At 37.3% G+C, this 141,505-nt stretch overlaps 13 protein-coding genes and 2 long non-coding RNA genes across 19 annotated transcripts in view; 7 read left to right on the top strand and 8 right to left on the bottom strand.

Moving 5' to 3' along the window:
* Positions 1–936, top strand: part of LOC116212995 (auxin-responsive protein SAUR50-like) — a 1,101-nt gene extending 165 nt beyond the window's left edge. The window contains exon 1 of the mRNA XM_031547779.1: positions 1–936. This exon is cut by the window's left edge and continues 165 nt beyond it. Coding sequence (XP_031403639.1) covers positions 59–529 — 471 coding nt within the window. The 5' untranslated portion in view covers positions 1–58 and the 3' untranslated portion in view covers positions 530–936.
* A 1,554-nt stretch (positions 937–2,490) lies between these two features.
* Positions 2,491–4,074, bottom strand: LOC116213245. The gene is made up of 3 exons (XR_004158029.1): positions 3,590–4,074; positions 2,978–3,026; positions 2,491–2,742 (listed from the first exon to the last, which is right to left on the bottom strand). It is a non-coding gene; the product is annotated as an uncharacterized LOC116213245 (long non-coding RNA).
* A 12,493-nt stretch (positions 4,075–16,567) lies between these two features.
* Positions 16,568–17,662, bottom strand: LOC116215530. Its single transcript, XR_004158492.1, has 2 exons — positions 17,561–17,662; positions 16,568–16,871 (listed from the first exon to the last, which is right to left on the bottom strand). It is a non-coding gene; the product is annotated as an uncharacterized LOC116215530 (long non-coding RNA).
* Positions 17,663–32,018: 14,356 nt separating this feature from the next.
* Positions 32,019–38,187, top strand: LOC116213745 (filament-like plant protein 4). 2 transcript variants are annotated; one of them, XM_031548792.1, is made up of 6 exons: positions 32,019–32,272; positions 33,722–33,855; positions 34,153–34,372; positions 34,483–36,841; positions 37,081–37,135; positions 37,490–38,187. In XM_031548792.1, the coding sequence occupies exons 2-6, from the start codon at positions 33,742–33,744 to the stop codon at positions 37,919–37,921; spliced, it is 3,180 nt and encodes a 1,059-aa protein (XP_031404652.1). In that variant the 5' UTR covers positions 32,019–32,272; positions 33,722–33,741; the 3' UTR covers positions 37,922–38,187. The 2 variants fall into 2 exon arrangements, with proteins under 2 accessions (XP_031404652.1, XP_031404653.1); XM_031548793.1 differs by lacking the exon at positions 32,019–32,272 and adding an exon at positions 32,680–32,821.
* A 13,133-nt stretch (positions 38,188–51,320) lies between these two features.
* Positions 51,321–52,347, bottom strand: LOC116212924 (auxin-responsive protein SAUR50-like). Its single transcript, XM_031547679.1, has one exon. It carries the CDS (start codon positions 52,206–52,208, stop codon positions 51,891–51,893), a length of 318 nt encoding a protein of 105 aa, XP_031403539.1. The 5' UTR covers positions 52,209–52,347; the 3' UTR covers positions 51,321–51,890.
* Positions 52,348–65,969: 13,622 nt separating this feature from the next.
* LOC116215340 (ATP sulfurylase 2) lies at positions 65,970–69,179 on the bottom strand. The gene is made up of 5 exons (XM_031551017.1): positions 68,313–69,179; positions 67,653–68,058; positions 66,776–67,036; positions 66,576–66,662; positions 65,970–66,331 (listed from the first exon to the last, which is right to left on the bottom strand). The coding sequence occupies exons 1-5, from the start codon at positions 68,867–68,869 to the stop codon at positions 66,197–66,199; spliced, it is 1,446 nt and encodes a 481-aa protein (XP_031406877.1). The 5' UTR covers positions 68,870–69,179; the 3' UTR covers positions 65,970–66,196.
* An 8,569-nt stretch (positions 69,180–77,748) lies between these two features.
* Positions 77,749–79,880, bottom strand: LOC116214492 (zinc finger MYM-type protein 1-like). Its single transcript, XM_031549893.1, has 2 exons — positions 79,804–79,880; positions 77,749–78,613 (listed from the first exon to the last, which is right to left on the bottom strand). Exons 1-2 carry the CDS (start codon positions 79,878–79,880, stop codon positions 77,749–77,751), a joined length of 942 nt encoding a protein of 313 aa, XP_031405753.1.
* LOC116213233 (zinc finger BED domain-containing protein RICESLEEPER 2-like) lies at positions 79,515–83,107 on the top strand. Its single transcript, XM_031548100.1, has 4 exons — positions 79,515–80,106; positions 80,649–82,318; positions 82,460–82,772; positions 82,839–83,107. Exons 2-4 carry the CDS (start codon positions 80,651–80,653, stop codon positions 82,937–82,939), a joined length of 2,082 nt encoding a protein of 693 aa, XP_031403960.1. The 5' UTR covers positions 79,515–80,106; positions 80,649–80,650; the 3' UTR covers positions 82,940–83,107.
* A 3,902-nt stretch (positions 83,108–87,009) lies between these two features.
* On the top strand, positions 87,010–94,944 carry LOC116213891 (5'-3' exoribonuclease 3). Of its 3 annotated transcripts, none has more exons than XM_031549017.1 (23): positions 87,010–87,417; positions 88,032–88,134; positions 88,235–88,311; positions 88,599–88,790; positions 88,997–89,116; positions 89,220–89,282; positions 89,381–89,530; positions 89,612–89,776; positions 90,119–90,196; positions 90,309–90,395; positions 90,538–90,825; positions 91,074–91,175; positions 91,349–91,444; positions 91,545–91,615; positions 91,994–92,122; positions 92,254–92,330; positions 92,427–92,467; positions 92,564–92,638; positions 92,732–92,889; positions 93,315–93,431; positions 93,532–93,607; positions 93,734–93,852; positions 94,071–94,944. In XM_031549017.1, the coding sequence occupies exons 1-23, from the start codon at positions 87,214–87,216 to the stop codon at positions 94,636–94,638; spliced, it is 3,156 nt and encodes a 1,051-aa protein (XP_031404877.1). In that variant the 5' UTR covers positions 87,010–87,213; the 3' UTR covers positions 94,639–94,944. The 3 variants fall into 3 exon arrangements, with proteins under 3 accessions (XP_031404877.1, XP_031404878.1, XP_031404879.1); XM_031549018.1 differs by having other exon boundaries at positions 87,214–87,417; positions 93,327–93,431; XM_031549019.1 differs by lacking the exon at positions 87,010–87,417 and having other exon boundaries at positions 88,603–88,790.
* A 9,485-nt stretch (positions 94,945–104,429) lies between these two features.
* On the top strand, positions 104,430–107,202 carry LOC116213166 (cytokinin riboside 5'-monophosphate phosphoribohydrolase LOG1-like). 2 transcript variants are annotated; one of them, XM_031548012.1, is made up of 7 exons: positions 104,432–104,728; positions 105,609–105,706; positions 105,860–105,890; positions 105,997–106,096; positions 106,196–106,266; positions 106,408–106,551; positions 106,754–107,202. In XM_031548012.1, the coding sequence occupies exons 1-7, from the start codon at positions 104,621–104,623 to the stop codon at positions 106,805–106,807; spliced, it is 606 nt and encodes a 201-aa protein (XP_031403872.1). In that variant the 5' UTR covers positions 104,432–104,620; the 3' UTR covers positions 106,808–107,202. The 2 variants fall into 2 exon arrangements, with proteins under 2 accessions (XP_031403871.1, XP_031403872.1); XM_031548011.1 differs by having other exon boundaries at positions 104,430–104,728; positions 105,997–106,266.
* A 4,046-nt stretch (positions 107,203–111,248) lies between these two features.
* On the bottom strand, positions 111,249–115,441 carry LOC116212846 (endoglucanase 10). Its single transcript, XM_031547564.1, has 6 exons — positions 115,071–115,441; positions 114,560–114,843; positions 113,634–114,068; positions 112,890–113,037; positions 112,394–112,560; positions 111,249–111,937 (listed from the first exon to the last, which is right to left on the bottom strand). Exons 1-6 carry the CDS (start codon positions 115,282–115,284, stop codon positions 111,605–111,607), a joined length of 1,581 nt encoding a protein of 526 aa, XP_031403424.1. The 5' UTR covers positions 115,285–115,441; the 3' UTR covers positions 111,249–111,604.
* Positions 115,442–116,685: 1,244 nt separating this feature from the next.
* On the bottom strand, positions 116,686–119,346 carry LOC116212849 (probable diphthine methyl ester synthase). Its single transcript, XM_031547567.1, has 6 exons — positions 119,071–119,346; positions 118,852–118,976; positions 118,260–118,489; positions 117,795–117,834; positions 117,586–117,677; positions 116,686–117,327 (listed from the first exon to the last, which is right to left on the bottom strand). Exons 1-6 carry the CDS (start codon positions 119,218–119,220, stop codon positions 117,110–117,112), a joined length of 855 nt encoding a protein of 284 aa, XP_031403427.1. The 5' UTR covers positions 119,221–119,346; the 3' UTR covers positions 116,686–117,109.
* Positions 119,347–119,841: 495 nt separating this feature from the next.
* On the top strand, positions 119,842–122,524 carry LOC116212848 (putative HVA22-like protein g). Its single transcript, XM_031547566.1, has 7 exons — positions 119,842–120,020; positions 120,570–120,616; positions 120,720–120,818; positions 120,907–120,963; positions 121,062–121,125; positions 121,244–121,453; positions 121,843–122,524. The coding sequence occupies exons 2-7, from the start codon at positions 120,585–120,587 to the stop codon at positions 122,236–122,238; spliced, it is 858 nt and encodes a 285-aa protein (XP_031403426.1). The 5' UTR covers positions 119,842–120,020; positions 120,570–120,584; the 3' UTR covers positions 122,239–122,524.
* Positions 122,525–122,647: 123 nt separating this feature from the next.
* On the bottom strand, positions 122,648–126,198 carry LOC116212847 (tRNA (adenine(58)-N(1))-methyltransferase non-catalytic subunit trm6). Its single transcript, XM_031547565.1, has 12 exons — positions 125,932–126,198; positions 125,701–125,831; positions 125,053–125,158; positions 124,810–124,891; positions 124,640–124,710; positions 124,370–124,411; positions 124,061–124,279; positions 123,841–123,943; positions 123,570–123,766; positions 123,385–123,490; positions 123,134–123,220; positions 122,648–122,897 (listed from the first exon to the last, which is right to left on the bottom strand). The coding sequence occupies exons 1-12, from the start codon at positions 126,054–126,056 to the stop codon at positions 122,790–122,792; spliced, it is 1,377 nt and encodes a 458-aa protein (XP_031403425.1). The 5' UTR covers positions 126,057–126,198; the 3' UTR covers positions 122,648–122,789.
* Positions 126,199–133,046: 6,848 nt separating this feature from the next.
* On the top strand, positions 133,047–137,108 carry LOC116212611. The gene is made up of 4 exons (XM_031547229.1): positions 133,047–133,792; positions 134,230–134,333; positions 135,629–135,969; positions 136,539–137,108. The coding sequence occupies exons 1-4, from the start codon at positions 133,185–133,187 to the stop codon at positions 136,845–136,847; spliced, it is 1,362 nt and encodes a 453-aa protein (XP_031403089.1). The 5' UTR covers positions 133,047–133,184; the 3' UTR covers positions 136,848–137,108.
* Positions 137,109–141,505: the final 4,397 nt, after the last annotated feature.

The following is a 141,505-nucleotide window of genomic DNA, read 5'->3' as shown; positions in this document are numbered from 1 at the left end:
TAACTTCCCCGGAAAACACAGAGAGAGAGAGAGAGAGAGAGAGAGAGAGAGAGAGAGAATGTCTTCGGCCACCGAAGTGGTTAGCAAATGCAGCAAGATCCGCCACATCGTGCGGCTCCGTCAGATGATGATGAGGTGGCGCCGGAAGGCACGGCTCTCAGCCGCTGGCAGGGTCCCTGCTGACGTGCCGGCAGGGCACGTGGCGGTCTGCGTGGGGGACGGTCGGAGGAGGTTCGTGGTTCGTGCAGCGCACCTGAACCACCCAGTGTTCCGGGGCCTACTCATGCAGGCCGAGGAGGAGTATGGCTTCACCAACAGCGGCGGCCCACTGGTGATCCCCTGTGATGAGACACTATTCGAGGATGTTCTCCGGCTCGTCTCCAGATCAGGGTCGAGTCAGCCGGCCCGGACCGTCGATGTCAAGGACCTGCAGAGGTACTGCCATGTTGGCGGCAAGAGTAATGGGCTCGATCTTTGGGTTGAATCTCGGCCGTTGCTTCACGGACCGATTGGAACAACCGGTTGGTGAAGAGTTGGCACAATAGAAGGGCTCATGAACTTATTAGTCGATGATCTTTCTCTGCTTTAAAGGCTATGCTAGGAATATGAATTTCATTTTTGAGCCGAATATGAGCCCGTCCATAAGGCAGTCGGCCAAGGTAATCACGTGTAGGCATGGCTTCTCGACGAGAACTTGTGGTGATGGCAGAAGGGCCGTCAAGGGTCGTCCCGAGTTCGAGCCAGAGTTAAGCCATTGTAAATTGAGAATCATATACATGATCGGGGACAGAAGTAAAAAAAATTCGAATTCGAGTAGAGCGAGGCATAGAAAGGAAAGAGGAACTGATGAGTGATTATTGAGACATATTATTAAATTTGTTGCAAAGAATAAATTCTTATATTGACAGTTAGTAAAATTTGTCGAGAAATTTTATATTCCGCGTTCATGTTTGTAGTGCTATATAATTTTTTGTCAATTTGGTTTAGCTACATATTGCTCCCATGACCAAGTTGAAACTTTTTATATAGTCTATAATTAATTAGTTGGACCTTTATTCAATCAAAATATCCAGCCAAACTTACTTAAGAATTTAAATAATTCGGAATAATGAAGTATATCGACGTGGTTTGCTAAGCAATTCTCGTATAAATTTGTAAATTCTACGACTTCCTATTATAAGGAGATTACTCATACAAATTTTCTTGAAAAACTTCCATGCTTATAAACTTTAGAAGCTTTTTCTATGACTGGTAGCCAACGCTACTTGATCACCTTTAAAAGTAATTAAATGCGTTTGTGAACGGTATAAAAAAGACAACTATAACATAAGTGTTTCTAGATTGAAATTTGAAGAATTTAACACACAATGCGGCTGAAGGTTTATCAATCGAGATTCGAGAGGTCGATCCATGTTGAAAAGAAATAATAAATCGCATATATTTTATGTACGTATATTTGAAATTAAAAATTTAGAGAAGTATCGACAAAAGAGATGTGCTAAAAGGTAGCGTCACTTGTAGCTATGAGGCTACCACGAACATGTCAATCACCCGTACGCTAATGCAATGGTGAAACTTTGTATTGTCTATTTAATTCGTTTGTTTTTTTAATGGTGGGGAATTGTGCGGTTGGAAAATATGGGATTCATGCTTGCAAAATTACATGGAAGCTCTACGTAATTTCACAAAATGTACTGCTTGTTTGAATCGACTGAGGTTGCTTAGCGGTACTTGGTTTGACTATCGGATTGATAGCCTTCCCCTGCCCTGCCGGATTGCTCAACAGCCTGATGTCTTTCCCGGCTTGCCAGATTGGTCGACAGCCCTTCCCGGCCTAGGCTCTATATGTCGGCACAATTCTCCAAAGGATTCTTGGCGCTCGAGTACTGCTCAAGACCTCCTCTATTTTTCTCTGTTGTCGACGTCTCTTCTAAATGTCAGTATCAGATGGTTGAGTTCTACATATGGCTTGAGGACCCTTTCCTTATTTAGTTGTAGTCTATGTATGAAGGTAGAGGGCTCTTATTGGAACTTCGAAAGGCTGCTACATTGTATCTGTGATTACAGTTAGATGTTTTCTTTCACCTTAAAATTATTCTCACTTTAAAAGAGTGTTGCATCCGTGCCGTCACAATCAGCAAACACAAATTGTGGCTTCTATCGATTCTATGTGGGATTGACACAATAAGCTTCTAGGATGACAAATAAATGGTCGGGACTTTCTCGGGATGCCTCAAATAAATGACGGATGGCAAGTCCTTGTGTGGTTCCTATTTCAGTCGGAACTTGGACGAGTCAATCTGTCTCTATCTTGCTTCTTACTGCTATAACCGCAATTAATCCAATTATTGTATCCTTGGTCGAATCTTTTTGATGGCTCAATAGATAATTTAATAGGCCAATGATTATTTGCCAGTGCTCCATGGTACGATTAACAACATATTAACCAGCCAATTATGATAAACTATTTGCAAATGCTCCATGGTACGGTTAACAACATATTAACTAACCAATTATGATAAACTGTTTGCAGTTTTTTCCTTCACAGCACCTCCGTACATTTCCAAGCCATACATACAACCTTCATAGTATTCGGCTTTACATACAATTCAACATGTATCATGAGATTGAGTATATCAAGTATAGAAGACTGTTTTTGTTTGAGGCATTCGGGATGAAATTTTCATCACACCATTCACGAAACCTCTGCATGACGTATAATAAATTCTACAGCTCCAGCACCTACACCATTAAAAATAAATATTATGCCTTGTAATACAATTACAATATTGAGATGAGTGAACTATACCGTGCAAAACACGGTTAAAACAAAGGACCAGCATTTTAACAAGATAAATGTAAAGTACATGTCTACAAATATCATGGAAAAACCTTTGGTATTATCAGGTATGAAATTATAACTGCATGTTTTATCACTAACATGGCTCCTTATCCAGCTTGAGACAGTAATGCATACCTAAAGTGTCATACAAGGGCACACAGTAGATCCCATGAGCATTACAAGCCTGCATTAGTATTAAAGGACAAAAGAAAATATATGAGCATGCAGAAACACTTTGAATAAATAATAATAATACTAACGAGTACAAAATTACAAATAGTTGTTCTCTAAGAAAAAATGAAATTATAACGACACTAAAACAAGGATGCTTGTATGACCTAAAAATCCATAAAAGTCAAAATCAACTGTACATTTGATGGAGAGGGAGGAGAAGCAAGGATGCACAAGCAACAACCAGATAGCAGCAGACCTAGCTTGTTGTTCCTTAAGTTTAATGAGGATTGTCGAATAAGATTAACACCTCCACCAAATTACTATCAACACAATTAACAGTATCAAGTATTCAGCAATTCAAGGCAGCTATAGTATAAAGATTCTTTTCATGAATGGAACCCTGACCAATTTTTAAGTCATCAAGACTGAATTCGCACAAACTGTCCCATCCAAATCTCTTGAGAAAGTACATGGACTTGAGCTTTAACTCGTAAGTGATGCTAAAAAGTACAACACAGGTCCGCAAGTCTAACCTGGCCTCTATATAACTATGTTTAAGGTGATTGATTGTACCTATTGTCAGAAATCTTTCCCTACTCCGAAAGTTCTTCATGAGGAACAATGATCGTATACTGAAAGGCAATCTGTAGAACTGGAGGAAAGGGACAAGCTGAGGGGATTCACGGTTTAGGAGAGGGGACGAGCTGCTCGATTTCGGGACGGAGGAAAGGGACGAGCTGCTCGGAGAACGAATCGATTTCAGGATGCTCGATTTCAAGAGGGAGGTAGGAAAGGGAACAAGTCGATTTCAGGAGGGAGGAAGGAAGAGCTCGATTTCAGCTCGATTAGGGTTGCGATTTTGAAAATTTGGGGATTTTACTCAGGTAGCAATTGAAGCTGAAGCCGGGTTGAAATTGAAGCCGGGTCTTTTAGAATTCGGGCCGCCCGCACGGGTGGAGTCGGGCTATTGTGCCACGTCAGCACTTAACGGTCAGCTAGAGGGTCCGTTAGCCTTGCTGGCAACTCCGTTAACGGTGGTAACAGATAGGACCAAAAGTGACACTTTTTCAAAACTTTTAGGACTTGTTTTTCCAAACTGAAATATTTAGGACTCAAAGTCAAAAATTGACAAACAAATAGGACCAATAGTGTCATTTTCCCGTTTTTTATTTGATTTATTCACCCTTTAATAGACCAACCTTCCTTAAAAATAACAATACTTTTTAATTATTAAATCGAGTTTCAAACAATAATTTTCAATAAAATTAGATAATATTTGATTTAGAGTTATAATGATTTAATAATAAGTTTGTAATTAATCGTCCTATTTAATATATATTATATAATTAACTTAATTGTAAATGAAATTTATCACATCATCTGGCTTATAGACTTCAATGCAAGCTTGTTTTCGCCCCCTTCTTTTAAAATCGTCTTTATGAAAATTCTTTGTATAATTGGCATTTTCATTTTATATATAATTTCAATAGTAATTCTTTAATAAAACCAAACTAATTTTGAACAGTTAATTAATAAGTAATTAATTTGTAAAGAATAGCGCCAATTACCTTGTATTACATATTTTATTCATTTAACAAAATTAGACTAATCGGACGTTGTTAAATAATAATTATTTTGTAAGTGCAAGTCTGAATTAGTATACATTGGATATTTTTTTAGTCGTCTATCTATTAAACGTACATATAAAATCAGTTCATAGGACTTATTTGTGGAGCCTATATAACAGATTTATTATCAGTTTTACTTGATATAATTGGTTAGAAAATATTTAGTGAGTGATAACCACATAATATTTATTAAACTATTATGGACTAATGAATTTGCATCGAATAGAAATTTCCTCTATATTGGATGCCAGAACAAGTAACACAAGTGACGTATGCATGCTGAGGTAGTGACATATGCATGCAATGGCATCAACCTGTGTATAAGATGTTTATAATGATGAAATGATTTAGGAAAGGAGGCTTAATTATGGTCTAGAAATTGAGAGGGACATAAAATTGGACTATTATATACGCACATACACACGAGAACTTCCACAATTACAAATAAAATTTAGAATATCTTGATTTTAAATAAGAATCGGTGCAATTGTACTACACCCGTTTATTTGAATCACAATTTTCTTTTTCTTCATAAATTTTGTGGAAAATTGGCAGTCGAAAGGCATATTTATAAGGACAGAAGTTCAGAATTGATCTGATGGAAGGAAGCAATTCTTTGCCACCAAAACTTGGCGATCATAATGAAAGAGAAGGGGAAAGGACCGGGAATTGGATCGTTTATTGCAAGAAGAGAAAGGGATAGCACCCACCAAAAGTGGAGAATCCTCTCCAATTACGTGGTACTAATTATGGAACAAGATGTGGATTGAACGTATCTCTTGGAGCTTGAAAAGATAGGATGATAGATTTCGGACACCAATGTCTAATCGGAACGGGGATAAGATTTAAGCGATCGAGCCAGATTCCCCGTTGCCTTTTATCTCGGAATGCATCATCTGATGTAACTAGGACAGATACATAGAATATATATGTATCGCCAATTGTGCATATGATGGGAATCACAATGAAAAGAAGTAGAGAAACTGTCAAATATACCGTAAAAGATGGACTTTATATCAAATTGAATCTCGAAAAATTTCTTACATCACAGTATCTCTTAGCAGTTGAAAAGTATGTTTGAGGAGCTCCTCCGTCAGCCTCCCATTAAATTAAAAAAGAGGGAACCCTCTTAGTGGCATTTTTTTTTTATTGTTTCATGCCTTTTTTTTATTCATTCTTCTTTTTTCTCTTCCATTACTTATAGTGTTATTTTTATAGAAAAAATGAAAACCCAAAGAAAAAGTCTTCTGGAAATTACACAGAGAGATAGAAAGAGAGACCAGGTGGCGAAGGGGAAGATCGGTGGTGGGGCAGCCCAATGCGACCCCGGCATATTGGTAATCCCTTTTGGTCGTCTTCAACCGTGAGTCCAGGTTGTAGAGGAAGAACTAACCTTCGTGAGCTCGAAATCGACGACAACGGGCAGTTGGGAGATGCGGAATACATTGAGCTCAAGATGACAGTGTGCTCAATTATAGAAAAGAGAGAAAGAGATAGGGGTTCTGTTTTTTGTGGGGAACATAGAGTCAACGGTGAAGAAAGAGATAGGAGTCCTTTCTCCTTTCAATTTCTTTTTCGGTGGCTTATCTCTTCAATTTTTTGCATTGTAGAGTGCTCCGTTTCGAGATCCTCTCAACCTGAATTCTAGGCTAAGCTAGGTATCCCCCCTTTTTGCGTCCCTACTGCTTCATTCTCGGCTCAAATCTTGCTTCTTTCTTATTCGTTTCTGAAAATTTGTTTCAGTATAACTTTATCGTACTTGTGCAATTAGGTGGTGTTGTTATGGGATTGGGGAAGAGTGTTGCGGCTGTTACAAGGAAGTAGCAAGGGCAGAAGTTGCTTGAGGTAGTTGCTTGAAGAGTGAGTTGTTAGGGCAGTATTATGAAGATACTTGTATGAATTAGAAAGAGCATTCCATTTGGACGAAAATTTCTTTACAATATGATAGAATGGTCATTACTTCAAAAAACTTATGGAATGTCTATTCCATCATTTCTAGTCAGTTTTACATGTATGATATAGACATATGACATATAGAATGATATTATAAAAAATAAGTTTATCTAATTAAATTTAATCATTCATATTCTCTAATTCAAGCTAAAAATCATTATGTTTATCTCAATATAATTACAGTCATTATACAGAAATCCATTATATTCCTCTACGTTCCTCATCTTCAGATTATTCAGTGCAATGATTGCAAACCTAAGCATCTCATCATCTTCAGCAGAGCCGTTGTAGGGCACGCCTTCCCTATGATTTCACCATGGATATGTTTTTACAAGATGTGATCCAATCATAACATTTCCTTATTTATGTTCGTTCTTCTCAATAGATAATTTAATGTGGAATTGGGAAAATCTAGCCTAGGGGAGAAATTAATTCCATTTCCTGAACCAAACAAGTCCATAAGTTTTCCGGTTAACAATTCTTCAGGAACTGGGCTTATTCACCATATGGGCCTCCACCACAACGAGTCCAGGATAACTGAAGTCCATATGGCCCACTAATGAAGGATGGGCCAGAATCCATATCCATCAGCTACATTCGAGTATACTTCCTCGTAGTGAAGCTTCAACAATCGTCGTACGATGCGATCAGGAGATCGAGCTAAAGAAATAACATCCAAGAAACAGATGAAATCGATCTGTGCTGCCAGGTCAGACTGCTCATGCTCCTATCTCCGAGCCTGCGCCAAGTATCAATCCGATAGATCGACCCATAGACCATACATGACCTCATGGGTTAACTTAATAATATCAGCTGTCATGGACTAGGCCCAGAAGATCAGCCTTAATTATATTGAAGGGCTCGGTATTTACTTGCTTACGCGTTATACATCGCGAAAGAGCCGAGTAAGTTTCTTATGCGGGTCCGGACCTGATCCGCAGGATGCAAATAAGTTTGTGGTCATCATTGAAAAGATTTACTGACTGGATTATTCGATACAAGTCGTATAATTTCGGACTGAAGATCGACGCGCTGCAATAAGTGCGATGGGATGCCAAGAAAGCCCACTGCCAGCTAGTCCAAAACCATAGGGAGTACAACATTAAATCGACCTGCCGGTTGGGCTGTAGACAACAGATTTTGCAAACAGTGAGACAAAAACCACATCCCTCTTCTCTTCTTCCGTTTCCATCTCAAAGAGGACCCAGATTCAAGATCTACCCTTTTCGCATAGATTATTTAGTACCCTTTTCAGTGACATCACGATATATCCTGACCGTTTTGGTTAAGGGTAATCTTCGTTTGTGTGTTTGAATCGACTCTGATTACGAGAGTACGAGCTTCTTGTAATAGGTATGAACCCCCAAATTGCACGTAAAGCTTGTCTACATGATACGGAGTTTACTGACTACGCTATATCTCGTGGTTAGATTATTTAGCGTTTTTGGGAATAGATGAAAAAAAAAAAAATTAAAAAGAAGACTAAAAATAGATATTTGTGAAATAATTGTTGTTTGTTTTGTCTCAGGTCTCACGAGGTGAATGAAAGTTAAATTTTTTGGAGCAGACGCACGTGAAAATGGAACCACATGTGAACGTCTCTAACCACGAAGAACTCAGACGGACAGAGCGAGAGGAGACCTTTTGCAGACACTGCCCTGTGCATGCAAATTGCAATGCAAATTAAGACAAACATCGGATCCATTCGCATGCCAACCGAACCATTTGATTTGACAAGATCATCGGCTCTAGTAATTTGTCCACAGTTGAAATTGCTTATTGCGGGACCCTCGCAGCACGGGGGGGAGTCGTGTCACTTCATCGTCGAGATCTGATCGATTCTGTCGCGCCGCTGACCACCACTTGTTTTCCAGGACATGATCATCGGTTTGATCCGCTGTTTCTGGTCACAGCTGAGATGTAGAAAACATGGCATGGACAGACAGACCGTCGGGAGTTAACATTTCCTATAGAATACCGCCCTCGATCTCTTAAACCGCAATTTTACGTTGCGCATTAGATTACGGTTAAATTATAACTGGAGCTCTCCAGGTTGATTAGTGGCCCGCTCTGTAAATGTCAAGTGAACATTGATCGTATTAATTATTAAGAAATTATTATTATGTGGAGTTGCCCGACCGAATTAATTTTCCTGGGCGTAAGATATTGCCAAAAACGTGATATCGATCGAGAACCTGATCATAGACCATCATTGACACAGTGAGAAAAATTGGGAAAATAAAGAGAGAGAGAGAGAAAAAAAAAGAAAAAAAAAAGAAACAAGGACAGATGGCTTAATAAGGACATTGTATTCCATAAAGCAAATAGGATCCAAGGAAAAACTCCCTTTTGGCATTTGAAAGAAAAAAAAAAATGGGGCTTATTCAGTGGTTTGCAGCCTGAATTATAAACTAAGATATTTCAGATACGATTTATTTTTTTTTGTCACTAAAACTATATATATCATTTGTTTCCGATTTCTATTTTATTATTGTAATCTTGCAAATTTTCTTTGTAATCGAAAAGGAGGGAAAAACAAATAGGAGTGTCGGGAGCTGAGCTGGGCCTTGCAACGTGGGCCCAGAAAGGTATGATTTAGGCTCTATTGATCTTTACTGATTGCATCAAAATTCTTTCGTACTATCAAAGCAAAGGTTGAAAATTCATTCCCTCCAAAAGTAATAATAAACTATGAAATAATAAAAACAAAAATAAAAATGGGGATCAAGTAAAAGGGGAGGCTCCTCCCATGTACAAGCAATCATTCTTCCTCCACAACTACACATGGATGTTGAAAAAAGGAGATGAGGATTTTCCACCCATCTCCATGTCCAAAAAGATTATAAAATAGAAAAAATTTCATTTTTCTTACTTAGTTATTTAAGGAAAGCAGCTTAAAAAGGATCAAAATTACGAATTTAAAAGTTATATATATAATATAAATAAATAAGAATTGAATAAAAAACCTTATGAATATCTATATGATATGAGTTCAACCTGTAAAAAAATTTCAATATAGAATGATCCTTTGACGTGCACTCGAAATATATAAAAGTGAAAGGACATGCCCATCATGGAAGGATCGCCATTATCTTCAATGTACCTCCATCATCTTGTTGAATTCAATGATATATTTGGCTAGATATGGGTCCTTTGAAATTCCGATCACTTGCATAAAATAACTTCAAGAATGAGAAGTTTGGTCATTTTAATCGCTCATTCTAATGACTTGCATACATGAGGTCGTGAGAGGCTCGATTGCGTGTATCCTGTGTAAATTTTTTTAAACGATGATTTGATACACGAGAGAGGAGAACCGATCTAATAGATGTACCAATATATACCAGAAAAAAAAAAAAAAAAAAAAAAAGAGGTCACGAACTTACCGCACCTTCCCACATTGTTAAAGGACACCCTGGTTTTATCCTATAATGGGCATCCATGTCATTCGCACAGGTAGCTGGCAAAAGATGGAATTTTGCTTTTGCATTTTGTTGCCACTGATTAGTTTATTCTTTCTACTTTCTCTTACTCTCCCCACCTTTCTCATTACAATCAAGATAATTAAGCTCTATTAGATTAATATAGATACAGACAAATGACAGCCAACTCGTAGTTTATAAGTTAATTAATAATTAATTAGGATTTGTTCTCTGCTCATAGTTTCATATCTCTGACAAACTACTCGATTTGATTTTCATAATCACCGATCTGCTTATATTCATTATTCAGATAAAGGTAGGTGCATAGCAATTAAGATTATCTTTGTTTATCATGACATATTTAATCACTCCCCTGCCATTTAATATTATCGACTGATATCTACGTGCAACCATCCTGAGCCCCAGCCTAAATAGATTAATTTTCGTTGCCCTATCAATATGGAGTTGATTTTTCATTTTTCTTTTTTTCCATAAAGACTTATCTTAATGAATATCGCCCTTTCGTGTTGGGACGAACTGGAAATCACAAAAAGGAGTTGATCAATGGTCATAGGAGCTGATCGAGACTCGTCAATGAGCCATGGAGCTTATTAGGTCTCATCACTCCAGTACAATTTCTCATTACTTACCTAGAATAAAAAGTTACATCATATTTTTTTCTGCTGGAAATGAGTTTTGGGGTCAAAGTATTTGAGAAATAATTGGGTCATTGTGCATGCAGCACATTTGCTCTTTAAAAAAGAACATGTTAAAAAGAATATTATATTGATCCACCAAATGAGTACAATAAACATTCGATTGCGCAAACCCTCGACACCTTTTGTTTATTGGAAAATTAAAATTAAATCATCGATCGATAAGTTTGACAATGTGTCGACCGATAATGAAATCTCCAGTGGCCAATTTATTTATTCAGATAAAGCCATTAATCATTGAAATCTTCAATTAGACAATAATTTAAGATTATATATTATCCTTAACTACGTAAATACCCCACCTAACATCCTAATGATCTTCAATCAGATTCGTAATCAAAGCTTTTGTTTGTCTTTCCTAGATGATGAAATGCATTAGGCCGAGAAACTATTATTTACTAATCAATTAATTTATTTACAAATCGATTCAATCCTCTATGCTCGAAGTCTTTGGGTTCAAATGGTATCAAAGCTCATGAAAAATGGAGCAATCGTAAAATTTATAGTCGTGTACAGGCTTACGAGAGATTTAAATACGTTTGAGCCTGATTAATATCAAAGCTTAAAACAACTTAATATTTATAGAGAAAAGGACACGGTGCCTAATCGAGGCACAAAATTATGGGAAATTTTAGAAGGGTTGTGCGGGAGATATATGCCATGTTGCAACTTTTATATATGTAAACTGAAAAAACACACGTATTTCAATACTAATTATCCCGCAAATTTTTTTTATATATTTTATGGATAAAAAGATTAACTTAATCACCAAAGAGCTTTTTAATTCATGTTTGTTATAATTAATTAATAAAGTCTTGTTATCAGTACGACATCTGATTGAAGTGCTATCAAATCTGGTCGTTCATTTGTTCCTTTTACCCAAGTTGTCTTCTTATGTAGTTCATTTGAAAATATATACACACACATATATAATATTATATATGTTGCCTTCTCTTTGGAATATTGGTTCATATAATGCACAATAATATTGGATAATTAGGTCAAAAATAGTATTCATCGGTTGTCAACGTACAAATTTTTGTTAAAAATTGTGAAAAGAAAGAATTCATATTCGTCTTACAGGTAAATTACAAGTCCGAAGCCTGACTTAATGAGTTTTAAATTAATTAATACAATAATGAGGCAGTGTAGCCTTATAATCAATAAAAGCATTGTCTAATTAAAGGCTCTACACAACATCGTTTTCCATCGTCTCCACATCAAAGAAAAGTACGGGCATGCTAAAATTGGAAGAGCTAAACCTCCGTTTAGTTTTATAACCATATTTTTAAAATTTTTAATTTTAACTTTAACTTTACTCACTACACAACAAAAATCAACAATACAATTATTTTTTTTCTTTTTTTCTTCAATTTTTTAATAATTTAATTTAATTTTTAATATTAAATTCTCTCAACTATCCATTACTTTTTTCACAATTCAACGGCACAATCATTACTTTTTCTTAACTATTCATTATATTTTCATTTTTTTTCTCATAATTCAACAACTCAATCATTACAACTCAATTAAAATTAAAACTCAACTCTATTTAACTCTAAAATTAAATACACCATATGTCCCCAACTCGGGCCAAGTACTTGAAGAGTCAGCTCTCATGCATGGTGTCATAACTCATCACGCCCCAACTTGGTTGCTACACTATCATCCCTAGTCGAATTCGTGGATCAAGTTACCGTGTTGAGTGGTTGCTTCATAATGTCATCTAGATGTCATTCGTGAAGTTTCTCTTACCGAAAGGATCAGTTTATCTCTTACATAATTAGTAAAATAAGATTCACTAAGAATTGTACATAAATAAATGTGATTGTAACATCTTATTCCTTTCAGAGCACATGACAGTTGATAGAGATCATCTCTCTGCTAATTTAAACAAATTGGTTTGAGAGGCTTAATTAGGGACAACTTAACGACCGAAAATTATAGATCTTGAATGTCAAGTAATATCCAGTTTAGGGAATTGATGGCATTAGTTGTTGAACTGTTCCTGAACTGAAAGAAATCGATTTGCCCCCTTTTTAGTTAACATCCAAATTTTCATTAATTTCCCTGAAAATCTGGTTTTTGCTAGTTTAGGTTCCTTATTAATTACTGAGTTAATAATGTATATGCTCGTTTGCGGAAATTCTATGATGCTATTAAGGTGCGGTACTGTTTCTATTTGACACTCCTTCGCTTCCCTGTGGAGAGAAAAGAGTGGGGTGATCCAACCGCTGAAGCATAGTTTTCTCGATGGTATTATGGAAATTCTCGAGAATAATCTGTTATTTATTCAACTTCTGAATAGTGTGACAAGAGGAAGGATCGTATGTATAGATAAGAATTAGTACCGAGCAATCAATCAATTTATACTAACCCAATCGGAAAGGGGATGATTACCTACTAGTTTATAAACTAATCCGGATATTTGTATATACACGCATTAGGTGATTAGTGGAAAAGTCAAAAACATTATTCAACACGAACTATACAATTTATCGATAAAAAAGTACACAATTATATTGAAGGGATTAATTTTATCATCTTTCTGATGATAAGAAGAAAAAAAAAAGAGGAAAAACAATATGAACTGCACGGGCTGGTGGGACCGGAGTCCGAGATAACGGAGAGAGGAGCCTTGGCGTTGGGGGCAATCTGGTAATTTTACAAGTATAATAATGACAATATTTTTTCTGGACCATATTTCTTTTGGTTCCGGATTTCTATTTACTATTTAGTACGATGCTTTCTCTTCTCCGTAGGTTTGATTATTCCCAATTATATAACGGCCATGTCCGGATTGCGTTCGGCTAATTCATTGGGTCTCGGTAAGTCCAAGACACAAATAAATCCGATCCCACAGACCCCACAGATTGTCTAATAAAAAGTAAACACTGCACAACTGAATAATTTTATTTTTTGCGGTGCTTTTCGCTAAAGTAAATAATTGAATTTTTTTGGGTGATAGTAAATAATGGATACTAGGGTTTTTTTTTTGTGGTTATTTGCTCATGGTAAGGACAGTAAACAAACAATATGTACTGTGACAGACAGCCACAGCTCTCTGATTATGCAAATCTCGATTAACGAATAGTAATTATTTTTTATTATTAAGATATTGAATATAATAATTTATCAAAGAAAAGAAAGGGTAAAAAGTTTTCTTTTTTATATAAAGGATTTTTTTAAAACCATAATATCTGAAAATTCAATAGGTCCTAACTAATTTAGTAGAGTCGGATCGGCCAACTAAATGATAAAATTCTTACAGCGTGAACTTTTTTTATTTACAAGACTTGAAATTGAAATCTTATTTAAAAAAAATAAGCGCAAAACACTTTAATCAATCCACATTAATTAAAGGAATATTTTAATTAATCTTTCTCCACTGCCGACGCTGTCTGTGTCTGATAATGAGACCGGACCCCCTGGCGACATCAGTGTCTACAAAAACGTGGTCGCTTTATAACGACATGTGTCGACGAAGCCTCGTGGGCCCCGCCTTCGATGAGTTAACTGGAAAACTGTTCTCAACCAGAGAAACTTTGTGGTCAGGTGGGGACCATCTCCATTTCCACGTTTTGCTGCTACTGTTTCCGGGGGGGGCCCATGTGGGCCATCCCCATTGATGTATCAGAACCCTAGATCATGCGATTGCTTGTATTTAGGGCAATGAAAATTGGAAACATTTTATTTATTGCTATCTCGCATTCTATTCTTTCGTATCAAATATGTTCTAAGGATTGCGATTGTTACGATAAAAAATTCCAATCGTGGATTGATATTTTACTTTTTTGGATAAAGAACCCGAGAAAATATCTCATTGATTGATGGAGTTGTCATCGATTGCTCATAACCTGCCGGAGGGTGTTTACGCAGGAGAAATTATCTTAAACCGATGGCGCATTTGTAGGTGACAAAGACTCTTGATTTTAAACTAATTTCTCTTTTTCTGGACTCGTTCAGTTCCATTGCTCGTATAATTCATACTAAACGATACCATATGCATTGAATTGTTATCTCAAACATGCATTATAAGGCAAAGAAATATTATCACGTACTTTTAAGGCTTCCAGTACACTATAGATAATATATAATGCATCCCTATTCATAAATTCCTCTTCTGTTTTTTTTTCTTTGTGAAGCATTGATTTCATAATTGAAATTTTGAATAATACTATATTTTCATTTTTTTTCTTTTTTAAATATGAAAAAGTAGTAATAAGAGCAAGATGTGTTTGGTGAAGCTGCCGCATTTTAACTGTACTAGTAGATAGGCGCACGCATAGCCCTTTATATCTAATGACATACAAATTCAAACTCTTTCTCTATATGTCGTATGTTTATAAATTTAAAAGTCGTAAGAATAAGTTTTACCTTTCTAGGGGCTAGTTACAATCATCTCCACTTCTTCATGGACTTTCATCTAATACATGTTCTCTAAAAATGCGATTATGGCTACCTTCCCTATCTTATGTAGTAAGAGAAGTAATACAGCTATCTTTTAAAATTTACTTAAGTATTCATAATATGAGATGATGGACACATTCTATGTGTAAATGAAATATTTGATAGGCATTGACTGATTGATCTAGATGAGATTATTTATGTCTTTGTCTTGAACTTAATTACTTTAATGCTTCTTTACTGAAATGATAAGCTCATTTATTAAGTAGGTATATATGCACTTTTTTTTTTTTACGAAAACGCTTTTAGTAAATATACTAAATTGGCGCCGCTCATGAACTGCATGAATATCAGCTGCCAATAACTAAAGGGTGGACGTCCAATGACATAATAACATATTATAAAATGTATAAATATTGAATCAATGACAATGGAGCTCTTTCATTTGCTTAATCGTTTAGTGTGCTCCATCCAAGAGCAATCAGAGAATGGTCCAACGAAAAATAGTTTTACTGAAAAGTATTGAACCGGAAAAGATGTATCACATTTGAACTCATGAATATTCAACAAAAAAAAAAATTGAATTAATCAGAAATTCAATGAAATTCAATCGAACTTGGAGTATCTTGTTTATCAGATAAGGGCTTGCATTGCTACGCTACAATCTCACTTGGTAAAATAATTAAAAAAAAAAAATTACCTTGAAGATTAGTTTTTTTTTTTTTTGTGACAAGGTAGGAAGTTCATATATATTCTCCAACAGGTATGTTACTTTTCATAAAAGGGCAAGTGCTGCTCCGATTTAGGGGGTGCATAGAAATTAAAAAGTGAATAAAGACAAATACAAGGTGTGAAATGGAAAATAACAAATGAAAAAAAGAAATCCAATGAAAATTTTAAAAAGGGCTAATTCTAAAAAACACCAACTTTACTTCTTCTTTTTTTGGGTGAATAACACCAACTTTACTTTATGTATCATTTCTAGAAAGGTTTTTGAAAATTACACACAAAAGAAAAAATTAATCATTGACTTTGTATCACTGATCGAGTGAGCCCTGGATGAAACAATCCTTATAACAAAATTATTATAAAACATTTTTAAAAAATTTAAAACACTAAAATTGTGGGAAGAGCAGGACACGGGTCGCGGGTGGAGGCCTCACCAACAGCGACCACTTCCCACTGCCGACTGCCTTCTCATCCTACACTTTCTAGGAAAAAATATATAAAATCGTACATTTCAAATTTTATTATTTTTTCCAATGACATGCATGTGTTTACGAAAACGAAAAAGAATTTGGTCTACATAAGAAACTTTAAAATAAAATTAATCAACGTACTTTAAACAAAAAAAAAAAACGGAATTCAGTGTAAGTAGAATAAACATGAAATTATTGGAAAAAGAAATTGTAAGGTGAGAAATTGTTTTTTTTTTTAAAGCAAAGTAGAATCATATTAATTCAGAGTATCCAAATTCGCCACATAAGCATGGCTCATACAAGCTAAGCGGGCGCTCAAAACACCGACAACATCAGCGAATAAATGTTCAAGAGCCCATAAACAATGTCATAGACAGTAACATAATTATTCCTAGCTATCCGAGTGAGGTAGTCGGCCACAGAGTTGGCTTCACGATATACATGCTTCATCCGGATCTTCTCGAAGTCCCGCATCAGGTTCCTCCAATCCAAGATTAAAGGCATTAGAAGCATGTTATCATTACTCCGTTCTGTAAGGTGAGAATTGAAATCGTTAGTTGTTGCCATAGAACGTATAAATAATTTAGTAAATACTAATAAAAAAGAGATAATAAAAGGACGAAGATAGAAACCGGTTAGAAGAGCTGTTTAGAAAGAAAAAAAAAAGAGAGAAGTGCTAGGGGAGACTTATTACAAGACCAGAGGCTGGTGCAATGAGTTCGAACTTTGAATTTTGACGTTTGAAAATGTACAAGGCCAATGATGCAAGCGTTTTAACCCGTGGGAGGGGGAGGTTTTGTCTTGTTCAATTGATTAATTACGGGTTGATTCACACCCGAGCCTGGGGGATTGGTTGGGAGTGGGAGTTGCATAGGGGTATTGGTCAATCAACGACCCGCATCATTGGATCGAGCAAAAGGAGGATGAGAACGGTAGCCCAGTTGTCAATCCACATATTGAAAAAAAGAGAGAGTTCAAAAGCCATACCGGAAGAGAATTTAAGATGCAAATACGGGAAGAAGGAAGATATCTAAAATAGGGGAGAGAATTTGACAGTGGGCTGGACATATTTAGGCAGATGCAAGAGAAACCGATATTGGAGCGACATTTAGGAGAGTGAGAGACCAGAAGACGACCATCAAATTCAAAGGACTCAAAATTACTGCGATTTACATGGTAACAGATTAAAAAAAAACAAAGAGCGTAGAAAACACCTTACAATTGTTAGGAAGTTGAAAGTAGATTACACGGCGAGTGACGATTGCCAAAGGAGGGAATAGGACAGTTTTAAAAGCGAGATTGCCTGTTAGCTCAAAAGTCGTGCCTTCTTGTTCAAACGGGATCGAGCTTTATATAAAACATTTGTGAAGAATTTTGGAGAGACACGTTTGACATGAAAGGTGAGAAAGGGTATTTGTAGCCTTTTTATTATTTCAACGGCTTTGTTTTTTGGCCGATGTCAAAAGGCACGATTAAAATCTTGGGTATGCATACAATGAACAGGTGCAACAAAGTGTGTAACTAATCAACTAACTCTCGTGAAAGACTGTGTTTATTAGATTTGGATGGACATGCACGCTATTTAGATACGCCAAGGTAGGTAAGTGGAGAGTTTGTTTTTTGGCTTATGGAAAAGGGACCATCAGACCATGAATCATGTCGGTTACAATGCATGGTAAAAATAGATAAAATATTGCTAAAAAATAATGAAGGGTAGAATTGAAATTATAAAATGTAGAGAAATACATAATGAGCTTTAGGGCTTGTTTGATTTGTGGAAATGATTTTAGAATCATGATTTTGATTTTAACTCTACCCACTACACAACAAAAACACACGTTTCCCAAATCAAATTTATAATACAATCTCATTTGTCCTTTTCCACAATCAAAATCAAAATCAAAATCAAAGTTACTTTAACTCTGAAATCAAACGCCCCCTTAAACTTTTATAGTGATAATAGATTTTATATCGATCCCAAGAGTAATTCTATGGCCTATGAACTCGAACCGACATTAATTGTTTCTTATATTCTGTATTCTATATTATGAAACAATGAATACATATGCAATCATACTTCTCGATATTGAACCTCTATTGGCTGCTTCACACAATATATCTGCACCATATTTATTGCACATTTTTCACTCAATAAATACATATAAGTATTAAATATATATATATGTGCGTGTGCGTGCGCGCGATATATATTGCTGGGTCCAGTCCAGATGGCTGGTAATGGAGACCCGATCGATCTATGAGTACTGACTAACCAAATCTCGCCAGCTTCTCTGTCTACCTTTACATGTCTCTCAAGATGTGTCGGTGGTTTACTATGTACTCCCAAATTCAGCAGTTATTTTTTCTATTTTTTGAGATTATCTATTCTTTTGCCCCCGAGCTAATTTCCATAAAAAACATGACAGAAACGACACAAATTCTCTAAGAAAAATTAGTATTCCTTTTAGTTTCGCAATCGAATTTTAAAATTTTAACTCTAACTTTAACTCTACTTACTACAAAACAAAAATTAACTCTTCAAAGTAAAAAAGTGGGGCCTATACATAAATCCACATACATCTCCATTATACTAAATTCAAATTTTAATACTAAATTTTCTCAACTATTAATTATTTTTTAACACTTTTTCTCATAATTTAACAAAACAATCATTACAACCTAATTAAAATCAAAACTCAACTCAACTCAACTTTAAAACCAAACACACCTCCCTCTGTTTTTTTTTCACCAAATTAGTGAAGGGGACAATAACCCGTCCGGTCTATTAAAATTTTGTGCTTGATAGTGCACCGTTCGATCCGATATATTTTCTCCGATGTAAGGAGGAGAAAAGAATATTTCACCCCAAAAAAAGGGGGGAAAAGAAGTACGTGGTTGACTTTGTGGCAAATGAAAAGAGACTCAACCGGGGGATCAAATGTGCCATCATGTTAATGTAAGTAGGGGCTTCAAATGTTGATCACTTATTAATCATCGCGTTGAAGAAAAAAAGTGGGAAAGAGCAAAAGAAGAAAGGAAATAATAATGGCTTTATATTCATTTTACGTTACTTGCAAGATTATTGAAAATGTGTCGCTACGCCCGGACATACTAAGTACGATTCATATATTGTATCCTAAATGTATGTTTAATTCCACAATTTAGATTTATGATAACCAGATTTAGATAGAATTCCTAGCTCATCAAGACAACTAGTCTATTGTAATTATTTACATTTTGATATGCAAATTTTCTTATAAAATAAATATAATTCAACTATTAATTTTAAATTTTAAATTATAATCTTCAAAAATTTTATATTAAAAGTAAAAGGGATTTTTACCCTAAATTGCCCATAGTTTACACGTTTTGTCAAATATATCCATGTTTTTTTTGTCAGCTATATCCCATAGTTTTCATTTTGTTTCAAATATATCCCGCCGTTATATCTCCATCAACGTCTAACGGTTTTGCTACAGTAATCCCTTTTATCCGAGATAAATTTGAGAAAAAAAATTAAAATTATGGGATAGGTTTGAGGAAATAATTAAAATCATATGATAGATTTGGAGTCTACTAACGTTTCATTAACGGACAACAAAAATGGCGGGATAGATTTCGAGTAGAATATAAATAATGGGATATATCTGACCAAATAAAGCATATGATAAATTTGACAAAACGCGTAAATCATGGGCCATTTGGTGTAATTTTTCCAAAGTTAAACCTTGTTAAATAATTCAATAGAATTCACAAATAACAGTCTTCATTAATATGCATTATATATCTAAGGTAATTGCTGATACAATTTAATCACATAAATAATATTTAAAAATTATAATCAAAATTTGTTTTGCTCTTTTTTTTTTAAATTGGTGTTTAATGACATTGTTATTTTTAAATGTTATATTATGCTTTATTTTATTTATGATCATAACTTCGTAGTGCCATGTTTACAATTTTTTTCTTTTCTAGGACCATAAATTGATATAATTAGTTGATTATGATAATTTTTTGGAAAACTCTATATAGTGTCAATTAATGTGTCATGGTATTTCTATCATTTGATTGGTATACAACTCATTTATAAATCATCTCTTATAATAATTATTTGATTTTTGGAGACATGTATGCTTCTTAATACAATAAAATATTTACAATGATTAATTTCGAATTTCATAAAATAATTAATTAACAAAGTTAGATTAATTTTCAAGAGTTCAATAATTATTTTGCAACTAATGATCTCAATAGATGTGCCTATTAATTATATGGAACTTTTATGGATATTAAAACAAAATTTGATTGCACTCTTTTTAAATAAATACAATTTTATGACATCTCCAATTCAATGATTTAGTAGCATTTGACTCTTTCATGCATGCTCCATTTGGCTTGGGGGAAGTTTCTACAAAGGATCGGGCTAACAACTTATGCAATACTTAAATTCTCGGTGTAGATGCTACGTAATTAGTTCACATCCTTCTTTCAGAGACTACGAGAGTAATAGGAGCATTCGTCGACAAAAGGATCGCCCTAAGATTATTATCTCAATATTTACATTTTATATTACCATAAGTTCGTAAAATGTAATAATTTTAATCTTATAATAGTATTATATTAGTATTCCATTAAATAAATATAGATATATAAATTATCTTTAAAATAATAACGAACAAGGGGCATTAATATGGATCGACAATATATACATGGGATTGACAATATTAATCTCATCTATAAGACTACAAAAGGGAAAAGTCAAATTTTTATCTGACTTTTACTTTTGACGTATGTCCTTCCTAAAATTCCATCAAAAAATTATAATAATTGAATTAAAGGATGATATAGTAAATTAATTATCCATAACAATTAACTACCCCACTATTTTCTCTCATTTTCCCTCATCTCTCTTATCTATCCCCTCCCTCTTTTCTCTCCGTGAAGGCAGTTGCATTTCTGCTCCACGCAAAAAAAAAAAAAAAATATATATATATATATATATATATATATTATTCAGTTCTTGGCACATGATTTTTTTACTATACTATATTGTATTATTTAATGAATTTGCACTTAAAAAAGACTATTGTAATACTAAAAATTGTATAAAAATTACGCATAGCGCGGACATCGATCTAGTTTAATATTATTGTCAAATATATTTAATTTTTACTATATATAATATAGACTTGGATGCCGTTGGTACTTAAACCTCAAAGTTAATTTTTATGTCGTTAATTCTTTAAAACTACAACTTGAGCGACAAAGAAAACCACTCTCTCTCTTTTCTTTTTCTTTTTTTTTCCCTAATTTTACAATGCGGATTCTATTTATGTATTCGGTAACGTGGATTTTTATTTTTAAAATTAATTAATAAAATCTGGTGTTGTAACTCATGTGAAAATTAAATTTAGGACAAAAAAATAAATTAGAATATTAATTTAATTGAACTATACGTCACACATTTCCCACTGACCTAGATGACAATGTCAATCAAATCCTGTCTGGGCAAACATCAAAGTACAAATGTGAAACGTAATAAGAACCTTGCTAGGAATAGAATAGAAAAAAAAAATTGAATTCAACACTTGCAGTTGCAGATCTCATCAGGGAAAAAAAAAAGTTTTCATTTATTATTTATTTTTTTCGACTTTCTTTTTTGGGGTGCATGCAAAAGGATTTGACTTTTTTGTCGGCTCTTTTTTTTTGTTTGGGGTTGCGGTGTGGGGGCGTTGGGGGTTGGTTTTGGTTTTGGTTTTGGGAATCTAACAGGGATAGGGGAGAAGCATAGTACGAAGCTAAGCTATGTTTCGACAAATACGTGCACTTTTTGTCTCGTCAGAGTCAGACCGCGTCGTTAATAAGACTTTTCCGTGGCGGTGCACTTCTTCTTCTTCTGATCTCTGACACCGTTCGATGTACTGAGAAGAGTTTGAATCTGAGCAACTTTTTCTTAATAGTAATGTAAACAGTAATCTGTCAAATATAATTTGAAAAATGTATTTTATATTAAGTATGTCTTCGAAATATTTTTGACACCACATAAAATTTTGGCAGTTAAATACACTTTTTAAGAGACTTTCTGTCCGTCTTTTGTTAAGAATTGGACGAAATCATACAGCGTGACTTTATTTATTATTTTTTCTCTCCTTTTATTTAAAATTTTTAATTATAAAATGAGCTCGAAATTTTTCGCTCATCATTCCTCTCTCCCCTTTTCATTCTTCTTTCTGCAAAATTATCACCGGCTCTCTCCTCTATCTCATGGTCTCCCCCAGCCTCGCATGCCTCCTCCACCCAATTGCAGCCCCTTATGCCACATTAACCTCTCAAATCCCAAGTCATATGTGGCCATAACACCCAATTTCATGTATATTGAGATGGATTTTTCAGCAATGAAGAAGAAAAAAGCAAGTTGTGAGTCGAGAGTGGGGCAGCAATAACACAAAGTGGGATGACCAACTTAGCCCAGAATGAGGGTTGAGACGATCTTGAAGCACAGGATCCTAATATGTAGAAAATCGAAATCGATGGCAACCCGCTCATATATTTTGTCGCTGTCTCGAGCTCAATGTCTCCTAGATCCCTAGTGGTCCCCATTCTGAGCTCATAAAGGGCGAGTTCTTCCTTTGCACCCACGAATCATGGTTGTTCGTGCTGCAGCATAGCAGCTCGAGGACGCCATGATCTCAGGCGTCTTTCAACTCGATGATGCTAGAACTCGCAGCCTCTTAAGGTCTCCATGGACGTTCGATCCGCGAAGGGAAGAGCAGTTGCAGGGATTATCTCTCTGCTGAGGTTGACTAGGGGAGGTAGCCGGTGGGGTTGCCCCACGGCTGATCTTCCTGCCCTACACCCCCTCCCACCTCTCTCTAATTCATTTTAAAATTTTTAGATTTATTTTTTATTTTTCGTTGACTAGAATAGCATTAAATTGAACAAAATAATATAATATATCATAAAAAAATCGAAAATTCATAAATGGGTGTGTTTCGATCAAAGCCTTTTGTGCCTCAAATCATAGCAGTGTCATTCGGTTGAAACCCTTGTGCTTTGATTCGCGACATAGTTTCTCAGAAAATTGAAAATCAAAATTAAAGAAGTGAAACTAGGGTTGGTGGCGGTGGGGTGAAGCTATCGGGAGTGGATCCGAGCTGAGGAAGAATGCATGACTGATGAGAGAGATGATACAGAAAGAAGAGGGAAAAAAGAGAGAAATTGAGGTCAATTTTTAAAAATAAAAAGTTTCGAGTTCACTTTATAATTAAGAAATTCAAAAAAAAAAGAGAAAGAAAAACAAACAATAAATAGTGATGATTTCGTCCAATTCTTGACGAAAGCAGACGGAAGGCCTCCTCAGATGTACTCTCTAACTACCGAGGTTTTATGTAATGTAAAAAATGATTCGATGGCACGCTTGATATAAAATGCATCTTTTATTGTGTATTTGACAATTTTCTCTAATGTAAACGTAAGATTATCTAAACAGGTCTTATAATTACTAGGGAAAAATTATTTGAAAAAAGAATGTTATTCATCATAAAAAAAAAGTATTTGAGTATTTCTACCTTAATCATTTCGGGGGAAAAAAAGATATTTGCTTGTTAAAAAAATGTTTGTGAAAAGATTGTCTTCGAACATTTGTGATAGTTTGTTAGAGAGTCATGAAGACACATTTAATACTTAATTATGACAAATAGTAAAAGTACTAAGCATTTGAACTGAAATATTAAACATTTAAACTGAAAATATCAAAAGTGTTATCATAACTTCTTGTCATGTTAAAATTTCTATTATTATGAATACATAACAAAGAATAGATCATATTTTGTTTTCCAAAAATGGAGAATATTGGCTTTTTTACTTGCCAGGTGCATCTTATACCTGGACTCATTAACAACAAAAAACACTTCATACAATTTCAAAATTATTTGGTGATCCGACATTTTATGTATCATGAGCAAGCTTCATTAAAATTGCAGCTAAATGAATGACTGCACAATAATTTGTATGATAAAGGAATTTTTTTGTCCGCTTATCGCCTACGACATTGTGGGAAAGTATCTTTTAAGATTCTTTTTAAGTATTTAATATGATTTAAATTTTTTAGAAGTTAATATAATATCAAGTTGAAGCAGAAGTGCCGACCGTAGATACACTGTCTAGATCTTAATAGAATAGCATATACAAGTTTACCATTATGACGTATACGTGTTGTATATTATCAATATATGAGAATAGAACACATAATTGAAAGCGTTTGGCATCAACCGGACATTTGGGGCTTAATAATTATAGTTATATACTCGTGCAGTGGAATGAAAGAGAGGACAGATCACAGCTCCAAACCAATCATCAAGTGAAAACAACAATGGAAAACGTAAAAGAAATGCGAGAGGGATGGGAAAAGTGAAAAATAGAAAACTGTTTTCTAGTCTTTTTTTTTTAAAAAAATTTGAATGTTTTCTGCTGATGCCTGCGTGTTGTCAATCAATTGGGTTCAGAGAAAGAAACCACAGCTGAAACATTTCCAATTGCAGAAAATGACTGTAAACCTTTTGCAGAAAAGGACAAGCCCTCCAAAATGTCGACATTGTCAGTGAAAAATTTAGTTTTGCTTTCAATTTCTAGATTTCCTCAATCTACTGACTAACAGCACAGTCCGGAAAAGAGAATTTAGGGGTCGTTTGGTTTGCAAGGTAATAATGCTGCATTTGATTTCAAAGTAAGATTTTAAAATAAAATTTTAATTTTGAAAAAGAGTGGTATAAATGAGACCCACTATTTGACTTTGTATGAATTATTTTGTTTTGTTGTGTAAAAGAGTTGTATAAATGGAGCCCACGCTTCGACTTTGTATAAGTTATTTTATTTTGTTGTGAGTAAAATTAAGTTAAAGTAGGATTTTAAAATGTTACTTTGAAACCAAACAAGTCATAAATTTCTTTTGGCCGAATTGCATAATAGAAATTGAAGTTTGATTTCTTTTGGCCGAATTGCATAATAGAAATTGAAGTTTGGGAGGATCAAAATTGATAGTGATTGAAAATTGAGGAAATTAACTTTAAGATTTATGTTGGATTTCTTGATTTTGTTGTACCTCCAAATAGATAGAGAATGAAATTGAGCCAAATTTTAAAAGACCAAAAAGCCCCCTAAATTAAGTATAAAATATTAAAATGAAAGTAAAACATTCAATATTTTGAAAAGGGAGTCTCGGTCTTTCCGTCGCGCTCACTGTCGTTGTAACCTTGATCTCTATCTTTGAGCCTTTGACTAACTTCGCTTGGTCGATCTCGACACTCCAATCTTCCCATGGTTAGATCTTTACATTGCTAGTGAAATCTAAAGCGTTGCAGCCTAAGCTGAAAGCAACTCTTGAGGAGCCTATGCCCATGGCAATTCGAGATTGGCTGGGAGAAGCCCGCTAAATCTTCAGATATGGAGGTTGGGTGGCATCTACAATAAGAGTGTAGTAGTTGCGAGGTGATTTGGGTATTTCATTATTTATCCTATTGTCTTAAGTCGAGTAAATGATCAATTTTGTCAACGACTTATGTAAGTTGCATCAATCGAGTCCTAGAGAAAAATGTTACATCAATTTGGTCCCTAGTCACATAAACTTTGTAATTAGTCACTTAAATTTCATCCTTAGTCACATCAATTCAGTTCTTGGACATCAATTTTGTTCTTGGTCATATCAATTTGATCTCTAATCACATCAATTTACTCCCTCCGCTTGGTCACATCAATTCAATCGTTGTTTGATCATATCATTTTGGTTATTGTCAACATCAATTCTTAACATAAAAAATGTCCCTCTTGTCTCTCCTTCCTTTTTACTACTCTTGTCTCCAAACGAATTTTGAAGCATTCGTTCTCATTGCTCGAACCTCCAATTCTCGTGTTCTTGGTGGATATAGAAAGCTTATACATAGTACTACTACTTAGAATCAAGTTTCAAGCCAAAAAGCAAAGAAACAAGCTAGAAAAATGAGTTTGAAATTCGATTTTCACTTACAATGTAGAAATTTCAGAGAGCGATATCTCTCAAACCGTACAACAAAATTACGATTTGTCAAGTGTTGTAGCTTCCTTATGATATGAGAAATTTGTCTATATGATTTTTTTTAGATTAATATTGACTCTATAAGAATTTGTTCCCGTGTTTTAGAGAAAGAAAACTTTATGGGTCATTAATGGTATATTCTTATAAAGTCAATATTGGTCAAAAAATATATATAGACAGATTTCTCATAGCGTAAGGAAAATATAGCACTTGACAGATTGTAATTTCGTTGCACTATTTGAGAGATATCGTTCTCCGAAATTTCTATATTGTGAGTAAAAATCAAATTTCAACCACATTTTTCTAACTTCTTTCTTTACTTTTTGACTCGAAACTGAATCCTAAGTAGTAGTACTATATATAAGCTTTCTATAACTACCAAGAACACGAGAATTGGAGGTCCGAGCAATGAGAACGAATGTTCCAAAATTGACTCGGAGACAAGAATAGTAAAAAGAAGGGAGAAACTAGAGAGACCTTTTTAATGTTGACAATGACTAAAATTGATGTGATCAGGGACCAAATTGATATAACCAATGACTAAATTAATGTGATCAATGACGAAATTAATGTGTCCAGTGACTAAATTGATGTGATCACTAACTAAATTGATGTGACTAGGAACAAAACTGATGTGACCTGAGACCGAATTGATGTAACATTTTTTCTCAGAGACCCGATTGATGCAACTTTCATAAGTTAGGGACGAAATTGTCAGTTTAGTCGTCTTAAGTCAAAACTATGAAACAGAGGTGGGAGAGTGAAATGCTAGTTTTGAATGGAGGGAAAATTGCGGAGAGTTGGCCTTGAAATTAGTATGCAAAACCTTTTACCAAGCACGTTGTGCATCATACTTGTTATTGATTGATTATACTTGTTATTGATTGATTCAAAAGATTTTGCATTCGGTTATTATCAATGAAATTTTCTGTATCTTTCTTTATTTCTCATTTTTTTACAGAAATTATCTTCTACATTTATTGTACTTATCCATAGGCCATCTATTTATTAGATATATAAAGTTGTATCACATCCTATTAAATATGGATAAAATAGTATATGTTTAATAAATTAGTATGTTATATGGAAATTGAATAATACTAATTATTATTGTAATTAAAGAAAATATATTCAAAAGAAACATTAAAGAATAATTCTAATCACTTATTGTTATTTTTAGTAAATTCTAATCACTATTTCTTATTTTATAAGCAATTGCTATTTTATTCATAAATGAGTATACATGATTTTAGAGACATTAATAATTATTAAACTTCAAAATCTCTCATTAGAGTGATTAGTTATTTTATCTAAAATTATTCGAATTTACAAAACTTAATATATGAAATATGAGTGAGAGAAAGACAACTGTGAATACTTAATGTTAAAATTTTATGAACTCTATGATTACTAATATTTTAATAATAATAAACTAGCTACAAATTTTTTATTTTTGGATTTTATAATTATTTTCTTATAAATTGAATTGATAATTGAGATTTATCTATGAATTATTTTTTATGAATTATTTGCTTATGAGCTCTTCACTTTATATTATCTAACTAGGGTGGGTATGAAATTTATCATATTAAAGTTTAAATAATATAAGAACAATTTTTCTATTTCTATATATTAATATATATTATAGATTAATATTAATAATTGTCTTCTAATATTTTATAATAAATTTTCTTTACAAAACCCGCGCAACGCATGGTTTTGATAGCCTAATATATATATATATATATAATTGAATACAATACATTAAGTAGGGTTAAAATAGTACATGTCTATATCATATTTAGGTTAATTTTTAGAAATTAAGTTTACTATTGTGTAGTTCTGATATGGTTTAAATACATAGGAATAAATATCGTTATAAAAGTAAATGCCTAAATAATAGTCAGAAGAGATCGATTTCTGACGACGTTTGCTGAAGTGTTGCCACGAGCACCTCGATTGACACTTTTAGCAACGTTTCTGAAAATGTCGCCAAAAAAGCGTTGCTAAATGCTAATTTTCTGGTAGTACTGCTTTCGTTAAATGAAAAATTTTAGTAAAATTGTGAAAAAAATAAATAGTAAAATAATTAAAAATTATTTATCTAAATGTTTTTAGCAAGTGCTAGTAGTAAAGTAATCGTATATCTATTATAGTAATATACTAAATCAAATTGCAATTATTTTAATTTTAACAATTTTATTAAAATTATATTTGATAAATTTACCATTGGCTATAATAATAAATACTTTTACTTGAAAATTAAATGTTCTTTATACAATACTAAAACTAAATTCATCATCATTCAATTTGATATAAATTTGAGCTTCAATGCTGGTCAAAAGAAATCATAAGTTTTGTGACAATTAATAGTAATGGTTTTATTATGATTATTAAATTCTAAATTACTTTAATTGCTTGAAAATCTCTATATAAGTCAACTTTGCATCCCATCTGCACATTGTTGTAGGCAAGTTGAGAGCATGTTTTGCCAACATTCACACAATCTCTTGGCCTAAGTGTTCATTCTCATTTATTGGCGAAATATTTACAAGGTATTTTCATGTGGTAACTCATTTCTTCCAATTAGGTTCTAATTTAGTTTTCATTTTTTAAGCACACTTCAATTGGCTTATTTACATGAAAGTTTAACAAGAAGAGAGTAGATTATCAAGTAAATAATAAATTAAGGTTTCATTTTTTTTTAGAATTTTTAATATTGCCGTCTTATCCAAAAATATCTACATGAGATAACCTTATTTACAAAAGAGAGCAATGAAAATCTTTTCAGACATATTATATTAATTTTTGAATCTTTATCCCTGTTCTTGTAAAAAATATTAGCAATGGAGTCGTCTAATATCATAGAATTGAGCCATATTATCATACTTACTAAGTCATATAAGAAACTAAATTTTATTCATTAAAGGAGAAATTATATTAACAATTTTATTTAACAAAGTTGTAGCAAGAAGCCTACTGATTTATAAATATTTTCTAAAACGAAATAATCTATCTTGAAATATTATTAGCTTTTTAGAAGACTTTAAGATTGGTTGTAATTTAACTTTCTTTCATACTTCAAATTTTATTGAATTGAATAAATTCCTATATTTTATTTAATATATATTATTGAACGATTTACTGTTGTACTTCCATCAAATAAAATCAGATGCTTGACTTTTTGGGTCTTTAAAATTATTTTCTCGGAAATTAAAATAGTGAATGAATGGATCTATATGAGTATAATACCCAAACTTTAGCTAATATTCTCTCAAATAATTATATGTTTTCATAAGTTTGATATTACCCATATTAAGATTTTATATAGTATAAAATAAATTAGCTATAAAATCCACATTAACAATTATTATTGAATTCAATTTCTTATGTTGTAAATATTTAAATATAATTTCGTATCATGAATTTTTTTAAATAAAATCCGTGCAAGGCACGGGCCTAAATATTTAGTTCCCCTGAAAATGCTTGTTTAGTTGCTTACTGAAAAATGCTTGTTTAGTCGGTATATGGCACAAAAGAAGAATAAAAAATAACTTGTGAAGGGTAGATAAAATTTTGATAGAAAGATTAAGGAGGATTATTTTGAAGAATATACATGACAGGTAACATAAATTTCCGGAGCTATAGCATATTTAAACCAATTATTCTGAAAATTATAAAGCATTTGTCCTTTGAACCCGAATTACTCCCATTAGTATGAACGGTCATTATATTTTTATATATGGAATAATATAAATATATATTAAATTAACTTTTTAAGAATTAATTTTTAATACAAATAATTGGAGCCAGGAAGACATAAAAAATGAAAGAAACAAGTCAACATGAAAAACAAAAACAATGGGATTTGAGATGTGTTTTTTTCGTCTGCTCTCTTGACTTCGTCGTTTTTAGTCGGTGCCACCAAAAGCACTTGCACTTATAGCTTGTGGTATATATGATGGATTAACGGGGACCAAACACATGAATGCACTAAATCTGAAAATAATTAAATTTGAAATATCTGGTTTCAGTTTAAAGTATAGCTAGTTCATTTTTTGGATAAGTGGTATTGCCACTGCATTATACCAATATAAGACTGATTGTTACGAACTTATTTGAATTAGACATATAGTGTAACATTTCATACTATATGTGCAAAGAATTGAACTTGAAACCTTTAGTTTCAGATTACGGTATAATCACTACATTCTTGGATAAAGTGTTATTGTCACTACTTTACACCATATTGTCATTAGATTAACTCTTACGAGCTTACCTAAATCATACATATAAAGTAACCTTTCTCTCCATGACATGTTAGGTGAAAGATAAAGTTACGAGTGCCAAAATGCCATTGTGACCTAGGACATGCCTTATCAAGTGTATGAGTGAAACTGGATACGCATCTCTTGGAATTTTTTTCAACGAAAAAAAATTGTGAAAAATATTGTTCTTGCAATTTCAAGGGGTCGAACGTTAAAGGTGATTTTTTCTCTTAACAAGTGCGTTTGTTGAAAGTCGAATTTGTATTTTCCTTTTTACAGGAAATAAACCCGTTTACCATTTAACCAATTCTTTATTGGTATACGTCTCTTGAAATTTAATGGTGCGTTTGGTTTTAGAGTTAAGTAGAGTTGAGTTTTGATTTTAATTTGGTTATAATTATTGTGTTATTGAATTATGAAAAAAAGTATGAAAAAATAATGAATAGTTGAGAAAAAGTAACGATTGTATTGTTAAATTGTGGAAAAAGTAATGGATAGTTGAGATAATTTAATATTAAAAATTGAATTGAATGATTAAAAAATTAAAGAAAAAGGAAAAAGTAATAATTGCATCGTTAATTTTTATTGTGTAATGAGTAGAATTAAAGTTAGAGTTAATATTTTAAAAACGCAATTGTAAAAACAAACGAAGCGAAAAATAAGAAAGATAAAGGAACTTTAATTCTAGGTTGAACATGTGAACTTCGGTACTAGATTGTACTCGATCAGTACACATCCAACCCTTCCTATTGGCATTAGGCGTTGATACAAGCAAGCGATGCGGTCGAGTATACCAGAGGCATCCAAACGAGTCCGCCGATGCAAATTTACTAGCAAGACCTTATTCATCAATCGAGGATGAATCGCACGATTCTACTCCATTTCCATTTCCATTTCATTGCCCCAAACATAACATCATCAAATCGTATCATCGATGCCTGCAATCGACTCAGTCCCAGAAGAAAGAGAGCGACTTGACGAGCTGGTCTGGCCTGGTCCATCTCCCTGACGGTAACGGCGCGAAGCTAACGGCAGAGGAAAACCTTTTCAACGAAAGATCCGGTCCAGCTCACAGCCTGACTTTTGCTTCTGCCACGAGCGTGCGGGATTCCCCCGGATTTCCGAGGGCATTCCCGTCATTTCGCCCGAGCTTTGACCGCTTATCATCCCACGTCCCTTCCCTCTCGGTAAAAAAAAAGAGAGAGAGAGAAAACGCATTAAATACGTAACACTGAATATCAATAATAATAAATATTTGTAATTAATTAATAAATGTTTGGAATTTTTCGACGGCACAATTTTTTTTTTTGGGGGGGGGGGGACGTCTTGCTTTTTTAAGTGACAGTGGAGTCCGAATATCTCTCTCTCATTTCATTCACCCACCACCTCCTTCCTCCTGCTCTCCGCCACCACTCCGCCTCCGCCGCCGCCGCCGAGCCGCCAGCGCCTCTGCTTCCAATCTCAGCTACTGATCGAGCTGAGAAAGCACGGCGCCGATCAATGCCGAGTGATTAGATCTCCGGTCTCCTTCTTCTCCGTACCTCTGTTCCCCCAAGTCCAGTGCTCTACTTATCCGCAGCTACATTTTGCACCGGTGAGCTGGATTCCTCTATAGAGCCTCGCTTTCCTTAACATTTCCTCGGTTCTTGAGCTCTCGATTGATCATCTGGTCACTCGGGACGATACATCGAAACACGGGTTAGGGACCGGAAACAGGAGCTGATTACTGCTTCTGCATTAAATTTTTTTTTTCTTTGGTGAAATGTTGTCTGGTTGTTCTTATCTGGAGGAGGTCTTTGATTGATCGGAAGGAAGGGTGGAGTCGATACTGTTTGTTTGTTCCGTATGTGTCGGTCGGAGTTTACACTCTTTCTTCTTTTTTGTTGTTTTGTGCGTGCGTGCGTGTGTGTGTGTGTTTTTTTTTTTAATAATAAGTAATGTCTTTCCATTGAAGATCAGTTTCTGCTGTGATTCTTCATGGACGCTATACATGCTAGTGATTTGATTGGTTTCAGCTCTAGATTTTGATTACCAAGTTAACTGCTCTGCTTTGGGTTCTAAACCATAGAGCTGCTTGTTGATTTGAGTGTATGACGAAACACGCCTTGGAACAACCTCGCTGGAATCACTGCTCGGTCGAGTCGTATGTTGGATTCTGACCTTTCTTTCTTTCTTTCTTTATTTTTTTTTGGTTGGTGAGTGGTATTATCTTTTCTACTGTCCTTTACTCTGTCATAAATTCTTATGTTTTTTTCTTTTTTTTTTTTTAAATTGATTTTTCTGATATTCAACTGTTTAGAAAATCTTATCGTAAGCTCTATCTGTTGAATCATCTGTGGAATGATCGATTTTTCTTTTTTTTTTCTTTTATTTTTGGTTACCAAATTACGGGTTTTATTTTCATATATGCTTGTCTGGTCAAAAATTTGTCCCGGAAAGGCTGTTTCACTTTCGACATTCGAAGGCTTGTTCAATTTTTCTGTGAATGATTTTCTGGTTCTTAATTTGATCTCCTGATTTGCACTCTTCCCATTTTCTGAACTGCATGATAAAAGGAGAGAATTGCTCACTGATCAATTTTTATAATTAATCGAGTAAAAAAAATGAAGAGAAATTTGTAATTAAACAACCTAGCTCATAATTAATTTTCTGAAAGAGCTATAGTCTTTTTATTTGCTTCTCATGGTGGTGTCAAGTCGAAGATTTCATTTTTTTTTCCTTGTTGTCCAGTAATTCATTTTATTTTATCTTAGTGTTTCAGATCATCCAATGAAATTCTGTGATTGGTGCATCTATCAGTATAAGCAGATTGTTGTTCGCGTTAAGAAGATATAAGTAGGCTGATGCAATAGGTTAACATAGTCCTGAAATGTTTTCTTTCTTTCCATATTTTCTGAAACCATGCTCCGTTCATATTGAGCTGTTAACAGCATCTTAAATCCTTTGAAGATTGTATTTTCCGTGTAAATGCTCACTGGAAGAGATGGCAGTATAAATACTTTTATCTTTTCATATTCTAAACTAATATGTTTTTCTACTTCAGAGTGTGGACAATTAGCGAAGATGAGTTGGCCTTGGAAGAAAAAGTCGTCGGACAAGGCTGCGGTTGAGAAGGTTGCCGCTATACTGGACTCTGCTGGGGTTACAATAGCACCAACCAAACCTCAGGCTGATCAGGTTTTTTTCTTAACATAATTGATGTATTAAGCGAACATTGGATATTCTAGCATCCTTCAAAATTGTTGGAAAATAGCTGCTGTGAATCTAGGATGTATGTATATATACTTTCCCTGCTGCTTTGTTGAATGTTATGTTAGAAACAAGTCGGTGAACATCCAAGCTTGTTGAGTCTGAATTATGGGTCATAAACAGATCTTTCTTTCTATTCACTTCTGGGACCATGTACTTCACTCTTTGTCTCGCTTCTGGGACCATGCACTCTTCTCATTATTTTATATCATTTTCCATCAACAGGAGAAGTACAAGAAACCAAATTATGTTCAGATCTCCTTGGAGTCATATTCCCATCTAACTGGTTTGGAAGATCAACTTAAGACATCTGAGGAACAGGTTCAGACATTAGAGGATCATGTTAAAGAATTACATGAGAAACTATCGGGAGCTCAATCAGAGTTGACGACTAAGGAGAATCTGGTGAAACAGCATTCCAAAGTTGCTGAAGAAGCTGTCTCAGGTATGCCGCGAGCTGTTAATATACGGGAAACACTTATTTTGTTTCATAGTGAAGAGGACCGAGTGGTTTGCGAGAAGGCCTAGCTAATATGGTTCCTGTTCCTGCCACAGGTTGGGAAAAAGCTGAGGCAGAAGCGCTGGCACTGAAAAATCATTTGGAGACGGTAACTCTTGATAAGCTCACTGCTGAAGACCGAGCAGCACATCTCGATGGTGCTCTTAAGGAGTGCATGAGACAGATTCGGAATCTGAAGGAAGAACATGAAAAGAATTTGCAAGAAGTTGTTCTTACCAAAACCAAGCAATGGGAGAAAATTAAGCATGAATTTGAAGTCAAGATAGGTGACCTTGACCAAGAACTCCGAAAGTCTGCAGCCGAAAATGGTGCCTTGTCAAGGTCTCTGCAAGAGCGGTCCAACATGCTAATAAAAATTAGTGAAGAAAAAACACAGGCTGAGGCTGAAATCGAGCTTCTGAAGGGAAACATTCAAGCATGCGAAAGGGAAATTAATTCGCTGAAGTATGAGCTCCACGTGGTCACCAAAGAACTCGAGATTCGCAATGAAGAGAAAAACATGAGCGTGAGGTCTGCAGAAGTGGCTAACAAGCAGCACATGGAGGGCGTTAAGAAAATAGCTAAGCTAGAGGCCGAGTGCCAGAGGCTACGCGGTTTAGTCCGGAAGAAATTACCTGGACCTGCTGCACTTGCCCAAATGAAGTTGGAGGTGGAGAATTTGGGCCGAGACCATGGCGACTCTAACATAAGGCGGTCTCCTCTTAAGCCTCCAAGTCCCCGTACGTCCTCTTCGCCAGATTATTCCTTTGACAATTATCAGAAGTTTCATAAGGAGAATGAGTTCCTCACTGAACGCTTGTTGGCAACGGAAGAAGAAACGAAGATGCTAAAAGAAGCTTTGGCCAAGAGAAACAGTGAGTTGCAGGCTTCAAGGACCATGTGCGCGAAGACCGCCAGCAAACTTCAAGCTCTAGAAGCACAGCTGCAGAGCAGCAACCAAAACTTGCCCGAATCTTTTGTTCGAGTCTCTGCTGAAGCCTCCTTAAGCCACCATGTGAGCAACCCACCGAGCTTGATCTCCATGTCTGAAGATGGAAATGATGATGAGAGAAGCTGTGCTGAGTCCTGGCCCTCAGCAGTGGTCACTGAGTTTTCCCAATTTAATAAGGAAAAGAACTCCGGAATACCGAAGAAAGCTGATGGTGCAAATCGTCTGGAGCTTATGGATGACTTCCTTGAAATGGAGAAGTTGGCGTGCTCATCTAATGATTTGAATGGATCCATGTCCTCCCCTGATAGTTCGACTATTAGGAAAGCTGATAGTTTGAACAATAGTACTTCAGTTGGCAAGGACATAGATTCCCCTGAGACTCCAGCATCTTCTACAGGGAAGCTTCCAGTTGTGAATCTAGAATCGAGAATCTCAACAATATTGAAATCTATGTCCCAGGAAGATGACGTGAATAGGGTGTTTGAGGACATCAAACAAGCTGTTCTTGATGCATGCGATACAACTCGAGAACATCAAGTGGGAGTTTCTGTCCCGGAGGAAAATAATGGACAAGGTGGTCTTGCAGATGCGGCTATTATTGACAAGGAATTGAATTTGTCAGTAGATGCTAAGCAAGCAACAGAAGCTCATCAGGTGATGACCCCAGATTTGGAAGCTGCCATCATCCGAATTCATGACTTTGTTCTCTTTCTGGGCAAAGAGGCGGTGGGGGTCCACCACGCGTCTACTGATAGTGATGAGTTAGATCAGAAGATCGGGTCATTCTTTGTGACATACAAAAAGGTTATAAGCAGTGATGCGAGTCTGTTTGATTTCATTCTCGAACTCTCTCGTGTGTTAGCGAAGGCCAGTGATGTTAAGTTCAACATCCTTGGTTACAAGGGAACGGAATCGGTAGTCAACAGCCCTGACTATATAGACAAGGTTGCTTTGCCTGAGAATAATAACGAGGTCCAACAGGATCCTACGAGAGAGGCATACCAGAATGGTCAAGCAATCTCTTCCGATCTCACTTCCCACCCTGAAGTTTCTGATGACGGGATCTTGGAGTCTGGCGATGAAGCAAATGCCAACCGACATACAATTCTTTCTGAGGATTACGAGAAACTGAGATCTGAGAATGATAAAATGGCAACTGATTTGGCAAGATCCGCTGAAGATTTGGAAGCGATGAAGTCCCGACTGCAGGAAACAGAACAAATGCTGGCGGAAGTCAAGTCTCAGTTGGCTTCGGCTCAAAATTCATTTAGCTTGGCAGAAACACAGCTCAAGTGTATGGCAGAGTCATACAGATCACTTGAGATGCAAGCACAGGAATTAGAAACCGAAGCGAACCTTCTACGAGCAAAAACGGAGAGCTTGGATAACGAACTTCAAGAGGAGAAAAGGGCTCATAAGGATGCTTTGGACAGAAGCAAGGATCTCCAAGACCAGTTGGAGAGGTTAGTTTTCCATACTTCCTCTGTATTGACTATTTCAGTTTTCTTTTTCACCCGCACTGAGTAGTATTGGCTTTTGCGGGGATTTTACAGCACCTCGAGATTTTGAAACTGTATGGACGGTTATTACCAACACATTTCATAGAATAAGTGTAATGTTTTCCAAGATTCATTAATAGTACAATTCAGTTGGTTCCTCTATTTATGGTTCTATATTAACTCTTGCATCTCATCACCTTTAGGATTGAGAGTCATGCACGGGAGGCTGAGGCTGATGCTGATCTCAAGAGCAAGCAGGTGAGGCTATAGCCTTGTACGAAGTTTGTTTGTCCAGTCTTTTAGTTCCAGTTATTTATTCCGGTCTTGTATATGCCAGTTCGGGGTCTAAAACTAAAAGGGCTGGGTTGTTGTGATACCTTTACTAAGATAGGTTTGGTCTTGGGGAATTTATACAAAAGGCAAAGGGGTTTGCGTTCTCATCTGATTTGGTTTCTCGGTTTTTGCAGAAGAAACCTATGCAGTATAAATCATGTTGAATTGGTTTAAGACCACAAGTGTCCACACAAAGCATCTAATTGTATCAGAAATTCTTTGCCCTTTTAAGCAACAATGGGCACGGCTGAATGGGCTTCTATCGCTGTGTTGTTGCAGGAAACAGAGTTAGCAGCAGCAGCAGAGAAGCTAGCGGAGTGCCAACAGACAATCTTTCTTCTCGGCAAGCAACTCAACGCACTGCGACCTCCTAACACGGACACCATGGGCTCCCCAAAGAGTGAGAAGAGCCGAAATGCTGACAACCAATCTGAGCATCAACCCACAACAAGTGGGATGATCTCTCAAGAGACTTTTCCACCGGCTGTTGACTCAGACCAAACTGGTGCAGAGTCCCCGATGGAACTGTACAGCTTCCCAAACAGCCCATCAGAGACAGAGCTAGGCTTCCAGAAATCTCCGCTCCACTCCAGGCACTCGAGACACCGACCCACTCTCTCCGGCTCCTCAACTTCCTGTTCGACGCCTGAAAAGCAATCCCGAGGCTTCAGCAGGTTCTTCTCCTCTAAAGGCAAGAACTCTGCTTACTAGCCTCTGACAACTTTGCATAAACAATATGGTATATTTGTGTTGATATGGAACTCTAGTAACTTTGGTGGGAAGTTCACGACTCCGATGACATTGACTTTGGACCCGAGAAGGTAACGACATTTTGCATCTGCTCGGCTTCACTGAACTCGGGTTCCTTCTCTTCATTGCTTTGCTTGCCTTCTGCGTGTTTGCTTCCTTGTGCAAAGACATGATGTTTTTACTATATATTGGTGAATGAAATTTCTGTACATAGTACTTTGAGATAATTGTCTCTCCGAAACAATCAATCATATTGAAACAGACACATTGGTGTCCCAAACATGCAAGGCAGTGTTGAAACAGACGCCATCCCTCTCCCAAAAGCAAGGGGGCTCCCATTGTCTCTCTAACAACTCATTGCGAGGGCCATATATCAATTAATTCAAACATGGTGAGATCCCTATGCCGTTTGCTCACACCAAGAAGAAAGCTTGAGGACTTATAGAACAAATAAATAAAGGAATACGAGATGTCTATATAATGTTGTTAGGAGCGTTTATATGGAGGATCAACTTACTAATAATTATCAGATTGATTGAACACGTGTTAGATTTTAGTTCTGTGAATGGAGAAAATTTATAATTTGCAGAGTTTTTAATTTAGTGGGGAAGTAAAGCGAAAGAAGAAAAATGTAAATATAGACTTTGTGAAGGTTTCGACCAAAAAAAAATGATAACAATGATTATTAATTATGATATCACGTAAAAGTTTTGAGATGACAGTATGTGGTTGTCCTAGAATTTTAAGGCCTTTTGGTTCGTCTTTACAATAAAAGGAAAAATAGGAATAATTAACTGTGGCACGTTCACTCTTTGTCATTTAGGAAAGATAAGAAAATCTCAGGATAGCAAATGGTCTTCAGAATTCCTCTTTCAATTGAATTGAATGTATAAATTGGTAATTCATTATTAATTATCATTTCACTTAAAGGGAATGGCTTCTTTTTAATTCATTTATCAACTATATTTCGTCCCACTTTTTGTTTCTTTTTTTCTCCCCTACTGCTTTGAGTAATCAAAGAGTAGCTTGAAAGTCGATTAAAGTTTCGTTAAAATGGAGTGTAGACCAATATTGCCCTTTTGATGACTTCTACACAAGAACTCGAACGAAGGCCAATGTTATTATCTCATCGATGTCAAGCGATTACGAGTTTAGCCATTAAAAGCGATAGCAAGAGAGCGAGATTTGATTGAGATTGGACTTGACAACTGTCCCTTACATGAAATAACTAATGGTGGGTGGCATCTCTATTCATGTAGTGATTAAAGCATATGGAATTGCCTCTCATCCGATGTCTACCTCTAGAGATTAAAGCATATGGAATTGCCTCTCATCCGATGTCTATGTCACATATATGCGTCGGGTGTCTAATGATTCTGATTTTATGGATCGGCCACTCTCTCATCTCAAATATCTGCATCATATGTTGATTCGCCGACTCCAACTGTGCATATGCTTACTTCTTGTGTTCTAACTCGTAGTTTCCTTGATGATTTGTCTTGGATAACTGCTCGGATATTTCTCGCCTTTTGATTTTCTTTGGATTTTCTTTAGAGTATTAATAGGTTGAACACTTACTATCATGGTCGTCGTTGTCATCGTCGTCATCATCATTATACCCTCATATATGACATTGGAGCCACTTGATTTGACATACTCACGTGAATATGGTACTCTCCAGTGACAATGATGCGTAGGGATCGCCACCCAATTATTTCATTGATCAGTACCTTACCCGTTATCTTTTCCTTTTTTTTTTTTACCTTGAAATTTGAAAACTCATTGGGTTTCGACTAATTCAATTCGAGCCGGACCGGCTCGGTAAAACTCTCACAGTATATATTTTCTCCATTTATAATACTCGAACTCGAAATTTTACTTAAAAGATCGAGTATTGAATCACTTAAATCAATCCACGTTGATGTTATCTTTTAATTTGTTATTTGTTAATATTCAAATCCTATCCCTTTGTTCAAAAATAAAATAAAATAAAAGAGATCCTATCCCGTCCTTGGAAAAAAAACCCTTCTTCCATATCACTCATGCCATTGCAGTCCACGTCATCGTTCCTCCAGCTGGCTTTTCAAACAAAACATCTATATTTAAAAAAAAAAAACACTGCAGCCATATTCGTTCTTGATCTGAAAGTTAGAACCAAAGATTATGAGTCTAGTTTTTATCCTTTTATTCTCTTTTAGGGTTTTCAAGATTCACGCAAAGAGATGATCCGACAGCTTGTACATTCAAATGCATAAGGATGTATTTTTGTTTTTCCATGTACCATCTAGTATTTAAAAATCTAATGGTTTCGATTAATTCATGTTCGACTTAGATCGGCCCACGGGGGTATAAAGTTTTGTAATTGTCAATTTTCTCCATTAACAAGACTTGAATAAAAAAGGAAAAATAATTATATTTTATTAATTGCAAATATCGAATTGAGATACAAATACAAGGTGCTGGATGGGCCAGGAAATTCGGACCAGCAAGCCCATACTGGCCCATTCATCAATCAGGTCAAATTTTCAAATATGGCAGTTTATCCTTTCCTTGTTTCTGACCAAACCAAAGAATGGGAGACAATCTAGACGGGGATGTCTAATGAGACGGACTCATCGCACTGCACGAAATATTCGAGTTTTTTTTTTTTTGTAAAAAGCCAAGAGTCCATCCTGAATTAATAATTATGCTCGATAATTTCCGCTATACAGTCTATATCATAGTGAAGTAAAGATCCTTGTACTCCAACGGCTAGTTATACTTTGAAGAAGGGAATCGAATGATTTCTATCAATTTAATGGTGCGGTGGCATAAGTATTTCTGATCAAGTATGAAAGATCTGGATTAGTAGATATTTGCATTTTTCCTCAGGTCTCGGCAACTTTAACCGATATAACAACTTTCACATGAAGCAACATACGACAAGCCGCAAGTGGTAGAAAAGGTTTGGTTCACCCGGATCGCCTGGAGTTGAGCACGACCCTCAAACAGTTACAACTGGCCACACACGACTATTGCCTTATCGAGGTGTACAATAAGGGAAGGCATGAGTTCAGGACATGTGACCGACCAAACTGATGTCGTTATCATCAGGTGATCACCTTGGTGTGTTATAGTGATTAGTGAGCTAACAACATAGAAGCTTGAATGTGCGAGAAATTTGAGATTTAATTCATCAAGTGTGTGCAGTTAATAAAATGCTTCCATAAGTTTGTTTTTGACACAAAAATTTCTCTTATCCAATATATATATTTCTTTTATTATTGCTCCCGACAAAGTCAGGATGTGAAGAAAAAAATGCACCAGTTGATCCGAAGCCCCACACATTTGGAGATTTTTTTAAAAATAAATATTTGCTGTTCGAAGCATCGAAAAGACATGGAATGACAAGTGTGCGCACCCGAATTTCGTCTCGTCGGGGCACGCAACGCGCGAAGCCTCATTGCAACGCGGCTTGGGAGTGTCCACCTTCCCGGGGACGCGCGATGAACGCACGTGAGAAGGAGTCGCCACTTACTGTTTACGACCCGTAGGTCGAGGGCCGTTGAGTCGCCCGGGTCTAGGGGTACGGGGTACACCTAAATGCTAAGGCAATGATCATGCGGAACCGAAAATTCCGAATTCGGGGGTTCTATTACGTGCGGGCCTACATCCCGCACGCCCTTTCGGTACTCTAGCTTGCTAGGCTTACCGTTTTGTTTATTTACCGTGTGATTTAAGGTTGCACTTGACTCGCCCGTTTTGACACCGTAAATTCGTAAGCACTCTCAGGCCTTTTCTGCTTATCAACCGGGATCCTTACATTGACCGAATGAAAATACAGGTATGCTTGCATAAATGAAGATACAGACGCTTGTACTGTGTTTTGGACCCGGTTGATTTGCATCAAGCCAAATATTCCTCTCGTGCATGCCGTGAGTCTTGAAGGACCGAAATAAAAATAATGCAACGCGGGCTCATGGAGCCGGTGGTCGGGTCCGACCGGACCGACGGATAACTGAAGAATCGTTTGACTCTTGAGACAGCCGTGGGACAGGTCGAGCTCCCGGGTCATGTCCTGACCACGACTCATTCATCCTATCCGAGTTGTCTTTCCATTTAGACATCACTAAGATTGGGACGTTGAGTCGAGGCAAGACCCGATGCCGCACTCGGGTTGCGCGCTCTCAATGTGCATGGGCGTTGGACCCCGTGATATCGTTTCCTATGAGTTCAGGCTTGAACCGCGATGAATACAGCAAATAACAGAAAAGTACATGTTGCAAAGAGCACGTATTATCATGTTGCATACATATAATTACATAAACAAAATTATTTAAATGAGGCGTATGCGTTATCGGTGGGGAATCCAATTAGGAAAAGCGATTGGATATCTTTGGAAAAATGTTCGCAGACGAATTTGGATAATTTTAAAGAACAGGGACGGATTTGAAAATTCGAAAAGTTCAGGGATTGGTTTGAAGATTCAGAAAAGTACAGGGACTGGTTTATAAATTCAGAAGAGTTCAGGGACTGATTTGAAAATTCAGAAAGGTTCAGGGACTGATCTGAAAATTCTAAAAGATGAGGACTGATTTGAAAATTCTAAAAAATTGGGACTGTGTAAAAATTTACTGAAAATGCCCTAGGACTTATTTGAAATGAAATTGAAAATCAGGACTGATCTGAAAGATAAAAAAAAAAAAGAGGCCCGAGGACTAAACTGAAACAACTCGGAAAGTTTCTTGGAATGCTAGAACAATTCTGGAAAATTCAAGGACTGATTGAAAAATGATAAAGTGACCGGGGCTTGATTGAAAATGATTTTGAAATTCGGGGCAAATCTTAAGAAAATAAAAATACTTCTTCTGGACTGAAATGTGACAAAACAGAAAGTTTGTAAAATCGAGTTCGGAGACAAAACGATCACCCACGCGACTCAAGAACATACACTGCACATTATATCCATCAAGAAAGCAATAATATTCAGGGAATGAGCCCTAATCATGCCACTAAGTTGAGAATTTACCTAGTTCGGAAAGTTGAGGGGTGATTCTGTAAATAAAAAAAAAGTCAAAGATATGCTGGGCGAGTTTGACCGGGCCGGTCTGAACAGTATTGGGCCGGCCTGAGCTGGATTGGGCCGAACTCCGATGGTGTGGACTGGGCCGAATGGAAGATTGGGCTGCGAAAGGATGGCTGGGCCGAAGTTGGCGGACTGGGCCGACTGGGCTGGACCTGCAACAGAGAAATAATGGGCTAGTCCCGAGATGCGGGATGGGGCCTTCAAGAGTCGGGCTGGACCGTTGCCGAGCCGGGTTTGGGCTGTTTTGGCTTGAACAGACCCGAATGGTAGCAACAGACCCGACTGGAAGGGTGGACAGGCCCGACTGGCGCAAGTCGGGTCGGACGTCGCCACGGAGGCTCCCGATGGAATTTTGAGGCAAGGTCGGTGGCATTGGACTCCTGATTGACTGAGGAGCACGGTGATAGGTGGCTCGTAGCGAGATTCAACTCGAGCTGACCTATACGTCCCTTCAAAGTTCGGATCAGAAAAGACGACCAGAGGAACAGACCCGACTGGCACAAGTCGGGTCGGACGTCGCCACGGAGGCTTCCGATGGAATTTTGAGGCAAGGTCGGCGGCATTGGAACCCTAACTGACTGAGGATCATGCCTGCAGTGGTTTCATGAAGATTAGACATGTCGATTTTCCTGAGAGATGCAAAGAAAACCGGTAAAAACTGGAAAAATCTGTAAAGGGAGAAAAGAGAGAAATGGCGGTGGTGCGCGGTTGAGCGGCTCTCGGCACGTGACCACCTCGTCATGGGGGAGAGTGAGGGTCATGAGGAACCCTTAGGAAATGATGGCACGACTTGCCATAGTCGTGAGGTGGTGGAAAATGTCGAGGAAGCCCGGGAAACCGTGAAGATGTCTATGGAACTCGGTTCTGGACAGGGCTGGTTTGGCAAGCTGGAAGCTTCAAATCGCGAAACTAACACCGGAAATGGACTCGGGAGGTCGAATACATGTGGGATATGAAGTTTGGTTGAAGTTGGCTACGGTTGGGTGGCGGTCGCCGGAAAACGGGATTGGTTTGGCCTTGTTTGGCCTGGTTTCTGGGCTGAGGGGCTGAGAGATTTTTTTCGAAAAATCGTCGAGCTGTGGATTTCTCGGTCGTAGGCGAACTGGAGGTTTCCGGGTCTTCTTGTCTGTGAGCTCCGGGATCTTTTTTTGTCTGTGAACTCCCCCCCATTCCCCCGGACGAGCTGCGGGTTTTTGTCCGAAAAGAAAAAAACCGAGCGAGAGAGAGAGAGAGAGAGAGAGAGAGAGAGAGAGAGAGTGCGTTTGCGTGTTCGAGGAGTCGCGTGCGCATAGGGGTTGGCGTGCGGCAGGCAGGCTCGGGCGCAGCGGCAGCAGAGGTCCCGAGACCGGTCCGTCCCTGCCAGGAGGAAGAAGAAGAAGAAAAGAAAAAAAAAAAAAAGAAGAAGACAGGAAGAAGAAGAAACGATGAAGAAGAAGAACAGGAAAATGGGGGGAGGGGGGCCTGGTCAACGGTCAAAGTTGTCAGACTTTGACCGTTTGACCCTTTTTTTTTTTTTGACGCGCGTATAAATTGAAAATTCCATCTTCTTGATCGGACGTCGAAAAAATAATTCGAGATTGCCATAGTGTTCAGAAAAATTCGCTGATCGATATTGTGCGATGAATTTATTTTCAATCTCGAATTTTGTCCCGAATTTTGAAAATTGACGTCGATGTACGCGAAATTCGAAAATGTCCCAAATAAAATTAGTGTTAAATTAGGCAAATTGCTATTTCCAAAAATGTCCTAAAAAGTCGTGAATACTCGAGTAATTAATCGGAAATATTTCCCTCACGAGTGGTAAAAATGGCGATTTTGCCCCTCTGGAGCCGGTGGACCAAAATTGGGTGCTGACAACAAGGAAGCAGAGAAATCAAATCAAGCCCAGCTGGAAAGTCGTGTTGCTCTATCTTTCTCTCTAGATTTTCAATCTGGATTATATTACATCACACATATCTCCAAATTCATGGATATTATTAGAGATGTCTCGCATCAAATTCGGAAAATACGAAAACTCAAAAATCCAAATATGAGGACAAAGAATCGACTGAAGAAAATGAATGAGGAATCAGGAAAAATTACTACGACAATATACCAGAATTGCTACGGTAATTTGAATAGAGAAGAGGCAGAAAAATTGTCACGGCAATTTTGTGATTTGCTATGGCAATCTTGGTCGAGAGCAAGAGGATCTCGAGATTTGATTTCCGTTTCGGTGCGATTTCGTTACAACTCACAATCCGTTCAAAGGAGAAATATTCCAAGGTGGTCATGTAGATATACTCAGAGATAAATATTTTAGAATATATTTTTGAGAATATGTAGGGTATATATATCTGATATTAGGGATATGAGTCTTGTAATCTATAAATATGGAAAGAGCCTTGGAAGACAATTAACGTTGTGTAAGAATAAAGTGTAATCCTCTTGAAAAATTCTCGAGTATTCTCTTGGAGGCAATAAGATTCATAGAGTAAGAGAGTTGTGAGAATTAAGAGGATTGTTAGACTTTTATCAGATTGGGTTTTGTAATGAGGGTTGGGATTGAGAGATATCACTGAGGGTTGTAATCTCATGTTTATCGATCTAGTAGATTTTCCTGCTTTGTCCGTGGATGTTTTCCCGCTGAGGATTTTACCACGTATATCCGATGTTCATTTATTTTTGATTTCTCGTTATTCTAATATCGTTTGGGCATCTTGTTATAACAAGTAGTATCAGAGCATAGCTCTCGGAGCTGTTGAAGATGTTGGGCACAAGATTCGAGGTGGAGAAATTCTATGGGACGAAGAACTTCGAATTGTGTTGGATAGAGATGAAGGCTTTGCTGGTGGAGCACGACCTTGAAAGAGCATTAGAAGAAGTGAGTAAGCTACTTGCGACCCTGTCACCGGACGAGAAGATCATGATGGGTCTCACCAATGTCGATATCAAGATAAAGGACAATGATCATGCCTTATTGCTTGCTGAGTATTCTATCGGAGTCTTATAAGAGATTCGTCAACACCATGCTTTATGGAAGAATAAGCATCACCTTGGAGGACGTAAAGGCGGCAATAAACTCGAAAGAGTTGTTGAAGAAGGTGACCAGTTTCTAGGGGAGCAACGGCGAGGGGCCTATTGCGAAGGGCAAAACAAATTGTCCAAGGCGAAGTCAAGGTAACGACGAATATAGGGGTGATGGAGCAATGCGATGGAAAATAAGATATTCTTGGAGTTGCAGCGAATGGGGGATAGAGACCTTCACTACATCAGGTCGGTCAGGTACAACGTGGGTTCTCGATTGAGGTAACTCTTACCATATATTGTTTACCACTTATTGACTGAGAGAAGGTGGTAGAATTCTTATGACTAGTCATACATGTGATATTGTCGGGATTAAGAGAGTTAGAATCGAGATGTATGATGGTAGTGAGGAAACATTGTTAGATGTTAGCCATGTCTCGGGTATAAGGAGAAACTTGATCTCATTACAGAGTCGTAATGGTCTTGGTTGTATGTACATGATCCAGGACGGGGTCATGAAAGTCTCATTAGATGCTCTCGTATTGATGATGAGGGTGCTGCTGGAAGAACTGTATGTCTTGCTTGATAAAACCGGATCTACGTTAGCAATCGAGTGGAATCTTGAAGAAAAGTACTTGGATGTTCTCCGACATGGAAGGGACCAGTGCAAGGAGTGCTCGGTGGTTGGCGAGTCCTCGAAATCCCTCGTGAAGAGATATGTTGTTCTTGATGAAGTTGCCTTGACCAAGCAGTGTAAGAGAGCATCCCGAGTGAAGGTGGAGCCTTGTGTGAAGGCAACATCTTGGAAGAATGTGGAGTTTGAAGAATCATAAACACTTGAACCTCAGCCTGTGGTAATAGAGCATGTTCAGACGGGAAGGTCTGAGAGAAAGCATCATTCTCTATGGAGTAGCTAGCGAGCAAAAGACGAGCACGGGAAGTAGTCAAAACCGCTAAAGAAAAATGAGCTTGGAGAATTAGTGGTTTTGGAGAATGCTGAAGTCGTGTCAAAGTCGACTTGTCTCATGGTCGGTGAAAGTTCTGCATATATTTCAACGATGCCCGATACCTCCAAAAAGTCCATGGGTGGATTGGATTGAGCGGCACACGCAAAAGTGGAGGTGGAGCCCATAAGGGTTGAGCCTGTAAGGGCTGTGATGGAACTGTCGAGTATGATGAAATTAGATCGCGGTTTGGCTCGATGCGAGCCAATGTGAAGATTTGTTAGAGGTCTCATTCATCAAGCTTAGAAGACTCGAAGATCTAGCTATGAGGATGAAGAATCGACCGAAGAAAAGGAATGAGAAATCAGGAAAAATTGCCACGACAAATATACCAAAATTGCTACGGCAATTTGACCAAAGATGAGGCAGAAAAATTGTTATGGCAATTTTGTGATTTGCTGCAGCAATCTTGGCCGAAAGCAAGAGGATCTCAAGATTTGATTTCTGTGTGATTTCATAGCAACTCACAATCCATTCAAAGGAGAAATATTTCAAAGTGGTCTTATAGATATCCTTATAGATAAATATTTTAGGATATATTCTTGGGGATATTGAGAGTATATATCTAATAATAGGGATGTTAGTCTTATAATATATAAATATGGGAAGAGCCTTGGAAGACAATTAACCTTGTGTGAGAATCAAGTGTAATCCTCTTGTGAAATTCTCGAGTATTCTCTTGGAGGCTCTAAGGTAGAGAGTTGCGAGAATTAAGAGGGTTGTTAGACATTTCTCAAATTGAGTCTTCTAATGGGGGCTGGGATTAAGAGACATTTTTGAGGACTGTAATATCCTACTTATCGATCTAGTGGATTCTCCTACTCTGTCCATTGATGTTTTCCCGTTGAGGGTTTTACCACACATATCCAGTGCTCGTTTATTTTTTATTCTTCGTTATTCTAATCTCATTTGGGTATTTTGTTACAATAGATATCGAAGATCTATAGAACTCTCTTATTAATGAATTTTATGGACAAAATTAACTTGCGAAACCTGAAACACGATCCACTCGTATCAAATAATTATCGCCCGTGCATGTCATATGAAATATTAAAAGAGCTGCCACCTGATGTTACGAAATTAAAAAAAGAAAGAGTAAAGTGGAATGTAATCCCAATGAAAATGAATATCTCCAAATATATATATATATATATATATATAATTATACCGTTACATTTATAAATTTAAGGAACAAAAGAAATTTTCAGAAAACAAAAGAACGATTCAATCATATCAAGCAGTTATCGTCCGTGCTGTTGATACATGATACCTAAAGAATTTTCGTATTTTGAAATAAAAGATGTGAAGTATCATCCATCGACGGTCATCTCTCGAGTGGTATTAGAAGTTTCGTATAAATATGGTGACGTGAAATCTATTGATAATGATCGGTAACTATTGTACATGTGTTTTAGCAAAAAAAAAAAAAAAAACTATGGTGCATGTGAACTTTGTCTCCATTTCAACTGACTGTGGTCCCCTTTGGCTCTCTCGAATTTGGCTATTTTCAACCCCGGAATTTCCTCTGCTTGGGATCGAAGATTATGCCCACAGAATGCGGCTTTTCTTATAAAATTTGTGTACTTTTTATTCATTTATATCTGAATTTTCATTTTAAGGATCTTTTTTTTCTTTTCTGTGGAGAGGATTTAATGCTCAATGAGAAATTATACGAAAATGGGACTGGTCCATTGGGCGGATGATGGTCTTCTTTGGGCGAAAGGGGCCTAGATGTTTAGCTTGCTGAAATTTAGTATTTCGCGGAGCGTGGACGATTGAAACCTCGATCCTATACCCAAAGCCGATCTCGCTTATTATGACTTTGAGGACGTGAAGATATGGTTTGGTAATTCAGCCAAGCCTGATTAAGATCGAGAATGCATTAGTCTTATTGAGATAATACTTAAAAGAACATAAAAAGAGTAAAGGGTTTTTAGGGTTTATGTACTAAAAAGTACATCACTCATCTTTTCAATAGTTAATGTTAAACGCACTGTAAATTCATGAGACAGTTGAACTTAAAAGTTAGGAATTTTATTACTGTACTGATAGCTTTAATGATTTAATTAACGGGTTAGCTGCAGCTTTATCGTTTAACGGAAAAGAAATTTTCCATTAAAATTTATATGTATTTAATAATTTATAATGTTTATGTAAGCTCTTTCAGTTGGGAGTTGGTGCGTTTCTACCAGAATATATATAGACTATGATCCTATGATATATGAGATCCAAGATACATGTCAACTTTTGCATGGCACACCTAAATAAATCTTTGATTAGTTTAGGAGAGAAAATCTAATCTTTTAATTACTAAATTAGTTTCTCGATCTCACTGAACTGCATAGCTTAGGGACTAATCAACTATATAAATATATGTGTCTATATAAATATACATATATTGCTCGATCTTCCTCATGCCTAGTGACTGCGGGGCCATATCACGTGCATCCCAGAAGATGGAACTAGGCCCATGTTCTCCATTCATCTCCGTCTTGAAACTTCTGCACTTTTTACGACTGAAATTTCAATAATTAAATCAATCTATACTAACAAAACTACAGAGTGGTCAAGAATCAAGATTGAGCTGTACGTGACATCTATCTCGGAGAATCCTCAGCGTGAGCTATCTACTTTTGCCCCGCTAAGGGAAATTTTATTGGTCGAGATATGCGCAAACTCTAGAAACATCACCTCGCTGCGCAAAAAGAAAAAAAGATCATTTTTTTTATTGGTGTGTATCATCACCTCATGATATGCGAAAGGCTAAAGCATCTTGGCTAATTCAAGTTAGAGTCGGATTAGCCTAACTAAGAAGTAAAACTCTCGTAATGGTGTATTTTTTCTAACACTAGATTCAAATCCAAAGTGTTGACATGAATGAATCCACTTGGCTATAATGATTATATTCCTTCCTGTAAGGGTATATGCGTAGATGAGATGAGCGAGGTCAATGATTGACTTTTATTGTGTCTCCGCAACCAATCAAGGGAATGAAGATGGAGTGCCGAGTAATTAGCATCATCTGCTAACCAATCAATCTGATCATAATAAATTATATATCTATTTATTTATTCTTCGACCGAAAAATTAATTTATTTATCTACCAGATAATTAGCCCTACCAAGTCCAAAAAGGTGGGTTTTTTTTTTTTTAAAATAACTCGTACCAATATCATTAATAAAAGATGGCAAAAAGTCAAATATTTTAGAGATTATAAGAGGATATTATTATCATAATGGAACTACTTAAAAAGCAAGAGCACTCGAACATGGGGCAGAGACAACAAACAAGAGCAAAGATTAGATCCAAGCAACAAAATCATGAGATATTTGGACATCGGACTTTGTTAAAGAGTCCACAAGTGAGTTTCTTTCCCTCATAGAATGCTAACATCTGACACAGCTGAAGAGAGATGAGAGTTCGATGTCGATAAAAATCTGATGGTCCTTACAGAGCCCTCCAGAGCTCTTATTGATCCACCCAAAGAGGTGGTTCCTGGCCATTCAAAATCAATTCTCCCATAACCCTCATGCGTAACATGGTTATAGTATTAAGGACACCAACTCAAATATATATATATATATATATATTTACTTAGCAAAAAAAGAAACTCAAATATATATATGTATGGATCGACATATCTAACAATACAAACATCATAAGGTAGAAATAAGGAATTTGTATAACCTTGCCAATTTAAGATAGAAATGCACAAATTAATTAATTTTAAGTCATATGAGCTGGTCTCTTTTTTTGATAGATAGTCATTTTAGTTTCATTCAATATATATATATATATATATATATATATATATTAGTATTGTCCTGTCAAGTACGGTTATCATCACATTGGTTTTTCTTTTTTAAATATTTTGGGTGGTGGACCACATGAAGAACTGCGAAGAGACATATCAGAAGACAGGGCTACGGCTCTGTTGATAATTAAGATAATAAAGGTGATATATCATGGATAAGATTTTCTTGCTCAGTTCCCTGAAAATTTTACTAAAGCGTTATCGAACTTTCATTTTCATCATATTAAATATACGACAGCGTCGAAAATGGACGTCCTTTTTTTTAGAGATACGAATAAATGTTATATATGAATACCAGGAAAATCTTGATTATATATGGTTTGATGAACTGTTCAAACACTATTAGCCGGATATATGCGGAGCAATGTCGTGGAGCCAGGGACGAGATCCCTGACAATAAGAAATTGTGCTAAGCAAGAAAAATTAATGTACGAAAAAGAAAATAAATAATTGAAAGGAAAAGGGCAGACAAACCCTAAATAATTAAATATTCTCATTAACATTCTTTTATATTATTATTGGTAGAAACATTTGGTTCTCTCACAGGGTAAATTGGTCACAACCAACCAAACCCGACACCACCGTGAGGAAAAAATTCCAACCCTTTTCACTCTCGATCGAGCTTTACAATTAATCAAACCCAATACAGCCTAATTAATTCATATTAGGTCAGATGATCATCAGAAAATTAACTCTATTATTTACTAACTAATCTAATTAATACCCCCCCACCAAAAAAAAAGAGGAAAAATAGAAATAGAGAAATTCAAAGAGAGAAGCAAATTTGAAGCAGCTTCTTCATCTCTCTGGGGACGATTTCTCCCATCACATGAACATACGTACCATGTTCCTATTTTCTCTCCTTAAACCCCTCGAGCCCTGCTGGAAAGCAAGATCTTCAGGGACATGCTTCCGAGAGCCGGAAAATTCACCGATCGGTATGTCACAATTTCAAGAAATATGTTACTCCGGTGCTCGTAGGAGGGTCCAGTCTGCCCGGAATCATATTCTAGTAGTGAGCTACCACGTGGGTCCGACGCTTCATCTTAGGGCTGACGTGAGAGACTCGAAGACTGCCTCCTCGCAGGGGATGGTGAGGCCCATGTCATGGTCGAAGCCGAACTCCTCCTCAGCCGCCTGGAGGAGGGTTTGGAACTCTGGCCGGGCGAGGAACGAGATCGGGACGATGTACCGGGTCCTGTTGGGGCCTACGTAGACCACGAAGTGGCCCTTGGGGACGTCAATGGGGAGCCCGTCTTGGTCGTGGTAGTCAACCTTCTTGCCCAAGCTTGAGCACCGCTTGAGGATTTGCTTGATGATTGCCGTCTGGGGCAGCTTTGAGGGCTTTCTGATGGCCATTTTGGGCTGTTGAGTTGGTGGAGAAGAGGAGGGTTTTGCTCATATATATATATGAAATGGAAAGAGGAAGATGGTCAGGTCAAGTGGGGGTGTGTGTGTGAGAGAGAATGGGAAGGGGCTTGGCGAGGGGTATATATAGCTAGTAAGACCGGATGCATATGGATGCGGCACTAATTTGTATTTAAAAGACTGGCTACTCGTACGAGTATTATTCCCCTGTCACGATTCATACCGTATTCCTTAATCTGATGAAACGATCACGATTTTTCTAACTTAAAAATCCACTCTATTTGTCTCTCTCTAAACTGATTCAAGCAGAATATCTACGCCGAGCCTATCGTATTCAGGGCTGTATATACCATATTTTGAGTGGATCATCATGGCACTAGAGCTCTTGACATTCCCATTTTTATGGCTATTATTGCTCATATTGCACGTTAAAACAAACAAGATAAAATTAAGAAGAAACTTGATTAAGCTTTATGATGGATCTAACTATCAACTCGTCGTTGATGTCATTGCCAGGCCATCTAGAATAAGAACCAATACGTCCTTATTTTTGTGGGAATGACCATCCGTCCATTAGGCAATGGTTCGTCCCAGAATTACTCGTGTGAGGAAATGATCTTGGAAGCGGAAATTCATCAAATAAGTAAGGAATCTGCGTGACGTGATTTGAAAGGATTTATCCATATCATGCATCTTTACAGTACAAATAATATCGTATACGTGGTTGGAAATCTGGCCGACTGCACTAAATATGTCATGTGTCGTGCGTAAACAGGTCCCGTCACAAGTCGGAGGTGAAATAAAGAGGAAGAGGTGCAAAGTCAAGTGGGTTTTTTTTTAGAGGTCCAAGTGAGCAAAGGACAATGGGAAGCCCCCCTTTCTCTCTGCCATTTTACCAACTATGATCGATTTAAGCAATTTGCACTAACTTATTCTCCTTAAATGATATTTTAAATTTGAATTTTGTAAATGAAAAAAACTTTTGATTTGGAGAGTTTTACTCATAAAGAGAGGAGACTCAAACTAAATTAATCGAAATTTATTAGACTTTCGGATACTGAAAAGGACAAGGAGAGGGGAGCTGTGGAAAGTATAGGGTCACTGGACTTGGAGGCCACCAATGTTGCCCTTCCTAAAGACAACGCGGTCCCTCTTCTTTCTCCTAGTCATAGACTTTCGGTTTCAGACCCCTTGCCCAATGCTTTTGTCTCTACATTACGTACGTTTCTTTCGTGCTTCCCATCAAGGAGATGCTGATCACTTCCACATTCCATAATTATATGAAACTCTAACACCTACTCATGATGTATCCCATTCAAAGTCCGACTGTGGGGTCAAGTCGCCTTACATATCGATAGTGTAATCTTGCTCGACTATTTAAAATGAGCCCCGAACATCTAAGCCGAAGAAATGGGTGCCAACGAAGACCGAGGGGGGCACATAGATTGAAATTTATTAAGGCAAATTAGAGGGTGTTTCTTTGCTTACAAGTGCCTTTTCCCATTCAGAAAAGTAATGAACACTCGATATCAAAAACTGCAAACGAAGGTAGTCGTAAGTATATGAAATGGGTGCTTGTTGAAAAATCAAATGTTTCCCCTCAATCATATGAGAACTGATCCGATGGTATGAACCGACAATGAAAATTTCCAGATTTTTTGTTGAGTTCGATTAAGGGATCGAGGATTTGACTCATCATGTTAGCCTTTGAGTCACGATCTATTATATATAATTAAAGAAGGCTCCATCAAAAAAGGGTGTGAAGTAATGGTATTTTTTTTGATGAAGTAATGGCGCATGCTCTTACCTGTTAACTGAGAGTTCCAAGTTCAATACCCAGTGGAATTACATGCATTCATTTATTAGCTATTAAGATTTCAATTTCATTGCATTAGGCTCACGGACCTCCATTGTAACAAAAAAAATAAAAATAAAGTAGGCTCCTGCAAATGAGGACCCTCCATTTGATCTACGAGAACATTTCACAATAGGCTTTTTGAGTATTTCCTTCGACTGACACTTCGAATCTCTATTATTAATTTGGACATAAATCTTCACAATAATTTAAATAATTTTATAAATTAAAGTAAGTTTCTGCGAACGAGAATCTTCCATTCGACCAACAAGAGCGTTCCGCATGAGCTTTACGAGCTTTTTCACCGACTGACTCTTCAAGTCTCTTGTATTCATTTAAACATGAATTTTACAATTATCTAATTAATTTTAATTTTACATTTTTCTATAAAAAATGGTTGAATTAAATCTCGAGAACTCCAAATATTTCTCATCGTGACGCGTGGGTTCACCTCAACTCCTTGAGGACAGTATTATTGGTAGGACACCCACTTAAAATTAAGTTTATTTTCTTAATCAAAGGGAAAAAGAAAAAGATTTCAAATAAGAAAGAACAATACATATAAACCTTGGCAAAATCGAGATAGGAAAATAATTTTAAAAACATTGACTGCAAAATATAATACGCAAACACTATGTAATGCGCGGGTTATAAGACTGGTTAATATAATAGTGCTTCCTCTACTCAGAATTGATTCCTCTAGCCTAGGAAATACATATGTATGCACTCCTAAAATAATCGTGTTTAGCGAGGGGAAGATCCCTCACTAAACAAGGCCTTGCTAAAACCTGCGAGGGAGGGATATACCCCGCTAATCCCTTGTTGGATTAGTGAGGGAACCTTCCCTCGCTAAGCCCTCAAGTTGGCAAGGGACCAATCCCTCACTAACCTAGAGAGGGATTAGCGAGGGTAAATACCTCTCTAATGACGAGATAGTAAAAAGAAAAAATAAATAAATTGTGTTTAGCGACGGATACAGACCTCGCTAATCACTCGCTAATTCCAGGATTAAACATGTTGCGTTTTCCCTCGCTTTCCTTTCAAAAAATCAAAATTAATTCATTCCACCGTCGATCCCTCTTTGTTTCTTTGTTATTGGAGTTGTTCGAACCAAGGACCTCCCAGTTCCCGCACTTTCTCCCACGCACGCTTGCCAATCTCCCATTTATGACAATCTTCTTAACCGTTGACCTATATCAAGTTTCACTTGTCATTCTTCTATATTTAATTATATTTATATTACTTATAATTTTACATTTATATCAATAATTTTAAATTATTTATTTTTATTTCACAAAATACCGAAAACATTTCCTATTATAACCAAACATACAAACATCCACATTAGCACAATACTGACCCCCACATTGGGTGGGTGCCTTATTCCCAAAACCATATCTCTCTGTATATCCCACTATCCTCATTATTCTATGTTTCCTACTTTAAATATATATCTGAAAACTATATTTAGTAATGATTTTAAATTGAATCATAACTCTCTCTGGAGAAGAATGACAACTAGTCAACGGTCAAAGGTGGACAGTATTTTTTTTTTTTTTAAAGTTAGCGAGGGATTAGCCCTCCCTAACGTGTTAAACTTTTTCTTTAAAAAAAATGTGGGGTTTATGTAAAATATCAAATGCAGTTTTTAGTAGTGATGGAAGAGAAAATGAGCATGGGATGTTGCTCACAATATTCAGTATGTCTCCTCTTTATGTTTTTTTTTCCATTTTTTTTCTTCTTTCGGATTGAGTACAGTCCTACATCGGGGGAATCAAATCTTTTGACTCTTGAAAGTAAATAGAAAAGAGAGGCAAGACATCCCTAAAAGTGACGATTCTCTTGCTACCAGAATTTCAATTGGATTCTAATTTCCAGATGCATAACTATTGCCAGCCTTTCCTCTGTCTTGGCAAATTGTGATTCACGTACTGTACTAGCTAATGATTAACACACCCTAATTTTCAAATCCTCCACGACATCCACACACATAATCATGGTCGTTGTGTTCCTTTTTTTTCTTCATATCTCCTTAATTTTGTTTTTGTTTTTATTTTTAGCTTTTGATAAACAAACAGGCCTCATTGTATGATCTTAGGCGCTTATGAAATTTCTTTTTGTAAATGTGATTGATATTTTACATAAGTTTTTGTACCAATTATCTGAAAGTTCAATATTGACCTGATTAATTCAAATTTCCTTAATGTAGGCCAATGAATTTTCTTTTTGTAAATGCGATTGATATTTTACATAAAATTTTGCACCAATTATTCGAAATTTCATTATTGGCTCGATTAATTCAAATTCAAGTTGGATCGATACATTAAAGGATTAAAATTTCCTTAAAGTAAAATTTTCGCTTGGTCTATACATGATTGAGCTCATTTCTAACTCAACTCAAGTTAATAAGTGATGAAACCTAAACCACATAAAAATCCATGGTTTTCTCCTTTATTTTTCAATGTGAGATAATAACTCTCCACACTTAATCATAAATTTTCTCTAATTATAAGATTTGAATCTAAAACTTTATTTAAGAAAAAGAGATTTCGAATCACTTAAACCAACTCGGTTGGTACCTTAACTCTCTTTTCAAATTATACATGTGGTTCCTCACATCGAAATGTCATTCGAAAATGAATTCCCCCTATCCTCTTATCCTCATCAGTCTCGAATTGATTATTCTTTTCGCTCAAAATGCTGAATTGCGTACAGCGGTGAAGTTATAAGGCAATGCGCAAGTTTAAATGGCCATGTGTACATTCCTTGACGTGGAGTTTCGGATTTTTAACTTGAGGACATGTAATTATATTATCCAAAAACTTTTTAAATAATAAAATTGTTTTCAATAAATCTTTTAGTGAATTCTATATTTAATTGCTAGATAAGTTAGTATTGGCACAAACCTAACACCCAATCGCGAGACTCGAACTAAAGTCACTTTCTAGCACATAAGCACTTCTTTACGGTGCGATCTGGTAAATACAGTACGACCCAAGTCAAGGGGTTCTCATCTTTTCCCCATACATGAAGATAGACGACCTTACTCCTTTGATCAATTAATAGCTTCGGTCCTCGGAGGACCACACCCCCCCCCCCCCCCCCCCCCCCCAATAAAAATAAAATTCAAACGTGCTTTCATATATACATATACATATACATATATATATATATATATATATACGGATTCAATAAAATATTAATTAAGAGGTAAACAATTTCAATTTTCATAAAGAGAAGAATATAATTTTAGTCTCGATAAGCGCACTTATTGAGAAAGAATAATTTTTAATACTCGATTTTCTGAAATTACGAGAGTAATGCCACGTACAATATATATAAACAAAATTGTCCTTTTTAATCTAAAACGCTCTTTTCAATTATGTTTTTCTTTTTTCTCATTTCTTGGTAGTTGTTATTTCAATCTTGAGGGTCGCTATTTCTGCCGACAGATCAGCCGAAAATTCTACCGAATCAAAGACAATGGCAGCGACTGTAATTTTTGAAAAAGCAAGGGCAATTGATTTTCTTCTCACATTTCGGCAGTTCGCAGGTTCATTTTTTTGGCAGAAAAAGATTTTTCCTTCTATCTTTTATATTGAATATAAAATTTTCTGCTGTAAAAAGAATATAAATTTATCTAGTAGATTTGGTTTTTTTTCCCTCGAAACGGTAATGTGCATCATTCATTGATATCCAAGCGGATACATCAGCTCCACTACAAAAGCGGATACAAGGAAAAATATCTAAGCAGAATTACTAGAGCGCGATACACTAGTTGACCCGCTTGGCAAATTACAAAGGAAAATAGACTTGAAAGCCACATCGAGTAAAAACTTTACAATTGTAACAAGCCTTTGTGAAACCAATAATTCCGATCGACTACCCTCTTGCAACAATTCTCCTTGAACCCAGCAAAAATCGGAAAGGGGAATCCTCAATCCAATCCACTAATTCATGGTGAATTTCTATCTCTGTTGCGGGAGATAGAGTACGGAAGATGCCCTAGGTCGGCATCCGATTGCAGACTCCCATCACAGATCACAATTTTTAGACAGTCAAATCTAAGGAACTAAAGCAGCTAATAGATTTCATTATTATGTGCGGTTTCCTTTGTTTCACCTATCACAGATTAACTTATACATATGAATATGACAGCATTTTTAGTTTTTCCTTTTTGATAAATCACTGTATTTTTGGTTCAGTTTTGTATTGTGCTACGTACGTTGCATAGACACGTAATTTCTTTTTTTGTTGAAAATTGATTATATATCAAATGACACCGGAACTCCAATGTGGTGGTACTTGCCACCAACCTCTTTCAGAAAGGACCATACCGGTTTAGTACCAGACATATAGTTTCCCTTAAGGAGAAATGCCAAAGAAGATTAACCAGTATCTAAGGAATCTCATCAAATTTCAATGTATCCGACCTTATACATTTGAGGGAAATTAACATCCCATTGGGAAAGATTAAACTCCATATATGTATTTTTTTGGATTTCTATTTTTTTACCTAGGTGCGTATTTTAGTATTTGGAAACTCATCTGACCCAATTAATCAAATATGAGTCTAATTGACCCACTAAAAAATAAAATTCACTCGATCAATAATTACTTTGATAAAAAAAATAAATATTAAACAGTTTGAGCCAACTTGTCTTGTATCTTCGGATTTCTTTTAGTAGCTAGGCTATAGCTGTAAGAGAACTGTTAATTTTTACACGAGTCATCGATCTGATTTGACGGTTTTGTACGTAGTTCGTGAGTTTACACCTATTGTAGGTCTATAGGAGAGCAGTTGATGAAGGTAATGAATGCAACATTGGAGCTTTGTGTAGGTCGCGATTATTGAATCACTGTGCAGAGCTGCGGCTCCTTAAAAACTATCCAGCCTATCTACTTTCTCATACCCTCTCTCTCTTTCCTTTTTTTTTTAATAAAATATCAATATCGATTTCCATTTATTCATTAACAATCGTTTTTACTTTGACATATTTTTACCACCAATTAACTTCAAACGTTGATATTTCGTCTACCATTTATACCATTTCATTAACTTTCGTAGTGAAAAATTCATGGACGGTATTACCTTTTCCGTTACTTTTCCGTTACGGAAGGGTATAAATGGTAGACGGAATGTCAACGCTTGGAGCTAATTGGTGGCAAAAATATGTCATGAACAAAAACGGTTACCAATAAATAAGTAGAGGGCCACAGTGATAGTCTATTTTTTTTTTTCCCCCTCATTTGACTGCTTCCTGTTATGTATTATTCCGTCGGAAATTTCCGTCAGTTTTCCTCGATATTCATGTAGTGTTGGTCATTTCTAGTGAATGTGACTCGTGCTTTTTCAAATTACAAGAAGACGCACACAACCAAGGAAACAAAGGAGTGTACCGGATGTTTTGTTGGCGAAAATCAAAATAGAAACCTCCTGGTTCCATACGACAACTCTGCTATACAACACGGCACCCTCTTTCTCAACTGCGACTGGTTGTTAGAAAACCCGATGCTGAATGGCCAGTTTGTTTTTAAGGTTAAAATTACAAAATTTTTAACTTTAACTTTAACTCAACCCACTACACAACAAAAATACACATTTTCCAAGTCAAAAATTTTAATTTTAACTTTGACTCAACACACTACACAACATTTTATCTTTTTCCACAATCAAAATCAAAGTTACTTTAACTCTGAAACCAAATGCACCGTTAAGACACCCGGAGAGATGTTACATAATTACATTTTAGGATAATTACAATAGAAGTACAATATATATGATAAAACTTGAATTCGAGTCTTAAATAAATGAATCGGCATGTCAGTCTTAAAATATTAGTCTTTTAGACACATTTAGTCTAAACTTGTCATTTTCCATTATGTTTGTTAACCAGTTGGAAATATGGACATGACGTATTTGGCTTGGCTGGTTTGGATTAAATATATAACAGATTTTCAAAAGAGGGTGTAGCGTAATGGAGCACGCTCTCGCCTGTTGACCTAAAGGTGACAGATTCGATATCTAGTGGGACTACCAGTGCCCATTTATTCGTTATTTTGAATTTTTCTTTCATTGTACTAGATTTTGAATTTCTTTTATAACAGAAAAATAAAAAATATATGGCACTCTAAATGTTTCAGAACTGATGCTCAAAATGATTCATGTAGAATTCCAATTCAAATTTTAACACACCTTATAGAACTTCTATTATACTTATCCTTAAACTTTTTTAAAAAAATTTCGAGCCCATAATTCAAAAAACTAGAAAAAAAAATTAAAAGAAGGAAAGACTTTTACCCCATAAAGAACATAAAAAGGCAAACGAGGCTTGGAAGAAGTGTCTTCTTGCAACTCCATTGATGGGACCAAGGGGTCCTAAATGGTTTCTGAAGGAAGCTGCCCTCCATGTTCTGTGATTTATAATTGATCCAACAGTGGTTCTATGAAACCCTAAGAAGAAAATAGTCCATTTAGGCCCCCATTTTCTATCACCTATTCAATTAATTATGCAGGCATTGATGACTAGTAAACCACGAGTTTTGCTAGATTCCCTTGATATACGCAATGAACTTGGCCTTGCCCCCTAATTCACTGAAAAAATAAAAAATTTGTTTACATAAATACAACAAAATGCCTTCAGCTATCCATTGTATGAAAGTTTCAACCGACTCTTCTGAAGGCTAAAGCATGTTAACTAACCTCGCGTACTGGGTTCGGGAATGGTCGCAGGACATACGGTCGCAACGTTGTAAGCAGTGTTCCCTTGCATGCATGTAAAAGAGGACGAGATGATGCTGGAAAAATTATAATTGACCATTGGCATTTGCATTGGTATGGCACATGAAGGCCATGTTACCCTCTGCCACAACCCTATACAGCCTATTTCCTGTTAAGAAAGGGGTAAAAAGACAAATTAAATCCACGAGAGGATCTACTTTTTCCCACGTAAGGGTCCCAATCCCCCAACTCCTCCTGTTGCCTCAGTGAACCGACGCCCTCAAACAACCACTGCAACTGCCCCTTGAGTTGTCTCTCTTTACATATATATATATATATATATATATATATGAATCACGAGTTACGTGACTCAACAACAAATTAAGTTTTAGTAAGCGAAAATTACTTGTAGTGTAAGGATTAGAAATTCGATGAAAACACCTCAACAAGGGCCGACTTGACGCTTGAACATGATTGATTTCAACTTATTGCTGAAGACATCCGTAGTCATCACAAAAAATAGTAAGATATATATATATATGTATATGTATATGCATATTATGAGGGTCTCGGTGGGGCACTTTCTGCGAAGATTCTTCAGTAGGACACAAATGAAAAAGTTTTGGGGGGGGGGATATGGGGGTAGTTGGAGTCTCTGTTTCTTTTCATGGGAGAATTTGCTGAGTCTGATCATCAACCTCCATTGTTGATGTTTTGAGGTTATTTTCTTTTGAACGTGGTTCTATATATATGTGCATATGTAATGTAATTTGGTGCAACTGAAACGTGGGTAGATACATGAACAGTTTATTCATTGCAACTGTGAGGATAGGAGATGAAGTGAATTTGGATGAGAGGCTTGTTGCCATGCTAAAAATGTCCATGCATTGATATTTCATATTGTTCGGAAGATAGGGTTTCTCATTATAGCTAGCTTTATTTGTTTCGACGGGATCAACGATCTTTCTTCACCAGGTAGTATGGAAGCCCGAGCCCCGACTGTTGGTCGACCCTCGTCTTGTGGGATTGCTACTCTAATTGACCTAGAATATGTGAGGGAACATCTGCCATTAAAATACCGTGTCGAACAAATCATGCACTGTCACAATGGCACATCATCATTGTCTTGGACTTCTATCGATGTAGACTTCCAGCCTGACCACTTCAAGATGAGACCACATGGGGCCTACAAAACCCATTTATTCATTTTTTTTGTAATGTATACGATCGTATTCGGAAATTTAATAGGTGATCCAATAAGAGATATAAAACTTTCCCAGCATAAATTCTTCATTTGTAAGATTCAAAATCGAAATCTTATATAATAAAAATAAACTGTCGAGATATATTGTCCCACACTGAAAATTAAAAAAGAAATAGCAAGCTTATATGAGATTGTGATCCAACAATCTATCAGCTTAAGCTTTTAAATTGCAGATGAGCTAGTGTTCGTGTACGTCCAAGTGAGAATTTTACATGGTATTATAATGATCTAATTACTTTTCGTATCACACTATATGTGGCGAAACAACATCATCAGCACGAACAGATATATCCATGCTTACGCGAGTACGTATACCAGGGCCACACAAGAGGATTGAATATACATGTGGGTATGTATACGTTTTTTTTCTTTTTTTCCCCCCTGATAATACATGTGGGGTATACATACATATAATATCTGCATACAATATATATCAAAAACATTGGAATTAATTGCACCACAAGTAGTAGTTCAGTGATCAAAATCATAAATGCATAACGAATGAGACTGTGTCAGTTGGTTCGATACTATTTTCCTTTAGGTAAGATATTGAGATCGAGACTTGTAAATGAAGAAAATCCACCATTAAAAAAGTTTTACTACTTAATAAACCGACTCCACTTCAACATCAAGTAATAAAGACTCATTGAGCTTTTCGCATCAAATGGCGTGCTTGTAAAAAAAAAAATTATCAATGCGTAAATACGCATGCAAAGAAGAAATGTGGGAATCAATTGGGAGGGGTGGGCCAGCGTACAGCTCACATGGAGGAGAGGGGAAGCCGGAGAACAAAGGACTTACGGATGTACCAAGAAGCTATAGGGAAGGAGCACATGCTGTGTTAGTGTGCCCACTGTCCATCAAACTGAAACATCATGTCAATTTCAATTTCCCTCGTCCACACCATTTACATACATACGCACCCTGATTCTACATTTATCAATCAGGCCGGTGGCGCAGTCCATGCCTCTGAAAGCGGAAGGTTCCAAGCACGTCGACGGACCAATTAATATATATCTGATTGACATATTTTCCGGTTCACATTTCCTGGATACGTCTTAAGAATTAGTCCGGTAATCTGAATTCTGAATTATTGATAATAAGCAATAATGAAATGGAAGTTGGCACAAAGGGGACAAAGGGATCAGACCATGGGGTCCGGTAGCCTCTTCGGGGGGGGGGGGGGGGGGGGGGGGGGGGGGGGGGGGGTAGGTTCTTGTTCACTGGGTCACGAGAGCACCAACTATGCCCCTACAACTTTTGGTCTTTCTTATCGTTTGAACTAATCAATTAGATGATCCCACTTAATTGTCTTTTCATACTTATTTTGGTTCCTTAATTAATATCTCCCGTGATCGACCCATCGATATGATCGATTGCACTTTATCGTATTACATTGACATCTAAAGATGGTAAAACCGGCACCGTGAAGTTTTAATTTTTATAATTTCATCCCTAATCTTACTGAAACCCATACTGTTAGCTTGATTAAGAGTCGGAGCCAATGAGGAAGGAATCGTCCTGCAACTCAACTAGCTTGGGTCGGATCATCAAAGATGATAGCCTAGTTGTTAGCAAGCTTACTCCCATATGATTTGATAACTCGAAGGTCTCAAGTTCAAATCTCCTCTAATGCATTTGTCAAAAAACAATTGCTAGTTGTGTACCCTTCGGTTTGGACTTGAAGGATGCCGGCTTATGTTAACTATATTAGATCTTTGGTGGTGTTACGCTGATGGGACCAATGCTTGCATTGATTATTCAATTCATCTAATATGTTCACGGTTGAACGCAAAAGCCTGAACATTCCATAGTAGGTACGGTAAGGTTGCCCACACTGTCGCCCACCATTTTAAAAAAACTAGCTTGGGTCGGATTCGGCTAAGCCTACGCCACGACTTAGGTCCTTTAGGGCAAATCTGGACAGAATTTCACGCTCGGTTAGAAATCCAGGTTAATCTTTCCCGAAAATCATATTTACAAAGAATAATGCAATTTTACATGTACTTTTTTCTTCACAATAATGATGTTTCAATGGATTGGGCCATCCCCCATGGTAGATGGCTGGCCTGGAGACCCTGGACAAATTCCAAGCCCCGTACATCGGGTTGTGATGGGCTTCGGGCAAGGTCTTCATATACTAAGCTCGACACCGGCGCTGGCCCGGCCAATAATATGGCGCGACTCGGGTTATCATATGCCAAACATCCCGCTTAGCTCCTTCTCTGTTGGCTCTTTACTATTTTCACTGAAGAAGAGATCAGAAGATTTTATTCATGTCAACTCCTCGGCCAGAAGCAGTACAATACTGCTCCAATATACACTTCAGCTTTCGGCCTTCTGTCTAGGTTGCAGCCGTAGAAACAAAGAATCATCGGCGAGAAAAAGATGGTTGATCTCTGGGCAGTTTCTTTTCATTCTTATGCCCTTGATTTCCGTCCGTTCGATGGAATTGCCATTGCTGCCCTCTTGCCGATGGCACAAACGGTGAAAGTGGCTGGCCAAACACAATATTGCATGATCCCTTCTAAGAAAAACAACCTTCAAAAAAGACCATTCCACCATGCGCACTCCTCAGCACTGTTCCCTCTTTTCTTACCTCTCAAGTAACGGAAAACCTCATGGGGCGACCACTACGTAATCTCGGATCATTCTTCCAGCAATAAAAGCACTTTGTTGTTCAGACACAAGACAAGGAAGGAGGGGTTTCAATCGATTGACGATGACTTTTGACACTATTTTATAAGAGAAGTGGCCCAAATTTATAGGCCTAAACTGAGTGACTTATGCAGGATAAAAAATAATTGGAACCAACACAATATCTGTGTTCTTATAGTTTCGACAATTCCAAAGAAATCGAGCTTCTGTGATTCAAGAAACTCTCATGAGATTATAATAAGGGATAGAAGAATGGAGATGAGTAAGAATTGTTCAGTCGAAGTTTGGACAAGAGAAATGTTGCGCTCAAATGGCTCCTTGGAAAGAACCGCCACCATTTTGGGCTTGCGTTTCATTTAGCCAGGCTCCGATTCTTCTAGCCCGTTGTCCCATTCGATCCAATTCGATGAACGTTTTCTATGACGATTAAGATCAAACTTTTGGAAGCTGACTCCAACCATAACATGACTTGTTGTCTCGGTAGTTTCCACAAAGATAAGTAAAACACAATGAGGGGACAATCGTTGATCAAAAGGGCATCTTCGGGGAGTAACAACTGTGGAGAGATGGATTATGAATCTTCTGAGTAAGGAAGGGGCTGGGGAAGGAAGTAAACAAGGATATGGCGTATGGCCAGAGGTGTAGCCTTTGCTATGCGGCATATTTCGGAATGAGAGGTGCCAAGCTGCTTTCAGTATATAAATGGCAAAGCCCCCAGTAAAATCTCAGAATCCTATTCAAAGGAGGAAAGGGGAGATGGCAAAGCCCCCAGCTATATGGCAAGCACCTCCTAGAGGCTATGTTAAGATCAACTACTATGATGGATCTTTGGACCAGACTACCGGCTATGCAGGAATTGGTGTAAATAGCAAGGAAATTGCACAGGAAAAGTGGCCGGAGGATCGGGAATGAAAGCTTAAGGTGACGCCCCAAAAGTTATTGAAGCTTTGGCAATGAGAGAAGGGATTGAGCTATATATGAAGTGTTTTTGCGAAAGAAGTTTGTTGTATTCCATGGAAGCTTAAGGCATCTGATTACTGAGATCATCAAAATCAAGAGGTATTTCAGAAAGTTGAACCTTAGCCCGATGCAAAGGAAGGCGAACACATGCTCGGATTGGATAGCATCATGTCCGAAAAGGAAGATGAGGGTCGATGTATGGGTTGAGCTACCCCCTTGCTTTACAGATGTAAATGAGGATTCTGTTGCTGTAATTGGCTATGGTTGACATAAAAGAGGAACTCATTTCTGGCCAAAAAAAAAAAAATCCATCTGAAGGGCCTCTTCATTTTGGCATTGTACATAGTTCTCTCCCAAAGAATGTTAAATAAAATTCCAATGAACCTGATATCCGCAGGAGCAATAAATACATAATATCAACAAGCAAAAGCAAAACATCAGAAGGAAAGAAGAAACCGAAACTATCCAGATCCAATCTAAAATCGCTTCAAAATCACTTTCAGCGAGTCTAATTCGCGGGTCTAAGCTGATAGAACGGGAGCTTGTGCTGCCTCCTCTGCTTGCAAGCTCTTGTAGTACTGCACGAGTACCTTCCAGCCTCCCGGACACATAAAACCATCGGGAGGGTTCTCGCCACTCCTTGCATAATTTCGCATCTGGTGGATGAGGGAAACAATTTCGTGTAAGTTGTGGTACCGCAAAAGAAATTCTACCGGGGGGCAAATTGGTGATAAAGGGATTTCCTTCTTCGCAAATAGTAAAAGATAAATAAGGAAAGGAAAATATCTAATGGTAAAAAAGACGTGTTATGATCCTAGGCATCTTCAAGGTGAAATTTGACACATTTTCCTCATTTCTCAGTTTTCATAGAAGAGGTGAAAAAACTCATTCAAAACGCACCTTAGTCCCTGAAATGAAAAGAAAATCTTGAGAACGTGAAGAGTCGAAGAATGCCATCTTTTTTGCCACTGTATCATAAGCTGCCACCTGCAACGCACGGGCAATGCCGAGAGATAGTTAAGACTGCAGGTTTATCATGTGTAGTTTACGTCCTCTAAGAACACTCTAAAAAGGGCAGCACATCATGCTGTTGTCCTCACCCTGAAGGGCAAAATGTTGAGCTTCTCCAGGCCCGGGGCCATGCTTAAGACCTTTTTACCGTGATCAGGGTCATAGAGATCCCTCTTCTCGGTCGGGTGGCCCATTCCAGCAGGATCGCGACCCACGATGTAGAAGTTAGCGCCTGCATTGATCCTTGCCTTGGCATGCCATTGAACCTCAGTGGGACCTGCGTAATGCATCGGAGACGGGAATATGGAGACAATGGTGGTTTCAGGGTCCAGAACCCCATCTTCAAGGACCTGTAATATAAGAAAACTTTATCGAGACCATCGATGCACAGCTCACATCACTAAAAATATATGCAACATTACTCTGTAGTCATTATTTATGTTGCAAAACGAGGGAGATAAGGAAAAAAAGAAATGAATGATGAATATGCCTTACAGTTCAGGAAAAAAAAATGATCAAAAGAGATTTTTAGTTCATGTTCATCAGAAGAATGAAATTATCAAGACATTTTCAATTCATGTCTGCTGTAATATCTGCGGTTGGACATAACCAAGCATGGTTGAGGAAACCATTGCCTTAACATTGTACAACATTTTAAATAAATTCCAGAACATTTCCATTCTCATGGATATAGACAAGTCTAGACTCTTCTCCAAGAAATCCAGGAGAATGGCTAGTTAACCCCGGCACGAGAGTCGACCAAAAGAGACATCGCCATGCCTCAGTCCAAAGAGATTCCTTCAAGCATTAAATTGGGCTTTTCTTTATTTATGGTATTGATTCTATTATAAATTTGCTTCCTGTAATGTCTGCCCAATGATGTCGAAAATTAGTATTTGCTGATTAATATATTAGGCTGTTATAGTCACTCCAAGGCTGTATAAAGAAAAGCAGGACGGATTTTACCTTGCTATGCTGTTCCATTCGGACATCAAGAGGCACATCATCAGCCTTCACGAACCCTCCCAAGGGATGAAGCAACAGGATTGGGTTCTTGTAACCCATTTCCAACAACCGCCTTCTCGTATCATTCATCAGCAGGGCATGCCCATTATGCACCGGGTTTCTCAATTGGAAAGCAAAGACTGCATCAGCCTGGCGTTTATCGAATTCCTTGCGGAGCTGCTTGGGGGACAGCCTGTAGTGATCGAGCCCGTCATTATACTTTATTGGCTTCAGCACTTCCAGGTCACCTCCGATGAGCCAGTTCCCAGAGGGAGTGATGGCTTCTTCCACGTAGGGAAGTCCAGGGGCACTGGTTCCCCATGTTCGGGCTATTCTTTCCTCTTTGTTGTGCTTGTATATTTCGATGCTGCAACATATATGATCGTCACGTCTCGGTCAGTTGACAATTAAAGGCAGGGCGAAATCCAAGTGAGCATTTGATTACTAAAGACCTTCCACAATTTCTCATACAAGTGAGCATAAACAATTCCGATTATTGAATTTCGTTTGGATACTTGAACTAAGGGAAAGATCAGGGCTTTAACCGAATAAACTGTCGAAATCATCGTCCAAGCAAGTGAAAAAGATAATATTTTCTCAGCATTGTCCCGATCAACTGACCTGCGGAGAATGCCGACCGAGTTGCCGTCCGGTCCGAGAATAGCCACATTCGGGGACGACCCAATCGCCTCCTTCGTCTCGTCGTCAATGGCCAAGACAATGGGGAGGGACATGTTCACGATGGAGCCGTCCTCCATCCTCAAGCAATTGAAATGCAGGCTCTGCAGGTACTCCCTCTCCCGCATGAACCCCTTCAGCGGGCTGGCCCACCCCTCGCTGATCACATGGACCCACTCGAGATCGATCCTCGTCAGCCGCACCTTGGGCAACGACTCGGCCTCCACAGCCTTGGGGCCAGCCTCGGCCTCTGGCACCACTAGATCGACGAGTGCGCCACCGTCAGGGTCGATCAGGGAGCTCTTAATTGGACCCCGGGCCGCCCCGTCGGAGCTCATCCTGGGGCGGTGAGAGTACACGAGCGGGGCGAGGGCGTTGGCGTGGTAAATGGGTCCGGGTCGGATCTTGGTGGGGTTGAGACTGGGAGGCCTCGAGAGGCGGGCGGCGGGGTGGTTCAGGCTGTGGCGGGGGTGGCTGTGGAGCTTAATGGTGAGGGACATGGCGGCGGTTACTGGAGGAGACGGCGAGGCTGTGGCGAATTATGGAGAAGAACCGGGCGAGCATTGTGGGAAAAAGGTCGGGGGGGGGGGGGGGGGGGGGGGGGGGTTGGAGGGAAGGAGTTAATAAGAGTGGAAAGGTGGCTGACAGAGAGGAGCGAAGGGGATCCACACGTTGTGTGAAGTGTTGGAGTGGTCGAGGTTTCCAAGAATGGCGGTTTTGTGGTCGGGAAATGGCTACTGGTCTGATGCTGCCGGGGGCAGTGGGGTGGGAGGGGACCAGTCGTCCTCTCCTCCTCGGTCCCTTTTTCATGGCATGAGGGATTGACGGCTCAAGTGGACATTTTTGTTTTGTTTTTGGGCCAAGGTTCAAAAGGACATGGCTGGTAAGACTGTCAATGGCTGTTCTTTTGCAAGTGTAATGATCGATCAAATAATTCAGTGACTGTCAAGTTGCATGCTATGAGATGTAAATCCGAGCTCGGAGTTCTCCTAGAAAATCAGTGCTTGTCAAGACATAACTCACTCAGTTCTAGGGGTGTTCATGCTGCGGTTCTGTATACGGTTTTGAAATCGAACCGAACTGCTCCAAATCACAAAGATGATTTGGTCTCGTTACTCGAATACTGGTCTGAACTGAATATTTGACAACCAAACATTTCAAACCGGTTATTTTGGTTTCCGAACCAAACCAAAAATGCCAAATTAAAATATTTTTCTGATTTTAAATACTTTTTTTTTCGAACTTTTTAACAACAATTTATACATATTTGACAACTTTACCAATATTTATCATTTGATAATTTATACATATGCGTGTACTATACTGTGCACGTTGAATGTCGAAGAGAAGACTGAAGAAGAAGAAAAGATAAGGAACATATATATTTTTTTATTTTACTTAAATTGTTTAGTTTGGTTAACCATAATTAACTGGTTGGTCATAGTTTGAAAACGAACCAAATCGTTCATACCCTATCGAACCGAATTGAAAGAGAATGATTCTAGTGGTTCGGTTTGAACGGTTCCATTCACTTTGGTTTGACAATTCGATTTCGGTTTTTGGTTCTTTTTGAACAGCCGTATTAAGTTCGGCTGACGCTCTTAGTATCAAACATAACTCTTAAGTTCCTGAGGATCACGAACCATTTTTAGGGTAAGTTTCTTGGTTGTTCGTCTGCAGGAATACCTCTATCTTTCAAAAAGTTATCCATTTTAATTTTTTTAAAGAGTTTTCGTGAAACTCCTTCTATATGCTTTTGTTTGATGTGAATCCGTCTATAGCTGGATCTAACTTTCTATGATTTGAATTATATGACAAAAGTTTAATCTGGCATAATACAGTCCAAATTTAACGAAAGAGGGAAGTTATTTTTCTCAATATATATATATATATGTTTATGAAAGTTGAAGGATTTCGAAGAATCTCGGATGAGTATAATTCAAATTCCGTACTCTCACGATTATGATTCGTTTTCACTTATTTTTTTATATATGTATTTTAAATAATTTAAATTTTTAAAAATAAATAAATTATTTTTTTATAATAAAGTACAATCCAATTTTTAAAATAAACTTATTCCGAATATTATTTTTATATTCGACTTTCAATAAATAAAAAAAGGAAGAAAAAAATAACCAAACGCATAACCAAACGTCTACCGTAACAAGAGTTGGAGTTGGAGGTGGATCACCCGTATAACCAAACGTCTACCGCAGAGGACCTATGCGAAGTATTGCTCCAGGCGCTCCCTACGCCGCTCAGGGAGGCTGTGGATGCCATCATAGCCAAAAGGCGTTCGATTTAAGTGGCCAAGCACCTCGGATGAACCTGCTGGCAGGGGAAATAGGACTGAACCACCAAGAGGACGCGTCGGTGTCGGAGCACCATCCTGAACACGTACCCCCGGAGCCGGTTCCCGTATTTGCATATCCGATCAGTCCCCCACTGCAACCAAGAGGAAGTGGAGTTGTGCCTGGCATGAGACAGACCTCTCATTAGACTTCGGCCCCAATATTTATGACGGAAGATGTGGCGAAGATGGTGGCAACGAAGCTCTCTAAGGCCATGCAGGTCAAGGAACACGAGCAGTTTAGACCATTGCTGCTCGAGGGAGATTGTAGTCACTTGGTTTCATTATTATTCTCGTCAAATTTTACAAGGATCCTAGGCAATTTGATTTGATAGTTTATTGTTTTTGCATTACCATAAATATTTATGTTATTTATTATTTTTCTATTACCACAAATATTTATGTTGTTCCCGAAAACAAATCCACTGGAAATTAGTCCAATTCAATTATTTCATACTTAACTCCACATTTCATCGCATTACCACCAGCAAAAGACTTTGCTATATAGTGATTTCCTGAGAAAAACGAGAATAATGAGCTTACACATAGTGATTGCCTGAGAAAAACGAGAATAATTAGCTTACATATAGTGATTGCCTGAGAAAAAAGAGAATGACTAGCTTTAATGATTTTCTTTTTGGGATTGCATTTGGATTATTGGAGTTAAACTTCTAATTAAAAATTGGTCTTCAATTTACAATTGTTACAGAATGAGCTCATCTTTAAGGGTCAGAGGCACACAAATGTTTTTTTTTCTTTCGGTGTGTACCATAGTATCCAGAGCCCAATGGGATCTAACTAATTCAGTCGGGAGATCGAACATTAAAGGTTATTCTTTCTCCCAACAAGTGCGTTTTCCGAGATTCGAACTTGTATTCTCTTTCTTACGGGAGTAAGCTGCTTACCATTCAATCAACACTTTCGTTGGTACATAAACGCATTTTAAATATGACTGTTGTAGCGTTTATTTCCCCCGCATCAATATACAAGGCAATAAATGCAAATCGTGCTCTAAGAAATATAATAGCGCATGACGTCTTTGGAAACAATTGACAGAATCACACAAAAGGGCTATAAAACTCACTGTTTCGCTTCTTTTACTTTTATAAATATCATGTGTTACTTTTATTGGACCGATGCAACATACTCTATAATTTAATAATATTAATAACCTTTCTCCAAAAAATAATACAACTATATTGTAAGATAGGTGGTCAAGAAATAATATAAGAAACACAGTTCATACACGTGCAACGCAAATGCTATTTTACTAGTAAATATAATGTTGTATTTGGTAACTAACCTCTCGATGTTCAAAGTAAAGAAGGAGCAGCATAGCAGATATGCAAACATTAGCGACGTGTCAATTCAAATGCATATTAGAGATTATGCAAATTATGCTACTCACTAATTCCCTTGTATATACTTTTAACTGTCAATAATGTCTTATATATTAACCCTCCTCTGGAAGAACTCGATGATTGGTTTATCAGTGTCAATTGTACAGGGCTCGTCAGTATGCAAGTAATTTATGACCCTAAGGATGTGTTTGGAATGCTTCTTCAGGGCCATCATTGAAACCTGCTCGTGTTCTTCCTATACTCTTCTTGTTTCTCTAAAGTGCATGCTCGGTAGTGAAGTTAAGAGTGTTCTTTTCCGGTTCCCTCCAGACATGATAGAGGGCAACAATGGTCTTGTCCTTCTCAGGTGTCGGACCTCTGAGTGAAGGCAGTCGATCATTGCTGGGTCCTATTCAAGCTCCTCATCTTGACCCGGTTCCACGCAACCTCGATGCTCTCTTCTTGAGAAAAGGCCCAATAGACTTTTTCATTGTGCCGAAGCCAAACAACTTCGGGTAATGCCCATATCAATCGGTGGGGTCCACCTTTACAAATGGTTCCGAGTCACGGTCCAAAGGATCGGGCTCAAGGCTCAATGATCCACTGTGAATATATATAAAGATAAGCGCGAATTCTACCGGCAAGTGCATTGAGTCTGATCAAGTAATATAGTGATGAATAGAGTGTCAATCCCACGAGGATTAATTAAGTATTAAACCTATATTAGATTCTATTATTATCTAGGCAATCAAATTGAGAGAATTAACTAATTAACTACTAATCAACCTAAATCGTCACAAAGAGCAGAAAGAGAATTGTATGAAAATATATCAATTGTAAGTGGGAAAAACATAATCCACCCTAGTTTCACTAATCAGATTGCCATCATGTTATATAGATTAATAGCTATGTGCTATGTGGTTATTCAAGTGAGTTTATCAAGCCTTTAAAATTAAAGTTTTAAACCCCTAATTAATTAATCAGCTCCCGCATCTCTAACTAATAGTGGACTCTAAATTATAATCATACACCTTCCAATGCTATGATTGTCTATGCCCTAAATTAATTATCCCTAATGTCTTAGCGAATAACTAACTAGAAACATTGCATTAATTCCTAGATAATCTCTAATTAAACTAATTAACGCAGCTTCCGCATTTAACTAATTAGTCTAATCAAGAATTCCTAACAAACCCTATATCAACTCCCGTATCAATAGTGTTTCTAACAATTATAACCAATTAAGAATTAAAATTGAAATTATAGGAATTGCAATCATGAATCATTAACACATCTATTAATCCTATAACATGGCGACAATCATCATATTAGCTACCTAGGGTTTCATCATATTCCCACAAGAGAAGCTTAGAACGTCATGGCATTGAAAACACAATTATAATTCAAAGGAGTCATTGCAATAGAATTCATACTCAGCGGTAAACTCAAGATATTGAATCCTAAAACAAAAACCCAACAATTTCTTTAAGGAATAGTCTCTTCCACAATTCTTCGCTTCAAATCAATTGATCTAGGTGACGGTTTCAGACAATACTATCTCCAAAAACTCTCTAGGTTAAAAGAATGGTGAAAGATGGCTCCCCCCAGGGTTTCCTAAACTTGTTATAAGAAGTATTTATATCCAAAACAAAAAAAGATTTCCGAAAGATATAGGTTGGCTCCAAATTGCGCAAAACTCCTCAATATTGCTTGTAATTCCATCTAAGTTCTCAAAGACCTACAATATCAAATTACACATAATTAAGCATCAACTTCTTATAATTTCTATAAAATTAATAATAATTTAACATGAATTGTACAATAAAATATAAGTATAATGTGCCCTTATCACTCAACATATGAGGGACATGAGATAGAGTAACACATAAATCTCTAATCAACTTGTCCTTTTTACCCTTACTTTCATGCTCATTGACCAAAACTACGAAAGCGGAATTGCTCACGAGTATACGTGTTACTTGACTTTCTTTGTAAAGTGGCCGCCAAAGGTTTTGTGCTTCCGAGTTTAACTTAGTTGTCTGCTAGGTGTTGCTTCACAATTGACCACTTATGGGTAGGATGGATGGTTCGTTTACAAATATGCAATTATTTATCAATAAAAGTGCAGTGCATGTTAATATAACGATAAGTGGTAACGTAATTGAAGGTGATTTTATGCAATTTTACCTGAAAAATATAAACGTAAAATTCAGGACATCATAATCCTCCTTCTATTACAGCTGGTATAAATATATTAACTATACACTGTACATGAAAAAAGTAGAGGATATTGTGGATGATAATAGCCAACTGTGTCTAGAATCGCCATTAAGGGTCTTGAACTTGTTTGTATGATAAAATGTCTTCCACTAACAATTGTTGCAATTGCTTCTTTATTTTATTTATAACAATTGCTGCAACTACTTCTTTATAATTAGGGAAAAAGACAAAAACTCCCATTGTGCTTTAGGATTGAAACAAAACGCACCATGTTCTTTTATTTGGGACAAATTGCACCATGTTTTTTGCTCCGTCAAACATAGGGGTTATGGCGTCAAATTATTTTTCATTTTCAATCCTCAATCTTTAGCATTTTAATCATTTTGGTTCTAAATCTTTTTCTTTTATCATTCCTATCCTAAACTTTCTATTTTGTTTCATTTTAGTCCTAAACGAAAATCGAAAGGGGAGGAGGGGTTGGGGCCGCCAATCAGCCACCCCGACCCCTCCACCGAGGTCACGAGCGTCCTTTGTAGGCGCCGGCGACCTCGGTGGAGGGATCGGGGTCGTCGATTGGCGGCCCCGAACCCCAAATCGATTGGGGACCTCCGACTTGTCCCTGGTCGATTCAGGGTTCGGAGCCTCCAATTGGCGATCCCGACTCCTCCACCAAGGTCGGCGATGTCCTTTGTGGGCGTTGGCGACCTCGGTGGAGGGGTCGGGGTTGCCGATTGGCGCCCTTCCTCCCCTTTCGATTTTCGTTTAGGACTAAAATGAAACAAAATGGAAAGTTTAGGATAGGAATGATAAAAAAAAGATTTATAACCAAAATGATTAAAAGGCTAAAGATTGAGGACTGAAAATGAAAAATAATTTGATGTCGTAACCCCTATGTCTGACGGAGTAAAGAACATGGTGCGATTTGTTCCAAACGAAAGAATATGGTGTGATTTGTCATAACCCCAAAGCACAAGGGGGTTTTTGTCTTTTTCCCTTATAATTAAAAGACACTGGCAAATATGGGTAAGCGAGACAATTAATGGAACTGTGGACAAACAAATTATATTTATTTAATATGCTTGTAATGCTTTCCACAATTCAGATGTCAAAAATTCTGATGTTCTGACACACGGTTCTCGATGTCATGCTCAATATCGTAAATGAAAGTTGTAGGTATCTAGGCTTTTCATTTTTTTGGGTAAAAGATCTCCAATTTGGTGATATGTTGCACCTTTTGCATGAAAACTATATATTCATTTACTTTCAATAAGCAAAGCCTCATTTACATGTACACCCATAAAAGTGAATGAAAAGACGTGATTTGTAAGAGTAAATATTTTGTGCCCAATGAGGAATGGTCTAGAAGTAAATTGAGCATGTCATATGTGGAAAAAAAAATTCACCGTTTACGCAACATAATACTGTCGTTTCATGGTGGAAAAGCTTTGTGTTACAGTATTGACATATGATAAGTACAAGCAGATGGAGCTATATTGTCTCAATGCTTTCGTAGAAATTGCTTCCAATATTGTGATACCCTTTTTGAGTTGACAACTTGACATTCTATGTTCCTATGTCTACATTTAGAGCATGCATCAAGACAAATGTTGCATATGTTGTTTCGTAACTTAATGAAAATCAATTCTGATAAGAATAAAAATAATACCCATATTTAAAACTAATATACATAATAATAACAGACGAATAAGCAAATGAGATACCTATGTCAATTTATGTTATTTACGTGTTTTGTACCTGTAGTCTTGTAAATTTGGAAAGAGTTGTGATATTGTTGGACCTCCAAGTGTAATAGCTCCCGATAAAAGGATGATTTCCTACAAAAAATAGAGTTGACAAATTCATCAAAATTATCTTGTCCCATGGAACATCCCTACCCATTGCTTTAAGCTCCTTGACTTCCTTATCAATATTAAAATCTTTCATTAAAGCCTAATATTTACTATCCCGGCTAAAATCTTTAGACCTTGCAATGTCCATCGAGCAAATAAATGCATAGATGAATGTGCTAGCAGCCAGTGCCAACCCATTAGGAAAATTAAATCCATCTTGATCTCACCTTTTTTTATTTTTGCTAAATAAACTTGATCTCACATTTATACAAAGTCCAGACTATCTTCCTAAATCCAAACTATCTTCCATTAATTATGCTCACCTGAACTCCACTTAGATGCAAGGGCGAAGCCAGGAATTTAACTCGGGGGGGGGGGGGGGGGGGGGGCAAAATATAAAACGAAAATAGACTTATATATGAAACTATATCAAATGTATATTAACGATAAAGATATATGAAGTTCATTGAATTAAAAACTAAATAATTACAAATGTCCATTTCTAGACCTCATAACCTGAAAGCTATTTAAGATTCTTTCATTGTCAATATTACAAAAAATATCTTTATCAATATAAGTAATCAAACAATCGTTCATCCAAGAGTCTCCCATCTTATCACGGAGGCGGTTCTTCACAATTTTCATCGTTGAAAAAATTCTCTCCACCGATGCAGTAGCAATTGGTAATATCAACGCCAACTTCATAAGTAAGTAAATCAGTTGATAGACAATATGCCTTCTTGTGGCAACCAACTTCTGATAAAGATCTCCGATACTTTTTAGGTTTAAGAACTCTTCATGAGATCTCATATCAAGAATGTAAGTTTCAAGTTGATTGTCAAGCAACTGAATATCAACCTCAGAGAACTCCGAAGGATAAAAACGAGCAAGTTGAATCAATTTGGACTTATCAAAAGAGGCAAACGAATCATTTGGGCTTAAGCAAGCCACACAAAGAAGCAAATTTGTGTTTACCTCATTGAAAGCGGCTGTTGAGTTCTTGAAGTTGCCAATCAATCACACTATTAAAAAGCTCAAAACGGAAATAACTCAAGTTTGTCAAGGCTTCACCTTTCCGTCGCGATCGTCCTGGAGCCACATATATTTCATTCATATTTATGATATCAATGTCATTTCTATCAGAAAATATAAATAGTTCACTCATCAAAGAGTCTCATCCTTCACCCCGCATATCTTGCAAACGTTGCTTTGCCACTTCATTCAAAACCATAGCATTCACAATATCTTGATCTTTCCTTTGTAATGCTAGAGACAACTCATTCGTGATTCCCAAAATAGTTTTCATCAAGTGCAAGATGAACACAAATTCAAAAGTTGGCATAATACTCAATAAGGAAAATGCTTCACCCCTTTGATCTACAGTCGAGCCATCTTTCTCAATGATTTGGAGAACTTCCATAACCGATGAGAACATGACAACCAAACTTATCAATGACCGATAATGAGATCCCCAACGTGTATCACCTCCTCTTTGAAGACTTCTCTCTTGATTTGAACCCTTACCCATTGAGCATTCACCAATTTCAAATGCTTCCAAGACTCTGTTTTGTTGCTTCTCTCAAAGAAGATCTTTATGCTTGCATGAGTAGTTATAATAGTCACCGAGTTGAAAATGTAGCAACTTGTGGTTTCTTTTTTGCCACGGCAACAAGAGCTAGTTGAAGTTGATGAGCAAAACAATGAACATAATAAGCAGAAGAATTCTCTTGCATGATCAAAGGTTTGAGTCCATTAAATTCCCTTCGCATATTACTTGCCCCATCATAGCCTTGCCCCCGCACTTTAGACAAGCTCAAATTATGCTTCAGAAAAAGAAGCTGAATAGCCACTTTTAGTGAGGAAGCAGTAGTGTCACTAACATGAACAATGCCAAGAAAACGCTCAACAACATACCCTTCCGAATTAACTAATCTTAGAGCAACCGCCATTTGTTCCTTGACCGAAACATCACGAGATTCATCAAGTAAAATAGCAAAGAATTCATCCCCTAGCTCATGGAGAATAACATTAGTGGTCTCCATAGCGCAAGCACGGATAAGATCATTCTGAATATCAGGGGATATCATTTTCATATTTCCTGGAGCATTATTCAAGACAACATTTTTTATAGCGTCATTGTGACTAGCAAGAAAATAGAGGAGCTGAAGAAAGCTGCTTTGATTATGAGACTCTTTTGCTTCATTGCGGCCATGAAATGCCAAGCCTTGAGATAGAAGAAAACGAATGCAGTCAAGTGAAGCAGTCAGACGAAGCCGATAATCTTTACGTGCTGGTTCTGATTGCTTCTCAAAAGCAAATTTGATTTGTTGTTGTTGATTAATCAAATCTTCACATCTTCTCCAAGCTTTGTTATGAGCACTATTCGGACCTCCAACAAGCTCATTGAATGTTTCTTTTTTCTTCCAATTTGTATATCCTTCCGACACAAATACTTCACCACTTGCTTGCACTCCAATGTCCGGCCTATAAAGATAGCAACACAAATAAAAGGAGGCATCTTTCACAATACTATATCATAGCTAATTTTTATGCTCCTCAAACCATTTTGGAATAAAGCGCCGGAATATATTTCCGAATTTCTTTTGAGGAAAATCGCGTCCTTTCGGTTGACATGGATCTTGTTGCAAATAATGCATTCTAATTCTATTACGATCATTAGGATGATAATCGAAATTTTTTTTCCTAAGCCCAGGATCCGAAGGGAGATCTTCCAAATTGATTTCCACATGTCTTCTTTTTGAGACGCCATTATTTGCTCCAGTCGTTAATGTTTCTTCTGTGGTTAATTTCTTCTTTATAAGATACTTATCCATATCTACACAAGAAAAAAATTCAAAGAGATAAGGCGGAACAACAAAATCAGCAGCATAGTCACTAATCAGAAGAAATTCTACAGACAAACCTGACTTAGTGGGCTAGATAGAGTCCCTGAAGGACTGTTTGAAAAGGATGAAAACATTGAGTTTGTACAACTCTTACAGCTGACTAAAATGGGACAAAGATCACAATGCACAATCTGATGATTCATGTGCCTAAATTGCTAGTTTCACGGGGCCAACGGAAGCGTAAAAGGAACATAAATTCAAAATTTCATACCCGTGAAACTAATTCCAAGACCTACTAGAAGAATAAGAGTAAATAAAAGCGTACCTGGAATATTTAAAATTGTCGATCGAGCGTCCCACGCGTGACGCCTCTACCGGTATCCACACCGACTTTGTCAACGAGTCTTCGAGATCAGCGATGCTAGCGGCCAACACTCGAAAGAAACACCGATGCGACACCCGAAATTTATTAAAATAGTAGGATTAATTAAAGTTGAACAATTCAACTTTGACTTTTCCTACAATTATATTAGGGCCGGCAATATTTGACACGACACGATAACACGACATGGATACGACACGAAGTTAAACGGGTTCGGGTTGAGGTTTTTTGATATTCGGTCTAAACGGGTTCAACCCGTTTAGACACGATTAATAAACGTGTCTTAACGGGTTGAACTCGCATAACCCGATTAGACACGATTAAACCTGTTTATTTAAACGTGTTTAATCGTGTTATTTAATCGTGTAATCCGTTAACCCGTTTATCTAATCGAATTTACCAATATACCCTTCCACTAACCCTAATTTTAAAATTCCTCCTGCTACTGCGCTGCTTGCTTGGGAAGTTCCCGTTCCGCCTCCACCTCTGTCACTGTCAGCAGAAGAACTGAAGAAGCCTCCATCGCTCCACCGTGACGCGCCCCTTGCTCTCAAGTCTTGATCGTCACTATCATCACTGCCGCTGGCCTTTTCTTCTGATCTAACTTCGGTTTCTTCCTGTTCTGCTCAAGGAAATTGTTCTTATCTCTGCTGATCCTTCATTTCTTTGCCGCAATCAGTGGATCCCAGCCTTGGTTACTGTAATCTGTTGGACACAGCGATGGTGGCAGTGATTCATCATTTGATCCGGTCAGTTCTTGTAACTTTATTTTCATTTCTATTCTCATCGTTGACATTCGAGCTGTTGCTGCTGTCCTCCTCTGCTCTTATGATTTTGAATGCATTTTGGTGATGTTATTTTTCGGTTAGTGTGACTGAAATTGCCTGAAGAAAGGAATGCAGGATGTTTCCAGTTTCATTTGAGCAATTGTACATGAGTGGGAGGTCTCTCTTTGTCTGTCTTACTGAATATTCAGCCACTATGAATGGCGCTCATAATGTGGTTAATCCCAATACTCAGTGGCAATGCTGAGACAAGGTAGAAATTCTAGGTGAAATTAGTATATGATAACTTAAAGTACTGAGCTTTCCCGTTGGAGGCACTGTTGATTGGGAGAGGACTTCTTTAACAATGAACTTTCTTAAATATACATTGGATAGTTGCCTGAAACATACTTTATGCACTTTATGCTGGCTATCTTGTCATATCTTGTCACCATACTTTTGCAATTTAATTTGCGTGTTCTTTTTCCATTTGCATTAACCGATTTCTCATTGTCTATTTTATTTAGAGATGAGTTCAGAAAATAATTTGGAGGTGAACCTGGAATCCTCTGGGAAGGAAAATCCTTTATTCACAATAAATGAAGATGATGATGTAATTGAGCTCATTGGAGATGAGATCAAAGACACTGTAACAGGAGCTCAGGCAGGGACATCGACGGGCAAGCGAAAAAGAAGGCTTACCTCACCTGTGTGGCACTTTTATGAGAGGTTGGCAGAAAAGACGATTGATGGTAAGAGTCGTTGTAAGTGCAAGAAGTGCGGCGCTATTTTTATTTCTGATAGTCAATATGGGACTGGAAATCTGAAAAGGCATAGTGAAAAATGCGTTCGTAAGGATACACGAGATGTTGGTCAGTTGCTCATGAACCATGATATTTCTTTGAGAAATGCTACATTTGATCCTGAACGCTTTCGTGAGTTATTGATTGCTGCCATGATTATGCATGATCTGCCTCTTGCCTTCGTGGAGTATGCTGGAATTAGATCTGTGTTCTCATATTTGCGTGAGTCGGTCTCTGTTATATCTCGAAACACTGCAAGGGCTGATGTGTTGAAAGTTTATAAGAAAGAGAAGTCACGGATTAAATGCTTGCTTGAGGAAGCTAGTGGTAGGATTTGTTTGACATCTGATTTGTGGACCTCGATTGCTACTGATGGGTATCTCTCTTTGACTGCACATTTTATTGACAAAAATTGGATTTTGCAAAAGAGGATTCTGAATTTCTCCCTGATGCCACCTCCACATACCGGTGTGGCATTGTGCAATAAGATTACCTCTTTGTTAGCTGAGTGGGGTATTGAGGGAAGATTATTTTCTATTACTTTGGACAATGCCTCTGCCAATGACACTTTCGTGGGCTTGTTGAGATCGCATTTAAATTTGAATTATGCACTCCTAGCCAAAGGTGAATTCTTCCATCAACGATGTTGTGCCCACATAATTAATTTGATTGTGCAAGATGGACTAAAAGAGATTGATGTTGCAGTCGACAAAGTGCGGGAGAGTGTCAAGTATGTTAAGGGGTCTCAAGTTAGAAAAGAAAAGTTTCTTGAATGTGTGAGACTCATGTCTTTGAATCCGAAGAAAGGCTTGAGGCAAGATGTCCCTACTCGTTGGAATTCAACCTTTCTTATGCTTGAAAGTGCATTTTATTATCGCCGTGCATTTTGCCACCTAGAGTTAAGTGATTCAAATTATACAAATTGTCCTACCTCATTGGAATGGCAGAAGATTGAGAAGATAAAGAAGTTCTTGGGGGTTTTCTTTGAGATTACGAACTTATTTTCTGGAAGTAAGTATCCGACTGCAAATCTATACTTTCCTTCCATTTTCAAAGCATATGTAATGCTCAAGGAGTATAGTGATGGGACAGATGAAGATCTGAGAGCAATGTCGTTGAGGATGCTTATGAAATTTGAAAAATACTGGTCTGAATTTTCTGTGATTTTATCGATTGCGGTGATATTGGACCCTAGGTATAAACTTGAGTTTGTGGATTGGAGTTACAGAAAGTTGTATGGTAGTCAATCTTCAGAATTTCAGACTGTTCGAGACAAATTATTCTCATTGTATGAAGAATACACAACACATCAAAAGGTGAATCGAACATCTGCATTACAAGAGAAAGTGGCGTCAAATCTTGATCAAGAGTCAGAATCCGTAGATATGCTAGAGGTAAAATTTTTAATAATGTTATGTATATTACTTTATCAATATTTGTATTTGTCCCCCATGTATTTTCTTTTTCTTGTTGTCATTTGCACTTGGAATATGTTTGTCATTTCATTCTCCTTGTTATTTTTAATATTTTATCAGGAGTTCGATGATTATGCTGATAATGTGTATTCAGCGTCTTCGAAAAAGTCTGAGTTAGAAAAGTACTTAGATGAGACAAGGAGTGATAGAAAGACGGACTTGGACATTCTTGAGTATTGGAAGCTTAACTCCCAACGATATCCGACGGTTGCAAGGATGACTCGTGATATTTTGAGTATTCCCGTATCCACGGTTGCCTCTGAAGCAGCATTCAGCTGCGGAGGTCGTGTTCTCGATCAGTATCGGAGTTCTTTGAAACCCGACCTTGTGGAAGCACTCATGTGCTCTCGAGATTGGCTTTATGGATTAACTGGTAAGTTTACTTTTCAATTCTGATTTCTAAAGTTCTTTTGTTGATCTCTCTCTTTTTTGAATGTAGATAGTTGTGGGATTTCCATGGATCAAATTACAGAGGATGTGATGAACTTAAATATTAGTGAGGAGCCATCAACTCAAGGGTCTAATACCGTGGTTAATTAAAGGAGCGATCAATTCAGATGCCATCACTGCAAGGGCATCTTTGGTTCTTGATTGGCTACTACTAGCATTGTCAGCATTTCATCTGAGTTAGCCTAATTACTCTTTATTTGAACAATGCTACCTACTTTGGAAGAATTAATGATATGATGCAATTATAAGTTATTGTGATCTATTTTAAGACTAGACTTACATATCATGATATTTGTACTTCCTAGAAATTTCTGTTCGGAATAAACAGGTCGTAATCGTGCTAATGTGTCGAATAAACGGGTCGTGTTTACGTGTCGAATAAACGGGTCGTGTTAACGTGTCCATGTAATCGAGTTGATCGGATAAACGGGTCGTGTTAACGTGTCCGTGTAACCGGACTAATCGAATAAACGGGTCGTGTTAACGTGTCGGGTAATCGGATATAATCGTGTCGTGTACGAACACGTACCTATTATGACACGTTTCGATAAACAGGTTTAAACGTGTCGTGTCCGGGTTGACACGGATATAAACAGGTCGTGTTCGTGTTTTCAAAATCTGACCCGTTTAATAATCGTGTCGTGTACGGGTTATGATTTTGATGACACGAACCCGATTAGACACGACACGTATAAACACGACACGACACGAATTGCCAGGCCTAAATTATATGCGTACACACTTATATATGCATACACTGTCACATATATATATATATATATATATAAGCATACATTTGTTTTCTATATATCACAGCCATATATATCTACATATATATAAGCATTTGAATGGGAGAATTTCTTTTGTCCCACCGGTGTGGGATTAAGAGAATTAAGGTTTCGATGAGCCAAGTGTATAGCTAAGTGTAATCATACAATTGGCCCATGTTTCTTTCTATAATTGGCTCCAAGTGGTTCCATAGAAAATAGCCACTTAGCACACCATTAAATCTAATAAATCGAGTCTAATTAATCGGCAAATTTAATCTCATTAAATATCCGATTAATTGGTCGCACCATAAATCATCTAATCTCTATTAGACAATTTTGTTGTTTCAAAATATTCCGTCGATTTAATCGTTGCGTGTAACCCTGTAGGTTCCCAATTACGTTGATAGTAATATCGAAATCTCTATTTCAATATTACAAACAGTGAGCGGCATCTAGCAATACATCACTGTTACTCAAGTAATCAGAAAGTCAATTTCTCGACGAACCTCGTGACCTACATTACCGTGTAATATAATCCATTGTCCTCTATATCTCTATTGAGCACAAGGCATAGTCAATGACATCCTTGTATGACTCAATATCTCTCTTTCTTGGTTTACCGGGTAAGTCTATCAGAACAAATGAGCTCGATATCGTTATATCGACTCATTTGGGTATGCATACACTTTTAGACTTAACCACCAAGTGGCCGTGAGACATCGCTCCCGTTTCGTAGGAGGGACAAGTCCTATCTTGGTCACTCACATTCCTCTCCATGCTCTGTGGTATACCCAATAACTGTCTTTATAACCAGCCTGTTACGGTGGCGTTTGACAGTATCAAAATATACGACATTACATGTAGGAATCCATGGTGACCTCAAGTCAAAGGATCATTACACTATAGTCACTTTGAGATATGCTAATGACAGTCACGTAACAACCCATGTAGCAATCTCATGGCGGGTCAGTCCAATACACATTACTCTTAATGTATACATGTGGTGTGACTTGATATCTCCATATCCATGATCTGTGAGACTTGGTCATCAATCAACACCCACACTAGTCTAACCGTATTATCGTTGTCCTAATTAACGATAATACTTTGACTATGGACATTTAGGAATAATGTTCGGTAATTATAGGTTCTCACAATCAAGTCACACTTGATGCCTATTGAACCTACTATTCCAAGGACATTATTGTGTAGAATCATATTTAGCGCAATCTACACAATAATAGAAATGCCTCGTAATATAATGAAATACATGTCATATTACGGAACTGATGATAGATTGCCTCTAGGGCATACACCAATTCCTAACATAAATTACTCTCAAGACAACTATTCATAGATTTTCCAGAATAAATCAAGTGCAAAAGTACCAACAAAAAAAGCTTTAAGATGTCCCAGCAGAAAGGACAAATCCAAAAAATCTAACATTGAAGTATATAGTTTTCTAATCCAATGAGCAGTGAGATTAACAAGCAGAAAACTAAGTAGCACAAAACTTAGTTGCCATAAACCATAATACCCAGAAGCAAAAATTAAGGATTCACTATAACACCACATTAACATATCGACAGATAGAGACCAAGGCGGAAACAAGAATCTCAGATTATACCACAAACTGCTGTGGGTCAGGCCAAGACTGTTTGGAGAACCGTTTAATGGCAATGAATCGGTTGTTCCTCAACTTCCCTTTGTAGACAGCATTGGGGGCTTTCTCTCCACTCTCTGAAACAATCAGCTCACTGCTAAATCCATTGGTAACAGTTCGGAGCTCCGAGAGGCCAAACTCTTTGAAAGCAGGAGCTAGGACTTGGTCCACTTGCTGACCATTCGCTACACACCACAGAGAGTTGCAACAATAAAAAAGACAAAAACTTTTATGCGTATAAATTATAATAGTCAACAAAGACTAATTGATTCCAGAATAGGTTCAACAAGACTCAAATAGATTGACCAACAAAACCTTTGACCCAGATTTCCAGATTAACTATATTAACGAAGACGAAAGACCTACATATCTATCTATTGGAACCCATATGAGCAGGAGACAAACAAAACAAGTTCCTTAAACTGAGAAAAAAAATATTTAAAGGACCCAATAACTGAGAAGAGGCCTAATCTAGATCAGGTGGACCAAGAGAAGAACAGTTAAGATATAGATACGAGGGGCAAAAAAAAAGGACATGCAAATGGAAAACAAGGAATGGGGGAGACGGGTACCTGGATGGGTCACTGCCTCACCGGAGTCTGGTCCGTCTGGAGACGGGGCCGGCGAGACAGCGATGCTCTCTTTATCAAGGTCGTGCCTTCGGCTTCAACAGTCGCAGAACTTCTTCTTCTTCTTCTTCTTCTTCTTCTTCACCAACTCCGTTCTCGGTTGCCTGTTCCAATCAGCCTTCCAAGTTTGCTTCTGAGTTCTGTCAATGAGTGTCACAGTCACAGAACTTCTGTGGTTGGGGTTTGGTTCTTAACTTCTTGTCTAACTCTAAGTCTTGTCTCAGACTCTTAGTTATCTCCTGTTCAAGTTAAGTCAGTTAAAATTAAAACTTATATTTTAATAAGAGGCTTGGGATCTAAAGAGGGGTGGGGGGGCAACAAGGCATATTTTTATATTTTCAGGGGGGCAAATATTTGACAAAAGTATATTTTGGGGGGCATTTGGGATTTTGGGAGAATCTCAGGGGGGGCAATTGCCCCCCGCTAACTCATTGGCTCCATTCCTGCTTAGATGTCCCCATGGTGAGTTCACAGTCAAGACTACCTTCCTAAAGTTAAGAGCCTTACACAAGAAACAACCAATTAAGCGACTATCCCATTAACTAACTCCGATCTCTATAAATTTCATTGGAAGTTTGATTTTACTGTAATCAACATCTTCCATTAAAAAAAAAAGAACCCTATAATTAGCTAAATACTCTGATCTACTTTTGGAAAGATCCTTCAATTCAATGGAGCTTTTTCAACCCCCTTCCCTCTTCCGACATCCTCCCCTTCTGAATTACTAGTTAGTTTTTTTTCGGTGTGAACGCTAGTATCGGGAAGGCCAAATGGGCCCGATTAAACTACTAGTTAGTTTAAAATTGATTCGCTTTAGCAAATTAATCGATGATTGATTTATGATATTTGATGGGCTTTATTGAAAAAAAATCACATATATGTTCGATGGGCTTGGGCTTGGGATTGTGCCAAGGTGTTGGGCTTGGACTATGGGCCCAAATCCTCGGGCCATGTTCCTCTTCTCCCACCGCCCTTATCCCTGGATTGACAAAATCCAAGTCCTAGATAGAGACAACCCAGAGCAGTGCAGCGTTAAACTTGTCGCCAAACAGTCCCTATCCCCTTATCCGTCGCCAAAAGATCTCCCCGGCGGAGCGGCGCCTCGGTCCCGCCGTATTTCATATTTTTGCCCTAAACGCCAAACCGGATAAAGCCTCAGCCTCGGCCTCTTTCCCTCTTTTAGAATCTGGCATTTGGGATATTCCAATACCCACCATCTCCTCCCTCCATCCCTCCCTCTAGGGTTTGGCGCACGAAGCTCTCCTTCCACGACCGGATCGGTGACGGGTTAGGGCCTTCGCCATGGGAGTCCCAGCTTTCTACAGATGGCTCGCGGAGAAGTACCCGATGGTGGTGGTCGACGTCGTCGAGGAAGAGCCCGTCGTCATCGACGGCGTCTCCATCCCCGTCGACACCAGCCAGCCTAATCCCAACAACATCGAGTACGACAACCTGTACCTCGACATGAACGGAATCATCCACCCCTGCTTCCACCCCGAGGACAGGGTATGAGCTCTTTGATTTGTTCCTTACCGCGTTATGTGGAATTCAGTTTGTTGCGTGGTGCTTTTGCGGTGTTGTTGATGTTTGCTCACTGTATTTGTTGCGAGTTCTTAGTTCGTTGCCCGACAGTGTGTGTTGGACATCGGAGTTTGCTAAAATTTTGTTGCCTGCAGCTGTAATCACAAGCTGGGAAATTGAGTGTTTTGTGATTTCTTTCGTTTTGTTTCGGTTCGAACTTGAGCAACTATGTGTGAATAGAGAGTTATGCTGTTTCTTCCTGAGGTGACTCGATCAGTATACGGAATTCAGGAATGTGAGATCCATTCGTGCGGGCTTTTTGTTTTTTTATTAATCAGTTGTCAGTTAGTGGTTTTTATTTGTCCCGGAATTCTGGTTCATTGGCTGATGAACCACCTCATTATTATTATTATTTTTTCCAATCGAAAATTGGGTAACCTTTTCTATTCAAGACAACATGAATGTAACATAGAGGAAAAAGTTTGTTAATTTCTCCATCCCAAGTGGAGGGGTCGTGTCCATCTTATATGATTGTCCATAACTGACTTTACCTGCTAATATAAATGTGTCTTGACCCTTGTTTTAATGATCCTCTTCAGCCTGCTCCGATGACCTTCGACGAGGTGTTTCAATGCATGTTTGATTACATCGACCGGCTTTTTGTGATGGTCCGGCCTCGTAAATTGCTATACATGGCTATTGGTAGGTATTTGGTTTATTCATGTTGATCGTAAGGTTAGAAGATTTGTTTTAAGTATGGCGTTACCTGTAAACTGATTTGCTTAAATTGTAATAACGATAGATGGTGTTGCCCCGAGGGCTAAGATGAATCAGCAACGTTCTAGGCGTTTCCGAGCAGCTAAAGATGCAGCAGATGCGGTGTGTATCCTTCTGAACTTTACGTACTATTTGTTCCTATACTTTGGCACATGTACTTTTGGAAACTTTCGTGATTATATATAGTTAAAGACGTTACTATTACTTTATACATAGATATCAACTATCATCTCTTTTTTTAGTAATATTCTGAGGTCGATACAAAAAAGAAGAAATCGTGGCATGTCTCCTTGTTCTCTGTTTCATGAGCTTCTCTATTATTGAGTACCTAAATAAAAATTTCTGAAGATGAGGCTTTTTGCTGCCACTAATATTTGGGTTTTTTGTAGGCAGCTGAAGAAGAACGGCTGAGGATGGAGTTTGAAAGGGAAGGCCGAAAGCTTCCTCCTAAACAGGAATCACAACTTATTGATTCTAATGTCATCACTCCAGGAACTGAATTTATGGCGGTTTTGTCGGTTGCGCTACAGTATTACATACATCTTAGACTTAATAATGATCCTGGATGGAGATCAATCAAGGTACCCACAGTTGGGCCTAGTTATGGCCTTTTCTTATGATGCACGCGTGTCCTCATAACCGTACTGTACTTTCTTGTTTAGCTGAATAAAAATTTTGTGTTTATAAAAGCATTTATGCGCTCTGTGAGATATTCATGGTGTGCTTCCCTTGTGGATTAGATCTAGATGGAGCACTCTAGCTTTTGCTTATGCAATACCTTTTGTAGGTTATACTATCCGATGCTAATGTTCCTGGTGAAGGGGAGCACAAAATAATGTCATACATTCGTCTTCAAAGAAATCTTCCAGGCTATGATCCAAATACGCGTCATTGCCTGTATGGTTTGGTATACATCTTCCTTCAACCATTTTACAAAGATAGATCAATGTGATAGTGCTTCATACTAAATTAGCAAAGCTTAATGCTCTCTGTGTGGCCACTTGTTTTAGGATGCAGATTTAATTATGCTTGCACTGGCCACCCATGAAGTCCATTTTTCAATTCTTCGAGAGGTATGGTGATTTCCTTTTGGATTGCCTGTTTTTTCCATGTAGATAGTGGATGTTTTCAGTATTTTAATTATCTTTGGTATTTTTAATGATACTTTCAGATTGTTTTCACACCTGGGCAACAAGACAAGTGCTTCCTCTGTGGTCAGATGGGTCATTTGGCTGCAGATTGTGAAGGAAAACCGAAGAAAAAGGCAGGAGAATTCGATGAGAAAGGAGATGATGCTGCTGTGTCAAAGAAACCATTCCAGGTTTGTCCTTAGAAGTCATACATATACAATATCATGATTGCCTTCTACAACCAGATTCCTAATTTGTATATCCCTTTACAGTTTTTGAACATTTGGACCCTTCGGGAGTATTTGGAGTACGAGATGAGGATTCCTCAATCTCCATTCGAAATAGATTTTGAACGCATTGTTGATGATTTTATCTTCATGTGTTTCTTTGTGGGCAATGATTTCTTGCCTCACATGCCAACCTTGGAGATTCGCGAGGTACGTAATAGCTTGCACCAAGCTTGCAGCACCCTTTTTCTTCTTGTTTTTTTTTTTTAAGTGGAAAACTAGCCTAAGTTTTACAAACATCTAAGAAATGAAGAACTTATAAATCGCAATTTGTAGCTGTTCGGATGAATTTAGAAGTATGAATGTAATATGTGGATCATTGAGGTCCTGTAATTTTTTAAAATTCACTTGCTAGACATTTGAAGAATAAGCAGAATATACTGGTTCCTTTTGGGTATTATGATGGCATGCTATGAATTTTGGTATTACGGAGAGCAAAATTTTAATTGACTAGACGGCTTGCTGAGAAGCTTCCTTCTTTTTATGTTCCAGGGTGCTATTAATTTGCTGTTGGCAGTATACAAGAAAGAATTTAGAGCAATAGGTGGATATTTGACCAATGCAAGCAAGGTACTCATTTCAACATATTTATTTATTTATTTTTATGTTCCCTGATAATTGAATGAGTTCCTTTTCTTTTCTTTCCTTTTATCTTTCTCTTACTTACTGCTTTACTTCTCAGCCCCACCTAGATAGAGTTGAGCGGTTTATTCAGGCCGTTGGATCATACGAAGATAAAATATTTCAGAAGAGAGCGAGATTGCATCAGGTTTGTATTCATCTTTGTGAAAATATGATCTCACTTTGTGCGTTTTTTTTTCTTCAGATGTACATATTATATTGCTCTCATAAAGTTAACATTTGGTGGTCAGAACTGATTTGTCAAATTTATTTTCCCTTTCTGCCCTCAGCGTCAATCAGAGAGAATAAAGCGTGAAAAGGCACAAAGGAGAAGAGGGGATGATGCGGCCCCTCAAGCTGAACCTGAGTTGCTGGTTCCAGTTGCTCGATTTCAGGGTTCTCGTCTTGCTTCAGGTCCCACACCTGCCCCTTATCAGATGGCCGGCGCTGGGAGCAAAAGAAAATGGGATGAAGAGGGTAATGAGATCTTGATTCGCCCCAATAAGGCTTCATGCTTGTCTTCAGGGGCCACAATAGGTGCTGCAATTGTTGAAGCTGAGAACGAACTTGAGATTGAAGTATGTTGTACACATGTAAATTTTGATTACGTTTCTCGTACTTGTTACTCGGAAGCACTTAAATCTGCTGCAATCAGTTATATTTTGCTGTTTTATGCAAATAGGATTTGGTAGTAAATTTGGTGCTAGACCGTGAGATCTGCATTTATTGTTTCAAGCCTAGGATGAATATTTTGTTTTTCTTTTTGGATTGGTAGATTGAATATTATACCTTTTATGTTTATAAGCTGATTCCTTTGGCTTTTCAGGTGGATGAAAATGATAATAAGGAGGAACTGAAAATAAAGCTAAAGGGGTTGCTCCGTGAGAAAAATGATGTTTTTAACTCAGAAAATCCAGAAGAAGATAAGGTTTGTCTTTATGTGTAAGGCTTCATTTGTGATGCTTGGAAGTCTGATATAAATATTTGGGGCAGTCATTCAAGTTTGCTTTTTTTGGTCTTTTATTTTTAGACATTATACTTATTGGTTACCTTCTGGCTTAGCAAATTTATGTGACTTTATGTTTTTATTTGCTTTTATAGATCAAATTGGGGGACCCAGGGTGGAAAGAAAGGTATTATGAGGAAAAATTCTCTGCAAAAACTCCAGAAGAAATTGAGACGATACGAAGAGATGTTGTGAGTGCATAAAAGTTCACATCCCTCTTTCTGTAGATTTGATGCCATATATTTGATTGACAGGCATGGTTTGACTTCTTTTCCTTCTCTTATTGGGTAGGTCTTGAGATACACGGAAGGATTATGTTGGGTCATGCAATATTATTATGAAGGGGTTTGTTCCTGGCAATGGTGAGTTTCTCCCCCTTCTCAGGAGATTTTCATGGTTCCCTGCTCTTTTCTTTCAATAAGGCCGAAGCCTGAGAGTTGACTGTAACTTATATATTAGTTTGGATATATTTTACTTTGGCTGTTTATCCATATATAGGATCTGGCTGTTGAAACAGTATAGTCTTGTTGAATGATTCGTGCATTCCTCCACTGTTGGAGAATCTGTTGCACAATCCTTTGTTATTTGGTCTGGTTGTTCCTTTCCATGACACCAGAAAATTTCAGGAGTTGGGTTCGTCCCAACCCTAAGGCTTATGATGCCCAAAGCCTGGGGATAAGTTCCGAAGGTAATTCTTATGAATACAGTGAATAAATTCTTATTCTGCTTCATTGTTTCAGGTTTTATCCATATCATTATGCTCCATTTGCTTCTGATCTCAAGGATCTCGGTCAGCTGGACATAAAATTTGAATTGGGAACTCCATTCAAACCTTTCAATCAGCTATTAGGTGTTTTTCCTGCTGCTAGGTGAGACATTTTCTATTGTTCCTTCTAGAGTTTATTTTCTTCTAGAATTTATTTCTGTGTGTGTACTAGATTTTCTGAGTAAAAGCAGATTGATCTTTGATTTATAATACTAAGGTGGTTCATACTCGCAGTGCCCATGCCCTTCCTTTGGAGTATAGAAAGCTCATGACTGATCCAAATTCTCCAATTATTGATTTTTATCCAACTGGTATGTGGCTTCTTCATGATATCTTTATGAAAACTATTTGATGCTTTTTAGTTTCTGTGACCAATTGCATGATTGAATTGTGGCTTCCATTCTCAGATTTTGAAGTCGACATGAATGGGAAACGCTATTCTTGGCAGGTGGACCTCTTTAGACTAGTCTGAATTATTTGTTATGCATTCACATACTTCTATTAATCAAAAGCTGACCTTGTGAATGGTTCATCTCCGCTGTAGGGCATTGCAAAGTTGCCTTTTATAGATGAAGTTCGTCTTCTTGATGAGGTCGCAAAAATTGAACATACATTGACGGTGTGAATCTTGCTCATCTACTTCGGATGCTGCTTTATTTCCTGATGATATGAGTATTTTTTCTGACCATCGATGGATGCACTTGGTTATTAGGAGGAGGAAGCACGAAGGAATAGCATGATGTTCGATATGCTTTTTGTATCATCCTCACATCCGCTCTCTGTATGCATTTATTCTCTTGATAATCGCGTTAAACAGTTGAGTGATGCTGCTCGAGCTGAGATCAAGGAGCCATTGAAACCTGAGTTGAGGTTTGTTTCCCCACCACTGATTAGATTGTCATTTTTCAAGGAAGTCATTTGTATCTGTTTATAGGAATTTGCCAAAGGCATTTTCTCTTTTCCTTTTTTCCGTGGATTGTCTTTGACTTATCTCTCCCTTTGATTTCCATTTACTTCCTTCAAACATACTTCCGTTGAACCTTCTGCATCACCTAGAACCCCTTTGTAGTTTGAGAATTGAGATAAATTGAACATGCCCATTGAGAAATGACAGAGGCAGTTCTCATTCCTTCAGGCAGACATGAATATTTCATCAAGCTGCACCTATGCAATGAAATACCCATTTTACACGTTACCTCTTTTCAAGTAGTTTGAAAGTTCTCTAGCACCTTGTATATTATGTTGATGTCTTTAAGCTTTAAATGTTCTGGGGCTCATCTTCTGATTCTTCTTAGAGCTGCATGCAGTGGTGGGATGAACGGCTATATTTCTCCCTGTGCTGGAGACCCATGCCCTCCCTTTTTCAGATCTCCTGTTGCAGATATGGAGGATATAATGAACAACGAAGTCTTGTAAGGCTCTCTACCGTGATGTTACTTTCCTTTTTACACCTTTTTCTTGCAGCAATAAACTCATTGGCGGTTATATCAATTTCGCTCTCCTCTGCATCAGATGTGTGATATACAAACTTCCCGATTCACATAAGCACATAGCCAGACCACCTGCAGGTGTTATATTTCCTAAGAAGGTATGCGCGACAGTCCAATGAAGAAAAGATATTGATACTTGCTTTCCACATGCAGTTTGCTTTCTTTGTTACATATCCTTTGCATTTACTGTTCTTTCTCTGTGTCAAATTTCTCTTCGCTTGCAGATGGTGCAAGCCGAAGATATAAAACCTGTAACCTCGCTCTGGCATGAAGATAATAGGCGGAGGGACGACGGGAGGTTCCAATATGATTCTCGGAGGAACCCAGTGGAGAATTACCTTAGGTACAAAACCATTGAACACATTGTGTGCATTTGTGATAGACAAACTAGTGTATTTCTTGGTAAAGCAATTTTAGCCTAGTCCCGGTTTCTGCTGAATCTGGAGTATACCCGTTTTCCATGTAGAGAATGGTAAAAACTAGGGTCACTTTCAATTATCCAGTTAGGTTTCCTATTGTTTTGCATTACTCTGAAGTTGGAAGCTGGTTTTACTTTTTCAGGCCCAATCCGCCAGGGTCCATATCGGGCCTACAGCTTGGAGAGGCTGCCCATCGGCTTGTTGCCAACAGCTTGCAACTTGGCAACAACAGTTTCTATGCTAATCGGATGCACGTCCCTCCACCACAACATTACCCTGTAATCCAATCAGTAACAAACTACCCGTACCAGGGGCAGTACGTTGCTCCTTCCGCTCCTCCAGGCATGGCGTACCCTCCTCGAGGGCGTGACAATGGGTATGTTCCCCCCTACCCTTCGTCAGGTGCTCCAGCTTACTCTTACGGGAACGAGAGAAACCATCAGCGCGGTTATGATGGTCCTGGAAAGAGACATGGTGGTCCGCACTCAAACCAGCACAGTAACAACGGGTACCCAAGATCTCATCCTCCCCCATACGGGGGTCCCCCGGGAAATAACCCTCAACAGTGGCAACGAGGCAATTGGAACCCCCCACGGGGCAATTATAATAATCGTGCCGGCCCGCCCCAATCAAGCAACCCGTACTCCGCTCTGGACAGGAGATCGGACAGGCGGGGGCCGCCACCGAGGCACAGCCATTACCAGCGATAGAATTATTTAGGTTATTTTTTCTTCAACACTCGAGAGCATAGAGCATAGTAATGCCCTCGATTGAAGAGTGTTGTACAATTGTTTCAGGTTTGATTAGATTAATGTCCCCAGGAGCTGTATGATCGTCGTCATCAACATCGTAATCTTATTGCTTGTTTCCTTCCATATATTGTCTGTATATCTTATTCATCGTGGAGCGATGACATAGATACAGTTTAGATCACCTTTTTTCATCTATCTTGGCAGCGATTTTGTATTTTGAATTTGCATAAATTTTACTCAAATCAGATTCTTGTCTTCCTGGGATGTTTGAAGTTAAGATGTGATTACTTAACCCTTTACTTGTACTCAAAAAATGAGCGGCGGATTGGTGCTTTGATGGTGGCCGGGACCGGTCGGTCTCCTGTCCTCTTCCGGCGGCTTTTGGCCACTTCTGTAGAAAGAATTACCGTCTGCTCTTCCGTCGTTATATATATGCATATATAAAAATTGAAAAGGTCGTATTGTAGCAATGATTTGGTGACTTCATGCCTTAGAATTCAGACTATGGGCCACCTCATGGGCCATTCATCCTGGCCTTCGATGATTTCATATGCTAGAGAAGTTACTAAATCAAACCTGGGTCTCGACTTATGCTTAGTTGAGCTGAATCATTCTCGACTTGCAAGGTCCGTGAACGTTTATCTCCTTATTAGAGCTGTTGTGCTTAGTTCCCTCGAATCCCCGATCGATCACTGCATTTGCTAGATATGGGCATAATTGAATGGACCATGTCTAGGTAGGAATTTATCTCGGGACCTCACAGGGAGTCGGTGAAGGTGGGCTCGACCGCACGTGCGTGTGGCATTCAGAGCATAAAATTGGTCGGGTATGCGGTCAGAAAAAGAGACATATCGAGTGGCCAAGGCGGCCCATTTTCCACTGTTGCTTTCTTCACAATCTCTCTCTTTCCTTTCAAATTTGTTCTTGTCTCTACTTTATTTTGTTTTAAAAATTAAGCGGTGGAAAATAAAATTAAAAACAAAAAAGAGATAAACCTACTAAAGGGTGAGACTAATATAGTCGACAAACTGCATTCTATATAGACGGACTTGATATGCCCGAATTTTATTAAATGTACTTCATGCTTGAGTCTAAGTCAATATCCGGATGGAGATTACTTCCAGTCAATAGATTGAGAGACTACATGGTTCAAAAAGCATAAATAAAATAAGGAAATGGTTAAGGAGTGGTTGTTCCGGATCAACTTGCCCATTCCTGAAATGGATGGGACATTAAGTTCCGATTATCTGGTCGAGAGGGTTCAGGTCGGATGGATAATAACAGCGAGGGTCAAACATTACACACGTGTGAGTTGGCCTGGTTAGGTAGAAAGCATCTTAGTCGGTCCCATGTATGTATATGTGTGTGTGTGTGTATAGATGCATGTGTCCTGTACCGACATAAGGATAAGAATCAGAATTGAAGGTGCTCAATGTGGCAACTTGTGTTTGTATATATTCACCCACCATAATTCTTTCATAATTCCCATCTCATGCAGGCAAGTTGCAGCTGCTTTGGCCGCGCCAGAAAGCTCGAGATTGATTTTCGAGTTACTTATTACTCAATCAAGTTCTTCTGAGATCGATCGTCGAATTTAGTAAACCTAATTAACGCCTCTATTATATATGAACATGAGACGTTATCCATGTATGCAGTAAGGAACATTACAAAATTTTTTAAACGTTATAGGGAACAGTACAAAATTGTTTAATATTCTCCTAATCTTCTATGTTATTTCAAAAATATAATTTATTATATTAAAAATTTAATTTAATCTTTATCGAATAAAATGGTTTCGCTTGCATACCTATATTGTTCTATCAAATATATATTCAAATTAAAAAAAATAAAGGAATTATTTAACTGATAAAAAAGAGTAAAAAATAATCGGTCGCATTACTTTTTTTTTTCCCATACGTTTCTCACCAAAATATAATACACAAATGCAGAAATTGATAAATAGTAGGATTTCTTTGCCTCTTGTATTCCTTTTCTCTCAATTTTATATTTCTTAAAACTTTTTCCTCCTATCTTCGTCAATTCATTGAGATTATAGCCACTATTTTTTTCTCCATATATTGATTTTAAGAGAAAATTTTCACTTCTAATATCATTTTTATTGATAATTTAGTTGTTGTTATTTTTTATTAACTTAGTTGTTTTGTTTTGTGAATATTATTTTTCCTTTGTCACACCTATGGCAAAAAATGAAAATTTCGAGGGCCAAAAACATTCTTATGTAAACAACAAATATTATTTAGAATTCTTCGATGTTACAATAAAAAAAAAGGAACGTCAATAATAAATTAACGAGATAAAAATGAAAAGAATGACCTGTGCATACATGAGCCAAATATTTATATGTATAAAACTATCCTTTTTTAGTGTGTTACTTTGATATCTAGAAACTCCACGAGTCCCAACTAATCTAGTTCAAGCCGTATCGACCTACTAAAGACACAAAACCCTCCAAACATGAATTTTCTCTAAAAATCGTCTTCTCCTAATCAAATTAAATCTCACGAGGATCCCATATTCCCTATATATATATATAATATGCCGGAGGACGTATGCAGTTACTCCGGTCATTTTCAGACACAAAAGTCCTCCACCAACAAACACGCAAATGGAAGTTGAGATAATAGTGAAAACAAAATATCGATGAAATAGTAAATGGGACGAAACATAGATACTTAATTAGACCATGATTCACCACAGTCACCCAAGCATGGATCTATTACCTTCGTACAGTTGTTATTTCTGTTTAATCATTTCACAGGCAACGATAGCCTTAACTAATAATTACGGGCAACATATTAGTGATAGAATACGATTTTGTACTTTGAATGTGTATGAACTCAAGTATATTATGTATGAAGAGCTTTTGTTTTCTTAATTCCTGTTCTGTCGAGTAAGAGATACTGTCATTTATATGAATACATATAACAAGAAGACAATCTTAAAATTGGTTAAACAGTCATGTCTATAATGATGTACTTTTGTTCTTCTAGCTAGCAAAGGGGGTGCTGATCTCATGCATCTTATTACTGACTAATAATTAATCCCACTAATCATGGCTAATCATATATATTTTTTTGTATTAACAAGCTGAAAAGGATTTCTTTTTGGCATTTCACGTCTGTGAGATACAATCTGCATTTTATAATTGAAAGGCTAAACGTGGTTGTCTCTTAGTCATACAATTATGGCCTTCATCAGTGCTGCAATAGATCTGATCTGACTGCCAACTACGACAAAAACAACCCCAAAATGGAAAGATCCATGACTGAAACTTTTATTCTTTTTTTTCTCCTCGAAGAGATTAATGAGCCCTCTCGGGCAATATGTTATGGTTTAATTCAATTCAATTACTTATGGATGCATGTCCCAACTTGACACCCCAAAGCTAATGTCGCCACGGATGTCGCTGTCGTGATGTTATGCACGATGATGTTATGGATGAAATGAAGCCTTCATTCACGGTCGTCATCGTGAAATCAAAACCACTGGCACAAGCCAGTCCGGGATTTCCCTCCTTAGCCTTGTCGTCATGTCAAATATATCAATGGTCGTTATATTCCGAATAATGAATCGCTACCTATTAAATATTAAAGGCGCTCGATGTTTTTGCTCATGATGAACTAACAATCGATCGAATCCTATGCCTCGTGTCTTTTTTTAAGCGGTTTCATCACGGGGAACTTTTTGAAGAGAAGATGTGTGCATTCCTTCACCACAATTCATGAGAGCATGAACAAGCACGGCTTTATCATTATACCTTGTCTAAAACAATTAATTAATTTGTTTATCCTTTTTTTTTTGGTGAAAAAGCTCCATTTGTCTCCTCATCGACGAGCCATTTAATATTTAATTTTTCCCATAAAGTACAAACGACTTAATATTATCTTAATTTATAATCACAGAAGACGAATCTGAACCCTAATTATTTGCAGAATTTAAATGTTTTTCTTATTATAAGGATATTGATTGATTGATGTCCACACTACAGTAAGAAATGTATAGCAAATTATAAGAAGTTTGACCACAAAAGCTTTTCTAATTTGCTTTGGAAGTAGTAATGTTTTGGTCTGTAGACATATATATAAAAGATGGGAAACCATATGACAATGAAGAAAATCGACTATGACGCTGAGGTCAATTTACCTCTCGATTTTATTTCGATACACTTTTATACCCTAAACTTCCATATCTAACTACACATTCAAACCTTCACGGTTTTGGAGAAAGAATTTGGATATTTCTGCAACTTTAAATTGCCCTGATATTAAAACGAGGCTGTAGATTATTAGAAAAAGAGAATATAGTATAGGGACACATGTTTTCTCTTGATAATCAAGATGTTTCAGGTCAATACTCATTGTGAGAATTACCTATACCCTTATATTAGCTATTATGATTTATTTTCCATTATACTAGATTCATAAACTTTCTTTATAACCGAAAAAAATTTACCTTGATATTGCTCAACCAAAAAAAGTTACCATCATATCCTTAATTTTGATAAAAATTAGACAATACGGGGGACATTGTAACCCTTGACGATGTTAAGGGGATAAATTGACCCAAAATAAAGTTCAGGGGTATGGCAATTCCGGTTTTCATTGTTTAGGGGGTCTTTCCATAATTTTTCGTAAGATTAATAAAACGGTAAGCCCTTTTGTTTTGGATAAGAACCATTGAAGTGTAAAGTTATGGAAAGCTCTGAGAAGACTAATGAAAAAGCTCATTTGTTATGACGAAGAAATCACTAAATGGTCTTTCTTATTCACAAATCAATTAATAAGGATTAATAAAGGTGAAGAGCCATGATCAGAATCTATGCAGAAGCTCTGGTCTTCTTTCTCCTTTTTTTTTTGTTAATTAAAATTCTATCGAGATACATTAAATGTATAATTAAAAAAGTTACTGTCAAGATTTGATATAAATATAGCAAGAAGATCAATAAGCCTGATAAACATATATCTATATATATATACATATATGTAAAATTAGATTTTTTGCTGCACAAAATTTTTACTACAAATATAATTGTATTTACCTAATTCAAACTTTAATTGTTTTTAGTTAAATTTCAAAATCTTTATAAAGAATTTTTATTTTTTCCATAATATATAATAATTATATCCAAATATCCTTAAAAAATGATTAATTCATATATTACTATTATATTAGAGGAGGAGCGGTGTAACTTTCTAAAATTCATTTCTCAAATTCGATTAAAAATTAGTATGTCATAAGTTTTGAGGTTAATTTTGTAATCATTTTAAGTTTTTGAGAATATATTAAAATTAAAATGTGTTACGTCCAAATATATTTATGCTTATATACTAAACTTATTATTAATTTTATATATGAACTCTTAATTTATATGCATTTGTTAATCTAATCCCATTTAATCCTAATTGTATATATTTTTTATTATTATGATATTATTTATTACACCATATTCAACTTTATATAACATATAAATTAGTCCAAAATGCACATTTGGAACATGCGGGACCAATTCTTTTTGCTCTTTTCCCCCCCTTTGGTGCGTAAAGAAATGGATTTCAGTTAATGAACAGTCATACCCCCTTTGAACTTGGAGAACATGGCCGAAAGGCACTAATAGATTCTAGGGCAGGGCTAGTTTTCACAATTCTCACAAGTCAACCTTGCCCCTAAGAAAGTGGTTAATGTGCATGAAATAGTGTGATTTCAGATGTCAGATACGTGTTTGAGCAAATATAAGCAACGTGTGTTTGAAGTATATGCGATCGCATCAATACGTGGACCTTATGTCAGAATATGAGTTATGTGTATTTGACTACTAATTTTATTGATAAAGATCGAAAGCTATATAAAAAAAATTCTAAAGTTTTGTCAAGTCACTAGGCATTTGGGGTAGATTATGGTTAAGAGCGTGGATATATGCTTGAATGGTTAGGACTCAGGAGTTGAATAAGGTTTTTAGTTTGACTGTTGACAATGCTTCGTCCAATGATGTTGGGATTCATATCCGAAAAAGAGGTGAATGTCATGGAAGGGGGTGATTTTAAAGAGGGATTACATCTATAAGCGTTATTATGCACATATTTTGAGTTTAATTGTGAAAGAAAGACTAATGGAGATAGATGATTCGATCTTAAGAATTCGCGGCGCTATACATATATAAAACTTGGTGAAACGAGATTCATTAGTGAGATAATAGAGAGGATTTTCGCATTGAATAAATCGTAGATCAACTTTGATTTTTTTATTCATGTTTCGGCAAGGTTCACGTAAACACCTTGGAAGCTCACGGGACAGGTTAGTCCGATCACAAGTCGTGCAAGTGACTTAATAGAGAGTATTTTTCTGCATAGTTTCAATAATTACTTGAATCCGATACTTCTTCAAATAAATCACACATTTTAACCACAGACTAATTTTATACGATTGCTATCATATATTTAGCGCAAGTGAGCAACTAACCAGAGATCAAGATGTGACGGATAATATTAAGGGCGGTGTTTACTTTAGAGAATTTTTCAACTTTCAAAGAAAACTTTCTAAAATTTATAGAACTATATATATAAAAAAATTGTTTCTTATATAAACTTGAAATGATTTTTCTAAGAAAATTTTCTTTTACACTATTCAAATTTGTATCGAAATTAAAAAAGTTCTTTTTTTAGCTCTATGATTTTTCATTAGCCAATTCTTTTCTTTTATAAGTTTTAATTTATGACATCCCTTTCTTATTTATTTAATCATTCTTTATTTCCACAAGATTTGAGCTTCAATACTAAAATAGTGATTGATTCACTACAAACTATGATTTTCTAACTTTAACCTTAGTACACGTATTTTTATATATTTCAATGGAGAAATAAATTTACAAAAGGAGAAGAAAAGTAAAGAAGAAAATTGAGCATTAGTTGTCTAAAGCTAAACAAGCTTTTCTTTTAATGCTGACAAATATTTGACAAATAATTCAGAACATAAGAGCATTCATATCTTTTCTTGGTGAGCGTGTTCATATATATCATTATTTTGAGTATTACGCATTATGTGTCAAATGATAAATTCTTCCATTCTTCCATTCAAAACAAGTTATAGTATATCTTTTTCTAAGTGGCGACTATAATCATGCTATCTAAAAGTAAATATGTGTCCAATCTTAATAAGCAGTGAAATGGATGATTTGGTTTTATCAAGCCAACTGTGAAGTAGCTTCCTTTTTCTTGACAAGGAAATGGAAGCAAATCAAAAGACAAAATGAAATCACCCATTGTTTGTATGTCTTTGGAAAGGTAAAAGATATCAGAATGGGAATCAGACAAAGAATCAATTATGTAGATAAGTTCTGTCGTTAATTTTTTTTTAAAAAAAAAAAGGAGGAGGAAAAATAGCAAGCTTTTTTTGTGATAAGGATTTAACTATTACGAGGTGATAACCCGTGCTCTGAACTGAAATTTAGGACGCACATATAAATTTGAATTCTATGTTCAAAACTCATCTAAACTAGTTGTGAAACCCGTGCGTTACACGAAATGTAATGTGATATTTTTTATGCTAATTTTATTATATAAAATACGTGTTATAAATTATTGAAGATACTAATTTACAATCAACAACAATATACTATTAGATATATAAGACTAATAGTAATTTTATTTCACCAATAAGATCAGGAAAATGAATTATATAAAAAAGAGAACTCAATATAAGTCTTGAAAAATTCAATATTATCAAAATTATGCATAAAAAAGTTCAAAAAAAAATTCCAACCACATACATAAAATTGGATAATCAAAAAATTCTGTAAAAATTCATTTGTAAGAAAAAGCAAAAAATTGAATAACTTACCTTGAGAAATTTAATTGTAGATGTACTAAAATAAATTGGTGCGCGTGTGCAAAATTGAAGAACTCTAGTAGCAGTAATATTTTTTTGAGGCAAATCTGTCACAATTTATGTATGATACCTTATCTATTTATAACGTATAATACATAATATAATATAGGTAACATATCGTGTCTATATCTATATCTATAAAAAAAATGATCTAATTTTCTTTTTAGAAATCAAATATATAACACATAATATCTATGAAAATATAATCTAATTTATTTTTTTAACAACAACTATGATCTTACATGATTTGTTTTATCTAGATCTTCTCATAAAATATTTGTATTTATAATCTTAAAAAATGCAACAAAAAAAATATCAGTCCCATAAATTAATATCACATGTTTTTAAAAAAAAATTAAAAAAATATGTTTTTTAGAAAAGCTCAAAAAACCAGAAAAATAATAATTAGTCCCACAAATTTATATTTATATCTTCTAAAAAATTTTAAAATAAAATTTTAAAAATTATTTTTTAAAGAAAGTTAAAAAAGAAGAAAATATATTCATTAAAAATTAAAATTTTTGTTATTTTAAAAAACTCAAAAAAAAAATTCGATTTAACAACCGAGCGTTCAGAGGTCACCTGGCCAGATAACCATGTTCTTGCTTTCATATATATATACACACACATACATAGATATAGATGTTAATAAGATTAATATTCGCTACAACAAAATAGTATATTAGCAACTAAATAATCAATTTTAGTTGCTAAAAAGTCACCTTTAACAAGTAAAATATATTTCAACCATACATATATGTAGTTATTAATTCCTTTACCAACTAAGTTGTTCCAACTGAAATGCAACAAAATTATTTTAGTTGGTATAAACTTTAGCAACTATATTTTGTTTTTTAACTACTGAAATTTTTGTTGCTAAAGAGTTTATTAGTTGCTAAATGAATTCTTTAACAACTATATTTTTTCACTTTACTAAGAGTTAAAACATAGTTGCTATAGCTTATAACAACTAGAAAACCTTAATTGCATATTAGTTGCCGCAACTTAGTAGCTAAAGGTCATGGCAACTAAAAATATATATGATTGCAAATTATTTTAGTTGTTAAAAGTGACTTTTTAGCACCTAATGGTAAATTACTAATTTTAACATATTTAATTTTAAAAATATATTTCTATTTGAAAAATATTATTTTACCAGAATATATGTATAGAAACAGGAACTTTTGATCCTTCATCGACACAATAGTTTGTTACTATTACGAATAACAAAATATGACAATCCAAACAAGTAGAAAAAGTAAGAATATATTGGCGGCAGCTATGAGAAAATTGGAGATGGGAATTATATAGGACTATATTAGTTTTGATCACTGAACAAATTTATCATGTGTCTATTTTTCTGATTGGTTCAATTAATTATTCAAAGTACTTTTTTTAAAGTGAGGGTGATATCTAGTGAAAGTTAGTTTTGTTTTTAATATCATAGAGATAGAGATTAATGCAAAACTTGGACTCTTCAGAATCAGTTAAATTTTTATTTATATTTCAACAGTTCTATTCATTACGTGCAGTGATCCCTATTCAATCTTTTTGGTCTGTTGACACATATAAAATTAACGTGATAAACACATATTCGAATCTGGTAGTTATCGGAGTGTGATGAATATTCGTTGATTATTTATACGTGACGACATAACATGATAATGCCATGCTAGTTTCTAATAGCAATAGTTCTAGCTAGTCGATATACTAGAGATCATAATAATATATATAAATATATATGTATGTATTCTCTATTATAGAAACTTATATCTCTAGAAAAGAAATTAATTTAAGAAACATATATCGCGTTGGCCTGTATTGCCATTATAAAAGGGGACCAGTGGCTGCACTTTCATTCCAATATTCCATTCCCTCTCAGCCTTCCCTCTGCTTTCTCTCTGTTTCAATCTCTCGGTTCCAATCTCTAGATATAGTAACATAAGACGCATTCAGTTCCTATTTCGAGAACGTTTTTCCTTTTCCGGGAGCAAATAAGGCGCCATTCGGTTTTCCGGACGAGTAAAACGGCTAAGTGATGGTGAACTTGTCGTCGAGGTTCCGCCGGGTGTGCGTGTTCTGCGGGAGCAGCGCCGGCAACAAGCCCAGCTACCAGCTTGCCGCTATCCAACTCGCTAAAGAACTTGTACGTTATAAACTCCTCCCAACTCTCACTCCTTCGATTCGGATGTTACGGGGACCACTGATCTGACGGTCAAGTTCTATGACGACCATGTGTAGCTGGTCCTATGAAACAATTACGATTATACTCGTCTACACCATCCCTCGCAAGAGTCGTATGTATATTAAAGATGCAGCAAATGTTCTATCCCTATCCACCTACCTACTCCGAAAGCTTTTTGCAAAATAATTCTTTTGATTCGACCTCGTTATTGATCCGATATATTATGTCTTTGTGTTACTCGTCCAATGAAATTATCATTAATCATCCTTTTACGAGCACTCACTCCGTTACAAGATCATTTTAAGCATTAGCCGGTACAACATATCATCATCCATCAGTTCAAGCTTTTGGATGGCTCATGTTTAATGGAATCAACTATCATTTTCTTCGAATACGTTGAAACCTGAGGCTGACCAAATCGGGAAAGTGCCATATTCCTGTTTCAAAAGGAGGCTGTTGCTTGGCGGATCAAACACAATTAATGACCAGATCAAAGTTAGAACAGAAAGAAAAAGAGGACGTAGCGTAGTAACGCACGCCCTTGCCTATTGATATAAAGATCGCAAATTCGATACCTAATGTGACTACTCATATTCATTTATTAGTTATTTATGATTTCTCTTTCATTGTATTAAAATTTGTGCCTCTTTTTGTAAAATTAATTGAAAGAGTTAAATATTTGTGCATGAAAATTGTGGCAATTATAATAATGATGCCGTTTTAAATGAAGAGGTTGCGGGATTAATTTGCAGAATTGAACTTAGACACGTAACTCCAATTTATACCAATTTATAAATCAATTAATTAGTTAGTGACTTTTTTTTTTTTCTCTTTTTGTCAGGTTGAAAGGAACATTGACTTGGTGTATGGAGGAGGGAGCATTGGGCTAATGGGGCTTGTCTCCCAAGCTGTCTTTGATGGTGGTCGGCACGTATTAGGGTAATTAAGCATCTAACATAATTATTTTGTTTAGACAACTCTAAATAATGTAGCTACATTAATTAGAGTTCGGCTTTTGAATGTTGCGGGATCTGTATGGTATCGAATTCAACTAAACTCTTAATTAATTTTCGATTCTCTTATCTTCTGCAGTGTTATCCCCAAGACTCTCATGCCTAGAGAGGTAATCATCGTCATCTCGACCGTTATTTTCCCTTCTATATATAGTTCGATGACTATTATATCGGTGTTTGAGGTTATCCGTACTCTGGTATTACTCTTTCGAACAGATAACAGGGGAGACTATAGGAGAAGTCAGAGCAGTCTTGAGCATGCACCAAAGGAAGGCCGAGATGGCTCGACAATCCGATGCGTTCATTGCCCTGCCTGGTACTTATTACTCGGCTATCCGGATTAGATTCTTAATTATTGTACCAAAAGCAAGCCACATGGTTTGCATTTCTTATGAAGAGTTGGACTCTTTATTAGGTGGCTATGGAACCTTGGAGGAACTCTTGGAGGTTATTACTTGGGCCCAGTTGGGAATCCACGACAAGCCGGTAAACAATTTTTTATAATCTTTTTTTAAAATATTTATTTTCTTTTATTGCGTGGTAAAAAATCTGCTCCGAAATTACTTTTCGTCCTTAATATATGTACGATATTAATCTTATTGATAATTCCTTTTCGATGAAATGCAGGTGGGCTTGTTGAATGTCGACGGATATTACGACTCGCTGTTATCGTTCATAGACAAGGCTGTGGACGAAGGCTTCATCAGTCCCTCGGCACGCCGCATTATCGTATCTGCCCCTACTGCCCATGAGCTCATGTGCAAGCTCGAGGTATGCGTACTTCCCCGAGTGCGTTTTTGTTCGAAATTCCAATATTCCTGTTTGACAACTGATGTCAATAGCAAAAACATCCCAATACCTTTTACGATGGCTTCTTTCACTATGCGGTCAATGTACTAGGAGTTATCCAATTGATCAATTGCGTAGGCAAGTACGGTGATCGGAATATGTACGTTCATTTTTAATGATGCAGGAATATGCACCGGAACACCATGGTGTAGCCTCCAAGCTAAGTTGGGAGATTTAGCAACAATATATGGTTGTCGCTCGAAGCTGGATTTCATTTGTCGATCCCATTGCGAAGAGTGAATCAAAACAGAAGAGATTTAGAAGGAAGACGATGACTGTAAAATTGATTAGCTGCTCTCTCCCTCAGCGGTAGATATGTACACAGTACACCCACAACACCCCCTAGGTCAGAGATCAGGAATCACATAGTTCGTAGATCACGAATTGCTTTAGTTCTTTTTATCCGATCGATTATGTGTATGCAGTAAGCATATATCTCAGGTGAGACCAGTTAAGATTGATACTTCGTGTCGATGTCTGCCTTGCTCTAAATTTCCACACGATGTATGGGAAATATACATTTCTTCTATTTACCAGCTAGACGCAATCTTAGGAAAGGACCAAATTTCTCCAGTCCGGGTTACGACGTGCATGTGGGTTTCCCCAGTTCGAACAATCTCTGAGTATTGAGTCAGATTCAGATAACATATGCAAGTTATAACCCCTCAGATTACCATATCTGAAAGGGCCAACCCGATCTCCTATGCTCGATTTCGATTGTACGCTCTTCCCGTCCGCCTCGACTTTGATAAGAAGGAAGGGCCATCAAAAAGATCGCAAAGATTGGAAGAGGGAAAAGGAAATGGGATGAATAAAAGAAGAAAGCTTTCTTTGGGATGATGCCAAAGCATGCATTGTGGGGGCTGGCTGATGTACACAATATGTATACTTTTTGTGAATGGTGGGCAAAGGGCGGGACCCAAAGTGGGGTAATAGCAAGACAACAAAACTATATGTAGAGAAAGGAAAGAAGGGCCAAATTATATTCCCCAAATTGACGAATTATTACCAACATGGACGGATACACGTGATAACACATATGTTGTTCTTAAGTCACATACCCGAGTTTGGTGAAATCGAAAAAATTCACGATTAAAATAGCTTCAGTTTTATTAGACCAATTCAACTCGAACTCAAATTATGAATTTTTGGATATTAGGTGATACAGACCATTGTTATCAGAACCGAACCGCAGTCGGCCATGTCCGGTCCGGTTCGCTTGAAAACCCAAAATGCACATTTGAACCGTCGGACCCATAGAACTGGCCTGTTTTGAGCAAAATTTCATTGAACCGGTCGGTTCTATGGGTTTTATGGGTTTACTATTTATTGTAAAAATTGTTTGGTTGTGTAAGGATTTGAACTCATGACTTTTTACTTTTTATACTAGTATAGTACCAACCAAACAACCACTACTTTCTTACTCTTTTAACTCTACTTTTAAGTACTTATTAAAATTTAATATTTATTTTGAAGTAAGAAATATTAAATATATTTATATTTTCTTACACTATTCTCATATATCTTTGAAATCATCGTACTTCTATCTTAATTATCATAATTTTTTAAATCATATAAATATTTATTTTATTTTAATTAAAAGTGCGGTCCGACCCATTGAACCCCGGTTGGATCCATAAATTCATGAACCCATACCTCTTCCGGTTCATCATCCGGTCCGGTTCTGATAACATTGATACAGACACAACATCTGTCCTTGACCGTACGGCACATAGTCAGACAGACCAGACACTGTACAAGTGACCATGCAACGTGTGCTACTACACAGGACATAGATAGATAGATAGATAGATAGATAGATAGATAGATAGATAGGGACATCACCAATGGTGGGGAAAATATTATAATTATATAAGCAAATACTCCTTTTTTATCATATAGAACGTGCATGTCGCGGGCTAATAACATTATCGATTGAAAACAATCGAACGCATCAAGAGATGTATGAAAAAGTGGACTTGTGTGCAGGGTGTTGAAAAGTAAAGTTAGTACCTGCAGTGCCTTACTACTAGTATCGAGCAGTTCGCAACCTCTGCTGCTGGGAATGCGACAATACAACACGACTTTGTACCTTTTCTGATGTTGTGCACAATCATCTCCTCTTTGGCACCTTTTTCTTGTTTAGTTATGTTCATGAAAGAAGGACGTACGCAAAATGAAGAAAGATAGATAAAAATAGAAGATAATTTTTATTATTATAAAAGAGATTCATGTTCTTAATAAAGAATAAGCGAAGAGAAAATAAAAGAGGAATTTACCTAAAATGGCTCATGGTTTATCCGTTTTGTCAAATCTATCATATGTTTTTTTTGTCAAATCTATCTCATGGTTTACTTTTTGCATCAAATCTATCCCGATATTATCTTTTCCGTTGACATCTAACGGTCGTGCTGACATGACACTCACGTGGCAAGTGTGGTCCACTATCTCTCCACGTGCCACATCAGTACAGCTGTTAAATGTTGACGGAAAAGATAACGTCGGGATAGATTTGATACAAAAAGTAAACCATGAAATAGATTTGATAAAAAAAAAGCATATGATAAATTTAACAAAACGAGTAAACCATGGGTCATATTAAGTAAAAATCCCAAAATAAAAAGAGTACAAAAATTCCTAGCAATGAAAATTTAAATATAAAAATATCATAATTTCAAGTGAGATATATTGTTACGTGCCATAACTCCTTTCGCCAAATTTTTTATGGAAGATTACAAATTACTCTATGGCATATCACCATAACAAGCCAAATGTCGTGCAGGAATTGATTGGCGGATGAAAGTTCACCCAACATTGTGGGGTTGGAGAAGTCCGGGTGGAAGATTACATCCATCCTCAAAATTAAAGGGACGCTCTTCGTATGTATATCGCATGTACAATGATGACATTTTCGAGCGTCGATGATCCCATAGCTCGAATCTTGATGCCTATTATTTAGAAAATATGGACAGTTTAATCTCGGGTCATTAACGGTTGAGATTCAGTGGATATATTCTCGCGTGGTACTACTCGAGAGCTCGATGTTTGTTTACTCAATGGTTGTGGGCTGAGAGAGGACACAAGGTGGCCCTAAACCCTTTAAGGTTGGTGCCGTATGTCATCAGCTGTCTTTCCATAAACTGTCCACGGGAAAGACAGAAGAAGAAAGATGAAAATTTTTTAAATGATCTTACATCATAATAATGTAATGAAAAAAAAAAGAGTAAAATTACTAGAATTAAAAACAATTATGATATCTATTCAAGTAATTAACACCTAATCTCTCTGTTCTTATAATTTAATTGATTGTTTTTACACATTACGTGATCAAGTAGGATCACCGAAGAGTTTCTTTGAAAAAGGGGAGGTCCGATGGCGGAGTGTACTTAGATCTCCTTCGGTATGCCGGAATGGAATAGAAAGGAATGTATTTTTGTATAGTGAATGTAATTATATTGATATAATAATAGTAATTTTAGATTCAACTAGATAATATGAAGAATTAAATTTAATTAAATGAATTTATTTTTCATGATATCATTCTATATATCGTATATTTAGATACATAAAATTAAAAGATAATATATAATATGTGTAAAACTTAGTATGAACGATGAAATGAACATTCATTTAGTTTTTTGAAGGAATGATCATTTCGTCACGTTGCAAATTTTTTTTTTTCCAAATTGAATGCTCTTTCTAACTCATTCAACTGTCTTCATGTAAAGAAATAGCGTAGAATAATAGATTTTCATTCCATTTCATTCTATTCCCGCGTATCAAATGAGAAGTTAATACAGAGAAGTGAGGATGGAGAGAAGTGGAAGCAAAGCAAAGCAAACTCCCCATTTCCATTTACATCGAGAATTGCAGTAGTTATCTCTTCCATTTGGTGAAAGTCTTTCCCACATTTGGATAGATATAATGTCAATCATGGACTCCATGTTTGCCTTTGGTCATGTGGGATTCATGTGTTTGCCTTGTTATTGTCTGGGAAAGTTGAACAGTTGCTGTCACCACTGCCAACTTCATCAGTTGAACAGTTGCTGTCACCACTGCCAACTTCATCCACTCTCTAGGATACATGTTACCGCTTCCAAATTGAACGGAACGAAAGATCACTAAGTTATCGAGAGAGGATATAGCACAGTAGCGCATCCCTTACCTAATCAAGAGGTTCCAGATTCGATATCCAGTGAAACTACTTTTATTTTTTTATTAGATATTTATAATTTATATTTCAATGCACTAGACTCATGGGCCTTACTTATAATAAAAAAAAAGACCACACAGTTAAATGAGGTTTGGACAAGTATTTTTTACTAATTTTATAGAAGATAAACTTTCTACTTACAGTAAAAAAATAATCTCTTATGGTAAGAATTAATCGTGCTATACGCATTTTATAGCAAAGATTACTTATTTATCTTCTGCTAGCTCTTCCACTCGTTGATTGTTGTTGAAACCCCGCTATGATCAACGTACAAGATATATATTTCGAGAAAATTTTGAGATTCGATCGGTTTAAAGAGATGACGATTGACTTGTTTGTGGCAATTCACATCTCTTCCTTCTCATGCCAAGATGAGTTGCAAATTATTGTCTACAACAGACAGGAGTTCGTCGACAATAGAACTCATAAAAGATAAGGTAGGGCTGCTGCTACCAACTGATCAGAAGTAGCACAGCAACCTCAGAGTTTATCATAACATGGCACAATGCCTTTCCTCAAAGGGACAAAGACGGAAACAAGCTAGCAAATCAGAAAGTGCGAAAACTTCCTTACAAGGATCAATGTCCTCAAAAACTCTCTCATCACTAGCATGCTAAGAATTGAGTACTAATTTCTATATTCCTTCCGAGGTAAATAATATATTTAGAAGAACCTAACACGAACAAACCGATGATTTAACTACATAAAAGCACAAACAACGTTGTTTAGTTAGAAGGGTATATGTACTGAGAGTTTTTTCTTTCAGGCAAAGGACTGAACCACCGAAGATGTGGTGACTAAGCCCGAGAGCAGGCCCACAAGGAGGGCGCTGTTGTATGTGCTTGGCTCAGCCTGCATAGAGTTGTTCCTCGAATCGATGAATGACTCGTTCTTGAAGGGCCCGCCAACCAGTCCCCCAATAGCTACATTGGGGTTAGGCTTGGCTGAGTCAAGCCACTTGAAGCCACTGGTACAGTCCGTTGTAGCATTGGCAGGTATTGAAGCCCCTCTGTGGTGCACAAATTGTGGGTATTTGTTGCCGTAGCCCACAAGGTAGCTCATTTTCATTGGGTTATCGCCCAAAACATAATCAGCCTGGAGAAAAATATGAAAATGCTATCAATTTGAAAGAATGAAAACAACTTGAGAATTTCAGGGCCATTTGGAATTGTTCCCAGAGCTGTTCTGTGTTCTCAGACCTTGTTATCTGATTTAAAAGTTGCTTTACTTTTGATTTTCTTGTGGAAAAATCTTGTTTTCAGACAATGTGATTTCGGAATGGCATTTGAGAAACAACACAGGCAGTTGAAATCTGGCAACCAAGAGACGTTGGTTGGAGGCAGCAGATTGGAGATGATATAGTTCAGGGGAAACTAGATTTTTGTTATAAATATATAAAAGAAAAATATATTACCCTTCAACAACAATTTTTATGAACTGTTTTTGGAGCAAACTAACCGTGTTTTAGGTTTCCAACCAAACTTTTAAAGAACAGGATAGGACACTATTTTTAGATTCATTTATTCAACATTTAATCACTGAGATGCATACCTGAGATTTGGCGAATTTCCGAAGATCTGACGGCTTATAGGATTTTCCATCGCATGATATCTTAGCTGTTCTGGATGTCAGCATGTAGTCACTGTATACCGTGGCTAAAAATGCAGAGGCTACGGGGTGCTGCAGAGAGTTCCATTCACTGACCCATATAAGACCACCTGCATTTACCGAAAATGTTCAACATCTAAAATTGGGACTATATGATAGTGATAGACTCATAAAAGATAGTTTTCACTAAACAGAATCATTGGAGATGATTTCTTGTCCATGTTTATGAAGTTGCTGGCCTCTCTAGAAAGGAATTATTGATGAATTTGGATAACAAATTTGATTCTATTCATGCCTTTCCTTGTTTGTTTATCAAGTCAAATCATTCCAATGCAATTAACTCTATAAAGATAAAGTCGATTTAACAGAAATGCAACTCGCAAGACGCATAGTTTACATATAGACATTGCAGCAAAAGAGCATGTTTGCAGGAAATTACTTTCTGTTCTGCTGGATGTGGCGGTAGGAGAACTCGCGAAAAGTCCACACATAACAGCCTCGGCAGTCTTTTGGTACGCTTGAAGGCTATTCTTTACTGAACCTGATGCATCCTTAGCACCAAAAAAGCTCACTCTGGAAAGGAGTACCTGCATTGGGGAAAATCCATTTGACGACATTAATCGGCAGCTAGAATGATTTCGAAATGAATGCTGTGCTACAGTTCTAATAGGACAGTATCCTTTTGGTAATAGAAATTGATTAAAGTTTCCATTTTTTGATCTATCTTTAATATGAGAATAAAAGGTAGAAATACACTTTACAACTTGCACTGGATTACAAATGGGTTTCTACTATTGGATCTGGTTCAGCTGGATTTAACCCATTCCAAGTGTTTCCACCAGCTTACAAGAATATACTTTAAGATGCATGAGAACTTGGTTGGAACTGAAATTGGACCAAAATCAATGCCGCCTGCCTAGAACTTATATCCACTGAAAACATACCCAACAATGTTCACCAACTGAACAAGCTGTGACAAGCATAATTCAGTTCAATAATTTCAATTCAGTCCAGTTCATACACATTCCCAACATATTCAACCGATTCCAAATTGATTTCTCCATCAAAAGTCAATTCCAAATGGTTTGAAAAAACTGCATTCTAAAACATTTTCTCTTTATTTTATTTCCCTCTTCAAAACAAGGGAAGTGAGAAACTGCCACGATAAGGAAATAAAGTCTACCTGGGCTCCGGCAAGCTTGTTGTCCCAACAGAACCAGGTTGGGCTTCCAAAATTTGCGAATGACTTCCCATTCTGAGAGACATACTGAAGGTACGATTGCTCTCCGGTTGCATGGTAGAGCCAGCTGGCGGCCCAAAGAAGCTCATCACCATATCCTGTTGAATTGTAGTAAGTCTGAACTTGGGGGATGCTGACACTATAAGAAGCTCTGTACTTATCAGCAAAAGTGAAGAGCTGCTCAGCATGCTTTAGAAGCGTGCTGGAATAGGTGGAATCAACCGACTTGAAAACGAGAGAAGCTGACGCTAAAGCTGCTGCAGTTTCGGCTGCAACCTCTGTGCCGCTAGTTGATGTATTCAACATAATTAGAGGCCGTTTCTCAGTCATGGTCTCTGGCCTGTCCCAACACTTATGGTCCTTATCGGGATCACCGACCTACAACCAAATTATAGATAAGGACTACTGCATGCATGACTTCAATCGATTTCTCAGAGCATTTGAACTTCAACTCGCCATGCCCCCATTTGCCATGATGCGAGTGTGGTTCATCAATGAGGGTTTTGAGAAGAGATCTAAACTTACCTTGATCTGTATGCTAGATAATGTTCATGAGCCTTGTTGCTCAATATGTAGTCAACTTCAGAAGGAGAAAAACATAGTGGATGCCCACTTATGCTATTACGAACTATTTATATTATACTAGACTTCTATGCATTTATATGTACAAGGACTTGGATCTTTCGTACTCAATGGGGGCAATTGGATAAGTCTAGTTTAGTATCAAGAGGTCCTTTCAAAAGGATCTTCTCAAAGATTCATAGCCACGACTTCTGTTTCAATTACATGACAATATACTGCTGGCCAGAAGCAGGAAACAGCTACAAGACAGTGGATTTCACAATAAAAGCAAGTTCGGGTTCACTGACCTGAATGTAGAGGACATTATCTTTAGGATGAGCTGCAACAAGGTAGTCAGTTATCCACTTGAGCGAGTCCTGTGCAGGTTCCAACTGATTCACGACTTTCATTTGGTCTCCATACTCGAGGATGGCCCATGACAGGACGGTGGCGGTGAAAGCCATCGGGAACCCGAACTTCATATGGTCCCCTGCATCATACATTCCTTTGGAGAGATCCAACTTCGCTTCGCTCCCATCGTCAAGAGCCGAGTCTCCTCTCCATGATATCTTGTTGTTCTCCAACTCACCAGCTGTATCAGCAAAATTAGCAGTTCTACATTAACATTGAATCATCCGACAAGCTACTCAGGGACCCTGTTAAGATTTCCCTATCAAACATGAATCTTGGGATTACCCGACAATTTGTATCATGCTGTCTGCCTGTTTCAACTGGTTTCCTTATTATTCACGAGGAAAATTTGACCGAAACTTCAAATGCAGGAAGCAGAGTTTGCATATATAGAAAGGGAAGGCGTACATTTCTGAACGTCGAAGAACTGCATTGCGATCTTGAGAGCGTCGGAGTACTTCTTGTCGGGAGCGCCGGGGGGGCCAGGGGCAGGCTCCGCCTCGTCGCCGCCGTGGCTGGATCTCTTCCTGACGGTGATGACAATAGCCCCGGCCACCAGTGCCAGGACCACCGCCACCAGGAACCACCCGCACCACCCCCGAGACCGCTTCTCAGCTCCCATTTCTCCGAAATGCAGAAGCTAAAACCGCCGGATTTCGATCGACGGCGTTGGCTCAGACCTCCATTGACAGAATGCTGCTCAGTGAAGGGGGGAGAGATGGAGAGAATTGAAGGTGGGGAGACGAGAGGAAGACGAATTAAACGATGCGGGAGACCGACAAGGGAGGTCAGATCTGGAACGACTCGGGTCGGGTCGGAGACAACGGACCCGCCGGGTTGGTGGCTGAAGGGATCTTCTGGGAGCACCGACACGACAAAAACGACAACGCAGTCGCCTGGCGCGGGATTACAAAGATTATTATTAAATTAAACAAAACTTAAAAACAGAAAAAAAAGGGGAAAAAATCTGTTTTCTTGTTTCTAATTGTGGGGGTTCCTGCTGTCGTTTTTGTCAGTGCAATGACGAGAATACCCCTGGAGGTGGTTAGTGGAGGACGGAGCGAACGAGCTCGTTGGTTAAGGCGGGATTGTGGCGGGAATTGATTGGGGAGTTGACGGCGTCAGGAGTTGGGGTGACGGCTCGAGTCTGCCGTTGGATTGTGGTGGGGGGGATTATGGACCGTTGAGATGGTCACCGACAGGTTGCGCGATGGGGACATCTGATCTCGTGGGAACTGGGATGTCTTTTTCAGTTTCTCTCTCTATTTCAGTGTCGAATTGAATATAATTATTATATGAAGGGTGAGGTTTAAGTTCGGGATCAAAGTGTTTTTTTAAGATCTAAAGCCACGTAAAATCACGACGCAAAAATTCACGGTGGGAGAGTTTGATCTTTTAGTGGGCTGGTTTTATTTGACTAAATTAATCGGGATAAAATTGAACTCTCGGATACTATGATTTATATCGGAAGAAAGTTTTTTTTTTTTAAGATCTAAAGCGACAAAAATCTGCTACAAAAAAATTGATGGAAATATTAGCAATTTGCACCTACAAGATTTAATAGATTAATTAATACTAATCTTTTAGCCCCCATTTGGTAATATAACAAATTAAATGTGTTGTACCCGACAGATCGATGATGTAGTGGACCACGTTAGTGCGTTGGAAGGCCTATTCTATGGTTGGAGGGTCTGTGTCTTTGCATTTATTGAATGTTTCAGATCATGCCCGTTCGAGGTTATGTTTGGTATTCGATCTTTGGAAGCTCCTCCATGATCTAAAGTCTGAAAGGGCGAACTATATAGAATCAGGTTCTTTGATAAAAAAAATTTACCAATCTCCAATCCCGAATCTATATTCGAGTAGGGAGCTAATCTTTTCCCGAGTTGCCTGAACATTCAGGCGAAGCTCGATGATTCAAGGAAAACCAAGGAAGATACATGTATGTCACGTTACTTTTCAGATCGAGCATTCCCGAATGTCAAACAATCCCGTGGAAATCAGCCTCAGAACCTCAACCTCATAAACGGAAACGTGAAGATCATTAATCTCAGCAGGGCAAACGTGTTCAAATGTTTAGATCCCATGCTATGGAATTGGTCTGCCCCAAACAATTACCCTTATGTTACAATCACAACTTCCGTGACACGCCGAGTTACCCAAAAATGCCGACTCAGGCTCGTATAGAATAAATATTACATACAACAATAATGAAGCCTTTCATAAGATTGAAATACATACTACAATTCGCTCTTAACTATGGACTGATGCTTGATGAAGCTTTCTTTTTGGGAGCTGAGAAAATGCTCATCTCTAGCCTCCAAGCACAAAAATGCAATGTAAAGCTCCACTTGGATCTTTATCCGATCAGTGAAACTAAGGAAACGTTAGAATAAGCTCAGCCTCGGTCAGTCCTTTAATGGGCCTTTCATCTGATAACAGAACATCTAAGCAGTTCCATTTTCTTTGTGATCTGATCCTTCTTTAAGTCGGTAAAATTCTAGCATTTCCTGTTCCAATGGATGGGTCTCACCAGCTATGACCAGGCAATGCAGGGGCGCTCCAAAGTCCACATTCAGCAGTTGCTTCATGGGTCCTGCAACTATCATCTGGTCCTCGCTTCCCAACCTCGCTAGCCCAACGCACTCCGTATCTTCACCATAAACTGGACCAGAAAACAAGTTTCATGATGACGATATGTTAATGTGTCAAAACAGAAAACGACATACTCTATTTGTCACAACCAAGATTGCCAGACAAGTCGCTGCTTCAATTAAGGCCATTATGCCTGATTGAGATTCAGTAAAACAAGGAAATGACTACTCCTGATTTGATTTGTCTAGAGGTTCAAACGTCCATTGAAATTGATGTACCATTCACTCTTTCTGCTTCAAAACAAAGTCATCAGGAGGAGTTGACGTACCACTTTCTCCGGATTTTTCCTCAACCTCCAAGAGTTGTTCGATTGCAGTGTTTATCGACATAAATCTCGGTGGTTCATACTGCTTTTTCCCTCTGAAAGAAAATCACAAACCAGAAAATGAGGTCATAAAGCATTCATTTTTATCAAGGAATAATCATATCGACAATGAAGGTGATATAAGGAGTTATGCTGAATATATGCTATTGTACCTGCACAGAGATTCCAAGGAAGGTTCCTTCACGCGTATATCTGTTAAGAATGAGAAACTAGATTCATTTTAGACCAAAATTCAGCATATTACACATTAGTATAATAATAAATCAGCCTGATGTGCTTGCCGTTTTACTTGAAAGAGATATCCATTCATTGTTGTAGCATAGATCATGATTTACGTACATTGGAAAAACCATATTAAGTTGGCAGAGATTTTAACAATTGTGCGAGAATCTAGGCAGGAGCAACCGGTAGAAATATTGATCCTCCAAACACGTAAGACATAAGCATGGCCAGCTAGAGCATAATCTTTAAGCATCTAAAGTATCCCATGTTATACAGAATCAGACAAATGCTACCTTACATGTTTCCACGAATAGCCTACTGGAATCTTAATAGATAAAACAAAGTTTGGATATGGCAAAGATTGAACGTTTAACCCGAGAAATAATGAAGCTCACCTAACAAGCAGAGTGTGTGCAGACCAAGATCCCGGTTCTTTTTAATCTTTTCATAAAAGCTATACGGTCTCCAAGTCTCCGTAAAGAATGGTATCGAAATTGTTTCTCCATAGCGATAAAGCTGCAACCCACAGGCTCCTACAGCATTCATCACTGAAGCATTGTGGACCACCCTGACATCGATCCCAGCTTTCTTCGCCCTAACAACAAGATCCGTATGCGTAGTAGCTCTGGATTTCAAACGGTGCTAAAATTAGATAAAATCCCAACTTTGCACAAGAATGAACCCGTCTTTTGCATATGAGATCATCGAATGTTCAACAGTAAACAAACTGTGAACCCCACAATGCTTCCGGCAATATAATAAACCAGCATTCTTTTCCAACAGACATACTAGCAGAGACGAATTTCAGCAACAACCCAGTGAATTTCTAATACAAACACTACTTTCAAGCTCCAACGACTAATACCATGATTAATAAAGATTCATTAAAATCCAAGTTCACCGAAATAAGAAATTATCCATCAATATGTAACCCCATAATTTAGGAGCAGAAATTCAATAGCTTTACGGGGAATATTCATTCATTACCCAAAAGGGTCCCCCACGACCAGAAAAGCAACGTCAGACTCGCGAGCTTCCGACAGGAACACGTCAGCCTTCTCTTCCACCATCTCCCTGTCTGCAACTGTGATTGGTTTTCCGTACAGCTTCTCCTGCAAAATCATCATTCAATTGTGTCATTCGCAAATAAAATTCAAGCGCAAGCAATTGCATTGCGACCGAGGGATTAAGGTAAAGGGTAATGACCAGAGTGGAGAGACCGTCGGAGGAGAGGCCGAAGGAGAGGAGAGAAGTGTAAGCCTCCATGTAAACCTTGTCGCATCTTCGGACTGCTTCGAGTCCTTTCAGCGTGATGTCCTTTTCGTCGCCTAAGCCCAGCCCCACGACGAACAGCATTCTCTTCCGACTATGAGTTTGCTCCGATTTGCTCCTCGATTCAGTCTGCAAGCATAAACCCTAGACCTTACCGTGCTGCTGAAGAAGAAGAAGGAGGAGGTGAAGCCATGAAAATTCGAAGCGAGCTCCGAGCTGAGTAAGGCCCGCGAGATTTTGGGCTTTTAGGCCCATTAGTTTGTACGATGAAAAGACAACCTTGCCCTTTGATGACAATATCAAGGAAAGAATAATATCTACTTTGCTCCTGAAGTTTTTTCCATTTTCCAATTCACCCTCACTAAACTTGATTCTCTTAATTTAACCCCCTTTAATTTATCCCCATGCACTATTCAAATCAATTTCTTATGCTTTGTTAATCATGATCGGCAAGAATAGTTCATAAATTTTGAAGATTTGCTCTGTATTTATAATATAAAAATATAAAGTAAAATATTTCTCTTAAATTTTGCAGATTACATCATGTACTCTTTTCGTAGCAAGTGCAACATATCGAGTTCATTGAAAAATCAATATATATTATAATGGCTAAGGGCCCACTAGAGACAGCAGGAGAACTATAAGGACCGAATTGAAGTTATCTAAAATAAATGGAAAAAAAATAAAATTTCTTAAATGGGCAGGCTTAAGAAATCGGGTCAGAGCTCCGTCGGCTAATACTTCCGCTCTCCGACGTCTCCGTCCTCACCCTCCGTCGATGTCGCTGCAGCTCGCCGTACCTTAACCTCGCTGTATCAGTCCGTCCGCCGGTCAATATTCTCCGATTCGGCGGCATTTCTGTCTCTGCTACGCCGAATTCAACGGTAAGTATTCGAAAAGGAATAGCCTTTGTCTGTTCTTCAAGCTGCTTCGGTGTTGGTTTTGATGTTTGCTGCCGTTGATATTGATACCGAGACGACGTCTAGGTTGATTGTATGCGTGATCATGTCTTTCTGTGATTCTGTCTTCCTCTCCAAGTGATCATATTCAGGTGTAAAGAGTCATTAGTAAATGGTCCTAACTGGTAGTTGTATTTGTTCGATTATCCGATCATTTGCTGAAAGCTGAGCTCTTTGCACTTTGTCAGTGTCTTCAGCTTCTACTTGGATGATAGAAACTGAAGAATTGCATTGTGCTTTTTGTGAAGAAGTTGATAGGGAGAATGCTTAATTAGTGAAGTTAACTTTGTCCATTTACTTTTACTGAAGCTTACTTTTCCGATAAATTAAGGAATTAGGCGAATATGGATATGTAGACATCGGAAAATTTTGTTCTCTGTGGGTTGTCACTTATGCTCTTCTCTGCACTAGCTAATTTCCGTATGGTTTTGGTGGCGATGGTCTTTCTGAACTAATCAGTCTTTTCTTCTGCAGTTGCCAGGTTACAAGATGATAGGCTCCATTCTCATAAAAGGACTTACGTATGTTAATCCTACAAACCCCCGGGTTTGACTTGCTAAGATCTTTGTCTATGAGCACTTCCGTTGCCTGTGTTTTTCAATTTCTTTATCTATATTTTGACAGGATGGCTTTTGGGTATGTTTATCCTGCATATGAGTGCTACAAAACTGTTGAAAAGAATAAGCCAGAAATTGAGCAGCTCCGCTTTTGGTGCCAGTACTGGTATGATATCATGTCAATTGCTGTTTCCCCAAGATGATATCTGCAAACAACGGCACTAGTGATTTTTCACCCATTTTATGAGCTGCAGGATTCTGGTTGCCATCTTGACTGTATGTGAACGGATTGGTGATGCTTTTGTTTCATGGTATGGTGTTCGGTTTTTATCAGAGATTCTTTATCTCTTGTTATGCTGTTGGTACTGCTGTTATTGATTAGTGTTTTATTCTGTCTTGATTCTTGAAGGATTCCAATGTACAGTGAAGCTAAGCTAGCTTTTATCATTTATCTTTGGTATCCCAAAACAAAGGTGCGAGTTTCCTTGGGATTAAGGATTAAGAGGTTTCCTCTCAATATCACCTTTCTTTGGGTGATTAGTTTCCCACCTTTGACATCTAATATTTAATCAGAATGTTTGTTTTTTTTAGGGGGCAACATATGTATATGACGCCTTCTTTAGGCCATATGTTGCAAAGCATGAGAATGACATTGATCACAACCTGTCTGAACTCAAGACCAGGGCTGGAGATATTACTGCGTTGACCTGGCAAAGAGCAATGAGTTATGGCCAGACGAGAGTTTTCGAGATTCTGCAGTACATTGCATCACAGTCAACCCCTCCTCCTCGCCCTGCCCAGGTTCAGACCTCCCCTGTTTCTTGCTATTTTCTTGCTCCCTTATTTCTTTAATTTGCTTCATTCTGTTATTTGGATTGCAAGTTAGGGTGGAATTCATATGCTTATGAAAAATAGATAATTGTAGATTATCTTTTTCTTGCTGTATGCTCCTTCACGACAAAAAAGGCTGCCCATAATTCGAGAGGAATTTGTGGAGCCGTAAGTCGGTGAATTTTGTTTGGATAATCAGTTGAATGTGCACTTTGGTGAACATATAGTTTTTCTTTCACCACATGCTCTAAGTTTGCCATCATTCAACAATATATAATCAAGTAGTGGACTGGTCTAATCTTTTCTTTATTGTTTTCCTGTCTTTCTTGTGGAATGAATTTGACATGGGACAATACCAGCCACAACAGCAAATTCGAAGGGCTCACCCATCGACTCCTGCCCTAGATCATCAAGAGTCTGTGAGATCGCAGCCACCAAATGAGGAACCGCCTTCTCCTACATCCAGTGCAGCATCGAACCACAACCAAAAGGATGGTACAGAGCTGATAGGTCCTGCAAATGCGCCGCAAGCAGCTCCTGCTGTCCCTAGCCTTAGCACTTCAAAGGCGGGCACTTCATCAGAAAACCCTTACCGCTCTGTTCCAACCGAAGCTCAGGCTATGGAGAGTGAAGACGTGGCAGCAATGGACTATGAGATTGTCGATTCTCCACCGGCAGAGATAATGTTGGAAGAGAATGAAGCGTTGAGTTCCCTGCGCAGCAGACCGAAGAGAGACAGTGCGCCAAAGCAATAGTGATCTGGGAAATGTGTTTTCATGCTCATTCTTCCGGACTTATAACCTAACTCATAGATGGGTGAAAAAACCATACTGAATCACTTATGCGATCATGTATATTCGGAAAAGTCTTCTGCTTATCGCAATGTATGTAAACTTGCAGCTAATAGTCGGGTAGGATATTTCCATTCGAATTTCAATTAATCAAAACTTGTTCCACATATAGCAGCACGACTAGAGCCCAATTCGTATTTGCCCCAGCATGTTTCGTTATAGTTGGAAGCTGAAATGGATTTTTCTCATCTCTTGTGCAGTTTTTCAGATGAGCGAATTCTTAATTGTTAATGTTTTCTTTTACATTAATATATCCATATCAGGATCATTTTTTTGGTCATCTACTGTTCGGTTTTTTCACTTATTCCAATCAACCAAATAAAGAAATATTGAATTCTCAATTTTCTATTCCCCAATCAAACAAAAAAAAAGAAGAAAATCATCATTATCCTCGTCCATTCAATTAAACATAAGTTACATAAAAAATGAACCAGGTATAGCTTAAGGCAAAAATTTCATTGCATTGGAGCAGACGTTGAAGGGTTAGATATCCTCGTCCCACTCAGGATGTACCCGCCAAAAGCACTCATCTGCATACACGGGTGGGTTCTCGATGGGAGTACCTGCACCAAAAAAGGTCGCCGTTAAGGTGGAAGAATCATATCAAGGTTTCCGCATCTTACACTGCTACAAAATCATATACTTGAAACATATAAAAGCCAGCAAACGAGATCATAGTTTTTGCAGCCAAGGTTACGGTTTACACAGCAGTACATACATCATGTGACAAATGTGATACGAGCTGTAAAGAAAAAGAGAAGCATATCAATGCGCAAGTCCGACAAGGGAAGTATAGAACCTGATATTCACGTAGCCAAGGCTCAGAAATTTCCATGCCAATAGCCATCTTCTCGGTCTGTAAATAATGCATGCAAGTCGCAAGAGGCTGCACATAGAACCAAAGGTCATTCTGATGAATTACATGCTTGAAGAACAAAAAGCCTGCAATTAGTTCGATCTTCCAAGAGATTGAACAAGATACTCTGCGGTAGTAGGTTTCCCAGGTTTACCCTGAAAGATTATGGAGAAAGGTGGGATAGCAATTAATACCTGGAGATACTGGTGATAAATTGCAAATGAAGCTGAATATGCAAGAAGGGGAAGAAGATCTTTAACAGCGCTGCAAATATCGAGCTCAGGAGCAGCGACTATTAGACTGCACAACAGATTTAAAATCTGCATCAGCAAGTACTGTTCTTAATTTAATATTAAAGCAACCATGAGCAACTAGTTACCTCGAGAAACCATTTTCTCTCCACGTGTGAATCATTTCTCTCGAGGCCTTTTCTCCTGCTTTTGGACTTTTGCAGGCCTTAATGACCGGAGAAGCACTACTCTCACAAGTGGTATCTACCATTTCGGTTTCAGATGAGTGAGGGATTTCGTCCTTGCCAACTGTTTCAGAAAGCGAATGAAAAGATGGCTTTTCTTCCTGCAGAAATCATGTCTAAATCAGTCCAGAGAACCAATTAAGACAGGGTGGCAAATTATAGGAAGTATACATACGTTTGCACAATTTTCCGTGTAGCAAACCTCTTGCTGATTGCTTATTTCCTCGGGCATTTCATATTGAGCAGAAGAGATGTCACTCAAACATGACTTTACAATCCTATTAAAAGAAGCAAACTGATTTAATACCGGATAAATGAGAGGGCACTGCACATAATATGAAGGATACAGCTGTATTCTTTCAGGACCTTTTTATGCTTGTAAAATTTGTTCTCACCGTTTACATATTTCATCACCGAAATTGAACATTCTGACTATTTCCATGGGATATGGTGTGGCTCCAATGTATGTGTTGCATACATAACCCGAACCTCCTAAACGCTCAGCCACAGCCCCGGTAAGAAGACCACCCACCATATCCACCACAAGGATATCGGAATTGGCAGCAACATTGCCCATAGCAAGCAGCAGAGACAATGCATCTAATCTTAGAAACCTAATGATGACAAGCAATCAAAACTAATATAAGCCTTTAGGAGGTATGCCAACTATTAAAAGCTAACCGAAGAAAGAATGAATTTCTTACCCAATTCTATTTGGATACTTCTTGAAGTACGCCTCGCATATACTGGAAGCAACGATACAAAAACAAATCAGAAGATGGATCTAAAACTAAGAAATCCCCAAATGCTAGGGACAAAAGTTTGAGGTTCGAGATTCATCAATGCCACGTATATGAGCCTTCTAATGAAGATAGAGTAACTATGGACACATGAAGTTTTCAAATCCAAAGGCAACCAAGCAAAATGGTCAATAATGGGATAGCAATTCCATAAAGAAAAGAATACAAGAATACCTTCTTGTGACCGGTCGCCTCACGAGTAGTTTTGGTGCGTACTTCTTTTGTTTCTTTAGCCGATATTTCTCCTGAAGGTGAACTGAAAAATCAGCTTATCATGAATACACACCTCCTGATACCTACCAGGCCTAACACAATGCAGCTCTTTCAGTTTCAGGAAACACAACCTGTGAAAATGCAGTTTTCTTCTCGAAGGTAGCACTGTTGGCAATCAGAGCCTCAATAATCTTTTCACCAGTCGCACCTTCTCTGCATCATAACAAAAAGAATCATTGAATGACAAAACAGCCCCAAAATTCATAAAGAGAAAAACAATGAATTAGTGATCACTAAGGCGCATCTTTGCAGCTGAGTATATCCTCGGGAACTGTCAAAATTACAGCTGGTCAATAGCAGTTTATGATTCTCACCTCCTTAGAGCTTCTATGTCTTCTCCAGTGAGACTCTGAGCCGTATTATTGTCGACTATTCCCCGATTGTCTCTGCACTCATCTTGTGGTTCAGAAGAGCCATTTCCTAGATGAACAATCATCAAAGGTCAAAATTAGCATGAAACAAACAGAAAGCATTACAGTATTTTCAAGTGTGGCCAGACCTACAGTGAATTGCGTCAAGACTTTTCAGTTGGAAGCCAAAAAGAACTTTGATATTACCACTTTGATTTAAAAATAAAGAAACTTGGAACGAAATTAAGAACATCCACGTGAACAAAATGTACATATATCGTTCATGGATCAAGATCCTCTGCACTTTGTCACTTTTCAGTGCAGTTAACTATCAACACAACCAGTTACTCTCATTGAATAATTAGACAATTTTAGTTACATAATATTGCAGCCCAAAAGAAGCTCAATTTTCCTGCCAATCCAATATAACCGAACCAAACCGGTGTAGAATTGATGTGTGGAGACCTGAACTCTGTGGAGAAATCTATGGCCAGTCACTCAATTTAACAGTTTGCTACTTCATAGTGATTGAAGCTAAGTTGTAGACAATGTATGAACAGATTAAGACGGCCACAGGGGACAAGTTGCTTTCAAAGGTTGTCAAGTACAAACCTTCAGGCGATCGCACAGTAACACGAGAAAGCACCGATCCTTCAGCGCCATTATCGACCTGAAAGAGAGAGCCGAAGGGGCAACCTATGAGCGGCCTCAACGAATAGTTTTTGTTCCCAAACTTCAGAGTCCTGCGACACCCACAAAGCATCAGTCAACACGGTCAATCATTGAACTTAATTATATCCGATCGAGTGATTAATTGAACGAAGCTTATGAAGAGAAACTCACGAGCCCTGGTTGAGGCGGGCAAAGACCAGCCGATCGCCATCGTTGACGTCGAGCAATACGCTGCAGCCTTCCCATGTGACCCTGTGATTCTGAACTGAACCGACTTGAGGCCTGTCCTCGGACATTGTGTGATTCTTTATTGAACGGAGCTCAGATCAATGCTACCGGGCAAACGAAGAAAAGGTAGCTTCTCCTGACCGGGAATCTTCAGAAGCTCCGTTCTCCGATCACCGGGAATCCAAAACCCTCCTGTCCTGCTGGTTAGGGTTTAACCGCTTCGGAAGTAGGAGGCTCCGTATGGCTCCCCCCAAAAAAAAGCCCATTGGGCTTTCCATCAGAAACTGGTAAGCGGGCCTGTTCGGCCCAATTTGTATCAAACCACACGGCCCCCAATCAAGGTTAAGCTTTGGCCCCTTGCGCAGCCTTGCTCCTTCAAAAAATTAGAGGTTTTTTTTTTTTTTCTAACCTTAAATCATTCTCGGCAATTCTATTCTACATTATGAAGAAATCGGCCTCGAAAAGGTCAGGACCCCGATTAAATATGCGAATTAAGACCCGTCTCGACCAGGTCGAAGTAAATTGATTACATAAGAAAAAGGTTTCATTGAGCCCAAGTGCGACCTAGCAATAGAAAAATTGATCACGCCGTCATCCAACCAGGGTGGGTGGCCAACTTTGAGGATATAATAGACCGTCCGAGGCCAACTCTGTTTCCTCTAGGGGCATCGTGCCCCCGACCAGTGACTCTCGGATCACCCCATGACTAAAAAGAAAAAACAAAAACAAAAATGAAAGAGGCGCTTCGAGGGCCCAGAAGTGAGGGCCACCGTGCCCCGGGATAGTAGAAAGACCCTCTTGAGATACCATAAAAGATAGAAACAATGCGAGTTTCCGATAAGTCCCCTTTCAATTAGCCAATACATAACCAAACTCTTGCCATAGCTTAGGTCTTGGCCTTAACCATGACACATTCCTAGCAATATCTCAATTAATAAACTTTCTTCTTCTAGCTAAGTACAGTCAATTTATGGTTATCAGCTCAATTTATGGCTATCAGTTAGAATCGAACAACTTTATACGTCACAGGTATATACAATCAAACATTCAATTTATGGAGCTCACCCCGAAGGAAAAAAATTTGAAATTGGTGGGGACTCTTCCCTTTTTTGACACCCACGTAATTTAAAGTTCTTGCTATTGGTTTTGAATTAATGCCCAATTTCGCGCCAATAATAATAATAAACAATAATAAAAATCGAAAAAGCATTAATTGGTGCTACTATAATGGGGAACCGTAACCTCGGAATACGGTTAGTGTGCCGTGCCCAATTATAAAATTTCCTCAATTTTAGAACTGTAAATTTAATTAGTTAATGGCTTAATCTCACTGAATCTTTGGCAATTAATTTTGGACCCAACTATCTAAGTCGGACTCCCTTATCGAGGACTCACATTCATCACATAGGACGAGATTTCGTATGAACCTGAGAAAAAAAGGGTCGAGAATTTTTTGGGAGATGCTTCAATTGGAAACTTGAGGGGGGGAAATTATAATTTCGTGGAAGTCAATGGATTCGAGAATGGCCAAAGAACAATCTCGCACGTGGCCATTTGTCCATATAACAATGACAACTGTGGGCGTAAGAGTAATGGAGATGACAACATCTTGACAAGAAAGGTCGTATCTGTAACACCGCGAGCCGGCCATAACTCGAACTAAGTTATTTTTGGAATTTATTATATATGTCTAAAAAAGTATATTTCACGTTAGACTGTTTTGTCAATTCGTATTTTCTTTTCAGATGAAAATAAAAATTCAGTGTGTGTGAACCTCGTTCTATCGGGACCTGCTGCCGTGCTTGATGCCCTGTGTTCCCTAGGGTCATTGAATTTTCATTAGGTTTATACGGACTTGAATTCATTTTCACTTAGAAACTCAAGCTGATAAGTAGTGATATTCAAATCTCACATAAATTAATAGATATTCCATTTTTTTTTCACATGGGATTAATATCCTCAACAAATGTGGGACTTCGAGTCTCACATCGGGAGTTTTAGCGTGCGTGTGTGCGCGTGTGCATATGAGAGACAATATAGCTAGCTTAGTTACACATTAAATGGTGGGGGTATTCGGGATGTTACATCGGTGAAGCGGAGTTTAAGTTATGCGAGGTGGAGGCTCTGAGAAAGAGATATTGTCTCATTTAAAACTGGTTCACACACTTTTTTTCCTTAGAAGGACGCTTAATGGCAGAGTGAGGCGATTATTATGCCTGTAAGCCGGTCAAGACCCTCGCGCGTGCGCGTATATACATATTTCTTCGATATTATGGTTCCTCACATATACTATATCTTCTTAGTAATCGAGCTTCAGGAGGGCATGAAGGTGAATGAGGATGCCCATGATCTTAATAAATTTACGAGGGACGAATTGTGGGTTTCAAATGAGAGCAGTGGGCGAGTGCAAGTGACAGAGCTATGGCTGTGATGGGCTTTAAATTGAATAAAATGAGACGTGCCTTCTTATATGAAGTGATGGCGGAGGGGTCGATATGTAGATGGTCCATGCATCTACAAAAATGGCTTGTCAATAACTCCTCTTCAAGGAGTTAGGTGATGATGCTTCGATCAAAAAGATGATTTTTTCTTTTCTATATAAATTCGCAATAAATAGTTCATTTATGGAGATTTTTCTATTAGAAATAAAATATATATGGATGGGGTGTATGGTTATAACAGTATATATATATATATATATGGTTACAAATCAGAGTCATTGGCCTAGAAGGAGATAAATGGAGCAAAGGAATAAAGGGAAGGGACAATCGTATTGGAGAGAATTGAACTTAAGATTTTTTTTTATTTCAAGTCGAAACTGATATTATTGTATGAAATCTCCTTTCCCTAAATATCTATGTATATTTAGATTGAGTCCAATTTGTTGTTGTTTTTACCCGATAAATTATTAGACGATTGCACATCATCATAGAATAGGATCTTTTTAATGGTGAAACATTAAAAAAAAATTAATAAATAATAAATTGAATGTTAATCGCAGAGGCACTTTTCATAATTATGTCAATCATATTGATTTTTCTTTGTTGCGTCATCGTGACTATAGATTTTTTCAAGTTCTTCTTGGTTCTATATATTTTAAGTATAGTTGGCGGGAAGCTCCTTTCTATAGTTCGATTGAAGAGAACTTACGAGTAGGAACATTTTACACTAGTAATTTAGATGAATATTTTAGTTATCTCCTTTTCTCCGATTCTTCAGTTTGATATATTACAAAGTTATACAAATGGGTTTAATAGTACTTGCATGAAGGTACACAACATATATATATATATATATATATATATATATTGTACATTTTGCAATAAGTTTAATTAATAACAATCTCTATCATGGGGTGGATACAAATCAATAGAAATCCAATGTCGACCTGTCGATGGCAAATCGACAAAACCTGCTAAAATTTCTTTATTTCTAATGAGCGAATGGGTGGCCAAATCTCCTTGGACTTCTAACAACTCTCATTAAAAAAATAAACCTCTCCAAAAAAGGAAAATTTATTTTCAACGAAAACAATAATAGCATGCCTAATTTAAAAAAAGAAAATTTGATATTAATGACTAACGTGAGTTGATTCAATGATATAGTGCTTATTCCCTTAATTAAATAAAGTCTCAAATTCGAATCTTAATCAAAATGCAGAAATTTACGATTGAAAAAATTTTATCCGTTAGTGGGCCACTAGCTTGAGCTTAGATTAACCGAGACTCGCTGCGTTTTCGAGTACCGAGTGGCACATAGCCGGAAGAATATTAATTAAAAAGAGAAAACAATGAAATTATGATAATCTACGTCCACCGTCCCTTCACCAGTGAGATGGGAGAGGAGTGGTAGTTGAACTGCAGGGATAGCAAATATTCCCTCACCTCAACATGATATATATTATTAGAATATAAGAAAATAATTAGACAAGCCTACCAATAATTTTAAGTATTATTAATTAAATACTAATTATTGTTTTTGGTCCTCAGATAATTTCTGCTTTGGTCGATCATCTGTCTTGCTTTTTGTTTCCAAATGTATCAGACATATGCATGATTTAGTGAAGCTGCTTGCCAAAAAGCCCACTAATCTTGTCTGTCGTGTCATTAGGTTATGCATGAGTGCTTAATTTCAGATCCTCTTTGATTCCCTTGTTTTAGTTCATTACTAAAGCGATTTGGATGAGTTATAACTATTAACGATGCGATACTCTAACCTCTAAACTAAGCGGGCTGCCGGAATAGATTGGGTGATGGATTGACTGTCGAAAGAGATGTGGCAGCCGTGGAATGACCATAGGGAGGCCGTTTGAGTTCAACGTCAGTCTTGTGAAGTCTGTCTAGGCCTTTACAGTTCATTCAAGTCGCACTCTTCCGAACTGTATATCGAAATTAATCTCGTACTCCATTTAGCTATTTCATTCATATCCCAACACAATGGAAATGCTAAATTCTCATTCGACTTATATGAGACGCCTTTGTCTAGGATATTTTGGAGAATAGACGAGGAAGAAGAGGGTAGATTCGTCAATTCAATCGCCGAAAACGGATATGGGGCAGACCATGAAGACACAAATTCGCATTCTAGTCCCCATTGTGTTTCCATTCTTTCTCCATGTCTTATGTCATGTCTCTTTGGCTCATTCACTTTGCCCTTTGTGCCCTATAGGAATCTGGGGACCCACCGCTCTTCTTGCTCGTACCCTATTTTACTAAATTGTCCTTGCCTTCGCAAGAAAATACTAAACACGTAAAACCCCAACTTTTTTTTTTTTGGGGTCAATAAATACATAGAATCCTAATTATAGGAGGAAATTTAAGCAAAACATTTCCAAATCATAGTTTACGTGCTCATATGTTAGGAGTTAGCTAGGGAGTTGCTTTCACCTATGTCATGGCCACATATTTCCCCGTCTGTATAATAAGAATCATCTTCACTGTTACATGAATCTAATTTTGCATTTCATTATTAAAAAAAAGTCATTTTTTTTCTCAACAATGTTGGTGATGGGTTTGAATCGATTTAAACGTTCGAACAATCCTTTCGTGGACAACAATCTAATAATTATACATTGCCCAATTAAATTTCGTGACGTTACTTGGGGCATTATATATCCAGATTTTGTCATCCCCATTTTTTGGACACTTTTTTGCTAATGCAAGAACAAGATGGCCATCGAAATATTCTTAATGCCGGAGAGAGCGCTTCTCACTAATTTTTCATCTTTCTTTCTTTAACTTATATCCATAAATAAAGTTTAAAAAAAAAAGTTTGATGCATTGATATTGGTCTAGTCCTGGACAAAAGGGTATTGAACTCGATTCTCATTCGTTGGATTGCCCGTGCTCCTACATGAATGCCATAAGTCTCGTTTGTAATTGAAAGAAAAAAAAAATGAAATTAATTATGTCCCAATTAATTTAGTAATTATATATGATTTATGAAGGTGATACTTCTTGGAAACTCAATAGAGAGAGCTGGCTCATATGGCACAAGGGTTGACTCAACTAGCTGACAGTTAATATATTTTTATTCTGCTGCCATCTGGGTATAGTAAATATAGGTGACCTCTCTGAGAGCCAGATGGGTCTATATGATCAATATATATGGACCGATATAAGTTAAAGGGGAATGACCCAAATGAAAGTACAAGAGAATAGATCCAATACCTAACATGTTACATACATGCATTGCCCCCTTTGTCAGCCGTCTAACCACATCACATGGTCAAAATTTTAATACATCATCCCCACTCACTCCTATTTATCCTCAAAGAATCCAATAGTCGTAGCTATCCTGGCCTCGCCTGTGTTTTTCAGTAGAACCATGCATATGAGTCTAGCCCGAATTAGTCGATTATTGATGAATAAATTAGTCGAGATATTCTTCCCATTGATTATCGAGATGAGTCTTTCGTGGAGATTTTTACATCGATTTCATCCGATATGATAGTTTTATTATGTTTTGCAAATGTCCTCTTATAATATGTAAAAATACCTTTAAACAATGATGGACCGAGAGGCCGAGGGAGCATATGCTTCCCCTACAATTTGGACATTATAAAAAAAATCCACACATTATGATTCATTTTTTTTTAATAAAATTCTTTTATATTTACGTCCAGTTCGAAAGCATTCTCATTCTATGTATCCTATTAAACAGCTCATCCCTCCCAGTCCAAATCGGGAATATCTCTCTTAGCCTGGAAAATGAAGGGGGAAAATCGAACGCTTAACTAAATCTAATGCCAAAAAATAATAATAATTCTAATGCAAGTATACATAATTTTTCAATATATACGTGTCATAATTTTCGGCAATGTCAACCACTTAATTAACCCAGTCAACAGAAGTCCACCATCAAGATGGGGAACAAGATGCGCTAACATGAATAAAGTTGATTTTTTTTTTCCGATTATAAAGGAGATCCATGAGTCTTGTACCATAAAATATAAATTCTAATATTTAATAAGAGACATAGGTAGTCTCGCCGAATATCGAACATGGAACCTCTTGATTACCCGGCGGCGTGTGCCACTGCACTACACCCTCTTTGAACGTGAGTTAGTTCAAGAGGTTCGGCGTTTAATTCGCTTAAACAAGGTTTCAAGTTCAAATCCTTATAAATACAGAAAAATCACGCTGGGAGAGCTTTACCTTTTAGTGGACCAACCCGGTTCAACTGGATTAGTCAGGACCCAATTGGACTTTTGGATACTATCGTTTACACCGAAAAAAAATTGAAAATTTCAAATCATCCTTACTCAAAATGATAGGATGATGAATAATCAATATAAATTCTTGACTATGCACAAATTTATGATTTATTGTTACATTTGTCAATTAGCTTATACATGATATACGCAATTCCTATAAACCGATCGAGTCTAATCAATGCTTTCTCATGATACATGAAGAGGTAGGATCATTTGAAGAATTTCTCGTGCATGTAAAGCCAAGCACACAAGTTTAATAGGGGAGAGAGGGGGGGAAAGGGAGAAGTAAATGGAATAATAAACAAAGGAAGAATTGAAGGAGGAGGAAGAGAGGCCCAAAACCTTTTGCCCCACCACCACCTCCTCCTCTATCCTCTCCCCCTTAAGAACCTCTCCCCTTCGTTGCCTTGGATCTCTCCCCTAAGAACCCAAACGCTCTCTTCTCCCCCACTTCCACACTTTCCATCTCTCTCTCTCTCTTATGAAAGAGAGAGCTTCTCTTTATCATTCCTTCATCTCCATTCCTCTCTTCTACTTCCTTTCTTTCCTTCTCATGGCTCTCCTCACTTTCGTCCCTCAGGAGCCCACTCCCTCCCCCTCCAAACGCAAGCAAACCCACCGAAAACAACACCCCGAGCAGCCGCACAAGCCGAGCCCAAAGCCGACCGAGAATAAGCCTGCCAAGCAGCCCTCCTCATGGGACCAGTTCAAGAACCTCCTCACTTGCAAGCAAGTTGAGGGAACCCGAGTCCACGACCCCTCCAAGCCTGCCAACCACCCACCCGGCAAGCTCGGCTCATCATGCAGCTCCATATGCAGCTTCCGGGATGTCGTGCACGGCAACACCCGTGTCGTCCACCGAGCCGACAGCTCCTCCCCCGAGAGCAGCTCGCTGGGACAGGAGACAGGCTTGCTCAGCCGCAAGGCCTGCGGCAACGGGTCATCCTCGTCCCGGTCACTCTCCGGGTCCACAGCCAAGTCACACCATGGCGGGCCCGCCAGCGGCACCGGTCACAGTTCGTCTCGCGGCATGCAGTTCAGGAAGCTCTCCGGGTGTTATGAGTGCCGCATGATCGTCGATCCCAGCAGGTATATTAAACATCTCTATTAATACTAATAACTAACAGTAAAAGAACATTTACATATACTCAGCCACTTTAATCATCATTAAATTTATTTCATAGATGATTCCATTCGGTACGTTGTTTAGAAATTCGTAATGTTATAAGGATTTTTGGAAATGAACTAGGAAAATGGCCATATCGATCTTTTCTGTTCTAACTTGCGCAACGTATAACATCCATGTTGACAAGTAAATAAGCAACGGACCTACGTACCCTCACTTTGTACTAATATTAGTAATTATATTCACTTGGAGCTGGAATAATATTGGGGCCGGAAACTTTTTAATTTTCTTGTTAACTTTAGCGGTGGTCACATTTGATCTATATAGCATATATAATTAAATTATTTAACCCTGATCATATGATAGTTAATATTAATAGAATATAATTAATTAATTTCAGGTACCCGTATACACCACGAGCCACCATATGCGCCTGTTCTCAGTGCGGGGAGGTCTTCCCGAAGATCGAGAGCTTGGAGCTTCACCAAGCTGTTCGTCATGCTGGTAATTAATCTATATATTAATTAATTAATAGACCAACTATATTGTTTTTTGTTTATGTCAATATTAATGTATGTAACCATCATGTCAAATTAATTTATAGTCCGCAACTTGATGGTTATGCTTTCACAATCGAAATAGATTTAATGAAAAGTCAATTGAACTTGTGGCTTTAATTAATAGTGAGAAAATTATACATAGATATCACCCAAATAACTTTTTGATTGGACCAAATATATTTTTCTTACTAATTAATTTGTGGCGATATTCATATAACACTTAGTCAAATTAATTAATAATACAGAACTGGATAGGATGTGCTTTCATAATTGAAATATGTCTAATCGAGTCAAATTGAAATTGAGGCCTAAATAATAGTGCAAAAATTAAGTTCTTTGATAAATATCAACCTTCAACTCCATAAGTATATATTGGCCAAAAAGAAAATTCCATAAATTTAGACATGTATATATATGTGTGTATATGTATATTCAACCATTTCTTTTATTGGGCAAATATTTGAAAGTTGAAAGGATACAAGTATTTTGTAACCAAAAAAAAAAAAGAAAGATACAAGTACTTTCACCCAAGTACACTAGGTAGCACTTGTAACAAAATTGTTCCTCCTTCCGGAAAAGAAAATTGTTCCTTTTCTATTTATTTTTTTTTGGTGCATGAAGCAAACTTCCAATAGTTATTATTCTTTTCCCCCGAACATATGTAATTTAATTTATTCCAAAAGGTGAAAAATGGCGAAAAGAGTTACTCAAGTGCGGATAAAATAGCCCTTTCATAAAGGCCGTTCTAGCTAATTACCCGAAACTTTTGCACAACCACCATGGAGGGGGCAAAAAAAAAGATAGATTTTATTTTATTTTTTCCATGAGATCATACGATATATGTCCCCAGTTTATCCACTAATATTAATTAAGCTATTACCATCTCAATAATTTAGTCCCTCAACCTTAATTTAAACACCAATTTTACCCCCTCTAATGGTGGTAAATTCAACCTTAATCAACTTAATATATTTGGGACCACATTTACTCCAAACCATCAACCAGCTGTCTTATTAAAAACTCTAAGTCTGACGCCCCGCATTAAAGTGAGGTGGCTCCACCTTATTGGTCCAAAATTACCACCTTCGTCCCCGAACCGTTCTAACTTTGCTTCACCAGAACTGCCCCACCGACAAAAATGAAGTAATTTTTTTAATTTTCTTTTTGTAATTTATTAATTTCGAATTCATTTATTGCCTTATGTATCAAATTAAAGTTTCCACGGTCGTGGTCGTGCAGTATCGGAGCTGGGCCCGGAGGATTCGGGCCGGAACATCGTCGAGATCATCTTCAAGTCCAGCTGGCTCAAGAAGGACAACCCGATCTGCAAGATCGAACGCATACTCAAGGTCCACAACACCCAGCGCACCATCCAACGGTTTGAGGACTGCCGGGACGCCGTGAAGAACCGCGCCCTCGCCAGCGCCCGGAAGAACCCCCGGTGCGCCGCCGACGGGAACGAGCTGCTCCGGTTCCATTGCACCACCCTCGCGTGCTCCCTTGGCCACCGCGGCTCCACCAGCCTCTGCGGCTCCGTCCCCGCGTGCGGCGTCTGCACCGTCATCAGGCACGGCTTCCAGGTGGGTGCCGCTTTCTTATAAAAATTTATCTATCCAATCCCATCGTTGGACCTTTGGATGGATATAATATCAGGGCCTACCGAGTTTAAATCTTGATCCAATGGTTGCGAGGGGATAGGACAGCCTCGATAAAAAAAAAACTAGATAATAATTCTTCCACCTTTATATCGATAGGTGAAATGACGTAGTCACTGGACACATTTAGGATGATTTGACCCATGGAGCATATGCCTTTAATTTGCTTTTGGACCATGGGTCCAAAGAACTATCTTTATATGGCAAATGATTCGTTATAATTTGAATGTTCTGCTCTTTTACTCCCCATAGGACAATAAGCACCATGCACACGGTGATATCATAGCCAAAAATCGGAAAATATTACGGCAATTATGTTTTGGATAACAAAAGTAATTTCATTAAATAACGTCAGCGGTTCAAAATTTCATATATATATATATATATATAAAGTGAACCAAAATATCATATTTTTCGCATTAAAATTTAACTAGGAAATGAATACAACATGAAATTGTCCCATTTTTTATTGGATGATTTACTGTTCTTTACAGGGCAAGTCAGCCTCGGGAGGCGGCGTGAGGACAACAGCCAGCAGCGGGAGAGCACACGACTCACTGCGGTGCACGGACGGGAGGAGGGCCATGCTAGTGTGCCGGGTGATAGCAGGAAGGCTGAAGAGAACGGCCGCAGATGATGCAGTGGGGACGACGCCGGAGGAGAATGGCGGCGTGTCAGCCGGCTCGTACGACTCCGTGGCTGGTTACGCTGGGATGTACTCCAGTCTCGAGGAGCTGCTCGTCTTCAACCCCAGGGCCATACTCCCATGCTTCGTAGTGATTTACAAGGCACTAGAATCGTAGTTAGATTAATAATTAAATTATTAATAAAGTTTAGCGGGGGTAGTAATCATATATTCTTGCAAACCTTTTTTTCTTTTTTGCTTGATTCTCGACATTAGTTTAGTGTCAAAATTAAGTGGGCTAATTAAGTGTGGATTAGCTTATAATTCTGCTGACAAATGTGTGTGGGTTTCTGTACATATATGAGAGAGAGCTTGCTTGATGTGTGGAGTTCAGATTTTTCCGTCACGCTTGATTATTTCAGCCGATGTTGAGAGGATTGATGCTTGGATTGATGCTTTTGATTTTTTCCCATCTTATAACCTTAAGATCTATGAGAAGCCGCATGCATATCAACTATTTGTGAAAAGAATTAAGTATTTACATTAATAACAATTTCCTGGCCAAAAGCCGAGCACACATTCACGCGAGTATTCTTTTCCGGCGAGGGTTGCATGGGCTTTTTTTCTCCCCATATATTTTTGTATTTTCGTATTATTTCATATTATAATTATTTATAATAATTATTTAAATAAATTTTTTTAATTTCAGATTTCAAATAATTTTTTATATTTTTAATTGTTAATTTTTAGATTTTAAATAATAACCTCCAATAATTTTTGTTGCATTGATTCGTTTTCGATAATAATTTATTCATGATTTTTGGAATTGTCGATAATAACTGAAAATTTTGAATGATAATGCTAATATAATAGACAAGTTTTAAATGGTTTGGTGATAATTTTCCCACTAATTCTTTTATTTAAAGTATATTGTATATTTACTTAATTATTAACATTATGCAAATTAACTAAGTATGCAAAATTGATTAGTAACTTCTTTTTGAAAATATTTTGTTTGTCATATCCTTACTTTTATTTATTAAATATTTACTTTTTATATGGTCCTGATTTAGTAAAATTAGCGTATTTTATTCGTTTTCTTTTACTTTTTTTAAATCCTAGGTATAAGTAACTAACTATTTATTCAAGATACGTTGCGCATTTATTTAACTATCAATATAATAAATTAAAAATATATTTAAAAAATACTGTTTATATACACTAGTTTTGTTTTGCATTTTTTTTGAAATAGTGCTATTCAAAATTCTTATTTCTATATATTAAATTTTATTTTATAATATGCTCGTAAATTTATATAATAAGTTGTAATAATTTAGATATATATGCGTACTTAATTTTTTTTAGTATATATTGCTATAATATCTATTTTAATAGTTGTTTATTATATCATTTGTTGTTTTATAAAAATTTCAAGTATAATTATTACATTTATTAATAGCATATATTGCAAAAGGTACTCAATTTCACTATATATTATGATTATGATTGTGATTATGGTTATGATTATGATTGTATTGATTGAAAATTCTTATTTTCACATGTTCAGCTATATATATATTTGTTACAAGAGAGGTCCGTGAATTTAGTACAATGAAATATAAATTATAATAACTAATAATGGGGCCGATTCGTGGCACTAGATATCAAACCTGTAACATCTTGGTTATCAAGCTAGTACACCCTCTTTTGATCGTTAAATAATATTTTTAATGAACATATAAATTTGTGTCGTTAGTGTATTGTGATAATTTACATATATGCTCAATTATATATTTTTAATGTAAATCATTCTAATATTTTTTGCATATTTTATTAGATTATTCATTGTTTAAGAAAATCTAAATATAATTGATGCATTTATCGATAGGTTAATTATCAAGAAAAGTACTAACTTTATAATTTGCGTCATTTCTAATTGGACTTCTTAAAATTGCATGAAAAAGTATCAACTACAAACTTTGTATAACATCTCGTACAAGGTCACTCTTTAGAATTATTCTAACGGGATTTGCTTTAGTGACACTTGGCATACTGAAGCTGACCAAGTGGAACAAGTGTGCCACATGAGCACACCATTAAGTACCATGTCGGTAAATTTTGGTAAAATTGACGAAAAAAGGAACATCGTGTCAGACATGGTACGAAGTTAGTAGTTGGTATTTTTCCGTACAATTTCAATTGAAAAATATCGTGTTTGAAATGATAGAAAGTGCAATGTTGGCGCATTTTCGAGGAATTAATCCCATAAATAAAGTATTTCTCAAATGTAATTGTACACAACTAACAATTTTGTACAGTGGATTTATTATAATTTGAAATTTAAGATTATCAAATGTGTTTGCTCTAAAATATTCAATCTCATCAGAAAATAATACGGTTTTTTTTGCCATTATTATTTATCATTGTTCAATCGACTAAATGCATTATTGGGCGTTTTAAGGCAATTATTACATTTATAGTGACATTAATTGATATAGATGTAACAAGATATCCATACGAGATTAGAAATCTAAAAATAAACGACACCAAATATACGTGATAAAACCTCAAGACGAGGGAAATATCCACCGACGGAACATGAGTATCCACTAAATTGAAAACAAGATATTACAATGGAGATTTTACTCGTGTTTTTCAATCCACGTTACAAGATTCAACCCGAAAAGAGTCTTACAATCATCTCAATTCTCACAACTCTCTCAGTCTATGAATCCTGGAGATATCCAAAGAATAACCCGAGAACTTCACAAGGGAATTACCGTACGTGATACTCACTCAAATGTCAATTTTCTTCCAAGGCTCTTTCCATTTTTATAGATTAACCCAAACATCCTCTAGAATATTTCCAAAATATCCCTAACCACCTAGGAAAATATCTTCTATAGATTTTAAGTTGCAATAAAATCGTACCAAAACGGAAACAAAATTATATGAATATCTAGCACTCGATCATTCGTGCCTTGGCACAAAAAACTGGTGTCTCGGCACCAAAGTTCTGGCATCTCAGTTAAAGTGTGCCTAAGTCGCTATGGTTACTTCATAGATTCCTTCTCTTCGGTCGATCTTTCATTCTCGTTTCTAGATGTTCGAGTTTTCAGGACTTGATGCGAGGCACTTTAATAGATAACATATATAATTGCTCTGCATGTTCATATATATCAGCGATTGAATTAGTATAATATCAGTAAATAATTTATCGAAATTGGGAAATGATATAAAATATGAATTGGGGGAGAGGGAGAGAGAGGCTTTCATTTTCATGTGAAGCAGGAGAAGGAGGAGGGGGGAGGGGGGAAGAGGGGGACAAGACCTAAGAGACAAAAATATCAGATAGCTGCAGGCAACTTTCATTCATGGTTGATGCGGAGCTTATCCGGTTTAGGGACGGAATGAGTTTAGAATAACATAGTCGACTACAAAATAAATTTTAGGGACGAAATGGGTTTAGGATAACATAATTGACTACAAAATAAACATAATCGACTAGAGTAAAGTACAATCGACTATGTTATATTTCCAGTCAATTATGTTATCTTGAACTGATTCCGCGTTCCGTACTAGATAAATTTCTTGGTAGATGGAGAATGAATCGCAAAGTGCCTCTCACTGACCCGTCGTCTTCAACTTGGTCGATCTCCACCAGTTATTTCATCATCCACTGATTAATTTTTATTCCTCGGCCGGTCTATTTTGTACCCTACAAGCTTTGTCCCTTTACCTCACTTTCAACGAATGTATATCTGGAATGTCTCGAGCACGCCAAAGTAACGATGACTCATTTTCTGAGAGATCGACCTTTTTCATTTTGTACAAGTGCGCGAGGGAGTGGATGGAAATACGAGCAGATAATGACAGATTCTGAATATGTACGTGTTCTGATGTCTCATGAGATGGAGCACGCTAAATTGTTTGACGGGACAAATCATAATGTACGTGCATCCACGAGCAATGGTATCTACCAATGGGATAACTTTTGTACTTTTAATATCATCTACCATTTTAACATAAAAAGGTTTGAACATTGCGACAACATAATGTCTCTTTAAGGCATATTGAATGCATTCATATCTCAATATTAAAAATTCGATATATAGTGATAGTCGAATTAATCATTAGAGCATCATCAATCAATCTCATACACTTGAGTCGCGTAAGAGTAGGAGCTCAATTAGATGCGTAATGGTGAGAGGGCCGGGGAGTTTCATTGGTCTAACTTAAGAGATAGTACATCATAATGTATACAGTAAGACCGTTTACTTTCAGTAGATCTAACAATATATAAATCAATGTATCATTTTCTTAATTGCATCGTAAAGCTTTCTTTTTGTGATGGTGCATTTAGTAATGGTAATTAGAATAGTTCCAAGGAGAAATTAATCAACTACTACTAAGCATGATTTGATATGATGATCTGATTAAAGAGAGACCAAAGTTGATGAAAGGGCACGTGGGAAGTCTCCATCGCCGCAACAAAAAGAGGAGATTGAGAGAGATTGTGGGGTTGAGCTTCCGAAACAAGACGAAGACTTTGACCAGAGGACAACACTGACCAAAGCAAAGAGGACCATAATTAAAGTAATTAAACTTGATGATATATAAAGATAGAAATGTCTCCATGTATTGCTCACACAGGCACATTGACTCCCTCTGCTTCATTTCGACCTCCTTGTCATCTTCTCACCGTCTGGATCTTTGAAATAGAAAATTTTATGATTACTTTCGGTTATAACATAGACATATAAATCTAATATAAGAAAATTGAAGTTAAAAGTTAAATAAAAGGGATGACAGTTTTCTAGTGAAAATCGAATTTGA

The sequence above is a fragment of the Punica granatum genome, chromosome 7 (genome assembly GCF_007655135.1).
Source record: "Punica granatum isolate Tunisia-2019 chromosome 7, ASM765513v2, whole genome shotgun sequence".
Lineage (NCBI taxonomy): Eukaryota > Viridiplantae > Streptophyta > Magnoliopsida > Myrtales > Lythraceae > Punica > Punica granatum.
Note: the sequence above shows the minus strand (reverse complement) of the source record. Positions and strands in the feature narration are given on the sequence as shown.

What these genes read in the sequence shown, in the direction of transcription:
- LOC116214492 (XM_031549893.1), bottom strand. Translation starts at nt 79,880, where the DNA reads ATGGAGGCTTCTTCAGTTCTTCTGCTGACAGTGACAGAGGTGGAGGCG. An exon ending in CTTCCCAAGCAAGCAGCGCA is followed by an intron (nt 78,614 to 79,803) that starts GTAGCAGGAGGA and finishes CTATCTTTATAG; the next exon opens with GCCGGACATTGGAGTGCAAG.
- LOC116215340 (XM_031551017.1), bottom strand. Translation starts at nt 68,869, where the DNA reads ATGTCCCTCACCATTAAGCTCCACAGCCACCCCCGCCACAGCCTGAAC. An exon ending in TCGGTCGGCATTCTCCGCAG is followed by an intron (nt 68,059 to 68,312) that starts GTCAGTTGATCG and finishes TATATGTTGCAG; the next exon opens with CATCGAAATATACAAGCACA. An exon ending in GAATGGAACAGCATAGCAAG is followed by an intron (nt 67,037 to 67,652) that starts GTAAAATCCGTC and finishes CTTATATTACAG; the next exon opens with GTCCTTGAAGATGGGGTTCT.
- LOC116212848 (XM_031547566.1), top strand. Translation starts at nt 120,585, where the DNA reads ATGATAGGCTCCATTCTCATAAAAGGACTTAC. An exon ending in CGCTTTTGGTGCCAGTACTG is followed by an intron (nt 120,819 to 120,906) that starts GTATGATATCAT and finishes TATGAGCTGCAG; the next exon opens with GATTCTGGTTGCCATCTTGA. An exon ending in TTTGGTATCCCAAAACAAAG is followed by an intron (nt 121,126 to 121,243) that starts GTGCGAGTTTCC and finishes TGTTTTTTTTAG; the next exon opens with GGGGCAACATATGTATATGA.
- LOC116213891 (XM_031549017.1), top strand. Translation starts at nt 87,214, where the DNA reads ATGGGAGTCCCAGCTTTCTACAGATGGCTCGCGGAGAAGTACCCGATG. An exon ending in GCTTCCACCCCGAGGACAGG is followed by an intron (nt 87,418 to 88,031) that starts GTATGAGCTCTT and finishes GATCCTCTTCAG; the next exon opens with CCTGCTCCGATGACCTTCGA. An exon ending in ATAATGAACAACGAAGTCTT is followed by an intron (nt 93,432 to 93,531) that starts GTAAGGCTCTCT and finishes CCTCTGCATCAG; the next exon opens with ATGTGTGATATACAAACTTC.
- LOC116212847 (XM_031547565.1), bottom strand. Translation starts at nt 126,056, where the DNA reads ATGTCCGAGGACAGGCCTCAAGTCGGTTCAGTTCAGAATCACAGGGTC. An exon ending in GGTGATGAAATATGTAAACG is followed by an intron (nt 123,944 to 124,060) that starts GTGAGAACAAAT and finishes TTCTTTTAATAG; the next exon opens with GATTGTAAAGTCATGTTTGA. An exon ending in AGAGAAAATGGTTTCTCGAG is followed by an intron (nt 123,491 to 123,569) that starts GTAACTAGTTGC and finishes TCTGTTGTGCAG; the next exon opens with TCTAATAGTCGCTGCTCCTG.
- LOC116212846 (XM_031547564.1), bottom strand. Translation starts at nt 115,284, where the DNA reads ATGGGAGCTGAGAAGCGGTCTCGGGGGTGGTGCGGGTGGTTCCTGGTG. An exon ending in GTTCTTCGACGTTCAGAAAT is followed by an intron (nt 114,844 to 115,070) that starts GTACGCCTTCCC and finishes TTGCTGATACAG; the next exon opens with CTGGTGAGTTGGAGAACAAC. An exon ending in CACATCCAGCAGAACAGAAA is followed by an intron (nt 112,561 to 112,889) that starts GTAATTTCCTGC and finishes CGGTAAATGCAG; the next exon opens with GTGGTCTTATATGGGTCAGT.
- LOC116213166 (XM_031548011.1), top strand. Translation starts at nt 104,621, where the DNA reads ATGGTGAACTTGTCGTCGAGGTTCCGCCGGGTGTGCGTGTTCTGCGGG. An exon ending in TGGGAATCCACGACAAGCCG is followed by an intron (nt 106,267 to 106,407) that starts GTAAACAATTTT and finishes GATGAAATGCAG; the next exon opens with GTGGGCTTGTTGAATGTCGA. An exon ending in AGCTCATGTGCAAGCTCGAG is followed by an intron (nt 106,552 to 106,753) that starts GTATGCGTACTT and finishes TTAATGATGCAG; the next exon opens with GAATATGCACCGGAACACCA.
- LOC116213745 (XM_031548792.1), top strand. Translation starts at nt 33,742, where the DNA reads ATGAGTTGGCCTTGGAAGAAAAAGTCGTCGGACAAGGCTGCGGTTGAG. An exon ending in CTCCAAGACCAGTTGGAGAG is followed by an intron (nt 36,842 to 37,080) that starts GTTAGTTTTCCA and finishes CATCACCTTTAG; the next exon opens with GATTGAGAGTCATGCACGGG. An exon ending in CTGATCTCAAGAGCAAGCAG is followed by an intron (nt 37,136 to 37,489) that starts GTGAGGCTATAG and finishes GTGTTGTTGCAG; the next exon opens with GAAACAGAGTTAGCAGCAGC.
- LOC116212849 (XM_031547567.1), bottom strand. Translation starts at nt 119,220, where the DNA reads ATGCTGTTCGTCGTGGGGCTGGGCTTAGGCGACGAAAAGGACATCACG. An exon ending in CCGACGGTCTCTCCACTCTG is followed by an intron (nt 118,977 to 119,070) that starts GTCATTACCCTT and finishes ATGATTTTGCAG; the next exon opens with GAGAAGCTGTACGGAAAACC. An exon ending in TCCTTGGAATCTCTGTGCAG is followed by an intron (nt 117,678 to 117,794) that starts GTACAATAGCAT and finishes ATTTTCTTTCAG; the next exon opens with AGGGAAAAAGCAGTATGAAC.
- LOC116212611 (XM_031547229.1), top strand. Translation starts at nt 133,185, where the DNA reads ATGAAAGAGAGAGCTTCTCTTTATCATTCCTTCATCTCCATTCCTCTC. An exon ending in ATGATCGTCGATCCCAGCAG is followed by an intron (nt 133,793 to 134,229) that starts GTATATTAAACA and finishes AATTAATTTCAG; the next exon opens with GTACCCGTATACACCACGAG. An exon ending in TCATCAGGCACGGCTTCCAG is followed by an intron (nt 135,970 to 136,538) that starts GTGGGTGCCGCT and finishes TGTTCTTTACAG; the next exon opens with GGCAAGTCAGCCTCGGGAGG.
- LOC116212924 (XM_031547679.1), bottom strand. Translation starts at nt 52,208, where the DNA reads ATGGCCATCAGAAAGCCCTCAAAGCTGCCCCAGACGGCAATCATCAAG.
- LOC116213233 (XM_031548100.1), top strand. Translation starts at nt 80,651, where the DNA reads ATGAGTTCAGAAAATAATTTGGAGGTGAACCTGGAATCCTCTGGGAAG. An exon ending in AATCCGTAGATATGCTAGAG is followed by an intron (nt 82,319 to 82,459) that starts GTAAAATTTTTA and finishes ATATTTTATCAG; the next exon opens with GAGTTCGATGATTATGCTGA. An exon ending in TTGGCTTTATGGATTAACTG is followed by an intron (nt 82,773 to 82,838) that starts GTAAGTTTACTT and finishes TTTTGAATGTAG; the next exon opens with ATAGTTGTGGGATTTCCATG.